Source organism: Zosterops lateralis, assembly GCF_965231275.1.
Source record: "Zosterops lateralis genome assembly, chromosome: 4".
NCBI lineage: Eukaryota > Metazoa > Chordata > Aves > Passeriformes > Zosteropidae > Zosterops > Zosterops lateralis.
The window spans coordinates 17,053,903-17,185,249 of record NC_139765.1 but is presented as its reverse complement, the minus strand read 5'-3'; the positions used below and the strand labels follow the sequence as shown (position 1 = coordinate 17,185,249).

Genomic DNA, 131,347 nt, shown 5'->3' with positions numbered 1-131,347 from the left:
AACAAATATGCCACCCACACAGCTTATTCTTTTTTTGTCTGAGGAGTTTTGGGCTAACACGTTGAAACGTAAAACAACCTAAGCACATTTTAGATAGGATTTATGGCATTCCCAGACTGACATTTAAATCATGGCTTGCAGTTGAGCATACTATTCAACAAGCCTCCTACCTCTATAAATGGCAGTATTTGGGCTCAAACTCAGTTTTATATATAACTGAAAGCAACTCCAGTTCTTTCAGCTCCTGCCTCTTTATAGGGATGTTTCATGGCACACAGCACTGAAAACAACACTTTGTAGAAAGTAAAGGTTAAAGTCTTGTGTAATTTATCTTTTTTGAAAGCAGTGAAAAGGGGCATGCAAAACCTGCATCCCAGTAAAGATGCAGGACTGACCCTCAATTGGTGCTGGCTTGTGCAACCAGCAAACCTGTGAGGAACCCAGGATAAAACACAGTCATAGTGAAGAGCAATGCAACACTAGGTGGGTTGACAGGTGGCATTAGCTTTTCATACCTGGAGATTTCTCAGCCTTTCACAAAACACTAGTGGTCTCCAATGGGGTTGGTTTGGCTGCATGGATTCTCCTTCAGAGTAGGTCCTGCAGAAAAGCAGCCATCCTGCCAGATCCCTGGGAGCAAGCAGTGCATGGGATGCAGGGAGACAGAGGCATGTCAGGACTGCAGTGTGCTGGAGTGTTCAGACTGCGCAGTCCCTGCACACTACACCAGAGTCCCCAAAATCTGTCTCTCTTGAGTGCCTCCATGCGCCTTAGAAGAAATGAAGTCAGACAAACTTCTGCCCAAGGGCAGCTGCAGCAGCAGTGGCTCCAGCACTGCTTGTACAAAGCACCTTTGATTCTGACTACATGCCCAGGCAGATTTATTGGAATAATGGAATAATTTAAGACTGAAAGGGAGGTGTCTTGGGTTGCAATATGTAACCAAAAATGTGTGTTTTATTTTCCATCTGTTGAAATCAGCTGGGGAGGTGTTTTTTCTTCATCTCTTGTATAACCCATTTCTCATAACTCTGAGGTGGAGAGGGCAGGTGTTTTCTGTTAATGGGGCATCTGTTAAAACCAGGTAGGGTAGTATTCTTATCTCTTCCATGACCCATCCTCCCTCCAGAGGAATATCTGCTGTTAATGGGCTCACCATATGACTGATAAAATTACATCATCCCATTGGGAGATGCGCCACCCAGTGGGAGGAGACAACCATTCCTACCTAGATAAAAACTGAGAGTCAGAAACATCAGGACAGCCTGTTTTTCCACTGGATTTCCCAGAGGAAGACTAGACCTGTCTCACCACCAGTGGACCCTTCTACAGGACCATCTCTACTCCAACAGAACCACATCTGTTAGTCTAGGAGGATTTATTTGGACTGCATCCAACACCCTGACTGACAGAATGTCAGGTCGTATTCTGACTCTGTCAGGGTTTCTAGGATTTTTTGTTTGTTTGTCTGCTTGTTTGGTTTTTTCTTTTTCTACTACATTTGTATTTTTAATATTCCTAGTAAAGAACCATTATTCCTATTCCCATATCTTTGCCTGAAAGCCCCTAATTGCAAAACTATAACAATTTGGAGGGAGGAGGTTTACATTCTCCATTCCAAGGGAAGCTCCAGCTTTCCCTGGCAGATACCTGTCTTTCCAAACCTAGACAGGAGGTCTGCAGGTCATCTAGGCCAATGTCCTGATCCAAGCAGGGCCAATTACATTAGGTAGGTCTTGCCTTTGTGCATTAGGATGAGCACACTGCCACAGCTAATAGTTGCTTCTGAAGATCATAGAGACATTACCTAGACATGTTCTCTAAAAACAGAACATTTGGTACATAGCTTTAGGGCATGGATTCTGATGGGGCAGCAGAAGCCATTGGCAAATTTACTGCATAGCTGTATCACAGTGAAGCACAGAGAGAGCTCTCCATCAAGCTCTCATTCCTTTGATAATGCACAATTGGCAATTTGCTGCTTTGCAGGGAAGGAAAAGCACTTAAGATGTTTCCCTGCAGTCTAGGCACACCAGAGACCAGTGAAATTAGGTGGTGAATAGCTCTGGAAAAGGAGTGACATGTTGAGACCATTGTCCCTCTCTAAAATCTCCATGTGAATAATCAGATCAGAAAACTACTATTTCATAACAGAGACATAACAGATATTGCTCTGCTCTAACAAAACTCTCTTCCACTTGACAGAATATTCTTGCCAGACAATCATATCTTACTTCATTTAAACATTATGGTGTCTGAAGGTATGAGGTCCTGCAACCACCATCAACAAGGCTTTGAATACTGCAGAAAAGAGGGAAAATAAACCTGTGCCTATTACCTCCTGCAATCAAACCTAATAAAAATTTGAGCCTTTTGGGACTGAAAATTTGACAAATTGGTGACATACAGAATGAAAATCATCTTGATAACTAGCTGAGATCTGCCTGACCCGGTCTTCCTAACATGATCACAATTAAAAAACCAAAAAAATCATGTGTACATCATTCTTGAAGATCACAGGGTGAAAAATTATATATTAGGCATCCTCAGGCACAACTCCTAATGGGAAACGTGTTTTGTATTTTGTTACAGGATTATAAATGGTTGTACTCCACTCTGGGAGCTTTTCTTCTACGGTTGACTCTCTCTATGCAGAACAGAGTCCTGCAGGCAAACTGGATGATGGCACATCAATTGCTGAAATGAGTTCTTGCTTGATGCTGGCAAGATGAGTAGCCACCTTTGTACAGCCATTACTTGAACATGTGGGAAAAATGAAGCAGAGATTTCTAGAATCACATGAAATCTAATATATAACAAAAAATAGGCCCATGCTAACAATATTCCTGAGGACAAGCCCTTATGTTGAAAGTAAGATTGTTGTAGATGAAACATCACCTCCATCCTCCAAGTGCAAGGAACAACACATACAGAAATAAAGCTATTATACATCAAAGGCTGCAAATCAACATTGTGACTTTTACAGCCAAGACTTTGCCATTCTGAATAAAGGCATTCTGTCATTCCCTAAATTGAATTGAAACAGGACCCAAGGCAAGATAAACATAGGAATGTAAGAGAAAACTGTCCTAGACTACTAACAATGACTTTTCAGAAAGGTGCCAGAAGGGATGACTGACAGAAGTTACAGCACCAGAAAGCATGTGTTTAGAAATCTAGGATCTTCTCCTTTCACACTCCTTCCTTGGATGATCAGTTGGCCTAGGAAATCAAGGTGGTGCTGGGTGTTGAGATTGTGAGCTTGACTGCCATACATACTCTGTCAGAAGAAATCTAAGAACACATTCAAGTGAAAAAAAAAAACAACCTATCTTATTGTTAAAAGGTTAAACCTCTAAATGGTACTCACCTATAGAACGGTACAACTGAGCCCAACATAGAGCACCATGACAGAAGTATGTAATAAAACCTATAGAACTGTCTTTTGGTATCAGCTTTCCTAGGAACTGCTGATTCAAAGTAGCACATCAACACCATCAGAGACATTGCACCCATTTAAACAATCACACCTCACGAAGAGCTTTTAGTACGACAAAACTTTAAACAAATTCAACATATTAGTGAAGTAATGAGGGACAATTTTCCTTTCAGTGTCACTCCTGACTGTCTCTCTCCTGCTTTCTGGCTCCTGTAGCAAGTCAGGCACATGGTGAAAAAAAATATTTCAAGCCAGTGGGTGGCACTCAGTACTATATGCTAGATGTGTTGCCGATAGTTGGAATATATCAGATATTTTTAGATACTGTGAGCAGTTCTAGGCAATCAAGTATTGTAATCAAGAGCATACAGAAGCTCAGCTAACATCAGTTCAGTCATGATTTTAAGGATTCAGGTTTTTCAACACTGCCAGTTGATGTACTGGGATGGTATGAGAGGTGTTGCTCCTTGGTTTGGTGTAGCCATTTTCAGCAAAATTTCACAGAGATTTTCAGAAGAATAATCTTCCTGAGAACTCTCCACTGTGCTCAGCTTAGCAGGCAGTTATTTCTGTAATAGCAGCTTTCTGCAAGAAAATAGGAAATGTGGAGATATTCAGTTACCTGCCACAGTGAAAATCCCTGGGTTCCAGCTGGCCACATCATTTGTGAAATAACACAGAGATGTCATAGGCGAAAGATTATAGAGCAGCCCATCTTTTTAAGACAAGGTAAGAAGACAACAGGGCCGCTCAGCACCGCAGACAGCAGCGCGGCCGCTCCTGCGCTGCCCACGCGTGTCTGGCACTCACCTTCCCTCTCCCTCCCTCCCTCCCTCCCTCCCTCCCTCCCACACAGCTGGCATGATGGTTGACACTCCACCACACGCCAGGACAGGCTTTTCACACTGCCCCCCACACATGTCTCTTAGCTGGACCTGAATGAGGCAGACTTCGGCTTTGTAGTGGAGATCTCAGTTTGGTACCAGAGGGAAAGCATTTCCCCTGCTGGATTTAGGAGTTACAGATGTGTTCTCAACTGGAGAAAGAACAGGCTCTGTAGTTGTATTAATAGCTTTCCAATAAACTTCTCCCTAAACTTGCCTATTCCTGTGTATTCCCCCTTCCCCAATAGACACATTGTTATCTAGACTCTCCCACAGCCCAGTCTCTTCTGTCTGGTTTTTCAGCCCATCCATAAAGAGGCAATACATTATGCAAATAAACATTATTCCAATTATAATGTTTAATTGTATAAGTATATTGTATATTAATTGTTTAATTGTATAAGTATATTCAGTATGTGTCTGCACCTCTCACTGAGAGATCGTTGCAGAGAAGTGAAATCTGATAGCAAAACCAGAGACTGGGAAGACACAGTTGGTCTGCCTGTGCATCTCTATGCTATGTTTTGAGCAGTTTCAGGGTCAGGAATGTGCCTATGCTTTCTCTGACAGTATCACAAAGTAAATGCCTGCAGGTGCCTTTCACAACCCTCAAAAGCCAGTACTTCCCTGTCTAACTTTTTTCTTTCACCAATATGCTCTGTCTTCTTGGAAAAGAACATGGGGGTCACAACCCATCTCCTTGAAACCTCTGGAGGTCCCACCATTCACCTGGTTCTCTCATGATTAGATCTTCTGTCAGAGAGATACTTCTTTTCTAATAAGTAATAAGCCACCTGCTTCCCTCAGCAAGCAGAATGTACCAGACTCCTGCTGACACTTTGCAGCCAAAAAAGCCACTGGTTTCTCATGTGGGTTCTCCCTTTACATCTTCCCTTCACCCACAGCTCTATAGTTTGTGAACACAGAACTCTACAGTTCATGCTTCAGCTCTTGGCCTGTTCTGAGCAAGTGACATACCCTACATACCCTTGTGATTGAAGCCAACACTCCTTGAAGCAAGCTGTGGTTTCCAGAATTAGAAACTGCATGGTAGTGGGACTCATGCTTAATGCTTATTGGTTTTCCTGCTCATTTTCTTTCAAATGCAAAGGCTAATTATCCTCTGCTGGAAGCAGAGACACTTCATTCCAGATTATTGCCATTATTACATTTTGAACAAGTCAAGCACCTGCCCTCCTAATGATCTCTGCCCACACAGGCCAACCAAGCTATTCTGATACCCTTGAAATTCCCCCTGCCCATCCTACAGAAAGAGCAGAAAGACTAGTTGGATAGAATTCTGAGCCATCTTCTCTCATCTCCAAGCTGGCTGTGCTTTGGGCAGCAGGTTGACTAGGAACCTCCTAAGCTCCCTTCTAACCTGAACTCTAAGTTCTGGTTCTAAGTCTTCAAGGAAAGATAGTTACAGAAATTGATAAAAATTTCAGTTCTGTAACATACTCTTTCAAGGGCTCTGTTTCCTTTCGTTAGGGCTTTCCCCCAATCCTAAAAGACAGATATGGGCACCATCTGTCCAGGGGCTCAACACCTTCAGTACCTCAGAATCTTACATACCTTTAGGTGCTTCTGTCCCACAGAGTTCCAAGCTCTTCATGCCAATGGCCTTTTTTCAGTGTCCTACAACTTTGGTATTCATAGTTGGTATTCATAGATTATCTTTCAGAGAGCTGAGGAATTGCTGATTTGAATACCCCTCAGTTTCCTGAATGCTGTAGTATCATTTACTTCGATTAGAGGTGCACAGTAAAAAAAAAAATTAAAAATCACCAAAAAGACATGATAAATTGTGCAATTAAGGCAACATAACATACTTTAAATCAAGAAGGGCTACAGCTCAGCTCTTGGGCAAGGAAAGATTCTAATTTACCATGCAAGACAAAGCACGTGCATCAAATAAGAATCTCTCTTATGCACAAACATCAGCAAAACTGACTCTCCACGTGCACACAATCAGCCAACAAGATGTGGATACTTTTCTTCCCTAACTAATGTAGCTTATAATCCTTCTGAGTGTTTCTCTTTCCCCTCAAAATAAACCCATTGGGGGTGCACTCACATTAGCAGAATGCCCTCTTGCCAGGGAAACCAAGATAAAAAATGGGAGGACTGGACAGAGAAAATGCAGATCCAATCAGTGTGATTAAAACTGTGCAACTCCTTTATTTCAACTGAAATGGCATCTTTTATACATTTCTATATAGTTTACACTTTGGATAGCTCAGTCATTGGCACACAGCAAGGGAAAGAATGCAAACATACATTATTTAACTTACAGTTAAGGTGGCTTAACACGTACTTATTAACTACTTCACTCAGTGACCTTCAAACCCCAATACTTTCCCCAAACACCTTAATAGCTATTTCTAACTGTGCCACAAACCTAAAGGAATTTTAACTGCGTCATGGCTTCAAGGCCCTAACAAGGTATCCTGGGTTGCAGTGTAGGATGTACACAAAGTATTTATTCTATCACCAACTTCATGAAACTCCTGAAATCAGGTGGGCTAGTGTTTTCCCAAGCCCCTGCCTTTGGGGTGTCTTCTGCTAATGGCTCATTAACGCCCTGCCCATGACTCACAGGTAACTCCCTCCAGGAGTTATCTCTGTTTAATGGGCCATCAAGGACCCACTTCACACTCATCAACCAATTGTGAGATGCTCTGCCCAGGGGGAGGAGCCAAGCATTCTCACCTGGATATAAGCTGGTATGTGGGACAGTGCAAGCAGCACTTACCTACTGGATTCCCAGAGGACCAGGGCTACCAGACCTTTCTACAGGATCACTGCTTCAGGAAGACCACCTCACCTGGACTGCTTCCACCATCCTGCTCAGGTTGTATTCTGACTCTGTCAGTGATCCTTTGTGTTATTGCATTTATTTTATTTTATTTTTACCTTTTTTACCTTTCTTCTTATTAAATTATATCTCTGACTTGGAGCCTCTCATTCGTTTTGCTTTCAAATCACAACACAAGGTCTCATGTCAGGCCTCAGCCAGGCCTCAGGTCAAGGTAGTTCAAAGTTCTGATATAAATCATGACCTCCTGACCTGAGGAGATTAGTAGCATATCCCCCTTTTTCTTTTTGAACTACCCAGACCGAGTCAAAGGCGCGACTAATTGCATTTCGCATACACTTCAACACACAAGGCACTACTATTAATACAACTATGATATTCATAAACAAAATGGTCCCCTTTTCCAGTTTTTTCCTAAAAATTCTTAAATTAAAATAGGTTAAAATACCTTAAAATAACTTCTGTCAAATAATTATACAAACTACTAAATTCACACACTCTAAAACTAATTTTGATCAGGTTCAGAAGGTTCAGGATTGTCTGATGGTGTTCCAGGTAGATCATTGTCCTCTTGATTGTCCTCTTGATTGTTTTCATTGTCTGATGGTATTCTTCTGGTGGATACGCACGGGTAAATCGACTCAGCACCCAAACAGGACCAGCTTTTGTGGATACACACATATATCCACGACCATTAAACAACACTTGACTTGGTCCTTGCCATTCACCCATCCGCATATCTTTATAGTAAACATAAAGTCCTGGAATTGCCTGCAGCCTTCCCTCTTTCGCTACGTGATGGTGTATCATGACCGCAGGTTCCTCCCAACCTTCTGCTAAACATAAATAATTTAAAGTAAACAATACCTTCAACAATCTACTAACTACGTCAGTGTCATCGGTCTGCTTTTGTTTTGCGAGATATTCTTTCAGGGTGCAATTTGCTCTTTCAACAATAGCTTGACCTGTGGGAGAATGAGGGATCTCTGTGGTAAGTTTCACCCCTCATTTCTGCATGAACTTAGCAATTCGTTGTCCAACATAGGCCGGACCATTGTCGGTCTTGATTTCCACAGGCACACCCATGACTGCAAAACAAGCAGACAGATGCCTCTCTACATGCAAACTTTTTTCCCCTGGCTGTGCTGTCACCCAAATAAATTTTGAATACGTATCAACAGTGACGTGAACGTATTTCAATCTCCCAAACTCTGGGACATGAGTTACGTCCATTTGCCACAACTCTAAAGCTTTCAGTCCCTTTGGGTTTGTGCCCAGCCCCAGTCCGGGCCCGTGATGACTACATTGAGGGCAGGCACGCACAATTCCTTGTGCATCACTCAAAGGAATCTGAAATTGTCAGTGCAAGGCTCGTGCGTTTTGATGAAATGTTTCATGACTGTTGCGAGCCTTTTCAAACTTGTTCTTGGGAGGAGCATGGACAACACCGCTGACTGCAGCATCAGCTCGTGCGCTGCCTTCTCCCAAGCCTCTGTTGCACTGATGACTCTGAATGTGCATCACACAGAAGACATGATGACGTTGCCTCAGCACATTTCTCAGTCGCAGGAACAGTTCTCCAAGATGTTGATTCTGGGTTTGCCTGAGGAGTGCATCCTCGATTCTCTGCACAACTCTAACCACGTACAAAGAATCGGACACAATGTTGAGTGGTTCCTTTTCCAGGTCTGCAAAGCTCAACAGACAGCTTTCAATTCAAGGGTTTGCAGCGTATTGCCTGCTTCACCCTTAATCACATGTTGCAGCCATTCTCCTTTTTGCTGCCAGACACACGCGGCCTTTTTCATTTTTTGGCCAGCATCTGTGAACACTGTCCTGCCTTTCACTTGTTTCAGTGAACACAAAGGTCTCTCCAACCAACGGTGTCGTGTGATCAGATGCCATGTTGGTCCCTTTGGCTGTCTGTTGTGAACCACACCTGCAAATCCCAACAGTGCTTCCTGCAATGCAACTGAGTGTCTCAACAACCATTCCAAGTCTTCATCTCTTGCAGGAATGCTGATGTCTGCTGGTTCTTTCCCGTCTATTTCAACGATTCTGTCTCTGCCTTTCTTTATCAAGGCAGCAAAAGCGTCTGTCCTGCTCATGACACGACACTTTGGCTGCACAGGCAGAAACACCCACTCAATGACAATTGCTGTGGAATCAGAGACTATTTTTTGCTCAGAGTCAAGTTTTTGTTCAGAATGGTTCTCCCCCTTTTTCTTTTGCCATTGAAAGACAATGGCAAGTGGACAAGCTTCAGCGTTGGACAGAAAAACCGACAATGGAAGAAGTTCCACACGACATGCCCTCCAACCACGTTGAAGCTTTTCTGACACTGTCAGCAAAGCTTTCTGTTGCTCAGGGGTACAAACTCGCAAACTGTCAGCATCACTGCCACGAAGCCATGGCAGAAATGGTTGCAAGTCATCATTGGTGATGCCAACAATGATTCTAACCCATTGTAGGTCACCAAAAAGCTTCTGAACATCATGCAAGGTGGAAATGTTGTCATGTAAAGCAATCTTCTAGGGACGAATTTGCGCATCTGTGATCAGCCATCCTAGATATTTCCAAGGAGCTGATCGCTGTATCTTTTCAGGTGCAACTTTCAGTCCCTGATGCTCTAATTGTGAAATCAACTAGTCAATTTTTGTCCTCGGCAATGGGCACTTTGACACAATCAAGATGTCATCCATGTAATGGTAGATCAACGTGTTAGTGAGTTGCTGACAAATTGGTCACAAAGCCCAGTCAACAAACAACTGACACATGCATGGAGAATTTCGCATTCCTTGCGGCAAAACGACCCAGTCATATCTTTTTGTTGGAGCCATTCAATTCATGGACGGAACCGTGAAGGCAAAACGTTGAGTGTCCTGTGGGTGGAGCGGAATGGTAAAGAAACAGTCTTTTAAATCGATGACAACAATGCTCCATCCCTGTGGAATCATGGTTGGGGCTGGCAGGCCTGGTTGCAAAGCACCCATAGCCTGCATCTGCGCATTCACTTTCCGCAAGTCATGCAGCAGTCTCCACTTGCCTGACTTTTTTGGGATAACGAAAATCAGGGTCTTCCATGGACTAACTGATTGTCGAATGTGTCCTGCATCAAGTTGTTCCTGGATCAGCTGTTCTGCAATTTGCAGCCTTGTGTCAGTCATGGGCCACTGCTCGACCCATACAGGGTTGTCAGTCAACCAGGTGATCTTCAGGATGGGTGGCTGCTCTGCAGTGGCCACTAAGAAAAATGCAGATCTGTGGTCAACACCAAGCCAAGCTGGGACAGTATGTCTCTGCCCAACAGTCCTCGATTCTTGGCATGCAAGGGCATGACGTATAGTTGTGCTACAATGACTTGACCTTCTTCGAAAGTGATGTGAATAGGATCCGTACTGATTGAAGGAATCCTCATTCCACCTGCTCCAATGATGTGGTTGGTCGGAGCTTGCAAAGGACAGTCAGAAGGCCAATAGAATTGGTTCAGAATTGAAATGTCCAATCCCGTGTCAAGATGAAGCTGTCGCTGAAGTTGTTCAGCACCACGCTGTAAAATCACAGTTCTGATTGGACGATCATTCAAATCCACAGTAAAGAAGACTTCATGGCCAGTGGAGCCAAAACTTCCATCCAGTCTCTCTTTTTGGTGTGGCTCCCTTGGTTGTCGGCGATGTGGCAAAAAGCTTTCAAGAGCCACAATCTGAGCGATTCTGCTGTCGTTTGGAATGGTCACAGGTGGTTGCAGGGCATAAGCTAGAATCTGAACCTGACCAGTAAAGTCCGCATCAATGAGTCCTGGAATGACAATCACTCCTTGTTTGCTCGTGGAGGATCTGCCAAGAAGCAAACCTCCCATTAGAGACTTGACACTATACAATGGGCCACAAACATTGGTGGGAATCAGGGTAACTTCTTTGTCTTTTAGAGTAACTTCTTTAGCTGTTTCCACATCCACACTGAGAATCCTCCAAGTGGCAGGTTTGTTTTTAACTAAAAATCTATCACTGGTGTCTTTTGGGACAAGGCGTCGACTTGTGTCTTCGTGCGGTGCTGTGACATGCTGTTCATGGAGTTTCCCGACTTTTTGCAAGCTTTGGTAGCATGACTGTCAGTGTTGCACCTTTGGCACCACACAGACTTTTGGCATGACTGCTTGACATGACCTGACTCACCACACCGGAAGCAAGTCACATTGTGTGGCTTGTTGCAGCATGAAGACTTGTCCTTTGATTTACCTTTTGTCAAAGCAGCAGCAAGGATATGCCCTTGCTCTTTGAATCATGCATGGTCACCATGAAAGCTGCATTCTGGCTATTTTGTTCTGCCCGAGTTGCTCTCACAAGCATTTCATCAACAGGACTTCCCTGGGGGAGTGTGGCTAGAATGGTTCTGGTGCGTGAATTGGCATTGTCAAAAGCCAAGGTACGAAACAGTTTATCTTGCACCTCTTCTGTCAAATCTGGAGCATCTTTCAAAGCTGCTGCCAACCTATCAATAAATTGAGAGTATGATTCACTTGGGCCTTGTTTGATGGAGACATAAGGTAATGCCTTTTTCTTGTCTGGAACCAGCAGTATAGCTTTGAGTGCCAGTGATTGCGATAGTTGATGCATCTTGACAGGATAGGTGAGCTGAACAGCAGATGATGCATACGTGCCATGCCCAGTTAACATGTCAGGCTGAATGGCATACAATGGATCTCCCACTGTTTGATGTTTGCTGGCTTCTTCTGAAGCCAGACGCTTCCATTCTCGCTCAAAGATGAGAAGCTGTGATGGTGTGAGAAGCAACGTAGCAATGTTCAAACAGTCAGATGGACAAAACAGATCAGCAGTGTATATGTACCGTAAAATGTTTCTTGCTGCCTCTGATCTGAGTCCATAATTTGTTTTAGCGTCTTTTGCTTTTGTAATATTTTCCAATCGTAAGGCTGCCATCGTGCAGTGTTATTCTCAATTATAACAGGGCAGGAAAGGGCACTGGCTGCATCCTAGTTCCCATCCATGACTGCCGCTCTCGCTGCTGCAGCCTTATGGTCCACAATTGGGTTACTTGAAAACGCTGGCACTGGAACATCAGAAACTGGTGGCATTCCTGCTGAAGGAATGGATTGAGGACTTGTAAATTTTTGTTGTTCTTGTCTGTTGGGCATCTGAATAAGTTTGGAAATTATTTGCTGCAATTCTGATGAATGTTGTTTGTTTTGCGAGGCAGACAGACACATTGTGGCTGTTCTTGTGATTGTCGTCTGTCATGGGCTGCAAAAGTCGATACTTGATTGTTGTCCACGGCTTCTGAGTCTGAATCAGAATCAGGAGGCAGTGGGCGCCGAGCTGGTTCAAAGCTGCATGGCTGTGCTGGTATTTCATTCATCTCAGCCGCTCCTGCCACCGTTGCCATGTAAGCTGTGGTTGCCAGGTGACGCGACGCTGGCTCTCCCCCTGTGAGGGACAGGAACTGTGCCGTATCACCAGGCACCGCCACATGCCGAGGAATGACGTTGATTTCTGGGTCGCTATGCGCCCACGCGCGCTGACAGTAAATGGGCTCCGCCTGCACTGCCATGTCATTTCGGTCTCCACCTCTCATTCCGCCCTGAGCTTCGCCTCAGCTGTCACTTGGCTCTGCCCATCCCCGCCCTCAGCTCTGCCTGAGTCTCCGCCTGTTTCCACATCTACTGAGCGAAGCGACTGCAATACTTCTGGCTTACTCTCAGTCTGTGTTGGAGGCAGAGGAGACAAGTCCTCTGCCTGGGTCATCTGATCAAGGATGTCCTGGGGGGTAGGGCTGACGGACGCGCTCAAAACACGAATCGGCCAATTACACAGACCAAGAATTTTTGCGGTTTTGGGCTTTTGCAGCTTTTGCGGTTGGGGGGGGCTCTGGTTTTCCCTGCGCTGCCCCCTCAAAAGCCTCAATTGCTGCTGTGGCCGCTTTTTTCTCTGCTGAGACAATTTGCAAGGTACAGAACACCTTTTCCCACATTGCACCAAGCTCCTGCGCAATCTTCCCTTCTTTCCCTCCAGATATTATTGTGCTCCAGAGTAAATCACCGATCTCTCTCCATTCGGTAGTACTAAACATCAGGGAAGGTTTTTGCAACTGTCCTTTCTTTCTCGCCCATAGGGCAAACTGTTCTAGTTTGCATTCTTTAAATTTTTCACCTCTCTTTGAGAGAATATTGTAAAGCAGCTGCACCACAACGCCCAAATCAATATCCATATTTCTTAGTCTTTCTTTCTTTCCTCGACGCGGCTTACCTTTGTCCACGGGGTGGCGCTGATGCGACAACCACCGCGGCTCCAGTCCCCAGCTCCACACTGCTCAGCCTGTCCCAGCTCAGTCTCGTCCCGGTCCGCACTGACCACACTGCTTTCACGTTGATTCCAAGACAGATCCAAGCACGGAGTCTTCAAGGGAGTCCACACACGTTCAGGCTAGGACTCCTGAGTCCACACACGTTCAGGCTAGGACTCTGGACGATTCAGATGCGTTTAGGCTAGAATCCTCCGGGAACCCTTTATGTATTTAAACCGGGGTTCCTGCTGCACATCTAGACATTTTCAAAAAGCAGCAAAATTTTGTCATAACAAAAAAAAATCCATCTAAGGAAAGGTTGTCCCTGTGATCCAGGCACCAGATCCAGCCAGGGAAACCAAGATAAAAAATGGGAGGACTGGACAGAGAAAATGCAGATCCAATCAGTGTGATTAAAACTGTGCAACTCCTTTATTTCAACTGAAATGGCATCTTTTATACATTTCTATAGAGTTTACACTTTGGATAGCTCAGTCATTGACACACAGCGAGGGAAAGAATGCAAACATACATTATTTAACTTACAGTTAAGGTGGCTTAACACGTGCTTATTAACTATTTCACTCAGTGACCTTCAAACCCCAATACTTTCCCCAAACACCTTAATAGCTATTTCTAACTGCGCCACAAACCTAAAGGAATTTTAACTGCGTCATGGCTTCAAGGCCCTAACAAGGCCTCAGGTCAGGCCTCAGCGAGGCCTCAGGTCAGGGTAGTTCAAAGTTCTGATATAAATCATGACCTCCTGCCCTGAGGAGATTAGTAACGATGCCCCACCCAACATGGATAAGTTTGTTTTATGATAAGGAAACAGGATTTGCCAGAGGATGACTTCAAACATCTGATGCCTTAGGAGCACAACTCAGGCTCTCCCTCACTCTCCTACAAAAACCTAACAAGATAAGCCTCCTAATCTAAATTAGGTAGTGTGCTTATTTTTTATTCCTTATCTACCTATTAGCATTCCATATCTTAGTGCTCATCTGTATATCTTCAAAGGTCCACAGTTGATTTTTGCCCTCTATTTTTTCCTCAACCAAAAGGGAAAGATTTTTTAAAAAGTAAGAAAATGTTATTGTACAAAGTTATGTTGTGAAACAGAAACCATTCAGAGAAGGATGAAATGCATCCCTGTGCTTTAATATAGCCTCAAAAATTCTTTAGATTATGAACTGCTAGTGTACCATTAGGCAATCTCCTGCAGCAGAACAGATCTTGGACTCAAGTGTCCCATGACACAAGCGACCTTGGATAAAAGCCACAAAAATGGCAACAAAATAAACCAGCACACATCCTTTGACATTAAGTAGCTGGTGCTATATTCTCCTGCAGCAATACTGTCATGAAGTAAAATCTAGAGTTAAAAGTCAACTACAGCTCCATACCTCCAAAAAAGCAGAAGCAAATTAAATCTTTCCCTGCCCCAAACTGTAACACAGCAAAAATGTGGAGATATTTTAAATATAAATACTAAGTATTTAGAGTGTATAAGGAAAGCAATACTCTCTTTTTCTTGTCGTAGTTAATCTTGGATGTGTTTACCTCATGTTTTCTGTATCTTCCCCAACCTGTAGTACAGTTACAGGATTTGGGCCTAGATTCAGTAATTTGGTCCTGAAACACTGAAAAAAATTTTGCACAAAATATATTTGAAAACATTTTACATGAAACTGTATCTAAAGAAAGAACAGTAAGAGAATCTTATGATATATGCTTTATGGCAGTATCTATTGACAGAAAAATCTAGCACCACTCCACAATTCTTCCTAATTCAGCAGATCAGAGTAACAAACCCCCAGGAGGTGCATGCATGAGGACGGAGGAATCCAGAATTACAATTAAGTGAGGAGATTTTTGTGTTTCCAAAAAGCAGAAACTGAACTTCTAAGACAACATCCTGATGCCCTGGAAGATTACTGTATTGAGAAGCTACAGAACAGACAGCAAACTGAGAGGGTAACAAAACCTAATGAGAGCAGAGATGAACACATGTACTCCTTTATTGTGAAGAAGGAGTCCGAGTACCAAATGACACCAATATGATTAGGTTTGATCTCGCTATTTATTCTTTATTCCCTATATTTATGTGGTTACAAGGTAGAAGCAGGCACAGCTAAACAACTTGTGATTGGTTAAAATCTTACATTCAAGCTCTCTGAGTAATTGTTCATTGGTTCTTGTCTTCTGGCAGCAAATTCTCCTTTATTCTGTCTTATGAATAGCATTTCTGTCTTTAAGCATCCAAGAGAAGGTACAGCAACTTGCTACTGTGAGGAGGCATCTGTGAGAGGGACCAACTAGCTATCACATTTGCTACTTTTTTGCTAATTAAAGGCAAAGTATGAACAGCACGGCACAGCACATAGGCACAGTACAAAACCTCATACTGTTCCCTAAAAGCAGGGATTGTTCAAACCTTCAATCAATAAATTGTGGCCTCTCTCTTCTAAATATTCTTCAACACTCCTTCTGCAACAGGCAGCCGGGCATGATTTGTGACCAAAACCAGCTGCTACTTCAGCCACACAATGGCAGTGGTGTGTGTATTTTATTAGAATAATATCAATCACCAATAGAAAATCCCATTAAACAAAAAATCAAATGAGCCTTCACCAGACTTAGAAAGAAGCAACCACAATAACTGAGGCAGCTTGAGATGACAGAATTCTCTCTTATTGACAGAGCAGCCAGGAAAGTTCCTTTAGATCCTCCAGCCTGGCTTTAAAGGCTCCAGTGGCTCAGACAGCCCAGGGTTCCAAAGTATTTACAGATCAGAGGAACACAATAGAAAAGTATCTGCAACCTCTTTACCTTAGTCCTACCTTCATGTAACCAATAAACCTTTTGATTAACAATGCATTGGGATATATATCCTGTAACTGAACATCTGGAGTGGTCACTCTTCCTTACAGTGATTTCCATGCTTGCTGTTCCAGTGAAATCAATGTTTAGGGTATTTCTTGTGGATGGATTCTCCCTTGGCCAGGCTGGCTTTTTGTTTTCCTTCCATCACAATGGTGCAGACAGATCTTTGTCAGTTTTTCTTCAAAACAGTAATAGAAACTGAGGCAATCACGCTGTTCACCCTAACTGAGTTGACACTTGTTTGGCAGAATTATGATCCTTATCACACTGAGGAACAGGCTCCATGTCTCTGTTTAATCTCACCTCATGCTGACACATTTCTGAGTGGTCTATACATAGCAAAGTAGGGTGATAAGCAGTTCAGTTCAGTGCACAGTCAGATGCACTGTGGTGTTCTCTGATTACTCTCCTTGCAGTTTTGTTTAACCCACTGCATCCTCCAGGAAGATCTTTATAGCAGGAGAGACACAGGGTGTGCTCTCCCTGTGATGACACAGCTCTTGCAGAGCAGAGCCCCAGCTGCTGCTGAGAGCCCAGTGCCAGTCCCATGGCTGTGTTTAAATCCCTACACAAAGGGATGCAGACATTTGGCCCCATTACCACGGTATGCACAACAACCTCTCAGGGCAGGCAGGTGCAAGACAAGGTATGTTGTGTACAAAGGATGGTATGAAGTATTTCTAGTTAACAGAAACTGCTTAAGTCCCCCCTAGTTGTTGTAGTTGCACATTCTGCTCCACAAGGTGCTGAGAGATAGAAGGCCAATGTATTTTAAAAAAAAGGAAAAAATCCATTATTCATATACTGATATGACCTTTCCATACCCTGTATTTTGCTTGGAATCTCATTTATGTGACTGTGGAGAGTTTTTCTTATGTGCACACAATACCATGTAAGCTAGAGCTCTGCCAGAAGAAAAAAATCAGCAGGAAACTGCATGTCATTGGGTAAAGTCCCAGTAATTTAATCAAACAGGTAATTAAATTATTTAAATTGTTCATTTAACATACCTGGCAACAAGAGAAAGCAAACACTGATCCTATTTCACCCTTGCTGGGTACCAAAAGTTACCATTTTAAGAGACTGGGAGTTAGAATTCAGGTTAAGAATGTGATTCTAGTCTAAAAAAGATCAACACTGTCAGAGGGCATGAGGTAGCATAGGAGCCAAATATTTACTTTGGTAACAAATACACTCTTTAGAGCCTATTAGAAGTGGTAATCACAACCTACAACCTCAGAACCAGAAACCTGTGAAAGAAATGAAGTTTAAAGATTCCTGGTTATATATGTTGAAAGTTTTAAAGTGTTAAAATCCTCTTAACTGTTGTATAATAAGTGTATTAATGTTCTAAATAATTTGTAATTGTAAGTCCCTGTGGTGTGGCAGTGGCGGCCACCTCCGTAGTCCCCCTGCAGAGGTGGGGAGCAATTTGCTCTTTGAGAACTGATGCCCACTCTCCCCAGGGAAAGCCAGGACCTCTGCCACCGCCTCGGAGAGGGCCAGGGCACAGCCGCTTCGCTCTTTGCCATACAACAAACCAGCGTTCTCAGCGGCGCCGTGGGACCCCTGGGCCACCCGCCACCGCTGCCGGCCCGCTCCCGCCGTCAGGGCCGCCGCCATCGGGGCCATGCACCCCCGCAGCTGCTGTTGCCGCAGCCACCGAAGCCCTTGCTGGCGGCCCCACACCGCCTCCCCAGAGCCACCACCGCCTCTGCCGGTGGCCCTGCGCCCCCACTGCCATGGGGTCAGCCCTGGGCCGCTGCCACCTGGCCTGGCCCCGCGCCCCCTCCACTGCCAATACCACCGTCACTGAGGTCGTGTGCCCCCTCCCGCAGCTGCCACCACCGATATCACCCCTGCCGCCACTGCCGGGGCCACGCGGCCCCACCCAGAACCGCTGCTGCCGTTACCGGCAACCCCGCGTCCCTGACAGTGGGGGTCTGCCCCAGCAGCAGCCGCCACACGCCCTGCTGCTGCACCAGTTCTCAAGCACTGCCAGCCACCACGTGCGTCCCATCGGCATTTTCAGCTGGCATGGAAATTAGTAGAACACCCATGAAACCCCGCTGTAAACCAGAACATAATCGGCACCAAAAATCCCCAGCCGAAACAAACCGATGCAAAATCCAGACCCACAAAAGACATTACTGAATTGGCTATACCTTAAAGTGTTGGTAAACAGTTTTTTGTATTTCGCTGTAAATTAAGAGTGCCCGAGAAGGGGAAGATACCCCCAGAGCGGGCTGGCCTGTGTGAGCTCTAGGAACATCTGTGAGGGCAGGCTCCCAGCTTTGTGGTGACCAAAGCTGCAAAGCTGAATGGTACCTCCTCCTCAAAGGTGAACCAGGAAGAGCAGTGAAGGGTCAAACCATTCCTCGAACTACCCCTTTGAGAGCTGATCAATAAAGGCATTTTAAGGAGAAAACATTGTCTCTTGCCCATTTTTAACACCTGGATGTTTGTTAATACCTGCAGAGGAGCTTCCCAACCTGTACCCCCCCACATGACACTGATGATACTGTTAAAAATGGGCGGAGATAATATTTTTCTCCTTAAAATGCCTTTATTAATCAGCTCTTACAAGGGTGTCTCGAGGGACTGGCAGCCGGGTTTGCCCTTGAGGAGGAGGGTCTTGGTCAGCTTGGCAGCCGGAAGTTCCTACAAAGCTGGAGAACTCTTTCCTTGCTGGGGGTCTCCAAGGAGGTCTGATTTCCATTGGGTTGGCTTGGGGTCTTGCCTTTTCTTGGGTATCTTTAGGTTACAACGAGTTACAAAAAATTGTCCATTAATATTCTAGGGTATACACGGTTTAGTACTGTCTGTTGTGGGTCTAAATCTTACATTGATTTATTTTTATAGGGGTTTTTTGGTGTTAGAGTCCCAGAGTGCACTGGGATTCTTAATTTACATGTACTACGGGGTTGCCCTGGGGGGGGGGTGTGTATTTAGCAATCGGCGCTGCAGCTCATGGCGGGAGCGGGCCAGGGTTATTTCACAATCAGCGCTGCAGCTCATGGCAGGAGTGGGCCGGGGTCCGGCAGCAGCGAGATGGCCGCGCGGCGGGAGAGTGGGCACGGCACATTCCGGCCACGCCGCACGGGGAGTGGGTGCCTCGGGGGTCTCGCGGTTTCGATGGGGGGGTGTGTGTATGCTTCTGGCCGCTCTGCACTGAGAGCGGTGTGGGAGCGGGCCAGGCCGGGAGTCGGGGCGGCTGCGGGGGCATGCCGCATGGCTCCAGCGGCAGCGGCGGGGGTCTGGGACGGCCATGTGGGTTGGGCTGGCTCAGCAGTTCGGGGGTTTTGCGGGAGAGCGGGGCAGATTCATGCTGGCTCTGGTGGGGGAGGGCTCGCCGGCACCGGTGCCTCGGCGGCGATTTGCTGCGGCTTTCGGAGCGGGTTTTTGGAGCAGGCCGGGCCGGGAGTTGGGGTGGCTGCGGGGGCACACAGCATGACTTTAGCGGCAGCGGGGGTCCAGGATGGATGCATGGGGCGGGAGCAGCGGGCTGCCCTGTCGGCAGAGCCACGCCAGGGCGGTGGCAGCAGCGGGAAGGCACGAGCAGCTGGCATCTCACGGGGGTCGGGGCCAGGGCAGCCTGCTCCGGTGTCTGTGGGGGGTGCAGGCTCTCCCGACGGCGTGCGAGCCCACTACGGCGTCAGGGTGGGCTGCGGGCGGCTTCCAGCGACCAAGCAGCCCCCGCCCCCCCAGGGGGACCACGGAGGTGGCTCCTTACTGTTACATTACAATTTAAAATTATTAACATTTAAAATATTAATACACTCATAACAATCAAGGGTTTCAACTCTTCAAATCTCTAACATATATTTAGGAGCTTTCCAATTTTCACTCCTTTTAATACCATCAGTCATCTGGAGTTCTGCTTCCAATCCATCAAGTTTACTTCAAAGCCTCAAGGGGAATTAGTAATTGGGATGTCATTCATCACCTTGCTGAGAAGAATTTCTTCTCCAGAAGAGCCTGTCCACAAGCAATACACACAAAATACAATTAAACAGTGTCACTGCTAGACAGATTAAAATTGCAATTCAATAGTGGAACTCGCTGTTGCTGAGTAATTTAATAATTTAAATATGTTCTGGCACAGCTTCTGTGGAAGGTATTAGCAGTGATCCAAACACCAGGACCTAGCAAACTGTATGGGTAAAGTTGTAGCTCCACTAGAGCCAACAGCAAAACTCCCAGGCACTTATACAGAACCAGAATTTTGATTTCTCATGCCAGCTGCAATATGTTGCTATGGCGTTGGGCAAATTACACTAATTCAGCCTCCCTAGTTAAAAAATGTGGACCACTAAGCACTGTTTTTAGAGAGACAGATGGTGGAGGATACACAGAAGTGGCACATAGTGGCCCAAAGGGCAAGCATTATCAATCAATGTAATTTAGCGAATGGGCTACTTCAGTAACTCACCACCAGAAAAATACTCCCCTGATACAAATACCGGGCTTGCAGTTTCAGCCTGGAAAATTTACTTCTTGTCCTGTGGAAGCCTGGTGAAAGTGTCTTCTTTATGAATTCCATGTACAGAAGACTGGCCAAAACTCTGATGCAGGTTACTATCTTCACTAGTGTGATATTTGGAGAATTGTGTTTGGGTGTTCTGTGTCAAACACCAGTTATGTTCTTTCACAGCCAATGTGTGTGTAAATGAACAGTTGCCTTCACGAGTCAGAGATTAATAAACACACCGCTACACAAATGCACATATTAATTCTGGATAACACACATTTGTTTAAAATTAATTTTCAGGTGTTATTGCAAAGAAGTTTTATGTATGAAAAGCAGCTATAAAACGAGATTTGGCTCCTTGGTATGTGGCATGTTACATTTTTTTAAGAAATAGTATTCTTCCCATATAAATGCACAACAGACGTAACATTTGACCTAAGCAATGAGATTTATTACTGTTTTTAAAGCAAATTCAGCACAGCTTAAGAGAACACTGTACAGAATTCTTCAAGCTAGGAAGAGGTTCTTCTTGTCACCGATGCATGCTTTGCATTTGTCAATTCTTGCCCTCAAAGCCAACCCACAGTTTAGTATTATTTCAGGCTTTCTACAAAGGTGATGATCCTGCAATTCAATCCGCTAATGTAGCACATAGCAGGCTCTCTCCAGTCACAGCAGTCCTGGGCTCATCTCTTTGCTTTAGTATCAAAAGATATGTGCATGGCCTCTTTGGTCTCTTTTGGAGCCCCCAAAACATTTCATGTAATTTATGTCAGGCATTATTCAAACAGCACATGCAATCAAAAGCAAGTGTCACACATTGTGTGGCCATGAAAAATAAACATTACAGCTGTGATCAAGGAAGGTGTCTTGCTTATATTGTCTTACATTAATTTCTTTACCTCATGCACTTTTGTATAATATTTACGGTTTCATATTTCCTTCAGAAGCCATAGTTCTTCTGTTTTCTAAAAATAACCTGCTTATGCACATCTTCTCTTTTCAAAGCACTGTTCTTCCTTTTGTTAAGTTTGTTTCCAAGATCTCTGTACATGAAAAGTGATGAAATATGGATATGTGCGACTTCACTAACAAACATGTTGAAAATACCAAAAAATGAGGAACAGTTCTTGGATAAACACCTTCAATGGCAATGAGTTCTGTGAGAAATGAATAACCTCTATGTTATGCAGAAATTCTGCATTTTGTATAAGGGCGTGAAACATGACAATAAAAACATACCTGAGAATAATATTAAAATCTCATTTCAAGAAAATTTTTGTTGCTCAACAGCTTTAACTATCAAGTAATTTTACAGGTTTTGAATTTCATTTCACGTAACATAATCCGGATGATCCAGCAGCAGCCCCTGACTGATGCTCTCTCAGGTGAATCCTGCGGCTGACACAGTTGCATTCATGTTGGAGAAATCCATGTATCTGGAAATTCAACTCCTACCCCACCATGAGCAGAGTGAAACACTCATACAGTCTACAAAGAGAATTCTAGCATTAATATACCACTTCCACCTCATTTTTCTGTTATGAACAACTTGTAATCAAAATCCTTTTCTGATATTAAGTTCAAGGCACCGCACCAAATTTGGAGCTGCCCAAGCACATTCTCTTCCCAAAGGCAGGCAGAGGACAAAGTTTATGGACGCTTCTCTAGAAGATGTAGGCAATATTGGGAATGCTGCAGATCTCAGATCATGTCAAAAACATCCCCTCTATTCAGTTGGATCCTTTCCCAATTCATCACAACCACATATGCCTGCAGATTCTCTCTGAATTGGTGCTCCCCAAAACTCTTCTAGTCCAAGAGTAGTTCATCTGCCAGCTCCCTAGACAAAGACCACTTTCAGTAGCCCTCTAGGAGGTATGCTGATAATCTTTAAGAAAGATTGTAATCCCACTGATGGTCTCCTATTGGTGATTGCATATCACTCAGGACAAGCAGTTTCCAAGACTTTTTAAAGGGACGCATCTGATTTCTGGCAGAGAAAAACCACATTAGTCTTCACCTTTCATTAATGGCTGTCAGTCAGGGTTCTGACATGCATACGGACAATGCATATTGTATTTGAAGAGTATCTGCGTGTATTCGCAGTGAGTATTGGAAATAGATCCACAGGCCAGGAAAGTTTCTGCCTGTCTATAGTGCCCAAGCGCTGCTTTAATTTTCTTTCATTTTACACTGGTTTTCTCTGATTGGTTTTACAGAAGTAGTAGCAGTGGAAGAGGTGTCTAAAGCAAGCAGCTTGGCCTGTTAAAACATCCTTTTTATGATACGGTTTTATGCTGAGATTTTCTGGTATCTGGAATAGTGTCTGGCTTCCTTAAACACAATGGGAATGTGCATCTCTACTGTATCCCACCCAAAGGAATGGGTTAAAACCTGATACCATAGAGAAAAGAAAGCTATTTTCACTCCTAAGATCAAGAAGTTCATAGCCATGCCTGTTGTATGCTTTTCTGCAGTAAGGGAAAATCAATTCTCTGGCAACCTGCAGAGACAGCCTCTTGGACTTGAAGAATATGCTCAATCAGGGACAGAGATTCTTGAGGAACTGCCCACCAGACTGCCAAATATTAACCAAAGATTGACTAGGGCATATCTCAGAATGAGGACTGGGTACTCCATTACACAATGCATTTTTGCCTATCCCTTGAACAAATTTCAGTACAAGGTGTGAGGATTTCAAAGTGCCCATATTAAGGAGTAAATCACAGAGAGGCTCATCAAACCACATGAGGGGCTTTTGAAATTCTGTTATCATCTGTGTATGTCAAAGGAGAGACTGTTCTACAGAGAGAAACACAACTGATAAATTGCATTGTGTCAAGAAAAAGATTTTATAAAAATTGTTGAAGGTTCACCTTTTCAGGTATTTTGAAAACTCCCTGAAATATCCAATAATATTGTGGCTGACAAAAGAAAAGAAGAAAAAGACAGAAAAGTATTCTGGAAACAGGACAGTTAATCATTCATGTTGTCTACAATTCCTTTGGCTCAAGATAATCTCAAGACAGACTCTAGCTTTGTAGTAGGAAAAAAAAAAAAAATCTACTGTCCTACCATCTCTCCTCTACAATGTATGATGGAATCCAGAGTCAGAAACAGCCAGGAATTCACAGGCAAAGGGCATGTCCTAAAGTAGAGCATTATATGGCTCCCTGTCACCTCACAGGCAGCCTTTTTCCCTAAAGCAAAGAATCTCACAATACTATTTGTGTGACATTCTTTAAATATTTTGACTCAACACTCCCAAAGCACATGTGGGTTTTGGGGGATTGTTGAGGATTGGGGTTTTTTAACCTTTTTCTCAGCTTGACATTCTGCACTCTTCCTGGAAGTGGCTATTGTGATTAAATATTCTGCTTTGTAATGAAAGCAAGCAATGTACTTCAATAACAGCAAAAAGAGGCAGTTAAAACATGTGGTGATTCTTATTTTCCTTTCACAAGTGACAAAACAGCATATGCAATTCAACACCCATGATCAGTTAATTTTAGCTGGAAAAGCAGCTTATGTAAGTTACCATTTGCTACAATTATAACCCCCGTAACACTAATTTCCTACGTAAAGCCACTGTAGTGTCCATATGGATCATCTTTACATTTTGGGAATATGGGCATGGGGCAACATAACTCACCAGTTATCATCAGCCTTGGTTTTATTTTGCAATACGTTCAGGATTCTCTGTCCTTGCAATGCCAAATACACCATGCTTGGTTGGCAGTGCTGGTATCTTATATTCTGCAATTACCTCGGCTTCAAAGTGAGACAGTAGATGCACATTTGTGTTACTCTCCCTTTAATGTAGTACAAAGTTGGACACAGCTCAGAAAGAAACACCTAAAATCTATTACCTATTTATGTTCATGTACAAATGAGTATTTATCATGTTAAAAGAGAACCATATGTTAAAGTGGAGGCCAGAGCCCAAGAAATCTTTCTGGATGAAAAACCTTTTCAAAAAAAAGGAATAAAATAATTAACATTTGCTTTTGCCAGTAGAAACATTTGCTCATGAATCTTCTGGGAAGGAAAAGGCATTTAACCTTTTTACATGCCATTCTCTCAGTCATCTCTGACCCCACTGCAAAATAGACAACAAAGATTCCCAACTCCACACTGCTGATTAAACTCTTGTATGAAACATCTGGATGAAATTTTCTTGGCAGTTGATTTGAAAAGTGTACAAGAAGCAGAACTGGGGAGCAGCCATAGTTCAGCTGAGTGACACCAAGATGATGTTATACAAAAGCAGATTTTACCTTGAACACATCATCTCCTAAATATTAGCCTGTGACTATGCAAGCAACCTCATTAGCAGAACAAAAATAAATCTATCTTCTACTCTGCATGCCAGTATAGAGAAGGTAAATAGGCTTTGAAAGAAACCCAACTTGACAATCTTGCTTCTTTTAATAAAATAATAAAGGACTTAAACAGAGTTTACCTGCCTAATACCGAACTTCAACTGACAGGTAAGAGAGAAGTCATCAGTGCCCTTAACATCCAAATACAATTTCTTAAATTTGTGAACGATTTCAAAACTTCTGTGGTTTGTGATAAACTCCCCAACAAACTGGATGTATTGCTTTCCTACTTACTGTCTCAGTCAATAAACCCTGAGGCCTAAATTAGCAAGTGACCTGTAATTTTCATAACCTGACATTCAAAATAAAGGATATTTTTTGCCCTCTGCTGCTTGAACTTAAAGAGCCTGTCCAATGCAGCTCAACAGACTGTTCTGTTTTGGAAATACGGACCCTGGAATTCTCACGATTTTCCGCATGTACAACAGGCCTAAAAATGAGACATTTTCACTGCTGCTATTAACTGAACAGCATTAGTTAAAAACCTACATGAACCAGGCCAACTTTACTCTGTAGCTGCTGAGGAGAGAAGGCAAATAAAAGAAAGAGGAAGTAGCAGCACAGAAACAGCCCTAGAACCTGACACAAAGGTGCAGGAAATAGGAAAGCGTAGGGAATGTTCTGCCCCACAGCTGGCAAGCTAAGAAAATTCCAGAAGGAACAGGCAGAGATCCTCTGGCCTTTTCCAGAAGCCAAGGCACAGAGTGCTTCTGATTTATCAGACTCAACCAGAATGACAAAAATGAAAGCTTCAGCACTGCACAGGACCAGCAGTCTGTAATTTACTGTAACTGTGAAAAATTTGATAGGGTATGGGAAAGGCTTTGACTTTTTATTTGGGCCACTGCTGTAAAGAAATCAATTATTAGCATGTGTTTAAAATTGACTGGTGAATATTTTTAAATCATAAAGAAATTAACACACAGAGACAAAATCTGGTCTAAACATTTTATCTCCAATCCAAAGTTCACATTCTAAAGCACCCCTACGGCTTTTTGCTACACCACTGCGATCCCAGCAGACCTGAAGGAGGGGCACCTATTGAAATTAGTACTGCTATCACTTCCTCTCTAAATCAACTTTTCCACAAACACCTTGTTCTATAGAACCCTTTGGGTTGGAAAAGACCTCTAAGATTATCAAGTACAACTTTTAACGCTGTGTTCACTGCTAAACCCTAAGTGCCCTAAGTCTGTGTGTTGTTTAAACACTTCCAGGGATGTTGATTCCTCCCACTTCCCTGGGCAACCTGTCCCATGGGAGGAGGTTGTGACCACCCTCTTCCCATGAGGAAATATTTCCTAATATCTAGTCTAAACCTCCCCTGGTGAAAGCAGTCTTCAGAATGTAGGAAAAAAAAATATGTCAGATAAAGAAATTTCAGCATGGAACAAGAATAATCAACTGCAATGCAGACCAGAAATACAATCACAGAGTGTAACAGTAAGAAGCAAGTTTAAAGCTGTTCTTTTTCTATCAAAATAAATAAAATATTGCAAATATTTTGTACCACAATATTCAGTACTACCACTGGAATGGCAATGAATGAATAGAACTGGAAGAGATTATCTCATGTGTAATCCAATATTCATCAATAATAGCAGAAATAAGTTGTTATGTAGAACATCTGCATCAGAGGGCCACACCACTTGTCCAGGCAGGAGCTAATATTGATGGAGATTTAGGGTAGCCACCTGCCAGGCAAGCCATTGTAACTCAAGTGAGTTGAATTCATAGCTAAGAGAAGTAATTTAAGACTACTCCATCAAGAGAAAACTTGCCATTTTGTTAAGACCCTTTGACATAACCAGTGTATGCTTTGCAACTCCAACAAACACCTCGCTCTACACATTTGGTCTGCACCAAATAGGGAAGGTGTGCTAATATTCTGAATGCAGCAATTTTTATGCAGCCAACAAACAATTAAACAGAGCACTAAAAAGCAGGTGATTGGAAAACATGGAATCAAGGCTTACAGTGTATCGAGAAATGTCTTTACACTTAAAAAATTATAATGCACTCAAAAATCCATTTGTTCAAGCAACCCATGTACAACAGAAGGCACTGTTATCCATATAAATCTATCAATTCTGCACAGCAAAAACCTGAGAAGTGCAACTCAATTAGATGCAGCCTGGCCCCTCCCGGTCATCCAGGTTCCTTGAGGATGAATGTTTCCTTTCAGTCCATCAACTTATAAAAACACCACAAGAATTTGTACATTACTGTAGCTGGTTAGAAAGAGCATTCTGGTGGAGGAAGCACACTGCTATTTTCCAGAAAACATTCAGCAGCATTAAATTATCCTCCCCTATCACTCAGAAGTCACGATGATTTCAAGAAAATGTAATGATGAGACCCTTCCCATTGACCTTTGGAGCCAATCCTTCAGTTGCCACCGGGAGTATTTCCAGCAAAATTAAATGCTGTGATCAGTCCTTTGTTGTCAAATGTGTAGCCACTTTGTTGTTCTATTGTCTTAGTCTCTAGAATTCAAAGAAAAAGGATATGAAAAATAAACTATAGAGAACAACTTTGTCTGAGACAATACAGCTCAGCTAAGAATGCAAAGTTACGGAAAAAACTCTCAGCTGAGTCAAAATTCCATTCCCTAAATGCAATGACAGGAATAAATTACACTCAGGTTTTCTCTAAAGGCATAAATGTGTAAACCTCTACAACAGAGTTGAGAGATTAATCCTCTACTGAATCAGTTTATGCTACACTATTCTGGATTCTTTTTGATTAAATCTGAATTTATTTTCCATGATACAAGCTTTCTACACATCTAAAACCTCACACTAACTGCAAAGGCAATATTAGTAGTTAAAAAGTTAGAAAACTGTTTAACACATAATAATTTATAGTAATCTTCATCAAATACCTAGCTGCAGATAGATATTGCCTTAAGATGATCTTAATTTCAAATGTCAGATTGTGTAAAACTAGTTCATACCTTGTTCAAACAGCAGCACAAGTCAATGAGAAGGCAATTAATTAGAAACAACAGTAAACTTACTCTGAATAGCACACTTCCAGGCAAGGAATAATGTAATCATGATATCCTGCTCACACTTCCTAGAAAACGTTAATTAGCACAGAGGTTGCTGTTACAGATTAGAAGCATCTCCAACATCTATTCAGCAGCTGAAAGGGGGGCCCAGGGAAGTGACTCACCTGCAGCAGTTCTCCGATGCTCTGCTAATGTGTAAATCTCCTGCAGCTGTTTCTTCTGATCCTCACTCAAGGGTGCAGTCAGGGAATGGTACCAGGCTGCATCCCGGCTCTGCACCGCTGTCAGGGCAGCAATGGAGGAAAAATCATTTTTAGCTTATATACAAGCTCATTTCAGAATAACAAAATGAAACACATGGAAATTCTGGTTGGTTTTAAAACAGAACCTGCACTGCAAAACAAGGTCAGTATTCCTGTTGGTTTTCCTTGCACAGAATTCCCACTCTAACAGAGGCAATCCATTCTGGGGAACTTAATTTACATCCTCTGCTTTCTGAAACAGGAAGTTAACCATGTGGCCATTATTCATGGACAATATGAACTGAATCTTCTCATTAAAAACTCATGAAAACTAAAAGCAACAGGATCAGTGAAACAGGAAAGGGAGAAAATAATTTCTCCATTAACATCTAGAAGGTGACAAATATTTCTCTACATAGGAGTCCCTCTAGTGAACAAGCCCCACTTATTTAGGCTAGGATTGAAAAATTCTGAGGGAGAATGTGAAAAGAATTAATCTCTGGCTGTAATTGCTACCATTTGTTTTTTGCAGCACTAATAAGCCAAAGAATTGTAAGACTAACATTAGAAAGTGAGATCACATTCTACAGTTTTGGTAATCTAAGCTATTACTCGTAAAAAAGAAAAGGGATTTCCCCAGTAATGACCATAAACATCTCCAAATGATTTCATCATGTTGTATCATTCTGCCAATCAGCAAACACATACTTAGAAGTGCTTGTGTAAAAAACTGGTATTCATCAACACCATTTTCAAGGTCAAGAGGTGTGCTGAACCCTTCAAGAGCAGTCTCTTCCAACGCATCTTCATCCCAGTCATCATCATCATCATCATTCTCTTCCTCTCCACCTCCAGCACTACCACCCCCTCCTCCACCATGGTTCTTTTGCACTGCCTGGCTCACTTCATTTGTCTCATCCTCATCGCTCGGTATCTCTTCTGCAAAAGCATTGATACGTTTTGTAAAACAAAGTTTAAAACTATAAGGAAACAATGACACATGAATTAAAAAACATTAGTAAACTGAGGTTTTGGCCAGAAAGGGGACTATCTCCGGACACCCCTTCCCCAAAATCTTCAAAGTTTTAGAAAAATGAAACTGTTAAAAGATTTCCTATGTTCAAAATCAGTTAAACCTTTGTTTCTATGCAGACCTGAGGAATGTGAAACTGCCATCTTTTTCTAGTTTCATTTATGCGGTCACTGTGCAATTATAGGGTCCAGAACTTTTGAGGAAATGTCTTCTATGAAATGGTCCATTACTCTGCTTTTTAAATTACAGAGACTTGCACAGAAACCACAAATGTACGTAAAACCATAAGAAATCCATCTGTAGACTGTCTGCTTCTTTTCTTGAGTGTTGCCTTATTTGAATAACTTAAGTTGGTGTTACCGTCCATTCTGCTTATGAAACTATGAACCCCAGAATTAAATCCAACAACCTGCAATTCTAAATATTACTCTTTCTTACTTAAGGAAAAGTATTTCTGACTTATAATCAAGATTTTAAAAAACCAAAACCTTAATTTCTAAACCTGCAGCTCTTCCTATGTTAACAGTATAGAAAGAATAAAGATGACTAGAGATGCAGCAAGCAGGACTGAATCACAGGACAGAGATTTGAACATTCCTGTGCTGTTTCCATACTGTATTCCTATGTATTGAGAAGAATTCTGTGATTCCATAATAGAACAATCATGGGTGAAATGTGAGTTGGTTACATAATCTACTTACATCTAATCTAATTTTCAGACCTCAAAACATCTACTCCTTGTCAAACACATTTGCCTGCAATGCTGTGCATATTTCCCTCCCCACAATTCCCTCTGTAAGGCATTCTTTGATGTTTTTTCTCTTCTGGCAGACACAGAGGTTAGAGGCTGATGTGCTCCAGGAACCTTAGCTGTCTTAAACTCCACTCTGCAAACAACTTCCATTTGGATAAAGATGACCTGCCAGGATCTCCTTCAAAATTCAATCAAAAAGGTCTTTCAAAGAGTTGGGTAGTGGAACAGCCTCTTTCCAGAAATTAAGAATATTGGTACTAGTAGAGTCCTGGCAAACTCCTGCTGCCTATGTGAGAAGACAGGGCATATTCACAAATCCAGAAGAGTAGACTTGCAAGTTACTCTTAAACCAGTACTACCCTTGCACAAAATGTTAGCTATTACACATTCAAACATTTTAATTATACTTTGGGGGGAAAAATCAACTCCTAAGATTGTATTTCAAGTATCCAGTAAGCCAAGCTATTTTCAGCAGACTAATGAGTCTTAAAAACAAACTGCAACTTCTTACCCCCTTTAAATTAAATCCAGACAAAATCCACAATGTGAAAAGGGGAGATTTTACCATTATCTTCTGCAAAGCGTTTTTCATCTTTAGCATGATCCTCATGTTCTGTGAGCTCTCGTGAGGCGCAAACTTGTTTTAAGCCCAAGAAGAGGAGGAGGATTGAAGGAACAATCTGGGCAGCCACAGCATCCACTGCAGGTGGTCGGTTCTGCAATTCCATTAGGATGCTCAGTCCTATTATACACATCTTCCTGTCATGGAGCCTGACACAAGATGCAATTGTTAGAAAAGAATAGATTTTCACTGCATATTTAAAGAACATTAAAATCCTGGTGTTTGACATGGCAGAAGACAATGTCTCAGAGGCTGTATTCAAAGTCTATGTTCAAAGATCCGACACAAACTATCTTCTTTGTTCTGAATGCAAGTTTCCCACTGGAAAGTACCGGTCCAATAACAACTAAACATCTTTCAAGCACTGAAATTCCTAGAGCAACTTTTTCTGATTACTAATGCAAAATTTGTAAGGCAAAATAAATACTGTTTAATAATTATGTAGACTATCTTGTCTTTAATAAAGCATTTTATACAGATTATCATTATTAAATAGGATGGAAAATTAATTTGCCTTGGCTTTGATAGCAGTCCTGTTTCCAGGACGGAAATTGGAGAAAACTATTAGTGAAGAGCAATGATAAGCAGAAATGCATTGAATTGCAGGGTGCATTTATGGAATGCCCCAGGGATAGCTGAAGTTAAATTGTGAGAAGTCCATCAGAATGGCTGTCTTATACATATTTCAGTTTACAATTTCTAATGCTAACTTGAGACACATTGCTAATTCTGGTGAAAGCAGGGAAATAATTCCATCTTATCAAGGATAACTGGCAGTATACTCACACTGGGAACTTGCAAATGACTAGACTGCCAGTAAAACAAACTGCAGACAACTGAAGGGAAAGAAATTCATTGAATTAGCAGCAGAAAGAATTTTATGTGACCATAAAATAGTCAGGAAACTAGGTAAGAACCTATGCTCTTAAACATAATAATTGATTTTCACTTCCAGAAAGAGAAGTTTCTGCAAACAAGTTGAAAAAAAAAAAAAATAAAATCTCTGAATGCCTCTGCAGACACTCTGGTTCTCCTTTACTAAAAATATCGGAAGTATTCAACTTGGAACTAACATTACAGTATTCTGTTATTATGGGCTTGAGAGGAGCTTTTTTTGCTCAAACTATTCAAATTGATGCTGACAGCTTCTGTGAAAGGCTTCTGCAGGACAAGTAGTGCCAGCAAAATGAAGAGAAACCAAGCAAACCTCCAGAGCTGGCAGAAAATGGCCATCCTCTAAACTCTTGGGATACTTCCATTACTAACCAGTTTAACTTTGGAATGAAGAGAAATTGAGAGAGAAGTAAGATGGGCACCACAAGCTGCAACAAATCTAACAGGGGGACAACCAGCTTAATTCACCACTTCAAAAATCACTACAGAAATATAACTTTTAAGTGCTTAGCATTTCAGTACCAAAGTTCCTATATGACACGGTACTGAACTATCCTATCCTTTAAGTAACACAAGTAATCCTGTATTGCAGCTTTCTAAACTTTACTTGAGCTTAAACAAGGTTAGAGATCTGGAGGTATTTCATGACACCTTCCACGTTGTCAGTCCTATTAGGATTTACTGAAGTGATTCATTGCCAAGACTAGCTGACAACAAAAATAAATTATATATGACCATGCCGAATATTATGATCCCAGCAGACCTCTGAAGAACAATAAAGTCAACCAGCACATCAAATAACACACTGTGTCACACTGGGTTTGGCTGCTCGGTTACACGTGTTGAAAAATGCACCAAAGTGCAAGCAGGAAGAGAGCATTCCTGTAACCATAATCCTTTGTTTTCAGATGGAATGGGACACAAAAGAGGGCACACAAACCAGCCAGGGAGACTGAGACAGAGGAACAGGGTCTGTTTGCATGATAAAAACCCCATAAATCCCTTACTCCTCTCAGCTGAAATGACTTACTCCTGCATATTGAAAACAAGCTGTTTGCTCTCATGCTGACACTTTGCAAACCAAAAGCCAAGCTAAAGTTAATGCTACCAATAAATGAGGGATAGCTTAGTGCAAGTAGAAATGGAAAAAATCTCTCTACCTCCTCTTTGTGTCAGCACTGTGATCCAAGTGTGACCAAAGCTCTGTAATCTATGCATAAGATTTCTATCCTGCATCTTGACACTGGGAAGCCATGAAATTTCTTCAGGACCCAAATGTACAAAGAAGCAATTTCAGCTACATGCACCAGAGTAAATTAACAACTTTTAGCGTATGTATGATATTTTTTATCATACATTTGAAAAAGCTACCATTGCACAATGCCAACTGCAAAATGCAACAATAAAATGTAAAAAAAATTAAATCCTAGTAATTAATGGCTTAGCTTCATATTAAATTATCATTTTGGGACAGTGAATCAAAGTACAAGAATGAAGCCTTGCTGTTTGAAAAGGAGTCATAATTGGGAAGTGGCCCAAACGACCAAAACCCACAGCATATTGGTCATGTTCCACTTTAAAGCTGCTAAACAGAGAAGTTGCAAAAATGAACACATCTTCAGAATATGCAGAACAGCAGAAATTCAGGCATCGAGCCATCTTTAGTGAACCTGAGCCAGAAGGAGACTTTACTTTCACCTGCCAGCAGAGACAAACAGCATCTGCCTTGCCTGAAGTTCAGTGTTGTACTATGCCCCAGCTGTATTAAGGACCCATAGGACTCAACAAGAAGAATAGAGTTTTATAATTTTTTATAATAGCAAAGAATGGCTTCAGGACCATTCTGTTGCTATCAAAAGGCCCATTATTTCAGCACCCTTCCATCTGCTCAAGGGAGCCTGGATATGATTTTCCTTAGTAATTTGTGCTTTGAGATCTGTACTTATTTGCTCAGAAGCACATAATAGCCCTCCCTAACAATCAGGGGCCCTGCTCATTCCTCAGTGGTTTATCAAGCCTGGAGTGCTAAACACTCAACACACAGCACTGCAATGCACAACTCCAAGCTAAGTCTATTTTTAACAAGCTGTGTGTGGTCCTCATAATCTGCAGGACCTCTTCTTGCTAACATACTTTCTTCTAATACAGCACAAAGGATTTTAAAATCTTTTGTATTTTAAACCAAGCCGAAAGTATTTCAGAGAAAAATTGCTAAGCCTTTCCTTTTACTGGTTTGCTGTGCTCCTTTATGTGAGAATCAAGTTTCTTTCTATTACATCAATCCAGTTCCTGGACAAACTGCAAATAATTAGCCATTTCCTTCTAGATGCAGAATTGGAACCAACATGAGACTGGGATTTTTATTTACAACTCTAAGAAACCTAGGATTTTTAACTATTCAAACTCCTATCAAATATATAACCCTATTCAGCTTCAAAAAACCCAAAATCACTTACTGAGGGGTTTTTTGAAGCAAGTGAGATTTTTCTTTCATCCTAGTTACCACAGAAGAATTTTTAGTATAAGAATAAGCACAAGTCATGCAGAAGTTTCACCCAAACCTCAGCTGTCAGGAAAAAGGTAGAAAGTGGTAAGGAGTAAATGTTTCTGCAAAAGGCTTTCCAGTGTGAAGTTACTGTAGAAAACATTTAGAAATAAATACAATATCCTGTGGCATATAGGCACTATCAGCACACAACCACAGATATGTGATATCCACTATGACATACTGAATTTATGCACAGTCTTACCCTTGTAAGTTCTGAGTTCTCCTTGCCTGGCTAATTTTTAATATGCTAACTTTGTAACACTTTTTCAATAGTTTCCATGGTTTTAATAACATGGAAGAACAGCTACTTATCTTACCATAACTGCTTTTCCCCTCAATTTTTCCAATGGATTCCATCACATGTGTTTACACATGCTGCTCCAGAAATACTGCATTCTTTTGGCAAACACCATTGGCTCCAGCCTGAGCATGTGCAGCCATGCACAACCCTACAGCTGGCAGAGCAGGATCTATGGGAACAAAGACTTCACAGGAACAGAAGAAAGACATAGAATCATAGAATGGTTTGGGTTGGAATCCAATAGGATGATGTTTAGTAAGTCCAAGTGCGAAGTCCGGCATTTTGGCCACAATAACTCCCTGCAACATTACACGCTGGGGATGGTGTCACTGGACAGTGCCCAGGCAGAAAGGGACCTTGGGGCACTGATGACAACAGCTGAACATGAACCAGCAGTGCTCCCTGGTGGCCAAGAGGGCCAATGGCTCCTGGCCTGGATCAGGAATAGTGTGGCCAGCAGGAGCAGGGAGGTCATTCTTCCCCCGTACTTGGCACTAGTGGGGCCGCACCTTGAGTGCTGTGTCCAGGCCTGGGCCCCTCAGTTTAGGAAGGACGTTGAGATGCTTGAGCATGTCCAGAGGAGGCAACGAGGCTGGTGAGAGGCTTGGAACACAAGCCCTGTGAGGAATGACTGAGGGAGCTGGGGTTGTTTATCCTTGAGAAAAGGAGACTCAGAGGTGACCTTATCCCTCTCTCTAACTCCCTGAAAGGTGGCTGTAGTCAGGTCTCTTTCTCCAGGCAGCAACTTACAGAATGAGAGGACACAGTCTCAAGCTGTGTTAAGGGAAACATAGGTTGGATATTAGGAAAAAAGTTTTTTACAGAAAGGGTGATAAAGTACTGGAATGGTCTGCCCAGGGAGGTGGTGAGTCATCATCCCTGGATGTGTTTAAAGAAAGACTGGATGTGGCACTAGGTGCTACCTTTTAGTTGAGCTGCTAGGGCTGGGTTGTACTCAATGATCTTTGAAGGTCTCTTCCAACCTAATAATTGTGTGTGTGATTCTGTGTGTGTTGAAGGGACCCTAAAGGTCATTTAGTTCCAACCCCTCTGCCATAGGAAGGGACACCTTCCACTAGACCACATTGCTCAAAACTCTATCCAGCATGACCTTCAACACTTCCAGGGATGGAGTGTCCACACAGGAGTGCGGGATTTATGTGGACAAAGCATCTTGAACAGGCACTGTCACCACCACGTTCCAAATTTCCTGCATGGTTGATAAAGAAATGACAGCAAGATTCACCTGGTCCTTCATATCTGGAGGTAGATCTACTTTGATCTTGTCCAGTTTCTCTAGGATCTGTGAGTTTACCAAATTATTTGAATCTGGGCCTAAAACTGCCTCTTAATGGAAAGTAAGTTAAGTGTAAACCCAAGCAGCAAATGGCAGCTGATGACAAAAAGGACTGTGCAAATAAGGGTTCCCACTGCTCACTCATGAAGACATGAACTTGTTAGGAGGGGACCCAAGAAAAGGCTTTAAGAACGTGAAACTTTTTTTTGCATTGCTGTCTTTTCCTGTTCAGTTAGGCCTCTGAATCTGGGGCTCCTTTAATACTCCTAAGAAAACAAATGGTCTGCCTAGAAGCAGTGCTCTCCTGAGGGAAAGCAAGTCCCTTACAGCACATCAGTGTTTCACCAGCAGAACTACAGCAAAAACCCTACCCTACACTTGGAAGCCACAAAGTGAGGAGAAAGCACAGAAGGAGGAATGACTTTTAGATTTATGCAATATTACAGATAATTATTTCTCTGGTAACAGCAGATCAAACAGACTTTTAATCTTCGGCTGCCATTCAGGTGCAGTCTGGGCAGAATGACGGGCATGAGAAACTCATGTTTAACTTTTCATTTTCACAGGCTTTGTTAACCTTTGTCTCAGCTCCAAATACGAGTTTATTTGAACAGCAGTTTCAGTAACTGATGTTTTTTGAAGAGCAACACAGAAGAACTGAAAATGAAGCTGTAGCCCACCATACTATTTGAGACTGGAGCCTAGTCAGACCCTCAACATTTTTCCTCTCTGAATCTGACTAGTTTCTCACTGAATGCTCCAGGATGAACGGTTTCAGGCTATAAATCTCTTTCAGTTTACCATCTGTAGGGAATATCTTCTTTCCTACATCTATATGCACTCAGCATGTGATATCTAGCAGAAAAAAAAGAAAGCACAAAGAGATGAAGCTCAGGAACTTCAGCCATAAAAGAAAATCAGCACACAGAAATCCTAAATGTCTTGTCCTTTTGTAAAGTTGGTAAATATAAAAATAATTTAGTAATTAACAATAATATTACCAAAAGATGTGGAAGAAGCAACTTAAGGAAGACATGGCCTAATAAGCCTACCCATACACCTGTAGGCAGATGTCAGCCTCCAGTAACAAGAGCAGGAAGGTGAGAGGTAGCTGTTAACTACATCTGTCTGCTTAACCCATAAGTGGATTTGAATCTCACAGTTAAGACACCACATCTCAGCTGAGAGGCAAGCACTGGCCTTCACCTCTGCTCAGCATCAAGTGCATGCTTTGCTAGGTGATGACAGGCTTTGTTCCCCCTCATTAACTTTACAAATGCTCAGCTCCTGCCTGAGTGCACACCAGTGCAGCACACACACATTCAAGGGAGCTCACAGTGATGTTTAAGTTCAGCAGTATGCTAAGCAGTCAATAACACAATGATAAATATGCAAGTTGATTGTGAAAATTAATTTAAAATCAGAGGTGGGGTTCACTGGAAAGCATTTTTTTTTAATTAAATGGACCAGCTAAAAATAACTTATAAAACACAGAACAGAAAGTACACAGTATTTCAGATAAAAAGTTACCATGTTGAAAACCAGCTAGTCAACTCCAAATATTGTAAAAAAACCCAAAAACCCTCAATACTTGCCCAAAAAAACAGTCTGTGTCATTCATCCATTGGTTTATGAACTGTGCAGTGATGGGCTCAGGATTGTGTGGAAATCTGATGTTCTCCAAGGTGTGCAAAAGTAGGTCAGGATTGTAGTACAGTGCAGCTATGGCAACTTGAAGACACATGGTACGAAGTTCACTTGTTTTAACTCCTCGAGTCAAGCGCTCCAGAACAGCCTCCACAAAGAGGGGAATACACTGGACATATAATGAGAAAAAAAGAAAAGGAAAGGGAAAAAAAAAAAAAAAAAAAAAAAAAAAAAAAAAAAAAAAAAAAAAAGAAAGAAAACAGTCATTAGATATGTTGCTTGATTATACGAAATTTTATAGTTCTTTTACCAGAATTATGTCCTGAGTTATCTGAAGTTCAGATATAGAAGCAAGGAACACATTCTATTCACTTTCTAGCCTCCAATCACACGCTTATAAATCTTCCCCAAAACAGCTCTTCTCTGAGCTAAAAATTGCAATGTTATTCTGAGCACAGGGGAGAATATTTGGGGCCATTTGGTGAAGTTTGTTCTAGCATGTAGAAAAGCTTTAGAAAAAAGCTCAAGACATTCTCATCTTTAAAGAAATACACCAAACAATTTCAAAACTAACAGGCATTAGAAATTAAACTACCTAAATCCATAAGAAGTTTTTCCTAATAAATCTAAAGTGATGTTAATTTTTTTATAAAAGTTTAAAATTAGTATATTCAGATAAAAGCAGACATGCACATATTTCTTAACAATGAAATAGGTATCTTCTAAACACATTTATATTTCAATGGGCAAATTTATACTTTACAAAAATTTGGGAAGCATTACAAAAGTTTTAGTTTATGAGTTTCAGTTTAGTGTGCAATCACTTTAATTCACAGAGTTGTAAAGCTCAAGTAAGCCTTTCACCACATACGTATTTCAATGCAAATGCAATGAATTCACTTTAAACTCTTCCAGATTTCTTTTAAAAATAGGATCTTTTAGAGAACAGTTCTATCTTCAATTACTTCAGACTTACACTAGTAAAATTATACATATATAAAGCTGTATACATAGTTTCAGTGAAATTAACTGAAAATTTATCCCTGATAAATTATCCATGGATTGCACCGTGGCAACATCAAACATGATACGTCAAGGTAATTTAGTCTCATTATATGAGTCCAGAATTTGGACGTTAATAGGAAAAAGATTACTTTCTAAAAAGGTTTTGTAAGAAACTCTGGACAATTGTGATTGTTTCTCCCTGCAATCACAATCCAGCCATGTTAAAAAATCTGCACTTCCAAATGCACCAAGTAATTTAAAACATTAAAAAGTTCCTACAGCTTGGAGAAACAATAGCAGTTGGATATATATACAGTTAACCTCTCAGTCACAGTAGTTTTAACTATGCGTTTTGCATCAAAAGGGAAATTCTATTGAGAGAAAGCAAAAAAGGACAATCTTACACAACATACTATATCCTTATAATTCAGTCCATATACATTTTGTGGTCATGCCAATTAATATCTCGTCTCAAAACCAAAAAACCCCAACCTTAAAAACTTTCCTGAGTTCATTTACTTGTTTCTGTCTTTCTCCCTACCTTACATTTCCCTCAAATTCTCTAATTCCAGCTGTTGCTCTCAGGAGTCATGGATCATTAGAAAGCAATAAAAGTGAAAACCCGTTCAATATGTATCACCTGGTCAATGCCCCGTCCTTTGCACTGAAGGACAATCACTTCTAGGAGTTTGGCTGCATGGCACTCTGCATCTTCTCCTGCATCTCCTGTCAGTACCTAACAAATAGAGTAACAGTTTTATTTATCAGTAGTCACTGACAACACTGAAAGCAAGTGCTCCTGTACCTGCATACATCCGAAACTCTCTTCACAGCATATACACATGTATTCATGCTAAATTTTGTGAGGAATTAAGACACATAATTCACCTCTACAGGACATAAACAAGAATAAGTGGCTAAGGGTGAATTTTAAAAACCAGAAGAAATTGCTGTAGTTCTTACAGAATGTTATATTCTTTATATTTCTCCACTTTCCCTTTTTGAGAAAGAAACGTCACTTAGAAGAATCACTGATGTTTTCCACATTGTGCTTCCATATTTTCACTTCAATTATAATAGTCACTGGCAGATTAACAGCCTGGCAAAGTGAAGTGCTATGTCTAGGCTAGTTTCTGATTAAGAACAAGATATATCAATCATTCTGTGTGTAGGCACATGCATACGAAACTGAGTGCTTCATCTCAGTACATTTCAACCCCATGGTCACTGTCAATCAAACCTGACAGAACAAGCAAAATTTTCACATTTAAATACACTAAGTTTCTTAAAAATAAGCAGGTAGCTAGATGGCTAACACTCTCTAATGCCTCAAATCAGAGGAAGACTGCAGCATGATCTCATACTTTATTATACATGAGAGACTCAACATAGAAGAGAAACAAGATAAATGTAGGAAGAACTTCAAATGAGTTCACACCTTAGCTGACAACCACAGAGTTCAAGTGCAAAATACACAACCCAAGGAAATCAGGCTTCATTATTCCCTACCTACCAAAATAGCTCTCCATAGAAGAGACTCAAGATATGCAGCAACTTTCTAGCACACAGGATTTTTGCAAGTAATTTTTTTAAAGCATGTCACTTAAAAAGTGTGAAGGTGCTGTGTGTGCTCAGAACTGAGTCAATACCAAAAATCACTCAGTTCTGAACTGCTTGGCCACTATGTGGCATGTTTAGGTCACTCAGCTCCTCTAAGTGTTATGTACCAGTGATAAGCACAACAGCAAGAATCAGAAGCCTTACCTTTTTACACATAGAGTAAATGATTTCTAAATGCTTTGGGTTAGATAGTAAAGTATCAGTGTCAATGGTCACATAATTATGCAAGAGAGGCATCATATCTGCAGAACAGGGAAAAGAGAAAAATTTACAGAAAATGCTAACCAGAGAGGTAGTCCTAAAGGGGAATTCATTAGCTTAAGCTTCTTGAATATGGTTGGAAATGCAAACTCTGTGAAAGTCTTTTCTGAAAGAATTCTACATAAAATGCACTATGTAGGGTGAATTCTTGGAACTAGAATAGGACTACATTTTAATTAATCGATTTGCAGTTTCACATTAACTTTGAATATTCAACTTTCTTTGAGTTCAGGACCCCTACAACTGATCACATTGACAGATTTGAACATGCTTCTCCTACTTAAATATCTCCTATTACACTCCCACACTAAACAGACGGTCAGGGCATGACTCAAATACATGATCATTTTAAACCAAGACACGAAATGGAAGCAACCTTTTATCAGGGTGGGTTTTAGAGGTGAATTCTCAAATAGTAAAAACACCATTAGAATAGAAGTGAGTTTACCTGCAAAGTATTCAAAGCAATCCTGCTGGAAAACCTCATACAGAACACCTAAAAGCTGCCACATCTGAGGTGAAATAATTTGGCATGTTAAGCTGAAGGCCAAGGACAGAATTTCTTCATAAAACTCTGCAAAAAGTAAACAATTTGAAGCAGGGTGCTTTACAAAATAAATTTAACTTGCAAATACCTTGAAATCTGAAACCGAGTCCTGAGTCATGAACAACTAGAAGACAGCAATCAGAAACTAAACCATACATAGAAAAATAAAGCAAATTGTAAAAGACTCTTTCAGACAGGCCTTATATTGGCTATAGTTACAATGATATGCATAGTTTTCCACTATAAATATACACTAAAAAATACATCAGCAGCACATTAAAGACAATGCTTCTAATTGATTTACTGAAAAATATTTTTTTCTCAGCCTCTGTTTTTTCTGCAAGGCCTTATCACAAAACTGTAATTTTTAGTGCAGCATACTGATAAAGCAGTAATTTAATTTCAGACTATGTCCATAAGAGATTAATGTAATTGTAGACATTGTCCTCTAACACAATTAGCCAGAATTATAATCAGAACAGCATCTTCAGCTTTTGACCTCCAAAACACAATAGCCAATCTGAATAATGTACAAGAGTAGATCAGGAGAAACAAATTACAGTGGTAAAGTAATGATTTTTTTCTTTAAAGAAACACACACAAAAAGACGAAATTCTGTTCTGGAAGATAGTAATTAATTTACATGTTTTTACATGTCTCTAAACATACCTATAACATGTTTCTGCAAAACAAGGCCAATGATCTGTAAACAAATGCTCTCCAGCTGTTGAGTGATCTGAAATAAAAACACAAAGCAGTTTATTAAAAAAATTAGAAATACAGCAATCAAATAAATGTATTTGACTCATTCAGTTTGAGAAGTTCTTCAAATCAAAAAGGCTTTTACCATTTTTTAAATGCTGAATAAACAATCACAATATTATGAAATAAGGTCTCCCCAATGCAGAAAGAACCTCTTTACCCTGAACATGTGATATTAGGACATACATTGCAACCACAACTGGAAGACCTATTCCTAGGAATTCCATTCAAGAAATTGCTGGGTAAACTAGAGATATGGGTCATCACTGCAAAAAACTAGCCTTATGCAAAATATTCCTCCTTAAATTCTACTTTAAAACTCTATAATACAACTAGTTATTGTGAAGAAAATTAACTCTACCCAACCAAAACCAGCACATTCCAATAGTGTTTACCAAGTAAGGGCTAATGATTTTACCCTTTGGGACATAAATTCCCTTGAAGTTGAAAGCTAAACAATTAATAAATCACAAAAGTAAACTGGCCTTTAAATTCATCAGAGATGGCTTGGTACCATCATGTTGTAGTAAATACAAGTTTATGGCAAATGATGCAACATACACAGAAGTACTTGTTGTCATGAATGAAAGGAGGCAAGTACAAAGGAAAATCTCACCTCCTTGTGATCTTCCACAACTGTCAGGATTGTGTCAATTGTGTGCAAGATGCCCATAGCCATAACTGTTTTGTCCTCTACTTCCTCATATTCCTCACTCTGAAGTACTTTACCAAATATTTCAGCCTGTGAACAAAACCAACCGACTTGACATTCTAGAGCAAACCCGTGTTTCTAATTTGTCATTCAACACCAAGGCAGTTAATGCAGCAGCAGCAATGCCTTATCTGTAAGAGCTGTCAGCACTGAAAAATATGCTTGCTACTTTTGAAAGGGGAACATAGCAAATTAAAATCTCCTCTTTTTTTAGAGGTCTACGTTAAGTCATTTGAAATGCTAAATAGTTAGAGCTTGGCTCCTTAAAACCCGTGACACAAATCAGTATCCTTGAAACACCTATAGGTTGTAAAGATGCTTTATACAGAAAAAACCCCATAAATATTGCAAATACTACTTTAAACGGTGTGCACTTCAAGCGGAGTTCATTAAATGTTTACCAAACTAGGCATTTGCTTCTGACTGGACTGGAGTTTTACTATTCCTCTTACCAGATGTTGAGTCATGTCCACAGCAATAGTAGCAACTTCCTGGCTGTACTCATAGATCATCTTCTGGATTATATTCGTGAGATCATCATTTTCTGTCTCTCTGACAATATGCAGGAGCTCCTGCATCACTGGCCTCACATAAGGCTTCACGTATTCCTTGGCTAAAAGATCAATAGAAACTAGGTGAAATCAACTATCGATAAACACAAATATACAGCATCTCCAAACTGCAAGGTAGCTGACTACTCATGAACAAAGTAAGATTTTTAATTTGAATTCACTACAGAAATAAAGAAGACAAAAAACACACCCAAGGCAATTTTATAGTTCATAACTTGTAGACAGAGTAAATAAATTGTGTAATATTGAAATGCCACCTACAGCAAAAATCCAGTTTTGAAGGAACACTTTCTCTCATATATAAATTCTGGGATGTAATGAGCAAGTGAATCTGTCTAAACATGATAAAATATTCTGAAATCTGTGTCCTTAAATGACAGAAATGTTTAGATAAATCTGCACCAACCTCCTCATCTTGACAAAAAAATCAATAGACCAGTATATACAGATGATGAATCACTGTCATATACCTTGCTCTTGGTTGCTTATTAAGGTCTGAAGGGCTATGGCTGCTTCTACTTTGACAGGCATCTCCTTATCATCAATCAGGCTCTTCTTTGCCAGCTCTACTGCATTCCTCAGGTTTAGCTCATTGTGAAATTTCAAAGCACTGAATGAATGAAGTACCCAACAGGACTGCAAGGCAAAAAGAGAAACAAGTTAGGGACTATGGCAATTATAAGTATTTCTAACTGAGCCAAAACTAATGCTATCTCTGTTTGCATGCATTGCTTCCCCTCCCCTCCCCCCACTTAATTAGGGTGTATTCCTTCATTATATGTAACGCAGGTATTGCACTCAAGCAGTTCTGTATTATACTTTCCCAAATTTCAATAAATTCAGTGTGCCCATAATTTGGTCCTTTTGAGGGAAATAAAATCAGAAAAAACCAATGAAAACTGTTTGTCCATGACTGATATTGGCACCTGAGGATTTTCTTTAAAGCAACACTCAAATTGACATTACCTACCTGTGGAAATCCTGCCTACTCTTCACAGCCATCTCTGCTAATGAAAAATGGCCACAATTGCTGCTCAAATTCTCAAGTTTGATTGAACATTAATACAACACAGACCCTCCATCAATACCTTTACTGGAAAAATCATTTTTAAAATCAAAACTAGAAAAAATACTGCACAAGAATGTAATTTTAAATTTTACTATGCATGTACCTAATTTCTTTCAGTAACATTCATAATGAAATCAAACTGCCAAGGAAGGAACTCTGGCAAATACTGGAATTGATGTAACAGGTGAACTTACTCGAGCTCTGAGGTATCCCAGGTTAGACATGAACAAGGGAAACACATGATTCTGTAACATCAGCTCCATTTGATCCTTGAAGACACTTTTCTGTTGGAGTAAGGGAAAATTAATTTTGGAGACCATTAATTTTACATATTTCTTTCTAGCCCATGATGCATTTCAAATATCAACCATGGGAAATACAATTCTTTGTCTATATAATAAAGGTATCCTCCAACAAAGAGAACTGGATCCCTTACCTTGAACAGAACCAACCCAAAAGCACAGCAAGTTCAAAACCAGGTAAGTGAAAGAACTGTACATATAATATTCAACTTGGCATTGTTCATTACAACATGTAAACTGGAATTTTCATGTTATTTAAGGCAATTAATTCCAGCTGATTTTTCTTAAAAACTAACAAGGATCAATAACCTAGTAATTCCATTCTTCCTAAAAGAAGTACATATATACCTGAAGATAAATATGGACTTAGTATGGAACAGATCTGAGTTTCAAATGACCTACTGTTACTCTAAGTATCAAAACTTACTATTTTGGGCACTACATCAACAAATCCCATCTTTTTTCATGTTTATTAATGGATGAAGGTAATTCCCTTCTGACAGAAATTTCCTTAGCTGAAGAAGGATACTGGAGTTATTCTTCATCATCCCAACCTTACCAAATCCCAAAATACTCACAGGAAGCTAGAACCCACATGAAGATTTGAGACTTCCCTTATAGTCCCAGAATAATAGAAAAGATACATGCTAGGGATGCTGTTACCATCCAAAGGAATGATTCAGTGGCTAAGACAGAAGAGCCTGAAATGGGACACTCAATACAATGTGTATCTTACGTGATCATACTTTATTTCACCAATGCATAAAGCATTTTTTCCACACTTATCCCCTCGCCTTCACAGAGCTGGATGAAGGACTGGGCAGAGAAAAAACAGAGAGAAAGGAAAATACTGTTCCTTTGCGCACACTAGCCAGAAGTTTGTAGGCATTGAAATGGAGCTGCTGTGGGGAGCCAGGCGGCTCAGGCAGGACCATTGTGTCTATGAGCTCCTTAGACTCTGTATCTCAGCCAGCTCAAGGAAAGCCAGAAAGCACTTACAAATCCAGAACTTTATATGGAAACAGTTTTGATGGAGTGTTTCAATGTGGCAAATTCCAAATGCAAGAAATTCAGATTTTAAAGGGGTCTGTAGTGTTTGGGGTTATTACTCTTTGATAAGGTACAATATAACCTCACGTTTCAGGACTGAAAATTTCAAACAGGAGCAGAATACTGGAATAAATCCCATTTTTTCCCCTCAGGACAGAGATAAATATGTTAATATGTTGTGTCTCCTCACAACACACACAGTGTCATCCTCTTTCACTGTTGTACTCCAGCATGAGGAAGGGCAATTACAATCCAAAATAATCTACAAAAATTCTGCAAAAGCTACTGATGTTTCAGGATTAAAGATCAGAAAATGGACTGGTAAAAAACCAGATGGTAAATGTTGGTAAGATGTTGATTGCAATATGAAGACACATCCTGCACAGTGAGACAATTCAGATAAAATATAATAAATTACTTTTTAAAAGAAGCCTCCAGCACAAGATCACCATTCTCATACTAAAAGTGACAATGTTTTGGCAATTACTTGTCACATGAACCAAAGGCATATTTTGGATGCCACCATCTAAAAAAAGCACCAGGAAAACTGTAATCAATACCAATTAGAGAGCAACAGTGTGCATTAAATTTGGATTCAGATTCCAGAAAAATACCCAAAATTCTGAAGGTACTGTCTATTAAAAAATGGAGGAAGGCTCTTTGTTCTCTCCAGCTTGTTTTTCAAAACTCCCAACTGGGAGATGAAATAGGATTTAAAGCCACATATTAAAAAGTGAAAAAGTTGGAAAGCTAGACAGAACATTCCTGTAACATGTTAAGTAAACCTTTTCCTGGAACCAGAAGAAGCTCGTAACAGTGCAGGCTGTTGGGGAATTTCATAAAGAATCATAAGCAATGTTGCTGATGGAATGCATGTTTGCTTTCTTAACACTTCCGTTTTACTAGTAAAGCAGGAGGAGACCAAGGGACTGGAGTGTAACAAACAAACAGAGCTTTGTAAAAACATGAGAAGGAAAATCTGTGTAAAAAACTGTGATATAAAAATCAGGAAAGAATGTTAATATTTTTGAATAAACAGACTCTCATATTCTGATTGCAATCAGAGTGCAATTTCTCTACAGATTTTGTAAATCTGGCTAAGGGCTAGTCATAATTCATAAAGTAAGACTATTTTATTTTAAATTACAGTTGATAGCAAAAATTGCAAACTTCCTTCATTTCTTTACCCACTTACCTTCAGTAAAATATCTGCTAGGGATCCTATAACATGCAAAGCTCCATCTTTTTTCCTTGGATCAATGTTCGGCTCCGTCAGAATCTGGTAGCAATATGCCATCATTTTTGGTAAGACCTACGCAAGACAGAATACACACAATCCCCTTTAGTCAAGTTATTTTAATACATTGTTTAAAAAATTCATGACATTTTCAAGAAGAAATGTTGTCTTGGCCAAAGCAATGTGAGGTATTAAATGTAGCATCTTTCAATAATTAAAGTGTAAAACTTTGGAATTTTCAACTTTTCAGCCTAACTGGTCAAAATTAGATTATTCTCCTTGAAATTTCACATTACTAATAGCAAGTAAGGTACTTTTGTTACTGTCTTGAGGCAAATCAAAAAAGGCAACAAAAAGGCAAGAGACTCGAACAGCAGCTCATCCACTTTTCCCTTTAAGTTCTTTTCTGGCTTGTCTCACACATAAATATAAATACGTATGTGTATGTACATATATATGAATATATATTTTTTTCAAGGAGAGCTTGGACTAAAACATCATAAACTTAATCTGATCTATTGATTTTGGCAGTAGTTTCTAAAGCTGTCTAGACTTAGAAAAGTTTCTTGGCAAAACTAATGGCTGAATGTGATTTCCACACCCATTATGTCCTTTTCAAGCATGCACTTTGATGGTCTAAATACAAATTATGAAAATTAGAAGGCAGATCAGTAAACAAGCACTGTTTTGACAATAAAAAAGTAAAAAGGTCATATTCCACCTATTCCACCTAACGCAAAGACTGTGCTCCCCTCTGAAAATCCACCTGGAAATGGAGCTCCATGATTACTGGACGTTAAAATGGAACCTAGGAAAACATTCGCCATTTTAGCCAACTGTGCTTTCCAGGGCTTGCCTGGGTATTTTTGTACAGGTCACTGTAAATACAGAAAGATTTACAGAAAAGTTAAATTCTCATTTAAAGAGCAGCAGCATGAAATGGGTTTTGTCCTTGCTAATTTCATTGCTATTAAGGAGGATTTTCAATAGCATTAGTGAAAATTAATAATGATCAGGTCCACTTCCCTCCTGCTACAGTTTGTGATGCTGAGAACAGCTGTGACGGAGGCTGTTTGTAAAACTGGGAAAATCTATTCCAATATATCTACTCCAACCCATTCTGTATCTGGCAGATGCATTTTAAATCTGCAAGAAGAATCCACTTAGTATTTATACACACCACATTTTAACTCTCCCCAAACTGATAGCATTCAGCCAGGAAGCATTTGACTACGTAGCAGTAAGTATATTTTTCAAGACTAGCTTCCTGTAGCATCTTCAAATATAAGAGGAAAATAATATTATTAAGGAAAATTCAAATAATTAAAACCCACTAGTTTCATACCTCTTTTCTCTTCTTTGCAGCAGTGTAAAGGAGATTCTGCGCTGCTGTTGTTGTGGATGCATAGTCCTCAAATACATCTAAACAAAATGGGGAGAAAAACCCATACAAAATTCTTTTCTGAATAATAAATTTTTTATAAACCATCTTGGTTTTGGGATATCACAAAATCTGGATGAATACAAAACCTCAAAATTATTGACATGATTGTCTTCACTTTGTGGTTAAAGAGTCAGACCCAAGCCTATGTCACACACTTAACTTCTTTTGCTTTCCAAATCCACTGCCATTCTCCATTCCCTTAATTAAGAATATGCTATTTATTCATTAGGTCTTTTGAGACCATATACAAGGGATAAAAAATCCTGTCTCTTTTTTTTAAATTAAAACCCCTATAGGAAGAACAACAATACACTCCAATAACATCTGTGTACCATGTGTACACATTTTTACTTGATTTTTTGAAAACCTCATGGGAAACTTTTTGTACATAAAATCTACTTAGATCTGGAGTAGTTTTTTATCTGCTGAAAGATCAAGTTTTTTCGTTTCATTCATTGCAACTAAACCTCCTCTGTCGATATTGAAAGTATAATTTATATCTTGAAAAAAAAATCTGTTCTGCAAATACATTCTAATCCAAACATCCCCACACAAACTGAATTAAACTAAAAGATCTTAAAACACTATCTTAAAATGTGATTTAAATTACACACCAACTTTTCCTGAAAACTTTAAGATCTTAAACATCATTAGGAAATACTACCAGATCACTGGAATTTTTGTTTCAAACAAAGAAGTGCCTCACTGAACTTCCATTTAATGTGCTTTGACACTTGAGGGTAATGTACTTCGAGTGGTTTTTTACCTTCCATGATACAATCGGAATCTGTACTTAACTGCCTCAGTTACACATAAAAGTAAGATTCACTACCTACACAGAAAGAACAGAATTCACACACCAAAAATCAAGGATGTATTTATACCCTAGGGATCAACACCATATTGTAATTAATTATTTTTTATTTTTAATTATTCTATGAATATTTAAATTCCAGTTTCATGCACACTAATCCCAAATCAACTAATTAAAGTTTCCCAAATGCTGCATATATATATCTCTGTGGTGCCTGGCTCGCATGAGTTTTCCAGCTAAAATTGCTATATTTTTAAAGTACACTTCCTTTTTTCAATGACATGACTCTTTCAATAAATGTAATTATTCAAAATATGGCTCAGTGTGTTATTCTCAAGATTTTGCACTGTGTCTTTTGAAAGACTATATATATCTAATTGTCTTACAATTGAGCAGTAATAAGTAGCAGAAAAATGCTGAAGGCACTGACATTTTTCAACAGGGAAAGAATAAGTCAGGCCTCTTCTCGTCAAAATAAGAGCTGCAGGAACCTGCAGATGGCTGGCACACTTGCAAGGCAGGATTCTGAAACGGGCATTAACAAGGGAGCACACCAGTCTAATTGGGCTGCTATGAGCACAGGTGAAGTAGGAAAAAAAAAAACTCTGATAGAAATCATTTAGTTCACAGCTGCCAGCCAAACAGCCCAAACTCACTTGATCCACCACCTGCTTTTAACTACAGATGGGTGAGATTTAAGAAAAAAGTTTTCTTGTTCCTATTGTTCAGGTGAAGAGAGACATTACAGTGGCCATGCTGATCACTGGAACTACAGGGTACAGTTATGACGCAAGCGAAAAAATGAAGCCAAATTACCAAATTTCATGCGGATATATTCATATGGATCCTCTTGCCAGAGCTCCTCATCCTCATCTTTGTAGCACATCAGAGAGAATATCACCTCTTCTGTTATAGTCTAATTTTAGAAAAACCAAATATATATAAGTACACATAAAATCAAATTCCAGTACAGTTGCCCTCCACCATGCGCTAATTTATTAGACCAATTTTTCAAGAGAGTTACATTCCTTTAAGCAGCACTCTTTTAGTTTGTCTACCAGAAACAAAACCACAGTATTAAAGGTACTTTCCCTTTGAAACAGTTCCAGATAGCAGCAGTAATTATACAATATATCTTTATAGTATTACATTACCATGCACAAAATACACTTCAGGACATAAGTCTGTACACAGCAGAATATTACATTCTGCAAAAGGAAATCACCAATGCAATACTTAACATGAGAATGTATTTCAGAGTTCCTCCCCTTAAAAGTCATGGAATTAACTAACTACAAAAGGGATCTTGTAATATGAAAAAATATAACAGCAGGAAAATCACTTTTCATTTGTTCTTTAGTTCACTTATAAAACATGTCCTTAAAAGAGCATTTAGTTCCTCTTAGATGAATGTTCTCTTTATGCACTCTCTTTGCACTACAATCAAAAATCTAAGACAATTCTGAACACTAGGAACTAATAAAAGCCAGAACACTATGACTTTCTAGCAGACTGTAAAAATTAAAACAAATAACTTACGGAACAGAATCTTTGATTAAGTTAACATTATCTGCAATAAAAGGTAGTCACATATTGCAAAACACAACCAATGTGTGTAGAAATGCTATTTTATTTTCCAGATCAATTGCTGAATGATTCATGAGACCTCTAAAAACACAAAACTTGGGGGGCTGGGGGTTGTTTTTTAATCCCTCTGATGACACGCATTGACTGGGTTTTAAGCACTGACCTGTATGTGTGGCTTCATTTGCTTCCAGGTTATAGAGTGAATCACCCCTTGGTTCAGATAATTCAATGTTTGCTGAAGAACACGTGGTGCAACATAGTCCTTTTGCCTGTACTGGTCTAAAATTCTTAAGAGAACCTAAAGAAATGACAAATTGGTATTTTTAAATGAAGATGGATAGAATTTTCCATCTTTCCATCTTTTTCCACAAACATGCATAAATGTTCACTTCCTTAGTGAATATACATGAACAGATAAAGCAGTTTTACAGCAGATGTTCTAGCATTAGAAATCATTATAATGCCTTTGATCCAAAAATCATAAAGAATTTAAATATCAAGGTTCTAATCCTGCAAACATTTATGCAGATGTCCACCTTTACAACTAGCCCTACCATGTGATCACTTGTGATTATAAACAAGAGATCTACTTCAATAGTGAGAGCCTCACAGTTTACAGAGGCCTCAGCAAAATCTGGAATAGGTAAGGAAAAGGCACAGTGAGACTTTCAAACTGGTGGCTTCTATACGTGCTAAGTGGTGTCTGCATTCGTATTTAATGACAGGTCCCTAAAGAAGACAAATTGCTTTGGAAGAACAGTGATGAGAACAGAAATACTAAACCAGGAAAGAAAAAAAGGTTCACCTAAGCTCTGAATTAGAAGAGCTGCAAACCCCTTAACTTCAATTACCTATTGTAGCCATCAGATATTATCACCTGGCATGCTATTACAAACTATCACACGAAGTTTCCTTGGTATAAAAGTTTCCTCTACCAAGAAAAAAACACAGTACAAAGCTACTAATCTGCACTAATGGCAGGGGAATTATTAGTAAGTGTAAAGAAGTGGCATATATATGAATAAAAATCAAGGGCAATGCTTAACAAATTCTGCTTCAGAACATAATAATAAATTTCATTTTGAATATCGCTCCTCCATTAGGGATACTAAGTTTGATGTTAAGTCCTTTATATTTGTTGTGGTTTGAAAGCAAAACGAGTGAGAGGCTCCAAGTCAGAGATATAATTTAATAAGAAGAAAGGTAAAAAGGTAAAAACAAAATAAAATAAATGCAATAACACAAAGGATCACTGACAAGGTCAGAATACAACCTGAGCAGGATGGTGGAAGCAGTCCAGGTGAAGTGCTCTTCCTGAAGCAGTGATCCTGTAGAAAGGTCTGGGAGCTCTGGTCCTCTGGGAATCCAGTGGGTAAATGCTACCTGCACTGTCCCACATACCAGCTTATATCCAGGTGAGAATGCTTGGCTCCTCCCCCTGAGCAGAGCATCTCACAATAGCATGAGAAGTGTGAAATGGGTCCTTGATGGCCCATTAACAGAGATAACCCCTGGAGGGAGTTACCCGTGACTCATGGGCCATTAGCAGAAGACACCCCCAAAGGCGTTAATGGGCCATTAGCAGAAGACACTCCAAAGGCCATTAGCAGCAAAGGCAGGGGGCTTGGGAAAATACTAGCCCACCTGGTTTCAACAGTTCAGGAAGATGGTGATAGAATAAATACTTTGTGTACATCCTACACTGCAACCCAGGACATAATCCACCCCTTATTCTATTACCATCTACATAATATCCAAATCAGTACATTCTTACAAAGATATGCATACACATAGAGAATTAAATGTTACACACTGTTCTCACTTAAAATTAAGTCTCCCTGTGGTACACAATGGGTTTCCCCATCTTTCTGCATTACCCACCAGGTGTGACCAGGTCCTTGAGCAAAAACAATCCCACGGATGGGTTTGCCTTTTCCTGAGGCAGGATTAATCCAAACAGTCTTCTCTAAAATGCCTTTCATATGCACTGCAGGGACTTTATCTCCATCCACTGTGTGCAAGGGTTCAGACTGGGCAGGACCACTTTGACTAATAGACCTTCGGGTGTTGACTATCCAGGTAGCTTTGGCTAAGTTCATTTCCCAATTCTTGAAGGTCCCTCCGCCAAGTGCCTTCAGGGCAGTCTTTAGTAGTCCATTGCACTGTTCAACTTTTCCGGCAGCTGGTGCGTGATAAGGAATGTGATATATCCATTCAATACCGTGTTCTCTGGCCCAGGTGTTTATAAGGCTGTTTTTGAAATGGGTCCCATTGTCCGACTCAATTCTCTCGGGGGTGCCGTGTCTCCACAGGACTTGTTTTTCCAGGCCCAGGATGGTGTTCCGGGCAGTGGCATGAGGCACAGGGTAGGTTTCCAGCCATCCAGTGGTGGCTTCCACCATGGTCAGCACGTAGCGCTTTCCTTGGCGGGTTTGGGGAAGGGTGATGTAGTCAATTTGCCAGGCTTCCCCATACGATGATGTTGTCGATGTACTGCAGATGTTCCGGAGCCTCACCTTTCTCCAGTGCAGCCTGGATCAGCCCATGGCAGATGGTGGGGCTGTGTTTCCACCCCTGGGGCAGTCGGTTACAGGTGTACTGCACGCCTCTCCAGGTGAAAGCAAACTGGGGCCTGCACTGTGCTGCCAAAGGAATGGAGAAGAAGGCATTGGCAATGTCAATGGTCGCATACCACTTTGCTGCCTTGGACTCCAGCTCATATTGAAGCTCTAACATGTCTGGTACAGCAGCACTCAGTGGTGGCGTGACTTCATTCAGAGCACGGTAATCCACCGTCAGTCTCCATTCTCCACCGGACTTACGCACAGGCCATATTGGGCTGTTGAAAGGTGAATGAGTCTTACTGACCACCCCTTGGCTCTCCAGTTTACGGATCATTTCATGTATGGGAATCACAGAGTCTCTGTCAGTGCAGTATTGGCGGCGGTGTACTGTTGTTGTGGCAGTTGGTACCTGTTGTTCTTCGACTCTCAGCAGTCCCACAGCAGAGGGGTCATCTGAGAGACCAGGCAAAGTATTCAACTGTCTGATGTTTTCTTTCTCAACTGCCGCTATTCCAAATGCCCAGTGATATCCCTTCGGGTCTTTGAAATATCTATTCCTGAGATAGTCTATGCCGAGAATGCATGGCGCCTCTGGACCAGTTGCAATGGGGTGTTTTTGCCACTCGTTCCCAGTTAAACTCACTTTAGCCTCTAATACAGTCAGTTCCTGGGACCCTCCTGTCACCTCAGAAATAGAGATGGATTCTGTTCCTACATACATTGATGGCATCATGGTACATTGGGCCCCAGTGTCAATCAATGCCGTATATTCTTGTGGGTCAGATGTGCCAGGCCATCAGATCCACACAGACCAGTAGATCCGATTGTCCCTTTCCTCTTCCTGGCAAGAGGCAGGGCACCCCTATTCCTGGTCATGGCATACATTGTTCTCCTCCTGTACGTATGTTTCTGAGGTCCCTTCCAGAGGATCAGTCATATCATCATTCCTGTACTGTCTGGAGTTCTGAGAGACTGGGGCAACCTTGATTCTAGATGGGCTTCTTGTGGTAGGTGTTCCTCTTTTCAGTTCACGTACCCAGGCTGCTAAGGCGGAAGTGGGTTTTCCATCCCACTTCTTCATATCTTCTCCATGCTCTTGAAGAAAAGACCAGAGGTTACCCTGTGGTGTGTATCCTCTCTCCCTGGCTGGGGGACGCCTGCTCCTAATGGCAGAGACTCTCGTCAGCTCTGGTGAGATATGGTAAATTTCTTCCTTAAGTTCTTTTAATTTCTGATGGCCTTCTTCAATCAAGCTCTGGACTTGCTCAGCCAGTCGCGTTTCCACAGATGAGACATGGGTGCGAACTGGGGCGATGACAGTGTCCTCATAAATTCTTAATTTATTAGCCAAGACACCCACCTTGTCCTCACCTTCCCTCCATTGCAGTGTTGCCAGGTAACGTGAGTGCATCTCTGGTCCAAGTCGTGCAAGTTTCAGCCACATTCGTGATGTGCACTGGACATCATCTGGGTTTTTAGGAAATCTCTCGTTTTCTGAAAAAATGATCTCCAGCACAGCCAATTCCCTCAGACATTGGATACCTTATTCTATTGTGCTCCATTTGCCTTGGTGCACTTGGAGGTCTTCTTTACAAAGGTATCTGTCTTTCACACTTGTTAGCAGTCGCTGCCAGAGGCTGAGAGGTTCTTGGGTTTTCCCAATCCCCTGGTCAATGACCACATCCCGGGACAGTGATCCCAGTTGCCTGGCCTCAATTCCATCCAGAATGGTGTCATTGGCTGCAGCGTCCCAGATGCAGAGCAGCCAGATCAGGATGGACTCGTTGGTCTGGCGGGTGAATTCCCTTCGTAGGTCACGCAACTCACCCAGGGATAGAGAGCGAGTAATAATCTCTATCTCTGTCTCCTCTGCTGGCTGCAAAGGTCCTGCTGCATCCTCGTCAGTCACTACATAGACTGATTTGCTCATTGACTTCTTTTTCTGAGTGGTGGCAACTGCTACTGGTTTAGGTGGTTCCAGTTCAGTGACGGTTTGTGTGGAGATGCTGGCAGCACCTTTGGTTCCTTTCTCCTCTGTGACAGTCTGTGTAGACACGGACACTGTTGATTCATTTTTGGCTTCTTTCTCCTCTCCAGTGGTCTGTGTAGATGAGGACACTGTTGTCTTGCCTTGGTTCCCTTCTCCTCTGTATTGGTCTGTAGACGTGGACACTGTTGATTCACTTTTGGCTTCTTTCTCCTCTGCAATGGTCTGTGTAGATGATGATGCTGTTGTTTTGCTTCTCTTTCCCTCTTCCTTAAGAACACACTGTATCACACCATGTAGTGTTTTAATCCTAAGCATGGTGCAGAAAAAACAAAGGGCTGTGCAGAGAAGAGAAAGCAGGACTAACAATAACATAATACTGTCCTTGGCCTCCAGAGGGTACTCAATATTTTCAAAAACTGCTGTGTGGTGCCTAAAAAGCTGGAAAAAAATCATTCTTTACTCCTCCCCACAGGGGCTGAGTGAGATTGTTGAAGCCCTAGATGTAGCATCCTAGACCAGGACACGAATCCAAAACTGGGTATATATTTTGAATGCTGTTCATTGCCTCGGAGTTTATCAAGCAATGGACATAGTAGACCAATAAGGCAATTTTAGTACCATACCCTGGTCTACACAGGAGCATTAAGGCCGGCAGATAGTACCTCATGTGCGGAAAAATATAGAGAGATAGGTATAAGACACATGTAAGCATGTTGAGCATCATAGCAAACAGGTGTCTTCTCAAATACAAAACTGTAGTTCTGACTTTTCTCAGAGCCTCGTGCCCCACGTTGGGCACCAAAAAATGTTGGGGTTTGAAAGCAAAATGAATGAGAGGCTCCAAGTCAGAGATATAATTTAATAAGAAGAAAGGTAAAAAGGTAAAAACAAAATAAAATAAATACAATAACACAAAGGATCACTGACAGAGTCAGAATACAACCTGAGCAGGACGGTGGTAGCAGTCCAGGTGAGGTGCTCTTCCTGAAGTAGTGATCTTGTAGAAAGGTCTGGTAGCTCTGCTCTTCTGGGAATCCAGTATAAGTGCCCTTGCACTGTCCCACATACCAGCTTATATCTAGGTGAGAATGCTTGGCTCCTCCCCCTGGGCAGAGCATCTCACAATAGCATGAGAAGTGTGAAATGGGTCCTTGATGGCCCATTAACAGAGATAACCCCTGGAGGGAGTTACCTGTGACTCATGGGCCATTAGCAGAAGACACCCCCAAAGTCATTAGCAGAAGACACCCCAAAGGCGTTAATGTGCCATTAGCAGGAAACACTCCAAAGGCCATTAGCAGAAGAGGCAGGGGGCTTGGGAAAACACTAGCCCACCTGGTTTCAACAGTTCATGAAGATGGTGATAGAATAAATACTTGGTGTACATCCTACACTGCAACCCAGGAAAGTTTGGCAGCAACAAGGGGAATGGCTGCAACATGTAATTAAGGGTGAAGCAGAAGATACACTTCAAACCCTTGAGTTGAAAGCAGTGTGTTGGGCTTTGCAGACTTAGAACAAAGAACCACTATATGTTGTGTCAGATTCTTTGTATGTAGTTGGAGTTGTGCAGAGAATTGAAGATGGACTCCTCAGGCAACCCCAAAATCAGCGTCTTGGAGAACTGTTTTTACAGCTGAGAAGTGTGTTGAACCAACGCCATCATGGTCTTCTGTGTTATGCACATCCGAAGCCATCAGTGCAACAGAGGTTTGGGAGAAGGCAACGCATGATGCTGCAGTCAGCTGTGTTGTCCATGCTCCTCCCGAGAACAAGTTTGAAAAGGCTCGCAACAGTCATGAAACATTTCATCAAAATGCACGAGCCTTGCACAGACAATTTCAGATTCCTTTAAGTGATGCACAAGGAATTGTGTGTGCCTGCCCTCAATGCAGTCATCACGGGCCCGGACTGGGGCTAGGTACAAACCCAAAGGGACTGAAAGCTTTAGAACTGTGGCAAATGGATGTGACTCATTTTCCAGAGTTTGGCAAATTAAAATATGTTCATGTCACAATTAATACTTATTCTAAATTCATTTGGGCAACAGCACAGCCAGAAGAAAAAGCTTTGCATGTAGAAAGACATCTGTCTGTTTGTTTTGCAATCATGGGTGTGCCTGTGGAAATCAAAACCGACAATGGTCCAGCCTATGTCGGTCAGCGAGTCGCAAAATTTATGCAAAAATGGGGAGTGAAACATACCACAGAGATTCCTCACTCTCCCACAGGTCAAGCTATTGTAGAAAAGGCAAACCGCACCCTGAAAGACTATTTTGCAAAACAAAAACAGACTGATAACACTGATGTAGTTAGTAGACTATTAAAAGTATTGCTCACTTTAAATTACTTATGTTTGGCAGAAGGTCGCGAAGAACCTGCGGTTGTGATACATCATCACGCAGTAAAAGAGGAAAGGCCGCAGGCAATTCCAGGACTTTATGTTTATCATAAAAACATGCGTACGGGTAAGTGGCAAAGACCGAGTCAAGTGTTGTTTAATGGTCGAAGATACATGTGTGTGTCCACAGACGCTGGTCCTGTCTGGGTGCCGAGTCAATTTACCCGTGTGTGTCCTCCGGAAAAAATACCATCAGACAGCAAAGACAACCCGGACGACAACAATCTGCCTGGAACACCTTCTGACGATCCTGAACTTAACTGAAATTAATTTTAAGTGTGTGAAATTAGCAGTTTGTATAGTTATAGTTACAGAAGTTAGAAATTATAAGTGTTTGTAATAAAATATTGAAGGTAAGGACCAAAAGTACCAGCAAAATAATGTGGATTGAACTGTTTGCTTTTCAAATTGTTTTAACAGGAAGTGTGGTTGGAGTGCTTGACGTTGACAAACGAGAAAACATGTGGGTCACATGGGCCAATCGAACTGGACAAGATTCATTTTGTTTGTCTTTAGCAACACCGTCCAGCCCTTTTCGCACCTGTTTAATTGGAGTTCCACTGCTTTCGCATGACAGAGTTCAAAAGCTGGACTCAAGCTAAAATATATCCTAATTTAACGGAAGCTTGAAACGCATGGTGCCACCAACCTGTTAAGTCCACTCACACACAGTCTGAAACTTGGTGTGAAATCCATGAAATCCCAAAAAATGATTTAGGAACACAAGCTGTTGCAATTGTGCAAAATCTCAAAGTAGTAAGTACTGAGCCACAAAAATTTTATCTCCTTGGTTCTGTACCAAGCAATTATTGCTTGACATTTGGTCATGTACAACAATCCAAAGTTGGCAACACTTAGTTGTTTCCTAAATCCTCATTGTATTATAACAATACAGAGTACTGCAACAATTGGACACAACTTGTAATGCCATCACACAATGTTGCAAGAAAATTGCCACCTGGAGTTTTTCTCATTTGTGGAGATGGAGCGTGGTCTGCAGTACCCCAAGGAGCTGCAGGAGGTCCATGCTATTTTGGAAAATTAACCCTGTTTGCTCCTTCCATTCATCAAATTACAAAATTTTCACAAACACCACGACAATCAAAATGCAATGCCCTCAGATTGGATCCCAATTGTAAATCATCAGTATCGTTGTTGGGACCCCAACTGTAATAGTAGCATCAATTTTTGTCCCAGGTGTTGGAACATCGCAAGCTCTCACCCAGTTACGAACCCTACCTTGTTGGACATCAAAACAAATTAACATAACATCTGACGTGTTGAGTGAACTTGCTGCAGATGTTGCGGCTACCCGCCAGGCAGTGCTTCAGAACAGAGCTGCCATCAACTTCCTGCTCCTTGCTCAAGGACATGGGTGCAAGGAATTTGAAGGCATGTGCTGCATGAATTTGTCAGATCACTCTCATTCAATTTATGGATAGCTTAAACAGCTGAGAAATAACATGGGAGAAATTGTTGTTACTAATACTCCGTTTGACAACTGGATCAGTTCACTTGGATTTGCTGGTTGGATCAAAGATTTGATCCGTTTTGGAATTCTTGTTTTTATTGTCATTTTAATCATACTAGTTGTTGTACCTTGTGTGTTAAAGTGTGTGCAAAAAGCAATTAGTTGTGCCATTGACTCAGTTTGGGTACTTCAAAAAGAAAAAGGGGGATTTATTACGGATTTCCTCAGGAAAGGAGGGCACGATGTGTATTTAGACCTTCTTGTACTACCCTAACTGAGGCCTAGCTGAGGCCTAGCTGAGGCCTGGTTGAGGACTAGCTGGGGCCTAGTTGGGGCCCAAGGCCTATGACACAGCAAAAATTTTTGAGCTAGTTGTGGCGCAGTTAGAATTAGGTATTAAGTTGTTTGGGAAAGATAATAGGGTGTTGAAGGTCACTGAATAGAATTGTTAGCATGCAGGTGTAAGCCACCTTAAGGATGAACTAAACAATGTATGTTTACATTTTTTCTTCTTTTGTGTGCCAATGAAAAAGTTGTTACATGTATAAACAATGTAGAATAGTATAAAACGGACTTTGTAGAATTAACCATACTGGTCGTATCTGCGTCTAGTCTAACCCTCTCTTATCAGGATCCTGTCTTCAATCAGAACTGAACTGTCTCCACACACCATGTTAAATACAAATAATTAGCATTCCCTAACAAAAGTAATTTCCTTGCAAATGGTGAATTTAGGCTATATTTTCATATAATATGCTTTCCAGATATAAAATAACACTCATTGCTGTTCTCCAGACATCTTCTAATCTGCTTGTATATTGAAATAAAACAGTATCACTGGATTAGTGTGCCTAAGTTGTTTGCAGACAAAGCACTTGGGAAAGGCACGCCTGGAAATATACCCTTCTATGAAATGAGGCTTCTGCACCAAAAGTGTTCCTCTGAGTTGTATCTAGAGTATGTTTACACAAAGATAACACCATTTTATCAGCACTCACCTTTTCTGAGAGTTTTCCTCCAAGGCTTTTGAGTTGCTGAAAATTTGTATTATTATACCTCAGCTGCATGGCACTGAGCTGTAAAGAACTTCTTAGTCGCTACAAGGAAAACCTGCCAGACTCTTAATTTTTGTTTAATAAATGAATGTCCATACAACCACACTGGTAAAAAGTAATACATTTCTTCGGTCAAAATAATGCAATTCATAAAATATTAATTGTGCTTACCTGTTGTATGCCCACAGCATAGGTTTTTAAAAAGAAGTCTGAGAATTCAAAGTATTCTTTAGTTACATTTCCAGGACTTCCATATCTTTAAAAGGAAAAGGACACATATTTACACTGAGAAGTCTGCGGTGTCAGGAAAATACAGTACTTCCTAAACCATAAAGGACTCTGAGTGGTCTTGCATCAGTGAAGGAAAATTTTATCACAGGCTCCTTCTAAGCCATCCTTTCCCCTATAACACCTCAGTCTCCTTTTCTTTTCTTAAATTAGCCTACGGTAAGATACTATACTCAAGTATACTATACTAAACATGCCTGACATTTTATCATAAGCTCTGTAACTTCCATGTTTCTGGATTTCTTTTCAAATCTTCCCCTGCCTTTATGTTTGAGAATATAAACACTTGTAGCTGGGTGTAGTAAAATAAATATGTAGTTAGATAGATTTACTTTTCCTGTGGGGCAAGTTTCTTGCCATCTTAAGGGAATCAAATCATTCCACTAAAAGCTGAGACCAGTGGTTGTGCCAGTACAAGGCAGAGGACAGCAGCAGGAAAACCTCTTCAGTAACCACAAGCTGTTTAATTGATCAAACTGTCTTCTCTACTTGCATGTCAAATAATGGTACAGGACTTGTAACCCAAATTTAGGTTTTAATCAGTTTGTTACCGTTCAAAGAGACGAGCTACAATATGCAATGCCCACTTCTTGCATTTCCACCACACCAGCTCCGGTCTATCATCTTCATCAATTTGCAAAGTCTCCTACAAACAAACACATTTGTTTTAAATTAGTTACGTCATTTGTTGAGAGCAATTATGCTTTAAACATTCCTTGCTGAATAAACTAATACAAAACACACAGCATGGACTAAAGCTTTGATTCTGGTAACAGTTATATGACACTCAGGAACTTTCAATTATCTTAATTAACCAGTATAATGTGTATGTACAATACCTGCACAATGCCTGTACTTTAATTTCAAAATTATGCATATTTAAAAAATTGAAATTCTCAGATACACTTGAATACTACACCAATCTGGCTCAAAAATCCAAGGATAAGAATCTTAAGTTGAACACTTAGAAAATCTTTACACTGACTGTTCTTCAAATGCCAACATATAAGTATCAGAGGCCTTTATAATGCTAAAACTCACCAGTGGTACATTTCTGTCAATGATGGTCCGGAAGATCTCCATCCACTGAGTCATAGTCTGGTTATTCACCAACTGGAGGGGCAATGCATACTGTAGTAAGGGAAAAAACACAGGTATGTAATACTATTTTTCTCTGTAAAAGGCAGCTCTTTCTGCAGGAGTTACATTCTAAGAAAGATGAGGTTTTAAGTAAAATTGTAACAAATTATGTTAGATATCAACATTTGTCTAACTGCATCTCTCTTGGTACAATTTGAAGAGGAATTTCTGACCAGACATAATTTGAGGAAAGTTCCTTGGTCTACTCTTTTTGTTTTTCTTCTTCACAACAGCCCGGGTACTTTTTAGAACCACAGCAGTATCAGTATTACAGGGTTTGAGCAAACCAATAGCATTTAACAAGCAAAATGCCACTAACTACTGGCAGAGCCAGAGGACACAGTCTCAAGCTGTGCCAAGGGAGTATAGGTTGGACATTAGAAAAAAGTTTTTTATGGAAAGAATGATCAAGTGCTGGAATGGTCTGCCCGGGGAGGTAGTGGAGTCACCATCCCTGGACATGTCTAAAAGATGACGGGATGTGGCACTTGGTCCTATGGTTTAGTTGACCTGTTAGGGCTGGGTTGGACTCAATGACCTTGAAGGTCTCTTCCAACCCAGTGACTCACTGCTACCTAGCTACTATCAAGTAAACTTCACATCTCTACAAAATCCAAAGAAAAGTGACAATATTCAGGCAAGTTATTAAAAAGAAAAATAGGATTTTGGTATTTTTTAAATTCTCCATCCATTTAGTAACAAACTATTTTAGCTTTTTAACACACAGTAAGAATTCACAGGCTGTTCCTTATGAAGGATCTGGTTTGGTTTCTGATCCTCTGTAAGTACTCCTTCACCAAACTCTTCTCAGTAAAAGCCAAACTCATCTCTCTAAAGTGCATGTGCCTCAATACATAGTATCTGCCAGATTTTCAGCAGATAATGAGAAATGCCTCCTAGTGAAGTGCAGCATTTGACAATCACACTACAATATTCATTACTGACACTTTCAAAGGCCAACCACACAGTCTAGATACCCATGCAGTTCATATCAGGCTATGTGCAACTTTATAAAAATAGGAACGCTTCTCTAGTGAGCTTACAGATACAACGTGCAGAAGCACCCTACATTCATTAAAAATTTAATCTGGGCGATCATGTGACCAGCTTCAAAATAGAAAAATCTATAAATATCCTATTTCTATAACAGTTGTTTATTGTACATGACTTTTCCCATCCTCTGAATGTACTGAAAGGGGTTATTGTGCCCAACAAAGTAAAAGTTTGGTTTTCCTCTACACAGATGCCAACCTGAACAAGAGCATAGAAGATTTTTAAGATTTGTTTCTGAAGCAGTACAGAGTGATGGGAGTTATCAGGCAGAAGCTGGATCATCTGCTGCTGAATCCGAGGCAAAAATATTTGCATGGCTGCTATGAGAGGATCTCGCTCCTCTGCCTTTTTGTACCTGCAAAGGAAACAAAAATGTTGGTCCAGGATCTACACACTGGAGATTGTAATGCCTATTCCCCACCAACAATTTAATTCCTGTGCCCTAAAAAAACCCAAAGAATATACAGCACTCACTCAATCACTCTCTCCTCATCTAATCCCCATCTGAACCCTTTGTGCAAATTTGCTGAAAATACCTATAAATAAAAAAATGGAAAACAATAAACGCTGCCTTACACAAAGGCAGTTACTGAGAAGAACTACTGTTATTTACTACTGAATTGTCACCTCACAGGAGCAGGGACTTGAACTTCCCTGCTGCTCATACCAATGCCAAACCCAAGTTGGGTGCTGAACAAATGGGAGTGAACAGCCATTGAAAGGGAAAGACAACTCCTCATTTTGGAAAAGATTCTCTTTCTCCATTTACATTCCTTTTGTGTGGTGTGTACATACGTTTCTAAAAATAGGCAATTAAAAAACCCAAAAAAACATGAGTGATAAGCCCCACTACACTGCTCCTAATTTATGCTTTGTAGATTTAGACTATCAGGAAGATGCTACAGGTAACAATATGCAATAGCAGTATATGACAATGACAGCACTGTATTCATGACATACAAGCAAAAAATAATCTGCATTCATACATCTAGAATTTGGGGTATCTTCAAACAAAGGAATTTATAAACCTAAGGATTTTTTTTGCAGCTAGATCAAAAGTACAAAGCCTCAAGAAAAAAGTCTCTCAGTAAATTCATGCAGATTATTGCTGGCAGCTCTGCTTTCAATTCACTAATGATACAAAGACAGTGAATATTTTTCATTTATTTGCAGGAAAGGAAGTATATGACAATTATTAATTCCCATTTTCTATCTGAATTCCCTTGTAGAACTGCCAGTGCTCATGAGAATGTCAATTTCAGTAATGAATTCAGACCGAAAGTACCAATTCCTCATCTACAGATGAATATCAACTTACTCGTAAGTCTTCACCAGCTGATAGAGGCACAGGAGGCTCCCAAGCCAGCTCCCACTGTTTGGAGACTCCAGGTAGTATCCTATCTTGTCTACCACAGCTGTCCAGTGGCCAGGGAAGTCATGTTTAATGATAGCACGGAGGCACATGGTCAGCTGGGCTCTAGTGCAGGGTGGAAAAAAAATATAAGTGAATAAGGTTGTGGCATAGTGTTTAAATTAAAGGATAAATCCCAAATCTTGGTTTATTGGCTACAGTATCTATATTTTATCATAATTTTTCAACATTTTTCAACATTTTTCAATAGCACTGAAAGAGTTCTGGAAAGTAGCAAAGGAAAAGCAGGAAAAAGATATGACAGGATTTAACTTTAAGGAATAAAGTAATTTCAGAACATTTTAGCTACTTTTCTCTCTCCCTCTTCCCTCTTCATATGTATCAAGCAGTATTTTAAAATAATTAATTGCTCATGAAACCAGCTAGCTTTAAGCTTTGAAAATGAATCTATACTTGCTTATCAAACTGAAAGCAACCGCAAAACCACAAATGTCTATGTTTTAATCGAAGAAGAATAATCGCCTGTGTTATGATCCAAGCCACAGATTCCTCAAGAAATTACAACTTTCCTGGGATCCTCTAGAACAACACTTGCTCAACCTCCAAAGCATATGGCAGAGCCTATTAGTTAAAAATCATCTTACTGTTTCTCTCCTGCCACACACTTTTAGATGCCACTCACAATGGTGAGGCAAGGCAGAATTGTTGATTGACTAAACTGAGGTGTGACTAAAAAAGCTGAGCAGCGCTGAAATAGAAAACCTGTGGAGGAATACTTTTAGCTCTGCTAAGCAACGAAAAAACAAAGCCTGCAGAAAATATCAGTTCCCATCCTATCAGTCTCACTTTAATTAAAGGGGTGAATAATCACAGACTGTAGTATGCCTTTATTCTTAACTATTCTTCTAGCAAAAGCAGAACTGCAATTCTTCATTCTTTTAATACCTTAAAATCAAGAACCCAATACATAGTTAAATACTGGGGTTACATATAAAAATGGATAAAGTAATTAAGAAAAGGGCTACTAGAAAGAAGGAATCTTCTACAGCATTTCCCTGAATGGTTACTTCCATATTGCAGACAGCCCTGTATATACTACCTGCCTTGAATTAGCCAAACAGACAGGCTGTCACTACAGCAAGTGTTACAAAACACTTTGAACAGCACCCTTAGAGGATAAACCACATCACGGGGCTTGCTGCCAGGTTACTACTTTTCTGAAAAACAAGCACACATTAAAAAGCATAAACAGATTATTATTACTTTTGCAAAAAAAGTATTTCTCTTGTCCCCCAAAATGCCAAGATTCTCACGTTAACAACACCCAGACCAGCAGGTCTGAAAACCTGAGCAACAGAAACATCTCTGTGCAATGTGAGGTACCTCACTAAGTCAGGAGAACGAATTATTCCTTCTACAATGTTATCCCGAATCTGCTGACGATCATTTTCATGAATATTAAACGGAAAAACCGCTTCTCCAGGAGGCGGCTCACGGTCTGGCCAGTACTGTGTCACCATGTTCTTCAGGTAAATGGCAGCTAGGGGGAAAGTGGGAAAAGAATAGTTTAATTCTACGTGTTGCCCAGTGCTCAACATGTAGAACAGCTAAAAGCAGAACAAAGAGTTAAAAGGCAATGGAAAATCACAACCTGAATTCTTAACAATTATGGGCACTGAGCACAACTGAGTCAGAAGAACATTCTTCTTATGATTTTACACAAGATCAGGCTCAAGCACCTGATCAGAACAGAACGGGATAATATTTCCATCAGCATCTATCAAGGTACTTTCTTTACTACAGCTGTCTTCCCTATGAACATAATATCCCATCATTCTAAACAAGCCAACAAAAATTTACTTATCTGTGTTTTCGCTCATCTCTAAAATAACGACTCAAGCTCAGTGAAGTTTTGGAAGGCTCGTGTAAGCAAATCACTGCACACACAGATGGGACGCTCTGCTTGGGGAAATGCCCAGTATGAAACTGGTACATGGCCTACCTTCTATTCAGACAGAGATGTTTGTTGTGAGTTCCCTAAGCTTTATTTCACTATTAGGATTTCCTATAATCCCTTCAAATTGTTCCCTTCCGTCTCACATGAAAAAAAAGAAGAAAAATAAAGTTAATCTTCAACAGAAAATAAAGCAGTATTTATGCATCAGTACTAAAATGCCTGAAGGCCTTCTTCAGGAAACACAGGAATTATGGTATGAGGCATTAAAGGAATGTTCTTAATAAACTCTTATGCCTGAACACTATTTTGGTTGATTACTAGTTAGAGTTTTAAAGTATAAATAAGATATCCTCAGGTACAGTAATTTCTTTTGGTGATAACAAATTGCAAAGTATGAAAACGTGTGTAAAATATTTTATAGGAGCAAGAGGAAAAACAACTCTTTGTCTAAGACATGCCAGACTAGTTAAACAAGAAACAGGTCCTGAAAGACCAGCCCAAGACTTTAATCTATTTTGTCCATAGATCTTGTTGTTATACAAATTCTTGGATTTAAAAAATTCCAGGGAAATGTGTTGGCTTGCAAATATGATTTAAATGTGCTTTTCCATTTTACACCCCTATTCTGTAAAAAAAATAAAATTACATTCTACATAGCTGGTTTTTTTCCCTGAATGATACTGAAATGACAGATTAATTTATAAAAATGGCCTTATGGAATTTAGATTAAGCCTCAAACTTTACTAGAGAATGGCCTAACAACACCATTCAAAGTTGGATTATCTTTGAAAAAATAAAGGCCAGCATGACAAACAGAATATGTCAGCACACCTCAAAGCACTCAGGGGATTAATGGAATCTGTATGAAAAAAACCCCAACAGTGCTTCTATGGGAAATGCTGTTCCACAGGATAAAAACAAAGCTGTGAATTAAACAGTATTAATTAATTTAGTGAAAGACCTGAACAGTTTCTGTATGTGATAATAATATTACACAGAAGTAGTTAAAATGGATTATGAGAATTTAGAATCTGATCTTCCACAAATGCATACCCTAAAGTTAACTGTACCACTTTACCTGAACTCACACACACAGCTGAGCAATCCTTCCAGACATGCTGACACTGTAACTGTGCAACTTACCAGTGATGTGACCTTCATTCATATCTACTTATTTAAGTCACCAAGATACTGACTAAATGTATGTGGCTACCCTTGATCTATGAATTAAGGAGTTATTTCCACTTTTCAGAAATTTTCACTTTTCCAGGGTAAAGAGATTTAAACAGAGAAACATGTACTCAAATGTGATACCCTTTTATATTTTTAAATTCACACTTGTCTTGGCATCATTATTTCTGCACTACAGGAGAAATAATACTCAAGGGTTCTCAGTTTTGAGCAGAAATCATGCTTTTTTCATATCAGTATCACAGCAATCCAGTAGGGATCACTATACACCCAGGAAAAGCCAAGTAAAACTCTATCCTATACCCATGGTTTTATCTGACCCTCATGATGGAAAGAAACAGCAAAGATAGATCCTTTTCATTTCCTCCTTCAAGAACAAACCTGAACTGACTTACATTGCAACAGTTCAAGAGTCTGTTCAAGTAACAGACTGACTGAAAGAAAACAGAACAAGGGATTTTATCTCACCTGCTTGACGCACTGGAAATTCAACTTGATCGGATACTATGATTTGCAGCAGACTTGGAGCAAAGTTGATGATCTTATAGGACTGAAATACATAGACAACACAGTTACTAAGTCACTATGTTTAAAGGAGACTGTATTAGCAAATGCTGAATGAAAAATACAAACTAAGGATTTAGCATTGCTTTTGCATCCTCCTCATGATGCATGAAAGGTTTTAGGACTTGAATTTACCTGGATCTGCAGAAATTCATATAATTACCTGTAAAAGCAAAGCATGTAACAGTACGTGGGTGGAATAAGTAATGTGAAAAAGTTCTCAATTAGAGTTTAGTGATAATGAATATCTAAATAATTCTAAGAATACACAGTGAAAAGCACTAGATATCTGTCTTTGAATTATTCAGGTTAGCCCCATAAGTCAAACAGACATTGACAAGCTTCATTAATATGTGCCATTTATTTGCAAAACAGTTTGTGGTAGAACAGCAATAGTGAAGAGATTTTAAAAAATCATTTAGAATTGTTTTCAAGTGTAAACATCACCTGCATCAGCCATATACAACTATCTTTTAGCAAACTGTGTGTATAGTGCATTTCAATAAAAAATTGGGAAACAGTAGGACAAACATTTTCAATTAAAATCAAAGGCAGGCAGATAACACTTCAAAACCCACAGCCTTCATGGAAACTTTTCAAACACTACATCAGCCATGCAGCTGAAGAAGTTCAAAGAGAAAGCAATGCTCAGTGAACTTCTGAGCAAAGCACACCAGATTTGAAAGATGTGACAATCTGATAGCATTATCCTGCTGCCATCCACCAGGGCTCCTCCAGAGATCAATCACTGACTCAGCGTGGTGCAGTTACTACTAAGCCTTGGCAGATCAGTACTGGTAGGTCAGATCTTTTATCCCTTGGATCCATGTGTTTTATGTTCAGAGGCTGTTTCTTGGGGCTAGATGGCAGCAGCTTTCTGTATTTCACTTTTTATACTATTTCCTCCCACTAGATTATGCCTGGCAGTTCTGTGGTTGCTCCCAGAGTTGGGCTTTAAGCACAAGTATAGAACATCCTCCCACAAACCCTGCCTCATTTGAAAGCTGTGAAATAAAAGATACTTTCTGTCCTTCATGTCCTCAGTTCTTTGATCTACCGTATCCACACCAAGGTAAAATTACACTGCTTTCATGACGTCGAAGTGCCCCAGCTGCATCATGATACTATCATTAGATAATTTTACCAAATCACTTAACTTTCTGGCCTTCATTTTACTCACTGTGATAAATTTGGTGTAAAAATTCGTGTATAAAATAATAATCCAATGTATAATAAGAATGATGTTAATAAAATGTAAAGTCTAGTAGGTAGCAATCTGCATCCCCAGCCTGCACGGCTTCAGTTGCAAAACAGGAGAAGGACCATCAGACTGAACAAAGACGCTAGCCAGCCTCGATAAGAATCGCACCCTTTCCAATGCAAGGAGAATTCCTTCTTGACGACAATGCAGATTTCATCAACGCCCTGGCACGATATGCACACTGAAATCAACATAAGACTGACTGGTACAATTGGCATAAGAAAAGACCTTCCCGGAATGGATCAACGGGACTTGACAAGATCCGGGAAGGCCATCGAAAACAAATTTGGACTATTTGGCCCACCCTGGACACCTGGACTGCCTCAGGGCAGAAAAATCCTATAAAGCGGTGGACTGAGGACCGTTCGGTGTGGATTTGGGCGTCCTGTACCCTGGCGTGCAGACCCCTATCCACCCGGCGCGGCGCTGCTAATTTCCTATTTTGTGGTTTTCTCTTTTATTGGTGATAGATATCGTGTTATTAATAAATTGTTTCTTTGTTAATCCGATATTTGCCATTGCATTTATAACACTCACTATAACGATAGTGTAATTCTGACTCAGAGACCCATTTGATGCTTATAGAGTAATCTGAGATAAAAGCAGTAGTGGCAAATCAAAGCATACTCTCCTGCAATTTCCTTCTCTATAAACTTTAATTATCCCTAAGAAATGCTCCAAATAAAGTAAAAGCTGAAATATCCAGCACAGGAACTGCATTTATCTACAGACATGCTGAACTGGTTGAAGCATACTGGATTACAAAGATCACCTTTTAATCCAGTATCCTGGAGAACAAAGCTTGGCCTTCAGTCATTACTGGACATCATTGGTGGGCTCTGATGGGGCCAGAGTCGACTGCAGCATCCTCCAGCACTCAACATCCAAGTTGCACGAAGGTAAGGAAAGCGTGAGAAATCTCAGCAGCACAGAAAACCAAAACCATGCAAGAACTCTAACTGTCCTTTTTGTTCTCAACAGTGCCTGTGTACTGTTCTCAGACCCAATCTACAAAGCTTTTACTACTATAAACACACCGATTAAAAACACAGCTTTGGAGTGTTGTTTTGTTGGTGGTGGTTTCCTGCTGCCATCCTACCAGTACCGCATTTAAGCTGGACACAGTGCTAACAATATTATTTCCCCTTCCCAGCCCAAACAGTTTTTACTGAATCTACATTTAAATCACTACTTCAGGAAGCTTTATGGGTACCACTAGTGCTGGTGCACAACTGCTCTCCCTGAAGTTTTGTCAGGATCTACACAAAAATGGTTATTTGCCTCTGTGCCAGATCCGCTCAGCGTGCACCCAGAGTGACAAAAGCCCTGTTACGCAGACGAAAGGCATAGTGTCCCCGAGGGGGGTTCCCGTCCCCACCAGCACAGCGCCGTTTGCATGTCTTTACACTTCACACACCACCACCCCTACAGAGATCACCAGCCCCATTAAATCCTTCTGTTCCTTATTATTGTCATGCCCGTAATTTACATTTTTACATAGCTCTTTTTACTATTCATTACCAGAAACAAGGAAACTGTAGAGATCAACAGAGACTGTGAGCCCACATCAGAAACAAGACACGCGATTCTGTTGTATTTGTGAAGCTCAAATTACATCCTGCTCATTTGTGCAGCAACAAACCGGGGTCAGAAAAACTACATGCTGTTTGCAGTTTTTAGAACAGATGACTTTTTAAAAAGCTGCATGCAGCAACATTTTTCCTATACCAGCACATTCTCATTTGTTAAGTTGTCATGTTAATTGTGATCTTGGGATGTGGCCCTTCCCTGCGTTGCTCTGGACATCAGCAAACAAAGCTGAACCTATCACAGGAGCAGGTGCAGAGCAATTGCCAGGTGTATACCGCGACATGGAAATGGACATAGAAGAGAACGTGGAGCTGGATGAGTTCAAAAGATACTTCTTTATTCTATATAAGATGCAGCTGCATCTTAACAAAAGGAGAGCAGGAATATTGTCAGTGCCACAGAAGGAACACAAAACTATCTGCTGATTTTGAAGAGCCATGCCCAGGAGCCACAGGGAGACGCCAAATGGCTGAAATAGACCTTCAGCACAACTCCCACAACACAGCACGGTGCTTTATGCACTTGATGAAAAATTACACTGCCTTGAACTCACATTGTTGAGATCTGGTAAAACTCTTTGTGAAAGTGCTGGTCCTTTGGGGCATATGTTTATTTTGAAAGAGAAAGTTTTTGAAAACCAAACTTTCACCGAGTACTTAGAAAGAGCAATTCTTTTAAAGCTGTGTAAAACACAGGCTGTTCTTGTATGAATCCCAGATCAGAGCATTTATCAGAGTTAAAAGAGAATCTCATTTAATTTCCACTGGGATTAAGAGGATGGGATACAGCAGTGTGCAAGGCTAGCAGCTATACTGGGAGAGGCCCACAGCATTGGGAAGGCATAATTGGGTAAATTTACATCAATGGAGAAGAGATGCATATGACCCATGCATGTTGTTCCAGCTGTGTCCACTGTCTCAGGATCTGTGCACTGCAGCTGCACATCTTTTTGCGCTCTGTTCCTTCACCTTTGGCCTAATGTATCCTTCTCTGTGTCACCATCACAGCGCCAGGCTTCAAAAGATCAGAGAATACATCTTTTTCTGCCTATCTCCTCTTCCATTTGATTAGGTACAGAAGACATGACACCCAAGTGAGCGTCAGATGGGTCACTGAAAATATCAAGATGAAGACAATCACTTGTAAAGGACTAGAATACAAGGAGAGATAAGTAGCAAAACACATACGAAAATCTCCCCAAATGAATCCTACTGAAGCAAATACTTCTCATATCTGAAGTTCAGATTTGGCTCCCAGGTTCTCACAAATCATATACTACTAAACTCATCTCATGAAGCATTATTCTTGTACCTTCCTTGCTGTCACTTGGAAGACCACGAGTGCTCCAAAACCACAAGCAATTAGTAACCTTCTCACTGTACTGATGGCAACCACAGTGCCCAAGTGCAGAATGGCACTGAAAGGCGCTTCTTCCCCTGCAAAACATCAGGACAATGGATACGGGAAATCTGGAAGCTTTCCTTCAGGTTCTGCAAGTCCAGATCATCCTTCTCCACCAGTAGTAAACATCATTTTTTACCTCTGAATACAAGTATATCCATAAAAATCACCGAAAAAACAAGGCACTGCACCTTTGTTTGCAAAAACAAACTCACAGGAGAAATTTGTGCCTTGAATTCATGAGAATTATGAATATCACAATGATATTTCAAGGCTTAAATACATCTGATCCAAATGCTCAGCTACCTGGTTTACCAAGTCTTATTTTCTGTTCCTATGTACTGAAAATGTATACTTAGAAATTCCATCAGCAAACTTAGCAGTATTTCTGCAGCTGCTAATAACATTTTCACTCTTGTTCTTTTACACTGTCAGTCAGAGACAGTTGTTCAAACAAACCAGAACTTCAAAAGACACTTCTTTCATTCCCTGCCTACATGCATGTGGGAAGGGGAAAACACATAGTGTTTTCACACAGAGTGAAAATAAGCTTGTGTAAGAACCCACCTGAATTTCTTCCCTGTATGGGTTCTGCTGCCATATTCATCCAGTATCAAAGAAACCTCACTTTCCACCTAACTTTTAATTATCCAAGTCAACTTCCTCATCAAATTGGTCTCAGATTTCTCTCTCTAGGTATCACGAGGTGCTTACTGGCACTTTCAGAGTGGCCTTAAGATCCCTGCCTAATATGGCAGCCAGCTCAACAAAGACGTGGAAAGATATGGAAGGAAGCCAAAATTTATTCTGGACTCTTCTGCTTTTGAGTAATCTTTTCACACTTCTTCCAGCACTGCTACTCAGTTGCTGTCTAAGCCAAATTATGTAACACCTATTCAACATTTAAAAAGCCCAACTGTATTTCTGCAATTGAGCTCTTGTTTTCTCCTTTGCTACAGGCCAAAGGAATGTGTTACAGCATGTTGAGCCACTGAAGATTAATGCATAAAACCTGTATGGAAATCCTATCTGAACTGGAATTAGAATGACTCTGTATGTTTAGTAATCAGACAGTGTATTTCATAGCACTCCAAGAACTGGCACATGAAAGCAGTATATAACCATAATATAAATAAATTAATGAACCCAGCAAAAGTCCTTGAAATCCAGAAGACAGATGTAACAGGAGTAATAGCCTGGAACAGATACTGACAAACGATGCACAGAAACTGAGTATATTTCTTGGTTTGATAACTAACTGTTCTACTATGTACAGTGTGAGTGATAAATATCATCATCAAGTGCACACTAATTACATTACAGAGCTGAACTAAAAAAAGGCAGGAGGAAGGTAAAAGAAAAAGAGAGGGATGGAAAGATGTGTAGACTTAGAAACTCAAGAGGCTAAAAGGGAAATGACAGCAGTTACATGACATAGACACTGACCTGGCAGGAAATTATTGCTCCAGTTCAGCAAGAATCAGATCTCAAATAAATCCCATACGTACAGTTGTGTTCAGATCACAGAGAGAAGTGAAGTTTGTTGATGAATTGGAAGTAGCATCAATCAAGGAGAAAGATCAGAAAAATCCTGCTAAGAACTGAATGATCTATAGAACTGCACCAAAAAAATTGGAATGGAGTAAGAGGCCAAAGTACACAGTCAGGTACTCAAGGACAACAAAATTTCTCCTAAAAACTTGAGGTTTCTGAGTGAAGAACAACAACAGAATAAAAAGATCAAGGGACTTTGGTATACTGAGTGATAAGAAACACGTAGATATTGGACACAAAGAAGGTAATCGTAGATTTAGTATTTAATGAGGTATTGCAGCATTGAGCACAAGACGTTCTGAAATACTGCAGAGATAAATGACCAGACTCCACAAGAAAGATTATTTCAAAGGGAAAGAAGTGCAGAGAAGAGCTGTGCTCCTATTACTAGATTTCATAAATTCAGTTTTATGATATGGCAAAGGAAACACAGCCTGCTGAGGCTAGAAAAACAGGCCTCTAGGGGATCCAGCCTTTGACAAATCTGTCAGAGAGGGTACCAAGAAACATGTTCTAGTTAAGAAATAAGATGGGCACTAATGGATAGAAACAAACCATAAACTAATTTTGTCTGAAAACCAATACTTGCTTCCAGCTGCAAGAGTAAGAAAATTCACAAGCAGCCTCCTAATAGATATAGAAAGAGAAAAAATAAGTAATCATCATTCCATTTCTGAATGCAATTAGATGATAATCCAGAAGGCAGTTTGACAGCAAACTCATTGATTTGGGTGTATCTTTAGGCAGGTGCAGGAACATACAGAGGAGAAAGAAGCATTTTCAAACATGTTGAGTCTTCTTACAAGTATAAAAGCTTTCATTCATGTAAACTCTATTCCCCATGCTCTACACTGTAAGCAAACTATGGAATCAGGACTATCAGGATATTGTTCTAAAAGACACTGTACTGGTACAGCATCGAGGTGCCTACAGCCAGACACTGTCTTGGTGTGCTAGCAGGACTTACAGTGTCTGGGAAGCTCATGGCACTACCTGGATTCAAAGCTAAATGCCAATGTACACTGCGGATGAGCTAACACAGCCAAGTTTTACCTCAACAGTCCCGAACCTGTCTCAAGAGCAGCATCCCTGTAACTACGACACAGAAGACAGGTGACTCCTGTTCTGTTTGGTCAGGGGCCCCATCATCACTTTGGGTACTTAATGCTGAGAGTTTTCTGTTTGGTTGGTGGATTGGTCCCTTTGTTAGAACAAGATATATGCCAGAACAGCACCTGGATTCTAGCACTTGCAGGAACACAGGGACATGTCAACACTACCATCAGATACAAGGGAGGAGAGTCTGACACATCGCTTTGAAGCCTTGCTTCAAAAGCACTAAAAAGCTTCAAGATGTCAAAGTACCACATTAAGCAACATTGCTCAGGAGCACTTTTGTTCCTCTCATACAAAGAGCCATGTCAAACCCAGCACAGCATCAGCACATTATGTCAGATACATCATGCTTCACCTAGTAACAAGAAGCTTACAGAAAAATAAGTTATGCCTCAATTCCAGGATTCATTCTTCATAAATTAGAAAAAAGAAAATGCATCAAATATTTTAAAAGAAAAATTGGCATCTCAACCTGTTCTCAATAAGTCTGCTTGCACACTTGAATCTAAACCCTGTGTATTTCATTGCACTATCCATCATTAAACTTAGAACATTAAACTTACAGCTCTCAATCTTAAAATGCTTTCAAGACTGTTCCTGAGCTTCACAGTACTTACTGGTGATGACAGTGTTAGGAGCAGGAACCAGGAACCTAGAAGCTGTCTCTTTGTTCTGAACAGAACAATGTAGTAGAAGTAGTTTGTATTGTTGTTTTGACTGCAACAGGCTGCTGACAAATACTTGTCATTTCCCTCTCAGCTCTTACATGTAGGGATAAAAAGATACTGAAGGATTTTCAAAGTAACTATGCCAAAAAGAGAAAAGAAGCCTTGCATCCTTATCTAAATATTCACAAGAGCATTCTCAATGTCCAGGACCTAATCCACCAATTTACTAAAGGAATTTACCAACTGCTAAAGCAAGGATTAGCTATATCTAATTCAGAAGGAGTTTTAAGTTGCCTAAATATAAAACTAAGCTGGAGGAGCAATCCTGAATAGCAGAATTCCTGACAGCCAATTCTCACTGACTGTTTTGTTAACACACCAATACAACCAAAAAATCCCGAGTCCTCAAAGAGAATTGATCAAATATTCCATCAAAGCGTAGAAATTAAAGCTTTATTAATGCTGTGCAAGGGAACTTTCTCTTTTCTCGAACGTTCAAAGGTTGGGGTCACAGTTTTATTCAGTGCATACTGCCGTTACTCTAGGAAAAGGTTTTTCTCCCAGAGGGTGATTGGGCACTGAAACAGGTTCCCTGGGGAAGTGGTCAACAGCACCAAGCGTGACCGCGTTCAAGAAGTGTTTGGACAACGCTCCCAGGCACATGCTGGGATTCTTGGGGATGGCGCTGGGCAGGGCCAGGAGTTCGACTCGATAGTCCTGACTCGTCTCTTCCAACTCTGCATATTGTGTAATTCCAAGATTAACTGTAGGATGCCACGAGATACGCTGTCCAGGAAACCAAACGCGCCCTCCTCCAACTTTCACTTGCCGTGCTGCTGGACGGGACAGAACGCCCACCCGAGCGTCACTGCCGCCTGTCCCCTGCAAGCGCCAGTGCATGACCCGCGCAGGGCCACATCAATGTCATCTCTTCCAACACCGAGCAGCAGCGCCCCGGCCACGCCGAGCGCCGGGCTGCCGCACTCGGGAGCGCCTGCCCCGGAGTCACAGCACCGCGGTCACCGCCGAGCGAGGGCAGCGACCCGTCGGGCCCCGGCCCCCGCTGCGGGCGGGCGATCCCGGCGCAGAGTAAGGGTCGCCCCCGGCCCCTGCCGGTGGGACCGGACGCCCCCGTGCCGCGCGTGGGGCGGGCCACCCGCGGGTCCCCCCCTCACCTGGTTGAGCTCGTTCTCGGCGGCGACGCGCAGCTTGGGGTCTATGGTGCCCTTTAGCGCCTGGATGATCCTGTTGGGATCCATCTTGGCCTTCGCCTGCCAGCAGGCAGCGCTTTCCCGGGACAGCAGGACGCGGAGGAGCCGCCGCTAGTGCCGCCGCCCCCCCGTGCCACCAGCGCGGGCCCAAGTCCCCCAGCCCCCCCCCCGGCCCCTCTCCACAGCCATTCACCGGTTTGCGACAGCTGGATATCGGGAAACGGGAGCTGCTTTACGGCCGCGGCGCCGCCTTCTGGCTCCGGGAAGGGGTCGGCGATAGGTGGCCGCCATCTTGTTGTACGGATAAGAGGCAGTCGGGAGGGCTCGCACGGGATGGGGCTAGCCGGCCGTGACTCCGTGGGGGCGACCATGTCGTTGTACGGAACGCCGGGGGTGTCTCCCGCTGCACCCTGCGCGGATTATTTTTAAATTACTACTTTAAAGTCCCAGTTTGCTTTCTTAATAGTTTTTCTAAGTAGCTTTTCAACTTTTTTTTCCAGGCTTGAGTGTTCTGTATTTGTTACCCCACGAGTCGTTCGCACTAGAATTAAGAGTGAGAACACGGGGACTGAACGACGTGGTGAAGCCAGGTCCATGGAGGAGATCTGACATTGGTCACACTTATCCGGGTGCCTCAGGGATCTGCCCTGCACAAGAACGACTGAAAACATACAGGAAGACAGAAATTTTCTGCAAGGAGCTTACTTAAATGCACAGTTGGATCTCACGTCGCAATTCCGACGTGTTCGGAATTCTGAGCAGGTTTCTGTGTGATAGTTGTCCTCATCATTATGTAGGTTAGTAGAATCTGAAAAGGGTTTGCTTAATGCTGTTTGTGTGTGAGAGGAGGTGGGAGATGTTTACCCCTCAGGTGGCCAGGCATATACAAACACTACCTCTAACATTTCAAAACTCGAAACATTGCCCCGCCCTGATTCTCCACCTCTTGTATGCTATTTCGCCCCTTAAATCCTGGAACATGCAAGTGAACTAAGTAAGATTCAAGCATCCATGCACGTGTAATTCTCAGGTAAACAGACCAGAAAAACCTCTGACTAATCTAGTTTTGGTGAGCGAAATCCTTTGGTTACTTCTGCAGGTGATGTTTTACATAACGTTTACAAGCCAGAGACGTGATTAACTGGTAGGAAGAACAGAAAGACTATTTGCTGTGCTTAGGAGGAGTCAAACACAACAGCAAGTACAAGATCATTCCATTATATAAATGCCTTAATAATATAGTTAGACAATATGTCATTTGTTCATTGTAATTACAGTGTAAACCAAAACGTTTAAGCAGCTGGCACTATAGTGATTTAATAATATTTTTTAAAATGTCCCTTAGTAACTTGGCCTGTAACTAAAAAGGAATCTAGCTGTCACATTAAATTGCACCTATCTGGCATGTGGAGATCCTGCACTCCCTTGTGGTTTTCATGACCTTTTAAAGTGTTGCAGAACACCTGATCATTATCTTTCCTTTCTCCTGTGATGCGGCTCTACAGCACCTAGCAAGAAATCGTGGGCACCTTCATTGACCTTTCCATTTCTTCTTAAAAGCAGATGAGACTATGCTCAGTAATCATAAAATTCAAACAAAAATAATGTTAGTGTAAAAAGTATATATTATTAACTATGGTAATTCTTTGTTGCTGTCCCATTTTGATTAAGGTAATAAATTATCCAGGGAAAACTGCCCATCTAAAAAATCTTGGGATTCCATATCAAAGCAAATCCAAACTGCTTTAAAGGATGTGTAGTAGTGTATTATTCTATTCTATTCTATTCTATTCTATTCTATTCTATTCTATTCTATTCTATTCTATTCCCTTTTCCCAAATGAGCATGTTATGGACAGTTTAAGAGCAGTTCTGTTTCATTCTATTTCTGTGTATTCATCCTTGGTAGGTGAACTAAAGTTATTAAATTTATTTATTGAAGGAGATCCGTAGAGGTAGTGATATAAAACATATCAATAAAGAATATAATATACTTGAAGGGTATTATAACACTTTCCTAAAATGTTTTCCAGAATTTTATTGCACTTAGCACTTCCATTTAAAATGGTTCTTTTAATGTTGCAAGCATTGTAGTCTGCCTGTTTGCTGGATGCCCAATACTTCTTTCTGTAGAACATGAACCTTCATAGATACCAGTGACTATGTCAGTCTAAAAATAAGCTTAGTTGTTAATTGAAATATTTTTATGTGACTTCAAAAACTTCAGGATTAAAGTAACTACTTGTAAGCAAGAACTCATATGCCTTTTTGTTAGAGCAAAGTTTCTGTTAATATTTGGTGTTTCATCTACTTACAATGAATGGTTGGGTTTGGTTTTTTAAATCTGTTCTGCTACTCTGCAAATAAAGAGTCTGGAGTAAAATTCAGAAATTTTTTCTTGTCAGCTCTCTAACTGCTGGTGACAGAAGATCCAATGTGAAAGGACAAGTGAGATATTAAAAAACTACAACAAATTAAATCAAAGTTGCACCAGTATGCAATTTAAAGAAAAAAAAAGAATGATAGTACCAGGGAGATAGGGAGATAATGCAAAGCAAAGATATGGGTTTTTTAAAGCTCAAAATTTTCCAAGGGGTGCTGTAACAACAGTTTTGTAAAGTATTTAGAATAAACTATCTTATTTTAAAACTCTGTTGTGAAACCAAGGATTTTCAAAGTAACCAGTTTGACCTGAACAAAAATCAGACCTGGTTCTTTACAGGGTTGCCATCAAGGTAACTGTTAAATTCAAGAACTTTGGGGAAAACTTGAAAATCCTTACATCTTGCAGGTTACTTGCAATTAGTCCTTTGACTTTTGGTGGCTTTGAAGCGCACTCTAATGAGGTCTCAGCTGCAAGTAACACACTTGCTGCTGGTATAGAATAACCCCTCTCTTTTCATGCCAACCAAGTCCCTTTAGGACAGCACCTGGTTGTAAGTTGTAGTTAATAACAGACACTCCTGAAAAAGCATAAGGAAGAAAACAGCACTGCTCTGTGTGATGTGCTACAGACTAAAAGCAAACCACTGTTTCCAATGCAGGGTTTATTTCACTGTAGTAAACTAATGACTAAATAATAACTAATGATCACTGAAGTGATTGGATTAGTATTTAGCATATAGCCTTCATTCCATACCAACCGCATCTCAAACCTCACTCTAGGGCCCAAAAGCTGTATGAACTAATACTTTCCAGCCAGATTAGTACTTCACAATATTCTTTTTGAAGTATAACACTGCCAGGAAACATTCCATCCACAAATACAAATACATTAGGGCTTTTTATTCCTAATAGAATTATTTATAGTTGGGAGAAAATTAAGTTGATCAGAGACTTGTGAACAAGTGTGAATTAACTAGGATTAATTAATTTTTACCAGGTAATGGTACTGTATCTCTCCAATTATAATTCACAACAGACTTTTCATATCCTTCACAAGACCTGTATAGGTTTAATAAAGAGCTAGCAAGGATGATCTGCAGCAGATAAATGTATTCCAATTCTTCAGACACGTGCCCTTGATCAGAGTTAAAATTCCAAAGCCATCTCGCTGTTTTGTTGGAGTAGCTGTAGATAAAGCAGTCAGGAAGGAAAAGGCACCTAAACTTAACCCGCAGGATAGAGCAGTGACATTCTCTGCACCACCACTGTAGCAATGCAGGAAGGAGGTTTCCTTAGCTGCAGGAAGTCAGCCATGGCAGTGGTGAGAGATTATTCATTGTCTTCCCTCACTTCCATAACCTGGAAAAAACCCCACAAAAGTCACAAGTCCATTAGAATTTTGAAAACTTTAAGGAAGCCTTTCCCACAGTTGAACCCACTTGAGCTGGCAGCTCAGCCTCACACAGCCAACTCCCCTCCAGTGGGACAGGGAAAAGAACTGGAAAGGCAAAAGTGAGAAAGCCTGTGGGTATAGATAAAGACAATTTAACAGGTAAAGCAGAAGTTCAAGCAAAGCCAAGCAAGGAAATCATTCACCACTTCCTATGGGCAGGCAGGTTTTCAGCCATTTCCAGGCTCCATCACATGTAATGGTGACTTCAGATGTCAGACACCATAACTCAAATGGACCCCTCTCTTCCTTCTTCCCCTAGCTTGTATTGCTAAGCACATCATCATCTGGTCTGGTGTATCCCTTGGGTCAGTTGGGATCAGCTGTCCTGATCTTCCCAAATCCTTGTGCTCCCTCAGCCCACTGCCTGGTGGGGCAGTGTGAGAGGCAGAAAGGGCCTTTGTATGCAAGGCCCGCTTGGTAATAACCAAAACATCCCTGAGTTATAGACACTCTTTTGGTCACAAATCCAAAATACAGCCCTATACCAGTTACTCTGATTAAAATTAACTCTCTCCCAGCCAAACCATTACACTCATTTCAGGGTAGTTCCAATAGTTCACTGATGACAAGAGAAGGAAAACCAGAAATTTACTCACTATGAAAATATATTATTTCTTACTTTTAAAGTTTATCTTCAGCAGGCTGCACAAGAGAAGTAAATCAGAGAGAATTTAGGTGGTATCCAATTTGCACAGCAGACAGCAATAGGAAATTTAGCAGAATGATGATGCCCTTTTGTATGTTCTATTTAGACCCAATTATAATCCTTACATAGTTAAGGCATTTTGCCTAATGCAATCATCCAATCAACTTCATTTAACAATTACTGAGGAAAAAGGAGTGTAAATACAAGGTACACTGTCAGACAGTATTTACATGAAAACTACACAGTGAAGTATTTCCAGGCTGTGAAACTCACCTGTTAAAGGCTTTGCCCAGAAGCAGAATAAAGAACTAAGTCATTGATCTGGACATATGACTAGACTAAAACTGTGTCAGTAGAAAATGCACAGAAATATTCTGAAGTAATTTGAGAAGCTTTCAAAAACATTAATTAGTGTAGAAGCATAATGAGATATCCCTACCCTAGAGCTTAGCATCATGGAAAAATCACATGACATAACATTTTTAGGTATTTTGGAGATCAGAATAGCAATTTTCTACCAGTGGATTTTGGCCAGCTATGAGTATGGAAAAAAGGTACTTGGCTTGGTCTTCTGCAGTGTTTTTTTAAAACACAGTCTTTGCATTTAAGGTTCAGTTACAGTCTCTTGAGTTGCTTCTAGTCTGAAACCTTCTTTAAGACAGTATCTATCCAGTTGTATTTACCCTCCTTTTTGTAACAGAGGTTAATAAAACCTGTGTTCACAGCTGGCTAAAAATACAGTGAAAACCAATAGTTCTAGCTAAAAAGGTACTATGTGAAAAACTCACAGGATTAAATCAATAATTTTTTAGTTATTCTAAGGGATGAAACTTCTCCAAGTTGCGTATTTTTTTCAATAAAAAATAGCAGGACAAAACCAGACATTTTATTTTAAAGTAGCTACTATTGTAGAGATTATTGTAATTCATACTGATAAAGGCTAAAATCCATTACATGACCTATGGTCAAGGAATTATATTAGATTTTTGTATTTGATCTTACCTGCACAATTATAATTATTAGCTGTAACTGTGTACTCTTTTAAGCAAGGAATGTAAAAATCCATCTTATGCAAGATACAGCTCTGAAATTGAAGTGCTTACCCCACATCTAGTTAAACTGTGACTTGCTCTGCAAATAAACCTCTTTGTTGGCTAAGGTCAGAACTAGCATGTCTAAAAATACAGGTTTAGTGTACAATAGTTAAGGCTTGACATTTTTGTAGTGGTAAAAGCTAGGTTTCCCAAAACTTGTCCTACCTCAACTTCTCTCAAAATTTGCTAATGGAATTAAATCCAGACTCAAAATACAATCACCCTCAATCTGTACAAGAAAGCTGAGTTTGGAACAAAATCAAGATCTTTATGCCAGTAACTGTATGAAGTAATGCCAGACCTATTTTGGCATCTGCATGATAGCAAGGGCTAACTGAAGGTGGAAGCTGTGAAACCACTTAGCTAGAAACAGCAGCTTTATTACCGAGTGTGAAGTTTAATCAGGTTAGGTTCTTACTTCTGTTTAAGTAAGCAGATAGCTCAGCTGCTTTCACTTTGCTTCAGCCTTAGATCTAACAGTGAGACTTGTGCACTGGCTAGTTTAGTACACTCAGATCAAGTGCTTTCTACTGTTAAAACAATTTACTTAAGCTTTTGAAAGGAGAGCAAGCCAATTACCTACCTTCTTTCTAGTATATATTACCATTTTAAACATTGAAACTATTTATAGTATTTGACACTGCAGCTTAGACAAGAACACACATCATGGCTGTTCAGTTCTCAGGCCACGAGACTACTAAAGGCTGGTCAAATAGCCCAAGACCTTTAAGAAAGGAACTTCAGAAATGCTTCCCAGCATTTGTGTTCAGATTTGATGAACAATGCAAGTACCAGGCTTCAACTACAGATACCAAGTTCCTCAGCAGTTCTCTGAAATGAGGAAATAACCTGTATTAAAATCTGACTCAAGTCTCATGCAGGGGGGGAAGCCATACACATTTATGCTTCATATAGTTGAATTTTAACTTTAAAATATATTGCAGATGAATAACAGTGTAAGCCAGCCCCTTCAGTGACTGTTTGCAGGTTTAAGAATTTCAACTACTTCACTATTGAAGCACTGATGCTATGACCATGCTAGATTTTGACAGGTTATGTGTTTAAAAGTAGTTCTAATGAAGCATGTAGCACTGCACTTGTAATTTCCTGTCCTTTTAGGTAGTCTCTTGACCTTTAGAAAGAAAAAAAGGTAGCTAAATCTTGAATTCATTTTTATCAAGGTAACATTCTTGAGAATGGCATTAAGCACAAACTAAAACAATCCCAGTTAAATACAAGTTACCCTAAGTTATTGAAACTTGGAGACCAGTTCTGTGTAATATTTATGTACACCCCACATCAGGAAAAAGGTCAGTGATAGGTCTTAACATCAAAACCACGAGCAAGAGTAATACTAAAATGCATATTAACTTGTTTTATTGAGGCACAACAAGGCATTGTGAATAGCCCATACTGAGGCAATCAATAGTGTAGTAAGCTGGACATTAATACAGTTTAGGGTAAGTGCAAACAATATACATTCACAGCTTTATTAGCAAGGCTACATCAAAACTGATAAAGTGCCAAATTAGTGCTGATTCAGTACCCCAACTCCATGATTTCACCTTGCAAAACAGGACCACCAATTCCCCCCAATAATGGAACCACATATCCTCTATAAAGTCAGTAGTAAGTGCAAAGCTAGTCCCACCCCCCTCACCAAGGTGTTTGGAGCAGCTCTTTTGTAAACATTGCACTGGATTTTAGTCCTGATAAAGGAGGTATCCCGAAAAGGTGGAGTATTTCCAGCTACTTCCATAGATGGCTCCCCGATGCAGCCGTAGCCAGATCTGATCTCCCTGGAACAGCTGCAGGACTGCATGATTACTGGCTGTTTCATGGTCAGGAGCCCCATCATTTGCATATGCTGACACAAGGACCTCTTCATTCTTCATGAGATTCACATACAGAGGGACATTTACAGCCAATTTCAGCATGTGGAAGATGAAGACATAGGTACCATTCACCGGACAGTTGAACCTACCAAACTGGATATCAAAAGTTTCTCCAAGGTTGTTCAGCAACAGGTCAAACACAATGGGCTGGTCCAGAGTTCCAGGGGCCAGGTTGGATGTTCGAGCAGCAGAGAAAGCGACCCTCATCTGCTGCGGGAGTGGGTAGACATGCACTGGGAGTATGGTGGCAGCCTGGCTCGTCACCGGCATATCCACAGGAGTGATGCTGCGAGAGTCTCCCTGCCCAGAGTCCCCACTGTTAAAGGTCTCATTGTCTCGTTCTGGGCTGCTCACCTGAGAGGAGTCACTCCACCCTGCTGTTAAGAACCATTAGCAGTGGTAAGTACTACAACAGAAGGATACCCTTAAGCCTGTGGGCATCATCTTAAGCAGCAAGTATACAGGCTTTGCAGCAGATTGTTCTTTGAGCCACAGCAAGCTGTCAAAGCAATCCAGTGAAAACAGAACTTTGAAGCTCACTTACATTCATCACACTTGCATTGAGCAAGATGGGACATAACTGGGCTATGAACAATTACTTCTTATACTTCCAAGTAGGAGAGGGCAGTAGGTTGTAATAGGTTTAAATTTAATGTGTTATGTCAACTTAAAAAGCATATGCTAACTTCTGAGAGGAAATAAAATGTAATTGCTGAAAACACTGACAAAGTTAGAGCCAAGTCATCTTTGAGATCTCAATTTTCACTTCATGTTACTCACTGTTCTTCTGTAGTTGCATTTGGAGTAGACCTTGTCAACTTACAAGGCTAGAATATTTTAAGTCTGACAAGTTAGAGTTGGTTTTAAGTTTTGTGCACCTCACTCTACAAAATAAAGCTGTTAATCTTTTCAAATATCCAAGTTAAAAGGATCTAGAATGAAAACAATAAATCCAAAAAATTTAGAGCAGCCACACTTAAGTTACAAACCATTGTTATTTCCACTGGAAAACAACATGTTAAGACAGACAAAATAAGAGCTTAATGCTAATGAGTATTTCCATCAGCTGTTAATTCACCATGATCTCATATTTGGTTCCCTTCTGAAATATATTCTATGAATCATCCCTCAAGCTAGGATATGACCTCCTTTATCCTAAAACAGCTTCCACAATATATCCTTTAGTTCTTAAAATAGTGATCTACAGCTACTCTTCATCTCACTTCTGACCTGTAGCTCTGGAAGTCCATCTTTTTCCAGCACATACAGTGAGAACAACTCTTCTTGTTTCCAACTCTTCAAAACACATGCTATTCATGATTGGACTCAACTAGCCTTATTTCTTTTGGTTTTATACTCCACTATGGAAATACAGAGTAAACCTGTATTATCAAATACATTTTCATAGAAAAAAAATATTTTACAGAGTCTCAGTGATCTGATAGCCTATCCAGAATACGGGGAGGCTACACAATTAAAGGAAGAAACCCAGTGTTTCTTCCCTGAACGCAGAGAACTGCCCTATGTGTGTTTTCCTAGTCAGGCTATTTGTGAAGCTCAGTAAGTGAACTTCATAAACACAAGCACCATTGTGCAAAAAATTTGACATGAAGACTCCAGACTGAGAATAGTGAAATTAAATATTCTGCTGTGCAATGCTGTGGAAAAACAGCACTCAAGCCTCCAGCTAAGCTTGGTTAACTTACACCAAGGTCGATCTGTTAGGTGAGTGATGGTATTCTGCTTTTCACACTGTTCCCAGTAACACCCCAGCTGCAATGCTCAAGCATGTACCGGACTATTGGGGGCCTGATATTGGCCTTACCTCTGGAATTTGCTCGAGGACCACTACTTATCCCACCTCGTTTATAGCACTGCTGGTAATTAACATCCTAAAAAAAGAAGTGTTAGGAAGATGGCTATAAGCAAATCTGAAGTCATGTGAGGCAAACACTTTTTTGCACAATTAATTCAATCTCTAGAACACAGTGACAAAGTTCAGAAATAAGGTGTAGATAAACAGCTTTACTTATGGAAAATTTACTTCTATAATAGCTTGTATGAAATTAAAGATCTACTTTGATGCCTGTTGTAGCAAGTTGCTTTCTGAACTGTGGACTCAGTTGAGGTTACTGAGCACTACCTTAAAGTCTCAAGTCTCTTCAAAGTCCATGAGCCTGCACAGAAGACATTGACCAACCCTTCTCACACGAGGAACCTTTGCCTTCTTTCTTACGGTTGGGTTTTTTTTTGGCCTAGCCATTGTCAGCCAGTTCATTTAGGAGCTCATTATTTTACATTGAAGCATTTTAATGAACCAACTTTAAACTAATAGACCAGACTCATACAATGTTATTTACCATCTGTTTACATTCCAAAGACTCCTTTCAGATGAAAATCAACCTGTCATACAGAGACGTTACCTGTCTGAACCGACTTATTTCAGCTGCTGTCTATCATTCCACAAAAGGGTTTGTCTGTGAAACAAAACTAACCTCTAGCTTCTAAGTAATAGTTCACCTGCTAAGATAATGAAAAAACTACCATGTTAGAAGATTTGGCTCCTGTACAGTGGAAGGCTACTGGAAATAAAGTCAATACTTACCCTCTGAGAATATGGCATTCCAGCATAATCTCTACCAGGAAACTGTAGCTGGCCATAGTTGCCGTTAGTTAATGAAGGTGAACCTCTGTAAGCATCAAAACCTGTTCAAATAAAGTTGATTATTCAGTATCATTCATTGTTTGATTTACAGTAAAAGTCCAGGTACAGTACAAGAATATAACTACAGCCCTTTTTTTGGCAATTATGTACATTAAGTTATGCAGTAACAGAGCTATTCTAAAATTTGGAATTGAATAGGAAAAAGCTGAAAAGCTTGCTAAATCCAGAAACAGGATTAAGATACACTTTCTTTTCTGTTACACACTCTGAGCTATTACTGGTACACATTTAGGGGCTACTATAATATTTTGCATCTTTAGCTATTAACTTCAGTGATTATTTAACTACCAAAGCAGAGCTGCAAGTAATTTCATACCAGACACCACTGAACCCCAGACTGCTGTTAAGTCAGAACTATAAAACTCATCATCTGGTACATGTTCCTACAAGGTACTGAGCAGGCTCAGTCTGTGATAGGTACTTCAGCTGTTGGACTAAGTGCCCTTCCACTCCAAAGGGGAATCAGCCAGAATCTTCAGCTGGTAGCTAGGAACAACTTTAATTTAGTAACTTCTTAAAAGTCTGCTGAAACTCTCTATAGTACTTCATCTAGCAGCAAAAGAATAACTGGTCTGCAGAGACCAAATAAGCCTCCTCTTAAAACTCTTCACTTTATAATTCATCTAGAAGGGCACTTCACTTCTGGGAGCCTCTCCCCTATCCTGGTTTCTGCTGGTAATATTAAAGTGAGCAGTGCTAAGCAAAAAGTGCCTTATTTTGGGCAAACACAGCAAATGATTCCTGAAGAGAAAGATGCCTACCCAGTTTGTCAGCAAGATGCCAAGAGAAAGAATTAAGTGGGTAAAAAGTTCAGAACAGAAAAAAGACTGCCAACAGGAAACTCCATATGAGTAATCTAATAACTTATTAATGAAAGTTTCTATTTTCATATTTAGGCAAGCTATGAAATTGCTCTGGCATTTGGCCTGACATCTCAAGTACAGGGACCACAAATAGAAGTCAGAATGAACTTCCTTAAATTCTGCAACAGAGGGCCCCATTCTCTGCACATTGCCCTTAAAGTCTTGAGATATTTCACACATTGAACATGAATTTAATACTGTGTTGTGTTAAATCACCTTCTACTGGCAGTACATTAGATCCTTAGGATGATAGTAAATACAGACATACCTTTGTACCCACCAGGGGAGCGATAGGAATTCGCCAGCGACCTTCCACCTCTAGCAGACCCTCTGACAGACCCACGACTGTTGAGGTAAGGCTGAGGAGGTCTGGGAATAACATTAGCCTGTGCTGGATAAAAGGCAAGGCTACCATTGCTAACAGGAACAGCTCCATCAGGTTGATAGTTCACTGCTTAAAACAGAAGGCACAGATAAATCAAAGCTTTTTATAACCACAGTAAGTTACCACACACAGAAGCAAGGGCAGTATTAGGACATTCAGAGACCAATTAAGCTGCTCTGAATATTCTGTTCTTCTATCCCTTCATTACTTCATTTAAGTGATTGGATCCCTTTGTTTCCTAAAGTGTAGTGCTTGTTAAAATTTACTATAGACAGCACAGGCTCTCAGTGTAAGCATTCAGCAAGAGTCAGTTGCACAGGTGAGAACAAGTTTCATGCCAGCAGCATGAAAATACCCAATCTAGGTTAAAAATCAAGTAAAATTGATTAAGAATTTTCACTGATAAACTAGGTCACCTCAGTATTGACATCCCTCAAAGCAGCGAGACAAACTCCATCATGCTTGGATAGCAGTAAGATAACTAGGGAAAGTAGATATTTGGGTTCAGTCTCTTCAATAGACATTCCTACCATGTACCAGGCAGTTCAATTCCAAGCAAAATGTATTCAAGAATACTTTTCGCTCACAAGGGTGAGTGAGTAGTTTGCTTAAAGTACAAACCTTGCAACCATGAATGTACTTCCACAAGGCCATGCTTTATTTCAATCCAAAAAGCTTAAAATTGATCCAGAACAATAGCATAAACCCCTGTGTGAAGTCTGCAGGGCCATTGCACAAAGCCAATAAAAAAATTATAATTTCCACCAAAACATCCAAGGCTTATCACCAGTAGTCTCAGTGATGAGGAGCATTGAAGCTAAACATGTTTTCCTTACTGCTACACTTTTCTTTTGAGTTCTTAATGTCTCATTGGGTTAAAGTTTCCTAATGCCTCATTAACTTCACACACTATCAGTCTGTTTCTAGTCTAAGACCTGTGAAAATCACTCTGGCACAAAAACAGCCATTGTAAATGACACTGCACTATTTAATTAGATGGATTTATGAATACAGGTCCCCAGCTGTCCCTTTCTTTCACCCTAAAACCTCAAGACATTTAGGGGCCAGTTTCATGTCAAATTAGTGTGTGCTATACAAACCCACCTCTTGCACCATCTGAACATCAAGTAAGTTTGTGTTGAATGCAACAGCTCAAGATCATTTACTAGCTCAGTATTTCTCAGGTCAGATTGAAAACTTATCCCAGATTTCCTACTTAGTATTCAGCAACTCCCAGGACTGACAGCACTATTACCAGAAACCAAATAGATGATCCCAAATAAGAGTATTTCATCACGCTACTATTCCAAGGAAATGATTGTTTGACTGGAAAGTATCACTGCATACTTGAATTTCTCACCCACTGGGAAATTCAGGCATGTAAGTGACAGTCTGTTCATCTAATACAGAAACAAGTTTGAACCAGTCTTTCAACCTGCTAGCAGTTTTGAAATAGTTTACATACCATCAATTACATTAGAGTTGATGTATGCCTAATATCAGACATTTATGTTGCACCTGTCAAGAATTTCCCTGGGTTAGAAGTACTCGCAGCACATGATAATGAATTTAAATGCTACTATAAACTAACATATTTAAAGACTGAAATATAGATGCAAGTGCAGTTCTTACCTGAAGACAGAGATTCTTGTGAAAGAGAAGTTTGTTCTGCAACATGAGAAGATTGCAACTGGCATTGAGGAGGAGTCTGTGTACTTGCTGTGGAGAAACTCTGGTTATATCCTGCTGAATATGAAGAATCCTCTTTAATTTCCTGGTCTTTACGTGGAGGCAGTGGTGCATTCACTTTAAATACCTACATCATATTTGAAAAAAAGTGCTTTACACTACCAGCTAAAGTCTCTGCCTAATGCCACCACCCTACTATGCTGTGATTTGAATCCATGTGCTTTTTTAGTGTATTTCTAGAATACCAGCTGTTTCTTAATAACCAAAAGCATCATACATCAACCTGTCCTTTCCCTCTTAGTAAACTTACAGAACACACTCCTGTTTGGGTAGCTACTACCCAAGGAACAGCTTGATTGACCATAGCTACTGTACTCTGTCAGCAGAACAATTACCATACAACAAGCTGTTTTCCTTCTATGGGAAATCCACTGACTAGCTGTCCTGCAGCTCAAGCTGAATCTGGGACAGTCTATCCTGAGATGAGATATTCACATTTGGGAAGAATCTGGGTTTTTCTGCATGTCTTGGAACCTGATGTAACACTATCCACTCAAACACTGTAATAGACATCATTTACTCCTTCAGTAAATGGAGCTTCGTATTTCCTACTCCTTTAAAGTTCCTCAAGAGTAAACACTTAAACTAAGTCAGTCTTGTCATTCGAATGTTATAGTCTGGGCAGTACAACAACGAGCAGATATTACTGTTAGTTAAATCTAATAACCCAGACTTCAGTCACTCCAGTGACTGTATTACTTTATAGCCAATAACACAATTACCAGAAATAATGCTGTCAAAAGTGATAACTACTATCGACATCAAATAGGTAAAGTCTGTTTTGATTAAAAGGATCTAAATTTCACATGAAGAGATGTCAGCAGTACTGGTACTGAGTCTACAAGCGTATCCAACATTTTCAAAGTCTATAAACTCTCTGAAGACAGACTTGGGCAAAAGCCACAGCTAGATGATGCAAGAAACAGTTTCACAGTTTAACAATTCTTGCCATTTACAGATGCCCTATTAATTAAAAACCAAGAAATGAATACTTTTTCCAGGGTCAAAAAAAACCCAGTATTACCTCTAAGGCAGCATGGAAACAACTCATGATACATTTTGAACCATTGTGAAATAAAACAATCTTTGTTGATTTTGGCTTTTTGGTTGGGTTTTTTCTAATTTTTGATCACTTCATCAAGTGATCCAAAGCTATCCTTTTTCTAAGAGAAATTTGAGAATGCAGGGCAGTCAGGTTGTAAGCACCCAAGCACCCACATCCTGAGGCATTTGCAGCAAGTGGTCTACAGTGAGGATTACAGGTGGAATTCAAATCAAGGACTTGAGCTACAGGTCCAATCTGCCTTTAAGCTTCCATAAGCACAATAGCAGCAGCAATAGGATGTTTGAAGACCTGTAATCAGATACTTCCATTACTGTCACTGTGATGCCATTATTTGGCAGGGAATCATCATGGCTATCTACTCAAGTCTAATGGCTATGCTTTCCTGGCAGCAATGGGACTCTTAAGCAGTGTAGAGAAGCAGAAAACACTGCACTGCAAAGTTCAAGATTTCTACCATTACAAGAGGAAAACATCCTCATGACCTCTTCTGCAAATAGAGAAAACCAAGCAGAAAGTCAATGCAGTGATTTTACTACAGACCATACCAAGACGTCATGGAAGCTTTAGTTGTTAACTCCTCTGGTTTGAAAGGCTATTAGATACCTTCTTCCACCAGTTCCCACCACATATGTCTCAATACTGCAAGATAGATTGTCCAGCAAATTGTGAATTGCACTGGTACTTCTGTTAAAATGGAGAATGCCTTCAGAGAATCTAAAGCTTGTTTTTGAGAAGAACATTAAATCAATGTTTCTACCATCTTCTGAAGAATGTAGCAGAGTAAAGAATGTAGCCTTCCCTTCCCTGTACTTGAACTTAAGGAAATGGAGACTCTTCCTCTGAACTGCTCTAAGCCTGCACTGCAGATAACCAGGAAGTAGCTATGTTTGATACTATATTTTCAGGCCATACACAACTACTGATGTTCTACATTTGCAGTGAACATCTCAGACTGTGTGGTATATTTCCTAGATGTGTACAGTGACTACTTGTTAACAACATGGGATAATGAGCAACACCAGGCTTCCAAAAACATTTTCCTTTATTCTAGTGGATTGAATTTTACCCCACTGAAGCAAGCAGTATTAACAAGACAAACTCAGGCTTCTGAAAGCACTTTGTCCTAATATCTATATACTTCAGGATTCCCTTTCTCCAATGAAGTCTGTTTTATTTGAAATCTTTTCCCAAGAACAGTGTAAGTACAGTCCACCTTACTCTAGGGCACAGCTATCAGGCTCTTGATTTCAGGCCTGACTTCTCCCTCTTAGTTCCTTGAGGCTACTAAGATATCCTAGTATTAGTTTTTTGGCCCTATACAGAACAAAACCAGGATCTTTGTTCTTAGATGATCTGTTTTAAGTTCTGAAGGAATCAGAGAACCAGAGGAGTAATCTAGGTTTTATTGTTAAAACAATTTATCAAGTTCTGTACTATTCCAAGAGTAGTCAGGTCCTCAGTGTTAGTCCCACGTTACTCACATCATTGTCAATTCTGTGTGTTGCATACTTACAGTCTGCATAGCCTGAAAGGGAGCTGCTATTATTGTGACAGAGCTGCTGCTTGCTGGAGGAGACTGAAAGCTTTTCACTGGTGGCACTGATGGCATGGCAGTGCTTGAAGTAGGCAATGGTGACTGTGGCTCACTTGGGAGGGGAATAGTTGCCTGGGGGAAGAACACATGTAGTGAAAGGTCACTTGATAATTATCAGGCAGTAACAGAAGCAGTTAATTTGTTCTAAAGCCTAGACTGACAAGTCAGCAGTTTCTACAGGGTGACATTTGGACATAGTAGAGCTCCAAAATAGCTTTTGCTTACAATTTCAAATCTTGCTGTGCATCCTCAGCAAACAGTACTTCTATTGCAGTCTCTGCTGATTAAGTGACATGTGCCTATGAGCTACTATACATATCATTCTTTGGAATAATATCACAATAAAGAGACATTAGGTGCTTTTTCCCTACCGCTAAGAACACAGAATGCTTTCTGTTCCATTTAGTAACAGAAGATTGTTAGCCTGATATTAAAGATGACTTCTCTTTTCTGGAGGAACCTAGGAAATTTAGGGCATCTGATTTTTTTTCTTTCCCAACTTAATTACATTTCAGATTAAAAATAATGCTGAGTTGTCCAGACAAAGTATTAACTAGCATTAAGCCTCAGCTGTGCAAATGGCAAAATGAAGACTTAGGTATTTATAGGAATCAGGAATCAAAAAACCCCATGTCTAGAGCCTTACCATTTCAGCAACTTAAATATTTACCTTGCTTGTGATAGCTCACCTGGGAAATTTCAATCTTTTTAGGTATCAGTGGCTCAGAAATACATGAACTTGTCTGATACAGGGGCTGGGAAGTAAATTTCCCATTCTCTTGAGAAAGTGGTGTTGACGCCTAGAAGAAGCCATAATACACCTGCTATTACAAGTAGTACTACAGAGTTCTGGTAAAGCTACAGAACACCAGTGCAAAAGTTGAAACAAATGGATTTTGAAAGACCAGGACAAGCATTAACTCCAAAGCCAAAGTATTAAATAGTCATCTTAACCAAAGCTTCAAGTAATTAGCTTTAGAGATTCAGATTTAGATTACTCTTCTTCCACAACTGGTGGCACAACTAGCCCTACAAAGTCAGATCATTTTAAGGACCGTAGATTGCTTCAAGCACTTACAGTGAAGTTTGCAACACACCCGTCTCACTGAATTACATGGAAAGATACGTTGCGCCTCTGGTAAGCTCTGTTGAACAAGGCTTTGCAGGGGCTGTGTCCTCTATAGTTAGCTCACACTTGTAATGCTAAGTTTAGGAGTTGCTTAATACTTAAATACAGAGCCTAGGACTAAAGACTACCAGTCCTGTGCTCACCAAGTACATATCACAGTGCCTCAGACAGCACTGGGCTGTACTTGCACACCAGGAGGAGCACTGTCACCATGGAGTGTATTCCCTGGTTGTGTTGGGACAAAAACTTAACTACTGCTTCCCCTGGAAAAGAAAAACAGGCACTAGACTTCAATGCTGAAGGGACTAGAAATAGGCTGGGCACAAGTAACCCTAATTCCAAACAATAAGTTTGCATTCTGCTAAATCAGATGTTCTACTTTATAGCACAGCACAAGCCTTCTGGATGCATACTGAACAGCAAAATTATTGAATCGTCAACACAAAGGAGTCTCATGGCACTGTAGAACTAATAGAAGGCGTCAAGAATTGGGACAAAACTGCTGATTCAAGAGGTTGTAAGACTAATAGCCCTATCAGTATGTACTATATTAAGAAATAAAGTACTACATACACAGTATGCTGATAACATGTACATCAGCAAAACAAATGTAAAAGGCAAGAACATATTCCATTATAATCTACATACTCTGAATTATAGAGTCCAACAGGAAAGAGCCAGCTGTGTCCTTGAGCACAGCAACACAATTCACAAGAGATCTTTAAGACAGTGATCTGCATAAATTGAAACTTTTCAGCTCTAAACACTATTTGAATATTTAACTGCACATAAATACAATTAAGCAAGCAAAGTTTTAGGTCTTAGCTGAACATCATTAAGTCAGACTCCCAGTATTTCTTCAGTTAGTATTTTAGAGAATATCTCAGTCTTCAGGTTACACACAGGTTCTGCTATTGCATGACAATACCCATCCCAATTTATGCAACCTCTTTGTCATCATTAGAGGGAATATTCTACACTATAACCAAAGCAAGTATTTATGCTGCTCCCATGTTCCCACAAGAATGCGCACCACACTTTTTAGTGAGCATTTTTCATCCCACACTCTTCCCGCATCAAGAAGTGGACTGCTCACTTTGCATTCATGCAGTATTAGTAAGACTTTTCTACACATCTATAAGTATTCCAGACTGTAGGCTATACTACTGCTGTTACTTGTTTGTTGTTCAAGTACAGTTATTCAGGAGGGCCCCAGGTCAGCTTTCTGTGACGGCTGGCTGTCACACAGATCTGAATGCCCAAGTGTGAACCCCAGGGTATGGTACCTGTGGTGTCACCAAGTCTTCAGTTTCAGAGGCAGAACAAGCATGATCAGCAGATGCCAGAGAAGTGTTTGAACCATGCAGCACCACAGATGAAGTAGTAGCCTTGCAAGGAGAGAAAACAGATAAGGTTTCAAAAATAAAGTGTAAATGTTTGGTTTCACTAAAACTCACACCCTCAGCATGTCCAATTAAACCTCAATAATGCAGGGACTGAAGTGTTTTGACCAGTCAGTCAGTCTCTCAGGAATTCTTGTTTGTGGCAAGGAAAAACATGTAAAAGTAAAAGACAAGACACGCAAGCACAGTGACCAAATTTAAGGTTCATTTAACCACAACTACCAAAGCTTAAGGTACAATCTTTGGTGTAAGGATCCTGAAGACGAAAACACTATCTAGGAAAGAAACTAGCTGTTCTGCACAAGACTACGGGCTATGACCTGAATCTATAGGTAAAATATGTGAACTATTTCAGCATATCTTCAAGAAACTTCAAGCATTTTTTTCCCCTTTTCAACCAGAAGAGCAGCCAGCTTTTTCAGCATTTGAGTGATCTTAGACTTGTAAGCTACTACATTGTATGAAATACAAAACTACTGTCATGAAAAACAACTCAATTATAAGCCCATGCTGGTAAACAACCTCTATCTGCCTCTTCAGGGCAGTCCTAACTCGAACTTACCTGAAGGGACTGTCGAAGAAAATCACTCTGACTTGGCAGTTTCTGCTCTTTTGAAGCTATAAAAATAGAATGCATTAAGCAACATTTACTTTTAATTTCAAACAACATTTTTTGGTGTGCAATCCTATTTTTTTAAATATTTGGTATGTGAAAATGCAAACTATTTTTACCATGTGGACTGCAAATATTTAAACCTATCATCAGCAAACCACACCAAACTGAAAACTCTTTTGGTAAAAGAGGACAGGTATTCTAATGACAAAAATACTTTTACCACAGAAAAGATGCCCACTTACCAGATTAAGAAAAAAAAATAAACTGGGCAATTGAGTTCTACAGCCCAAGATCCACCCAGTCTTTAAGCATGGTCTGTTCTTTATACTTTAAGAAGTTGTCTTCACCAGGCCTACTGATCTACAGCCCAAGCAAACCCTGTTAGTGCTTGCAAAATTTTACATACCATTTCCACTTACAGTATCACCTACCTACAGGACTACTTGCTGAAGTAACTGAAGGAGGTTGGGATGAACCAATGGCACTTGGTGAAGCTTTATCAAAATCCAGAATGGACTCCTTTCAAAAAAAGATCACCATTGGGTAGAAAAAAAATTAAACTCTAGATACAAATGAAACATTCTCACTTGACAAGCTGCTTTTAGCTAGTTAGGGCTACATTCACTCATTCAGTGCCAACACACATTGCCAACACTGTTTTTCTTAACCCAGTAGGAACCGGAGTTTTGTGCTACAACAGCAGAGAAAAACATACTTGCATGAAGTTGTAAGTCCCTTGTATCTGAGTCATCAGATCCTGAAGCTTTTCCCTTCTCAACACTGGATCTTTTGGAAGAGTTGAAGTAGAGCAAAATTCTGCAGCTGGCTGATGTAGAGGTTTAGGCACCTAAAAAAGAGAAATTCTATTAAATCTAATATTGGAAGCAAGACAAGCTGCCTTACCCAATATATGTCCACAGTGACCTAAAGGTGTCAGACACTGTGGGCCAAGGAATTCTGTGCTTTTATTGATATTTCCTGAATCAGGTTTTCACTTTATTAGAAAATAATCAGCTTCCTGTTGCTACAAATAGTTAAGCCACAGATTTCATAGAACAGTTTGGGTTGGAAGATAGCTTGAAGATTATCTAGTTCCAATCCCCCTGTCATGGGCAGGAACACCTTTCACTTGATTAATTCACTTCAGTTTCTTATAGTCAAATGTAAATAAGTGATCTGCCTGCATCAAGTGCAAAATTAGGCATTTCCATCTAAGGAAACTCATATTTCAGTTGAAGGCCAGAACAAACTTAAAAATCAAAGCTACGTCATTCAAGGTTTACTTCCTCCCAATATACCCTACACCAGTAGGGTACAGATCCTTTATTAGGAGGGCATTGCCAGATATTCTGAAAAAAAATTGCATCTAAGATATATATAGCAAGCAAGTAACTCAGGATGAGAGTAACTCAAAATGTTTCTAACTAAAAAGCTAGAATCTCAATACACCACCTCCTACAGAAAGTATTACATCTGAGTTCAGCACAAATACACCTGTGCTCCCACACAAGAGCCTAACATAGACTTTTGCAGGGCTTTATTACTCCTTGATTATTTCAGCTGGCTCCTTAAGATATCATTCCAACTGGTTCTCTCCATTTTAAAAGCAGGAAATGTATTGTCAGAGAATGAGTCAGTCTGAGGTAACAGAAGAATCATAATAGTAAGCTCCTTAAGCAGCAAAAGCCCTGTTATTCATATTAGACTGTCTAGATAGTCTAACATGTCTTTTGAAAGCAGCATGGAGAAGAGGTAGGCTCATTAGAAGTATTTTAAACCAATAAATTTTTGTGGTTCTCTAAAGTTTTACTGTTATGTTTGTCAGTTTGTCTGTACAGCTAGAGGGAGGCAAATCTGAAGACATTTAGTTGCGTTATTTCAACGGGCCCAGATGTTGAGACATGCAAGAACACATGAAAACCTTTATTTTCCTACAGGACAAACAGCTACATTTCTAACAGGAGGTTACAACTTCAATATATTGTACAGCAGTGCTATTGAGTATTTATATGAAGTCATTGGAAAATAATATGGCAGAAGGGTATTTGTGTTATGATGACAATTGCCACACTAAATCCACCACAAACTGATCAAGCGCTCTTTGTCCACTTTTAGGACAAGCCAAAACACTCTTGCATTTCCTTTTCAACAGTTTTCTGAACCTAATCTCTGGCCTTTGCAGAAATTCCAATACCATGCACAGGCAAGAAACTTATAGCACATGATTACCTCTGGAGGACTCTGTTTCTAGTATCTGTGTGGCCCACATGATAGCTGCTTAATGAGCTGTGAGGACTTTTACTTTATTCTGTAGTTAAAAGAGTGCATCGTTGTACAGCTCTATCTTAATTAGAAATTCTGCTGCATAAGCACTACCTTTAGCTACCAGTTAATTATACGTTTATATTGCTATAGTGTCCAATAATGAACAGTAACTACAGCTTTTAAGGATATAACTGTAGAACAAGAGATACAGTTGAATTAATTTAATCTCAGCAAGTTATAGACTAAGTTACGGTAACCTAGATCTTCCTGTCCATTTTTAGTCTTCACAAAGTCTTAATTTTACAGCATTCACTGTCATACTAAATCCATTATGAGTTAAACTGATCCATGCTTTTTTTACCCTCTTCCTCCTCACTGCCATTTCTACTAAGACAAAGACACTACCAAACTGGTTGTGTGTTTGAAAACAGGTAGCAGAAGCTTTTCATCTTTAGGTGACCTAACTAATCTGGCAGGGTCTAAAGCTCTTAAGACAGTCCACTAGCTATGTAAGTGAAACTTCTACATTAAACAAAAAAAAAGTTGAAAAAGCCCCAAGAGCATGAAAGCAGAAAAGACTTGTCACTTTTACTTTCAAATACGATAAAATTCCTGTATGCTTTTACAATTTACCAGTTTTTATCTCCTTCCTCAGCTCATAGTCTATGCATTCTGTTGGTAGCATTCTTTACTTCAAGAATGCAGGATTACATATATGTTATCAGGGCTTTAAGCTGGGACTGAAACACTGATACTTTCCTTTCCATGGAAGTCATTTTCTAGTTCATATAGACATTAAAATACACCAGGCCAGAAGAAGCTGCAGTGAAGTTACCTCATAATGATTTGCTACTTTGCTAGTACCTAGGGATTGAAAACCACAATATTTTAGTGCAATACAGGATCATATACAGAAAGATATCAGGAAATTAAATTTTCATGTTTTATGCTTTTTTATAAAAAGAGATGCTTTGAAGAAGAGCAGGTACTTGACATTCTTAAGATGCTTTCTTTCTAGCCTACAACTAGATGGTGTTTCTGGTAGTCATTAAAAACTAGCAGCAGACTCTGACCTATTAGTCTGGCTCAGATCAGACCTGTACATGCTAAGATCACTTAACATTAATCTGAATGTTGCTTGAACCACTAGAGTTGAACAGCACTAGTAAATTCAGAGTCTAATTTGTCATAAGAAATGTTTCTGAAATCTAACTTCAACACTACTTACATATTCAGCAAAATGTATCTTGATTTACATTTAGAGAATTGACTGAAAGTAGAGGTGAAACATCTAGAACCTGTTCTAGGACCTGTTAAACCATTGCAAATACACCAATGACCACTTCAGAATTTGGCTAGTCAGAATGCCAATATACCAGGGACTGTTAGAGTTGGATGTTTTTAGAGACTGCAAGTCTACTTACATGCAACACTAAACACCCACTTCAAGCATCTCATTTACTATTGAATCTTCATTCTATGAGACAGGACTTCAATTCCTCTTTAAGTTTGTTAGTTACGGAGTACCAAATAAGGTGGAATGGCGATACCTAAGCTGTAAGCAGCAATTGTTATGTAGATACACAATTAAAATCCACTTTCTACTTCGAGCAGTATTCACAGCAGGTATGAATTAAAATGACACACTGGATGACAGAACAAGCCAAACTGTTTTGCTTTCCCATACCAGGCCACAAATTCAGCTCTAACCAACTTTGCTGGTCCAGAGGTGGCACAAATATTTAAAAAGAACAACAGTAAACAAGTCTGCATATTTGCTCACCTTGCTGTTTTAGGCTCAGCTTCTTCAGTATTACACCTTAAAGTACGTTAAGTTAAACAAGCATATTTTAATATCTCAGAACAGTTTTTTTAAAAGACTTCAGAGCTCTAACAGTTAAGTTTCAGCTCAGAGGGCAGCAGCAGTGGCACAGGTCTTGTATCTGCCATGCCTACATCCCTACACAAGAGCATTTATAGATTCTCTCAGAGTCAAACAGATCTAGCTACAGCAATGCATTGCCTCTTTTTTACCTAAGCAAGGGCAAGAGAAATTGTTATCTGAAAAGCTTAACATGATTTTAACTGTTCTTTTTATGCACCTCAAGTCAAAGATGTCTTTTTTTAAAAATTGGTTATGAAAACTAGTTATGTTGACAGTACACTGTTTTCTACTCACTCAATATACTTCTGGTATTAGTATTTCTCAATAGCTACTAGACAAAAATAAAGGTAGCTGATGCTTTTATATGGTCTATGTAAATCCAAGTTTGAATACTTTAAAATATGCTTTGTTTAATCAATTCAGAGATTCTCCTTCAGTGACCCCACATTCCAGGATTTAGTTTAATTTTGCAATTAAAATTTAGTTTATTTCTGCAATTTTGCACACCCGCACACTACTAGGGAGATTCTGAAGAGTTTGCAAGTTTCTCCAGGTGACTGGAGACCCTCCTCTTTTCTCACTGCAGCCGTTCCCTCAACCACTTAAGCCATCCATCTATCCATCCCATATAAAAAGAGGAAGCATCTTCTCATTAGGAAGCATCTTGCATTTAAGGTAATGTGACACCAGAAATTCCAAGGCACCTTATAAGTGCTTGAGACTATCCCAGTACTTAATTTCAGTTACTGGAAATAGATGGGTGTACAACACCTATTTGTGCTCAGAGTTACTTAGTGAGGCAACCAGGTTTTCCACCTGCACCACCACCACCAGTGGACACAAGACTCTACTCAGTTTGAGAGATGGACCAAGCTGAAACACCTTAACCCCTGTTGTTACCCAGTGCTGCATGGTTACGTACTTTTTTAATCTCGTATTTAACCTTCCGTTTGCGGTCCCACCTCTAGGCACAAGAACACCCATTTTTCATTTATGCCAAGTTTACTGACAAGATACAAGCTTAATCATTTTCCCTGAGTAACATGGGATGCACTATTTCCTGCCTTCTTGCAGGAAGACAGTAGTGGTGAGAACACTGTGTATAGAGAACTGCTCAATTTCCCATATCTTCCTGAAGTCTACCTTTAGATTAACATTTCTCTTAGTGATCCAAGGCAGACAGCTCAGTTATGTGTTTTGGTAGTGATCAGCCTTGTTGCTACTCAAGCACAGGTGAGAAAGAAGGTAATGTGACCAAAGTTTAACAGCCTGTTCAGTTGTAAGCCATGCAATGGCTTTCATTTTACATTTCAAACACTATGCTATTGTTAGACTCCCAGGACAGCAATATGGTTTATGCATTCATCTGGAAATGCATACTTAAGCCCCTGTACAGTTGGTGTTGCTTGATCTAGACACTGGATCTCTCTTGAATCAACAGCTATTTTAACCAAAAGCCTAAAAATTACTGAAGTGTTATTTGCATGCAGCCACAAAGTATTTGATCCCTGGATGAGTCATACCTGCTTTGTACAGCTAACAGTGGCCAGAGCCAACAGCTACAGATGAACCAAGTTAATTCTTCTATCTTACACTTAAAGCAGTTATTCAAGGTTTAAACACCAATATTGTGACAATGCAAAAAGTAGAACAGATCTTGCTATTCAAATATAAACTTCAGCTGCCAGAATTATCTCCCCAAAGAAAGAATGAAATAGGAGTCTAAATATTTGCCTACAAAATACACCTTACATGTTCTACTAACAGGTGGCTTTATTCCAGTACACTAATATCAAAAGCTTATGACATAATACTACATATGCCAACTCACTTCTTTGGGTTCCATATCAAACTTCTTTGGCCCCATACTGGCAGCTGCCCAGGACTTTGGAGGGTTCTGTAACTGCAGTGATGACGCTTGCTGCCTGTCAGCTTTTTCCCAAGCCTCTTGAGTCTCCTGCTTCTTTTGTTCTGGCTCCTCCCTAACATGTGCAGCCCAAGCCTTCACAGGCTCCTGCTTCTTTTGCTCTGGCTCTTTCCTAACAGGCACTTCCCATGTTTTCATAGGGTCTGGCTTCTTTTGTTCTGGTTGCTCCCTAGTTTGGGTTACCCAAGGTTTTGGAAATTCCTGCTTTTCTTCTGGTTCTTCCTTAACTTTGGTTACCCAAGGTTTTGAGGACTCCTGCCTTTTCTGTTCCTGCTCTTCCCTAACTTTTGTTACCCATGGCTTAGGTGATTCCTGTTTCTTCTGGTCCTGTTCTTCCCTAACGTTTGCTACCCAGGGTTTGGGAGACTCCTGCTCTTCTCGGACATGTGCTACCCATGCCTTTGGCGCTTCCAGCTTCTTCTGTTGTTCCTCCTCCACACAGGTCTCCCAGGGCTTTGCAGACTCACACTTCTGCTCCTCCTCTTCAACACGAGCTTCCCAAGGCTTTGGAGAGTCTAGTCTTTTTTGTTCTTGCTGTCTAACACGAGCTTCACAAGGCCTTAAGGTTTCTTGTTTCTGCTTCTGTTCCTGCTCTTTAATATCAACAAGCATCTCCCAGGACTTTGGAGGTTCTTGTTTTCTAGCACACTCGGCTTCCCAAGATCTGGGCTCTTCTGGCTTCTTCTTGACAGAGTATTCTGCTTCAGGCAAATAACGCCTGTTGAAAAACTATATAGACCAAAGAAACTTAATGGCTCCCAAGAACATATTTTGCTACTGCAGTTCAGGTCAGTTAAATTAGGTCACCCAGCTACTGAAAACTGCTGACTAAAAGCAGAGCCTAGACAGTCTGAGCACTACTCATAGAAACTATGTGGCCATGGCTTTATCCTACAACACTGCAGACTAGTTTTGCTTGGCATGCCACAGAGAAATAGGGAACAGTGCTGAACAGCACAAGTAAAACTCATCTGAGTGAATCTACTGCCCTTATCCTTGATGCTACATGGCGTTCCTAGGCAGTGACAATATCAAGTTCAATCGTGATTTTTATAAAGTTAGTTCTCCTTTGAAGTCCCTAAAAAGCTTTGGTACTATATTAGCAGACATTCTGCAAAGCAGCCCAAAACATTAGACTCAGTGACCAAGTATAACCCTCATTCTTAGTGGATTTTTAATACTAAAATATCACCAGATTCTTGTGTAGTACCACTGGACTTCAACTGCAGGCTGTGTTTAGTGTCAATAAGTCAGCCAAGTGATGATGTCCTAAGTTTTTCTAAGTTACCACTTTGTCATGAACAGGAAGTAAATACATGAATAACATACAAGGCTGGCTGGCTGAGATCCTTTTACTGGCTAGACAGCAGATGAGAGTTAGGTAACCAGTAAGTTACAAAAACTTGTTCTAGAGTACATCCTCTAGTGGTATAGCTGGGAAACAGGGATTCAGCATTTTAAGAAACAGTATTTCCACTTGGAAAAAGACACCCTTTCCCACGTTTTGAACTAGATTTAATGATTTCTATGCTACTGACAGTCACTGCTTGAGTTCAGGAGTCTGAAGAGCTGCTGAAACAGGTCTATACACCTCTGTACAGACTTGTGTACAGACTTGGGTTTCCTACTTTCTTGACAAATCAGAGTAAGACCAACATCATTTTGAACCCCACCAATATCAAGTCTACTGCAACAAGCTTAGCTTTTACAGAAAGCTATAGTAGATGTGTATTTTCTGTATTCCACAGCACACAAAAGATCAGTGTTTCCACTCTAAAGACTGATGCTTTGTTTTATTCAGGAAAGGACTAGAGCATTAAAGTACTATACTGCGCTCAATTTGTCCCAAAATAAAACCCGAGATGCCATAACTTTGGGGTTAAAAATAGAAATGCAACCAAGTCTTTAATGCTTCCTACATCAAGCAACGCCTAGATCGCTGTTCAGACTCCCTTTTTAAGTTTGAAAAAGGGCTGCAGAAGAGCATTTATGTATCTAATAATTCACAATTCTAAAGGCAAGCAATTAACAGTAGAGTATCTTACCTCCTGTGGCTGTATTTCAGATTTCATAAGCTCCATAATGGATTCTAGACAAAAAATGTTAATTGTTTTCAACTGACCAAATGCATAAAGGCTGATCAAACAGTAGCAACTCTTTAAATCTATTTAAATGGTAGTACCAAATTGCTAAACCAGATATTCTGAATATATAGCTTGCCATTCAACATGCTATTTGTAGGCAAACTTTTATTTTCTAAGTTTTACAGCTCCAGAAGTTTAGAGTTAAACAAGAAACATTTTATAGTATTCATAATTTTGTTATTCTAATATGCAACATTCCCTACACACCAGACAGTTCCCACATCTTCAACTTGCTCAGAGGGCAAAATCATTCTATTACTATGATTTAATGTTTTTTCTACTTTATAAGCTGAAATAAGGCTGCAAGCCCTGCAGGTTCCTTTTCAGTTTCTACACTGCAAGTAAGCTACAGCAAAGCATTAGATTTAGAACCAAGCTATGGAAAGTCAGTGCTCAGTTCAAGACTTTCCCAACACTAATATAAAAATTGAACCTTGTAATATTCCACCTGGTTCTTTGGCAGACTCTCCTTTTGATAAATGTCTTGCTTTCTCAGGTTTTCTATTTACTTCTTCCAATTCTTTTACTGGCACAGTGGTACGAGGAGTCGGAATACTTTCAAAGTAGCCAGAGTCTAGAAGTTTGGATAACAGGTCCTTCATGTGCTTATCTAAAGAAGTAAAAGTCCATAAAGTTAAAATAGCAAAATCTGAAATTAAGGAGTATTCAGATTACAGATTAAGACTTACTTCCTCCCTTTATATGAACTGCAGTTTCTCCAAGATCACACATCTTACCAACCTATAGCAATGAAATGTTTTAGCAAAGGAAATTATTAAACTGTTTAATTTAATGCAGTTGAAAACATCTTTGCAATCCCAGGGCAAGACTACAGCTTGTGTTTAAATGCCCACAAGATAAACACAGAGCCACCTAATCTCCCACATGCTTAGGAAGGGTTTTGTTTACCATGTATAAGCTAGCCAGCATTGATAGTAAAATCATGTGAGACTGCAACAGAGGTAAAGTTAAACAGTCACATGGAACTATACAAGACGCTCTTGCTGGTAACAAGATGGTGTCTCAGAAAGGAAAGTTAAGAACTGTAGAAACAAGGAAGGGAAATGCAAAGGACTCTTCCCATCTGAACTTACTCCTCTGATAGCTGGAAAAGATTCAGAGCTGACATGGTTGAACAAAAGCTTAACTGTGGACTCTGAGAAGCACTGTCCAGTTTGCTCCTCTGTGCAAACAAGAGACAGCAGCTTAGAGAGTAAGACCTCAGAAGTAACAGTGATTGTAGAAATTGTTTCAGAGCAGCTGGAAACAGCAGCCTTGAGAACAGGAAGAGCATTCAGTGAAAGATCACTCCTACCAGTGATAACCACACAAACAAGAACTGTAGTTAGGATTTAACATGGCTATAAAAAAACCTGTCTTCCAAGGCAATGAATGCTAATAAAACAACCCAACAGCTTTATCTGAAGTCTAGCTTGCACATAAAGGGATACAAGACTGACGTTAAAGGGATAGAGATACTAATAAACAATCTATTCATGTCAACAGATACAAGGCTGAGGTTACCAGCCTGTAGCAATCCAAGCTTGCAGTTTGTCCAGAACTACATGGAAAGATTGAACACCTAGTTGTCAGTTCAGCTACCTGTATGTGGACGTTAAACAGGGCACACTAATGCTCTGTTCTAACAGAGTAACATGTCAGTAACATATGAAAGGTTCCTGTCACACAGCTGCTGCAAGGTTGGCATAAACACAACAAGCAAGGGTTGTTTGCAATGAGAAAAACTGCAACTCAATTAAGGGCCATTTCCTCACAAGGAAGTTGTATATAGGAGCAAATGTATATGTTGGCTTACAACCAGGGATTTTGGGACTATGCCACAAGTGGAAGATGATCTGTAGAGTACCACAGATTTTGGTATGCTTGAGAAGTAAGGACATTTGCATTACATCAAAGAAAGACTGCACTGTACATGATGAGAGAGCCCAGCAAATTCCATTAATGACTACCTTTTCCCCCTAGTGTGGTGTCCTGCACTGTAGGGAGACAACAGCTATGAGTCTAGAATTCCTATAAAGAAAGGAGACTCTCCAATGTTGTGGAACCTTCAGTCCAGGGCCAGAGAAGCTTTCTAATACATCAGTGTACTCAACTAAGCATTTCATGGCTGGGAACTATTCCAAGCTTAACCCATTTGCACATAACTATACAAAAAGCTTCCCAGTGTTCTGTAAGGTACTCATGCATCAGGTTTTGAATTGCTACCATCATTTTCCCTCAAAAATATGCTAATACACTGAAATCCTGACTGGAGAATGAAAGCATATGGCGTTGTGATTGACCTGTACTTAATTGAACTAGGAACAGCCATTCATCCTTGGAAAATCGAGATACACAAATCACTTGCAAATGTGGAATTTGGTAGCCTTCCATGTGTTATTCACTGGGTTTAAGACACTTAACAAGCACACAAATTTTAGATCTTTAAGGTATTTCTCTAGGTGAGACACTCACAGGTTGTTCCAGCCACAGGTTTCTCACTTCCTTCTAGAAGGTCCCAGAAGTAGAGAGATGATTGTTCCATCTGGTCTTCAACACTAAAACAAATGACAGTTTTACCAGGTAGAATCATAGCCAAGATCAAGTGCTGCACTATCCCAATACCCTTCATTTTATGACATTCACTAATGTCCAGCCTTCCAAACCAAGGCTGCATATACAAAGTGAAAACAGTAAGCCCTGAAATCACTGGAAGCAATTCATCTGTCTCTGTCTGCACAGGATTTAACCTAGCAAACCTAACTTCTTTTGTTGGTCAATGTAGAGATCCTAAGCACTGTCCCACAAGACCACATGGCTCAATTTCATTCAAAGCCAGGATTCCTAAACAGGGCAACAATTGCTGTTTAATGAGCTGGTCACATTTACTGAATGAACTTGTACAGGTACAACCAACAATAGCTGCCATTCTCACTAAGTAGAAGCTCCTAGGAAACTTTGCTATAGGCCCAAGATCCACCTCCTCCAGAAGATGGAATTTGCAGTCCACTTCAATGAAACAGTATCCCAAAGGAAAGGATTATGCTTCTTGAAGTAATACAATCAGAGTAAAGTAAAAACAAAGTTACTTCATTGGGAAGAGACACTTCTATAGTGTAGCTTTTTATAAGCAGCTATTCTTTGGAAGTAGTTAACTGAAGAGCAAAGATTAGGCAAGCCTAGTGTGTGACCAGTAACTAGAATTTTGAGGCACTTAAAGAATCAGTCCCTATTTGAACATGACTTATCCATAAAGTGTATCAACTTATCACCTACTTTTAATAAGTACTTATTCCATATTCAAATACAATTCTTGCTGCACTACCTTACCAGACAGGCTGTCACACTAAGCATGAACCATCACAGCAGCAGAGCAGTGCCACATGAGCACTGATACTAATATTACTTCTATTGACAACCGAGTAACATGCATGACATTTAGTGCAGAAGTATCAAAAACTTCAGGCAATTTTTTAATACTACTTTAAAGGTAACAGCAAGAGCACCTCAGTCCCACTGGAAGACATAAAATGGCAAAGTCTGTCTGTAACCTGCACCTGAGGCTGTAATTACTGCAGTTTCCCTCTAAAGTGCTCCGAGTGAGGTAAATCTGTTACATTTCTAATCTCAGACTAAAGCAAGTGTATTGAAGAGAATTTTGATTAATGTTCTAAAACACAGTATTTAAAGACATGGCAGGGTCAAACAGAGGACATTTACCAGAACAAATGAAACATACTAATTAGACAAAACCCCCTGAACTTACCTCAAGTTCTCATTTCTTTCTGGACATGTCAGTTTTGCAAATCTTATGAGGTAGTCTAGTTCTTTAGAAGGCAAGTACATTGCACCATTCACACCACTTTTGAAATCTTTCTGAACATGCTCTTGAGTGAAGTTCTGCAGCACATACTGGACTTGAAGTATTGTACGCAGCTTTTTCTTCTCTGCTTCAAGCTTCAATAGACTCTCTCTCCGCTGAGCCTTCTTCTGTGCTTTCAGCAGCTATTTTAAGGCAAAGTTCAACAATTAAACACAATTTAGTGTTTAATCCTGTATAGTAACAAGATTCCAGGATGAAACAATGAGGTGTATTGATTATCCTACAATGAGGAAACCAACTATTAATTTTGTTTAGATAACAGAAGTTCCTAACTCTTCAGATATCCAAAATCTCTTAAGCTCCTCCTTTGGAAGACCTCCCCATTTATCTACTAATTGTCTACACATCTAACTTTCAGTCAAACTGGATACTGGTAGCTTCACTTGTGATAAGCCTCTGATTTCTAGACTTGATTATGCCTGCTAGTTGTTTTATTGTAGTAGCTTTTAAAGAAATTGAAACCAATGCAGCAATCCAGGCCTAGCTGACCTTTAGCATTTACCAGAGTTAGAGAGGCAGAAGTTGTCTCAAGCTTCTCCTAGTAAGACAACTGCTCTTCAATTCTGAATACTCCAGCTTAAAGGATACAGCAGAATCCTATAATTATTTCTGTTGGCAGAAAACTGAAACACGCATTAAGTAAGCAACAACATGAGCTACTGAGCACATACAGAATATGCATTCAAGTTTCTCATCATGCACTAAATGGAACTCCCCAGCAGAAGCTATCCAAGTAACTGTAGAATTTAAAATACCTCAATATCTGTCAAGACCTACAAAAACTTTGTTCCCTACAACACACTGCAAAAGATGCAAGGATGCTGTTGCCAGAATGGCCCCTAGTGTTCCAGTAATGGCTATTGGCCATAGAATCTATACCAGCAGATGCAGAGCCAAATTAAAAACAAGGTGAGTTAACCTTTAAATACAGCATAAGTTAAAGAACAAGCATGAAGTGGTAGAAGCTAATGCTGGATTACTAAAAACACTTGCATTGGGTCACTGGGTACCAGTCATTCAACATTCTGTAGGAGGCAGAAAATAATGCCACAGCAGTGACTAATCATGTTTAGCTTCCCTGCCACTACCTTGGATCAAATCTTCCATGAGTGTAGAATTTGCTCGAGCCAGGAAACCAGTTTCTCCAAAGACAAAATACTTGCTTGCATAAAAATGATGTATGTAGTGCTTTAAATCCTGAACAAAGACCTAAATAAAGTACTAAATCTGTGACTTGCCACAATTAGAGATATCCATGGCAGATTAAGTAGCAAACTCCACTAGCTTCAGTTAAATTTTACCGAGGGATGTACTTCTCATTGAAGTCAAAGTGATTTAACACCAGCACTTTCCTTCACCAGAAGCATTAAGATTCAGTTTGGAAGGGATATTGGGACATCATCTACCCCAGCCTCCAGAAAGGCTACAGTAAATCAAGACCAGGTTGCTTGGTGCTTTGTGCAGTCAGGTGCTGAAGAAATCCAAAGACAGATTTTACCACTTCCCTAGGCAGCCTCCTTCTAATGTTTAATCATTCACTGAGTGACCATTTCCTCCTACCTGGTTTGAGTCTGTTTCAGATAATGATCATTGCTTCTCCTACCACATTTGTCATCAAAAATTCCAGCTCCATCCTTTCAGTATCTGCTGTCAGAAGGATAACAGTGCATCTCCTGGCAACCCTTCACTTTACCAGGCCCAGCAAGCCCAGTTGTTCCAGGCTCTCCTCACAGGTCTCATTTTCCAGGCCCCAGCCATTCAGGGACCCACCACTGGACTCACTGAATCTCCTCTAGTCTTTGGCTACCAAGTGATCAGAAAAGGACAACTAGTTAACAAGTACCAATCAGTCCTCCTTAATCTACTGCTCCTCAGTCTCTGCCTAGGCTTCACTGCTACAGAGATACAAGACAGGAACTTCCTAGTATGGGGTGTACTAGAATAGAAGTGTAGCCATAAAAGAAGCAGCACAAATTTTGCAGCTATCTCCTGTCAATATAGAGAAGAACAGTTATACTTACATCTTGGCTAAGTCCTGAAAAAGTCTTCTGAAGCTCCTTGGCAAATTCCAGGTTGTGCACTACTTCATCATATTTCTCTACTGCCTCCTACAAAGGAATAGATAAACATATATTTTTCATGCTTAAGGCTACTGATTGCAACTCAATTGACTTAAGTTTTCATTGTGAAATAGTCATTTAGTGTGTACTTTTCTGAAATTGTAGCTTTTTTAAGATACTGCGTCTGTAGCTGGTACTTTAACTTTAGTTGCTAATATCATTCACTCATAACTGTCTGAGACACAGTGCAAAGCCAGCTCACACCACCAAACAGATATCCTAAAAGTTTGCCTATAAAGGTCTTGGCAATCAGAGGTAAACAGCTGTTTAAACTCAGACTGATCTGAAAGCCTGAAAGGAAAACAGGAGAAGTTCAGCATAGATCTTCTACGCCCCATGCTTAACCAAATACCTTTACAGAAAATTGTACTGGCTTTAGAAATATTTTTAAAGCAAGGCAAGTCATACTTCCAGAAAAAACTCTTTCCAATTTAGTTTCCACAAAAGAAGCCATGTTCCTGTCTTCACTAATGGCTTTACCAGTATTTTACTGGCTAGTCTTCAAAAATACTAACTGCAGTAGATTTTTAATTGCATTTTGATATACCTGATTTTAATGAGTCAGTTAATTTCTCTAAGTTCTCTTGACAGCCCTGAAGACAGCAAAATGCTGTAGTTCAGACATGCTGCCCATATCTTCACACCACAAGGAGTGAAATAGCAAGTTTAATTCCAGTTGTTCACATGTGCTTCACAATCAGTTTAGTTTATACTCCTGACATGATATCACAGGCTTTTCTAGAACGGGCCTACCGCTCTTATAAACCTCTTTCACAGCAGTGTTAGCATTTTATCAGTGCAGTGACAAAAGCTTCATCTACTGTCTCAATAAGATTTGGTACATCTGCAAATTCCATATGTGCTCCTAAGCCACTGGAAAACAAGTTACATGTTCATTGGTTCAGTTTGATTGTTCAGTGACTTTTTTCCCTTGTTTGTGGTATATGAGCCACTACCAGGACTAAATGCTACTCAACATGAAATGCAAGCTCTCACCTGGTAGTCTAGGTTGTCTTCACACAATTTACCAATCAGCTTTGAAGTACTATTTAGCAATTCACTTAGCACTGAGAGAATGACTTCTAAGAATCCAATGCCCACACATTTGAGGAAGACTCACAATTAACACCAACAATTTACTAGTCAGGTTACAGTAATTGTGCTTTTAACTACACGAATTGCAGAGTAAAACTCCCCACCTGAAAGCATCAAGAACAGCTACCATGGCTCTCATGACAAGCTGTACCTCAGCCCACAGGAAAGCAACAGCCTTCTTCTGTCACACCTGTTATTAGCATTCATTAATAGCATGTTGAAAGAACAGCACCGAGGAAAATCTGCTCAGCTTGCAAAACAGCACAATAAGAGCATACAACTTGCTGGAAGCGCCTCATTTTTGAAAAAAATGTTTCCTAATGTAAGGCTAGCACACACATTAGGTCTGGCAAGCATGCACTATTAAGTAATTACAGCTTAATCCAAATCATTTGCAAAATAAGTTCATCACCAGACATGCACTTCTTCCTCCGTGTAAGAAAATTAAAACTATAGATGACATCATTCATCATTAGAGCACCACTGTATTATAGGCAAGTGGTTTCTTTGGGTGTTAAGACCTATTAAGCTCTACTCCAGCTTCTATTTCTATATACACCACAAATTTGCATCTGAAAGTTACAAATGCAGTATTTCTGTATCTTAGCCACTGAAGGTGGGGACTTCATCAAGACTATTAATTAAATATTGAGTGTACATGTGCTTTCACAGTCACCTGAACAATCTGACTACCACTTGTCAGTTCACTATGAAGACTGAATCTAAATCTTTATTTTACTAGTCTAAGAAACTCCAGAAACTAGGATGAAGGTACTAAAATTTAAAAAGTGAAGGCAGCTAGGAATACCAAAATCCAGTAACCAAGTTAATGTCATTTTCCAAACACTGTCATCTAACAGGTTTTTGCAGTTCAGGGCATATAACAAAGTAGTCAATATATTCAACACTATTCCAATTTACAGAACATTGTTCAATAATCTCACTGTTCATGGCAGCAAACAGAAGAACACTTATGATCTAAAGATAAAAGCTTCTTGCCCACCTGATTAAAGATTGAGTTGAGAGAAATTGAATGGTCATCAATCTACTCCAAACCATCGGATTTAATTACTTTACCTTTGCACTTGAAATGGCAAGAAACCACATCAGATTTTGGAGTTAAGTACTAAATAACAATTAAATCCAACAGGTTTACTCTACTTCTAAGAAGTTATCATTTCCTTTTACTATCCCATTTATGTCTAACCTTTTACAAATGATTCACCATAAGAAAGTAAATTTTGTGTTCTCAGACTGCTGCGCTGTGATAAAGTTAGCAATTAATGATATTTTTCCAGCTGGTTCATTAGGAGAATCACCACTATCACTGAAGTATCAGCACTTCTCATCAGACAATTACTCTTTAGCATGTGTCCACTACATTTTAAGAATGTGACTCCTAGATTTCTAGAGCAATAGACACTTTGGATTATGTGACTGCTACTCAGCACGGTTAAAGCTTTCAGGCTTCAGAATCCATTCCAGACCAAGACAAAAAAAAGCCAGCACTGTCAGTTGTGCTGGCTACTTTATAACCAACAGCACTGTGTATACAGCAGGCAATTTCAAGTAATAGCTGCTAATGAAGAAATCATGAGGATTAACTAGCCACCTCAGAATTGTTGAGGCTTGGGTTCTAAAACTGCACTGCCATATAGATCAGCTGCACACAGATACCTCATTAAGAAACAGATGTGCAGGAGCACTGAAGCTGAAAGTCTACAGAGCAAAGATAAACAGATCTTCTATTACTTCATGGAACACTGTGAAGGTTAAAACAGGAGAGTGAGCTTGTGGGCTCAGCATTCAGCCTGATTACCAGTAATCTGTTAATTTGGTTTTGTGAAAAATACCTACAAGCCTGTAGGCACTGCTTCTGTGAAAACACCCTCAGCTCCTTCAGTAACCCAGCCTTACTGCCACATCCGAAGGTTTTGAGGCCTTCCAATCCTGCACAAAGCAAGCTTACCAACTGGTCTTGATTGAGGGCTTCTCCCTTCTTCAGACGATCTTTGTAGTCTTCTAGTTTTAGCTGTAGAAAATTCAAAGTAAACATTATATAGAAATCAATATGAAAATTAAGTAAGGGATATGAGTGAAATACTGTGACATAGAATAGAAAACTTTCTACTTCTTGTTCCTGGAGAAAGGAACACAGTTTTGCCATACCTTTGATTTGGCAATTTCAGTCTGCAGGACTGTTTACTTCCTTTCCCTACCACTGATCTTTCAGTTCTTACTTGATGCTTTTGTTTCATTTAAGAACCATTAATGCAATGATCTATAAGTGGCTTCAAAAACATCTAGTGTCCTTGTTTAAGTTAAGCTTATTTAGCTTCCCCAAGTCAAGGCTGGAATTTAATTCTATTATCCTTGAACAATCCTTGTTATGTCTTTCAAAAGTTTGGCTTTAGTTACATCAAAAATTTATAGCCATGCTCCCTAAGAAAGCGGACAAGTGTATTCAGGGAAGAAATAATATTTCCAATATACCAAAGAAGTCTTTAAATGCTGATGTAAACAATACAAAAGTAAACTATTTGGTATTGCAAACTTCTTTCGGGAAAGGTGACTTCACTGCCACCAAGTCAAATACTGTTCCATTTGTGTTTCTAGAGCTCCACTGACACAGTACCGATAGGAGCATAAGAGTAGGAATACTTCCTACTCATTTTAGTAACTTACATTTCTATTTGCTGATGAGGCCATATTGTCATTATTAAAATCAAAGGTACCATTGAAATTCACAACAAGAAGCTTCCTTGAACAGAATTAGAACATAACACAAAATTGTTTAATCATACAAAGGAAATATGCCTGTCCGATGTTATTCAAAATTACAGGATGATGCATGACATGAGACAGCAGTAATACTGCATCTCCTGCAGGAGGGTCAAGTCCCCTAAGCACATGGCCTAATCTACTCTCTCTCCTTGCCATAAGACATAACTAAAAGCTTTTCAGACATTTAGAGTAGCACAACATATTCACACAGTTGCTTTACTTGTAGTCCAATCCAGCACTGAAAGCAACAGCATCATTATTTCTTTTATCCTACAGAAAATAACATTCTCTCAATTAAAAACCAAACACACAGCCTTCAGTCACCTGCCACTCAAATGAAAAGCCTTAGACTGCAGAAGTCTGACTAGCCACAGCCACAACGTTTTAGGTGTATAATTATCTCAGTTGTTATTCTTACTAACACTGCTCTGTGCCCCCAGCCTCAGAAAAGCAGAGTTCGAAACAGGAGATCATATTTTGGAGGATAATAAACATTTGCCTGTATTTAAAATACATAAGTCAAATATTTATGCACAGGAAAGGGCAACACATATTTAATATAATCTGACATTTCCATTGTCAGAGGAAACACTTGTTCTAACTTCCAATTTTACAAACAATTGACATCTAAATTAATATCAGATGCATGTAATTGGTGAAAGATTTCTGCAAGACCGTAAACCATATTTAAATTAGATCCAAATTTGTTCTGAACTGATTTGTTCTAGAGAAGCATCTTCAGTTCTAATCAACATATATTTGCTCTCTATAGATACACATAACCATACTCCAGCTATTAAAAATCACTTAAATAACATGAAATATTATTTCAAAGGCAAAGAGCTTCACTATCGGCAGCTTAAATAGGTGCCATGGACAAGAAAGTCAAGTTACCTTCTTTTTCTCGATGTTCCTGATCTTGTGTTTCAGGCAGATGAGCCCATTGTCGATGTAGGTCTCGTACGCCTGGGAAGGAGAGGCCGCCGTGTTCAGCGAGGACTGCAGGGGGCTGGCGGGAGCCGGGCTTTCCCCAGCCGGGGTCACCTGCTGCTTGGCCGCCTTCATCCTCTTCTCTTCCCCTTCCTCCGACCCGCCTGAAGGTGATGATGGACGATGGAAAGGGGCTTGGGAAAGCTGCACCATTGAAATGGATGGAGCTGCAAAGAAATTCTTTTATTTAGCTCTCTCACATCCTGCTCCCCTCTTCAAGTTACAGCTTTTCTTGTCACATCATATACTCAGAACATGTAGCCAGAAAACTAAGCCTCGGGAAGGACCGAACACGAATTTTCCATGCTTCTCCCTCCCTTTCAAAATATCTGTAGCAAGAATTTCAAAGCAAGGCAAACTTCATATTGTTTGAAGCCTCCTCACCCATCCAGGCACCAAAAATCCTTTACATAAGCAGAATTAGACAGCACAGGGGATGATTCCAGAAACCAAATATAGTGACCATATAAAACTAGACAGGTTTTCTGCACACATCACCCACGGGGAAAAAACTGCAAGCAAGCAATTGCAAATCACGCCACCAGCCTGGCATCTGGGCTGCAGCCTGAATGAAAATTTAAAAGTGGCATGCCTGAAGGTATAGTCCCTCTTCTTCTCAACCCCGTTAAATCACTTTACCCTTTCATGACCTAAGCAGCGATCCAACCGAGAACTTAAAAACAACTCAATTCAAAAAAAAAAAAAAAAAAAAAAAAAAAAAAAAAAAAAAAAAAAAAACCACCAACCATACACACAAAAACACCCCCCAAAAAACAAACAAACCAACTCCAAAAAACCAAAACCAACCAAACAAAAAAACCCCATCACACCAGCAAAACACGTTTGATAAAGCAAACAGCTAGCTTAGTTACAACAGCATCTTTGTAAGGAACTGGCCCCCGCCTATACCCATCCAAAAGATGCGCCTGTGCCACGGCAAAACACCGGCCTCCATGGGAGGGGCTGTAACCTTGAGCAGAGTTTCTGCAAGAGATGCTCGGCCACCTTCATCTTCAACTACTTACGGACACCTGCTCCTGGCAAGCAATGACACCACAACTACGCCTGCCCACTGCCAAGGAGCCCGCACCACACCACCCCAGCGGGCAACCGGGGCACAACCTGCCTTTCCCTCGGACAGCCCCCGCCGCCAGGGTAGCCGGGGCGAGCCCTCCACCGCGTCCCTGCCAGGGATGGGCAGGGAGCTCCTCCCGGGGGGAGGAGAGCACGGCCGCCACAGCTCCCCGAGCGGGGCAGTGGCGGAGGAGTGGGGAAGAGAGGAGCAGCGGCTCCTTCCTGCCAGGGGATTCACCTCCGCCTCCTCCTCTCGCGCCTGCGGCAGCAGCAGCCACCGCGCTGCGAGGGCCGGCCCGGCCCGGCCCGGCCCGGCCCGGCCTGGCCTGGCCGGCTCCCCACTCACCTCGGCACCCGCACACGCTCAGGCCCACCTTGCCGCCCGCCCCCCGCCTCATATAGCGGTGGGGCGGGGCGGCTCCGCGCCGGTCACTGCCCGCCTCCCAATGGCCGGCGCCGCCTCACCTGACCGCCCTGCGCCGGGCCTGCAGGGCGGGGCCGCGGGGTGGCTCCGTGAAGGTCGGGGCGGCTCCGTGAAGGTCGGGCCGTCTCGTCCCGACCGGCCACCACCCGGCAGCTGTGTGGGATGCCCTGGGTTCCCCAGGGAGTGAGACGGCAATCTCTCGATGGGATCTGGTTCTCTTGCAGGCACCTGAGCGACGCTCCTGGCGAGAAAGAGGGCACCCGGGGACAATGGCCCTGCCACCCCCTTCGTGAGGAAGGGGCGTGAGGTGTGACATTCGGCCATGTGCCCTCCGCGAAGGTGAGGTTTGGCACAGGGCCCTGGCAAAGCCACGATGCCTTGTCGCAGCGTGTATATTGCAGCAGCCTCTCACGACAGTCAGCCCGGGGCAGGTGGGCAGTGCTCCCCAGACAGCCCCACGACAAGAGCTCCGTCCTTCCAGTGCAAGGGAATCCCCGGGGCCTCCACCCCTTCACAGCCCACTGTTCAGTCACACCCTTTGGCTGGTGCAGCCATGAGGCAGGAAAAGTGTTGGTCTGTGCCTGTAAACCAGCTGAAGGGTTACTCAGCCTGTAAAAAGGTCCTGGAGGAGACTTGCAGGACTGTGGGTCATCTTAAAAACCAAAAAAATCTGAATGTCCTCTAATAATCGCAGAATCAATTTGATTGGAGTCCAGCCTATGGCTGAACTGTACACTAGACTAAGGCACTGAGTGCCCCGTCCACTCCTTCCTTAAACACTTCAGGGGCATTGACTCCACCGCCTCCCTGGGCAGCCCATTCCAGTGTCTAATCACCCCTTCTGTGAAGAAGTTCTTCCTAATGTCCAACCTAAACCTCCCCTGGTGCAGTTTAGGACTATCGTCTCATCCCTTGTTACCGGGGAGAAGAACCCAACTCCCCATCTGGCTACAGCCTCCTTTCAGGTGATTGTAGAGAGTGACAAGGTCCCCCTGAGCCTCCTTTTCTCCAGGATGAGCACCCCCAGCTCCCTCAGCTACTCTTCATGGGACAATGCAATGCCACCCAACCATGTAAACTCTTGATAAGTAGTAAAAGCACTTGAAGTGAATTGAATACACATGATGAAGAAATCACAAACAAACTTCTGTTAACCCCTAGAAATTAATGCCATGGAAGGTATTGAAGGTCAGAAGACTAGGGAAAACAGACCTTCCAAAGATCAGAGGGCTAAGCTGGAAATCTGTTTTCTGTTTCTCTTTTTGTGGCACTTACCACAGAGAATAAATAAACTATATGGCAAGTTCATAGCAATCCTGAAAGTTGTGAAAGTAATGAAAATAGAGACATTTTGAAAGAGAGAAAAGTGAGTCTATGAGGAAGGATTGGAAAGACAGGTCTTACAGAGAACAAGAAGTATTTATGTAGTACGTGAGATGGATGAGAGAACTGAGGAGGAAAGGTTATATATAAAAAAGATTGCTTTTAAAATTAAAACAAATGATTCTCCTTATTCAAACAATAAGGTGAATTAAGAGTATCACAGAATCAGATTCAGTTGTATGCAACCACATATAGCATCCATAATCCTGCCACTTCTCAATGTGTCAAATTCATTAATCACATGTATCAAAAGTCTTCATTTTTTAAAGCCCTCCTCCTAGAATGAGGTCACTTTGTGAGGCAGTTTTCATGATTGAAAAGAAGGACACAGCTTGTGTCTAGGACCAGCAGTGTGCTCTGAGAGTCCTTCTAGTCGATTTCTGTGAGTTTTTTCAAAGCTAACACAGATGGGCTAGGTCCTTGAAAACTAATTATATAATGAATGATCAGTTAATGTATTTATTAATAAGTCATAATTAATGTTCATACACCTGGGACTATTCGGTAAGTCATAATTAATGCTGACAAACTGCTTTATAGTGGACTTTTACAATTATTTGTATAAAAGAGGAAAAAGCAAAAGGAAAATTCATACAAGCCAAATCAATATTTAAATTCAAAGAATAATTTAATTTCACTTTCAAAAAATAGAAAGTAGCTAATTGAGACTAATGCTATATACATTTATAGTACATCTGTAGTCTCTAGAGCACTCTAGAGTGTATTAGTGTGGTGAGGTCAAGCCCAGGGAAGTTAGGAAATGCCAGGATTAAGCACAGCCTAAATTAATTCGTTTCATGCCATTTTACAGATCCATTGTGAGATCATCTCCAAGTAGATGATCATAGATTATGATAGTCTAGCCTTGCATCAATCATATCCGTGGGGATCTGTGCTTTTTACTCCAGGATTAGAAGGGCAATACACTCTAATGGCTGAAGAAAAGTGCTCTGTTCTTTTTGTCATGCTTGACTGATTCTGCTTATCCCATTCCACTGGGACTGCCCTAATTTTACCCAGTCCCAGAATTTTATCTCACTCTTAGTTTTCTCAGATTCTGATTTCCACTCCTGAACCCCAGGCTTGGTCTTTCTCCCCAGGTCTGCATGTTGTCCAAGTCACAGACTCCTTTGAGAAGCAGGATCTCCTCTTCACACAATTCCAGCTCTTTGTCCAGCCACTTCCAGTTTTCCAAACCTGACTCTATCCAGCCCACTAAACCCCTTCCTAATTCCAGTGGCATTCAATGTCAGCTGTGTCCCTCTAGCTGCAGTGGGTCAGCCCACAGACAGCTATGGTGAACACTGAGACGAAGTTCCCATTTTCATTCCCTTCCATCCATTCTAGTACTGCATTGTGAAACTCCAGGAAGTCAGTGTGTAGAATAAGATCAGCTGCTTGTTAACTTTAGGAGAGAAAGACAGACAGTGAATGTGTTGCAAAGATTATCCACCAATGGACTAGAGAAACCTGCTTCAGTCATGAAACATATTTCAGACAGAAAGACTGAGGAATTCTGGATCCAATATGACTTGAATACATTAGGTCTCACAAAGAGGACTGTTAATCAGAATTATACCCAATTTATTGGGAGAACCTGGCGGAAATATATTGCTACAAGGCTGTTTTATGCTGCAAGGAGTTTTTTTTTTCCACATATAAACCCTGTGGCTGCCTGTCTACTGTTCAGAACTCAGAGCCAAGAGGTCTGGAGAAAGATTGCTCCATTCAGTGTCCCCCACTGCCTTACACAGCCTGCTGCACCTCATAGTGATTCTAACTTTGGAAATGGTTCTTAAATGCACACTTCTCCCTTTTTACTCCAGTTCCTTGTCTTCTGTGTTTTCATCACAGAATCCTGATTTCAGTTTCCTTGTATAGAAAATTTTCCTCCTTTTTTCCTCTGTGTTCAATCCTGCCCAGCAAACTGGTTCATGTTCCTGCTCTTTGCAGGCATCCAGTGCCAGGCACCCTTTCCAATTCCCAGCCAGTTTCAGTTGCCTGGCTCACTTCTAACCTCACCAGAATTCTAGATTCTGTTGATTCCTTTTCATTCCTTTCATTTTGCTTTTCTTTTTTCACCCACTTTCTGTGTTTTCATCAGAAAAAAATTCCCAAAATTTTCACGGGAAAGAAGAAAGGGAGCAGCAACATTAAACAGAAATAGTTACTGTGCCTGGGAGCAGCCATTACAAGCTTGGCCAAATTTCACCTATGTAGCTCCAGGCCAAACAGCATGTGTTTAATTAAAGTCCATGTTAACACCTATAAGATCTGCAAGGGAATGGGGTTATGCTTCCTGGCAGAAGCAGAAATTCCTGTTTCTAGGCTGTGGGTTTCTGGAATTTCAGTGAAAATGCAGAAAGGATCCTGTAAACTGCTTGTTTTTTCAGTCCCACCTGGAACCACTGAACGATTTGGGTTGGATGGGACATCTGATGATTACTTAATTCAAACCCTAGTGTGTCTCAACTCTATTTGAAGCACTCACCCAGAATGGAAAAGTTCATTTGGAACTGGAAAAGTCTTAAAGCAAAAGCAAATTTCAAAAGTGCTGGGCAAGCTTAGTAAAAAGAGGGCCCAGCTAAGCAGAAAGATGATGTGATCTGAGCAGTGGAAGGAGCAGCATCTGGTCTGTTAATGTCTCTGTCCTTGCTTAGGAGTTAATCAAACCTCAGTTACAAAAGGGGAAATGTTGCAGTGCAGGCATTCATGTGGGATTTCTTTATTGTGTGTGTATGAGGAAAAAGTTTTTTTAAAAAATCACTAATTTGCAGCTGTGAGATTAAAGTCATATGCGTGTAAATGCTTTGAAATAGGGACCAGTCCATGAAAGTAGATTTGCTATTTGTGTCAGAAACATTTCTTTTTGATACATTGATAATATGAACACATCTAGACTGTTACTTTCTCCACAACATCTCTCCTATCTCCATTTTCTGTGCCTGGCATGGATGTTGCCTTAGGACAAAGCTGGTGGACCGTACATGAAAACAGTTGAGTTCAGGATACATTCTTAGGTTTTGCAGGATTTAGACGATTTACAATGAAACATTGACCTTTGAACATTAACCTTTCAGCTAAATTAGGCTATCTCTGCTACAAACTTCTCAAGAATTTTACATGGATGTGTTCTTCATTTTCTAGATGAATTAGGATCAGGTTGTAGGTTCAGAGCATTCACATCTGCAACTTGCATAAACAAGAGGGATGCTTTGAGCATAATATAGTCCTTTGAACACAAATATCTTGGAGATTGAGGAATTATGTTTTGAATTATTTGCTCAAAGTTAATAGCATCTGTGACTTTTGCCTGTAGAAAAGGGGTATAATCCCACCTCCACCATTCACATGAATCCTGATAAAAACCTGCCCATGGTATTTGTCCATTTGAAACCAACAATGTCTCCAAAACAGATCTTTATTATTTGGTTTTGTTAGTGTGTGGAAAAATCTTTTCTTTTTCCTAAAAGGAAAGGAGAGCTCTGTGGTGGAAAGAGTTTATTGAAAAGAGGAACTGCACATCCTCACAGTTCTGCACAGGGTTTAACCACATGATACTGAGATACTGGGTGTGCTACCTTCCTCTGCTCCTCTGGCAGAACCCAGATAGTCCAGGGATTCTTTGCTTCCCAAGAAGTGCCTATGAATTGCTTGGTGTCCTTGTCTTTCCATCACAGCCCTGAAGAGCCCCTGGATGCTGCAGGTCTCCATTAAAATATTACTCTGTTATGTTGTATTTTCCTGCTGCGGCACTATATTTTTTTTGCTATGGTTTTCACTTCCAGTAAATTAGCTTCCCAACTGTTTTTAAAAACACTTCTCAGGTCCTTCTTTTTCAGATTTCTGAGTTCTTGTGTGATCAGATTTTCTTCTCCCAGAATTTGCTTTGCTTGTCCACTGGCTCAGCTGCAGGATCCTAATGGCTCACGGCTCTGATCTCCGTGTTACAGAGGATCTCCTGGTACCTCACAAACATGAATCTCAGACTCACTGTACCCTTACAACCACAGTGCATGGATCAGAAATATTTAAGTTAAATAGGTTTTAAAAAATATAGCAGCCTGACTTGCTTGGGCTTTTGATCCAGTTAATCATCTGGTTTAGATAGTAATGAGCTGGACAGCTTTTATGTCTTTTACTCCACAACCAATAATCTGACTCCTCTGGAGAAGCTAATGGAGTTTTATTATTCCCAGGGAAATGCTAATCACAGATTTATTTCCTTCTTATTGCCACCTAAACACCTTTGATCTCAGGCTTTTCAGGTGGACCTGTAAAAATGTTTTCACTTGTGTTTCCCTTTGAATCCTACTGTGTCACTGATGCATTTTGGGACTCAATTAAACTTAATTTAAAAGTCTGATTTCAGAACATTGCAAATTATCTCTGCAGTTTGGTAGCTTCCTCTGCATCATTACCCAATAAGTTGAGAGGAAAGGAAAAAAATAGGCCCCACATTCTGATTTTTTTCCCATTAGGAAGAAAAGATGAGTGGTAGACAACTGACATTCCTGAAATCTCTCTGTGACCTGAATTCAGGACTCAGTTTCTGTGGCTTCATTTCTTTCCTTCTTCAAGTTCTGAACAATTTGGTATGCAAAATGTTGTGCATCTGTATGTAATTGAATAAAAAGAGGGGCAAAATTTGGCAACTTCACGAAGTGCTATTGTGTGATTCAGTCAGGAGGAAAAAAAAATCCAAAATTATTAGTGAACAAAGATTGAAGACTGTAGAGATTTTTATTTTCAGTTAACTTATTTCATTCATCTGTGTTCCTGTAAATACTTAAATTTTACATGAAATAACATGGTGTTTTTATGGGGGAAATGTTGACAAAAGTTTAACATGCATAGTAAATTATAGGGAAAAATCATAAAGCAGAGACCCAAAACATCTCTCTGGTTCTTTTATAAAGCAGAGAAGTGTGTTCTAAATATGTGCATGCATACGAGTGATTTTATTTTGGCCATTTTGTCACAATATAAAACAATACTAAACATATGAACACAAATAAACACATGCAAGATTTATAGAATAGGCCCTGTCTTTCTTGAAGACTTCCAATGATCCCTTGCAGAATTCAAAGTATGAAAACCAATTTTGATAATAGTCCTTCATTTTTCTATTTAATATAATCTAGGCTCTTCATTAATTTATATTCTGAAATGATCTTATCCTGCAGCCATTGTTTTCTTAGACTCACCAGCAAACAAATTGCTCCTTGATCTATGAGTATGTTTATTAAAAAATAGCCATCGATTTTTATGAGAATTAAGAATATTGTTAACAATTTTTAATATGGCTGAAACCATCCCAACAATTTCATAAAGCTGTCAGAGAGCAGCATGAATTTGTCCAGGGATTCTGACAAGCTGAGTCTTAATATTTCTTATACTGTTAAAATTAATTCAGTATTGGCCATTGATTTAAACCGCTGCCTCATCTAACTCCCATTTTCATTTACTCTCAATACCTGTTACAAAGAAAGCTCCCTCTTAAAATGTCTGCATAGAAACTAATCTGGTTTTTCTCTTATTTATTAAGTTTTGCTACAAGAAGGAAGTTTTCACTTAAAATAACTTGATTAAGTAAAGTCTAAGTATGCTTCATACTTTTTGATTAAGTTCTTGGCATTTTTTATGTTTGCCATGTTGATGTAAGTGCAGTCATTCACACGAATGTCATGACATGGAACCATAGGGAGTATAAACTGCAGCTGAACCTGCAATTTATTTTTTTATTCAGGACCCTTATTAGCCATCTGCATAAGCCCATGTTTATCTCTGAGCAATTGACTAATCCCACTGACTTCATTAAGACCATATGCAAGTTTAATTTTTATTAAAAATTCATACTGAAAATCATGAGGATTTTACCTTTGCTCTTTTCCTACTCACAAGAGTTGTGATACTAATGGGATGGTTCATCTTCTTAAAAAGAAGTAGCAAGTGCTTCCTTGAGATAAAAATCTAGACAGCTTTCCAGGACAGTATTAGGATGTTAATGAAAAGGTTATATGAAAGAACTTTACTTAGAGTGTTTATGAATAATTATTTATTCTTGGTATTATTCCTTCATCTAATTCAGATACATATGTATTATTATGTTTTAAAGGTTATGAATACCGGTCAATTCAGACATCCTGTTAAAAAAGAAGAAGAGGAAATAAAACAAAGCCTTAGTGCTTCTGCAGCACTTTGAGCATGCAGACATGTATTTATAAAAAAAGCAATGAATACTGTTGTCAGAAGACTACTGCTTTTATACCTCCTAGAGATGATGGAATACCAGGAACATTTTCTGGTTAAAAAATTACCAGAACTATCTCTGAATCTTGACAGAATATAGGAGAATAATTAAATTTTCCTGGGTTTCAATGGGCTGCATACTGATAAAAAAACTTGTGTAATAATGAGAGCCTGCAGCCTCCAGACAAGGTAACAGCAGCAGAGATCCTCAGAAGAGCAGTCTTATGCCATCACTGCTGATAACATAACAGAGCCAGGAGTGAGCTTGGGAGGGAGACAGAGATTTAGTGACTATCCTACAGCTTTAGCAGGAAAACTATAAAACCACAACAAGGCACAAATCTTCTCTTACAGTAAGGCTGAAAGGCAGCATGAACAGATCTTCATGTTTCAATGATAAATAAATATGTATTCATTTCACAGAATAAAACACCCTGGATTGACTCAAGAGTCAACAGCATGATGATACACAGAATTGTTAGCATAAACTGAAAAAAAATTCCCATGTGACTGGTGAGTAGATCAGAGTTTGGGTGCAGAACCAGGAGCCATTCCATCTTAACATCCTCCAAGACCCCTGGGACAGGTAGGACCCCAGGTAGACCCAGCTGATAACTCTGTAGCTAAAAGTCTCCACTTCCAGAAATGCTGAACCACCTATAGCTCCCTCTGACATCAGAAGTAACCAGAAAGGTCCAGCCACTCTGAAAACCAAACCAAAAGCCTCATGGTCTGTTAGCATTTGTTCACAGGTTTGTGTTGAAGTATACAAGTAATCCTGGAAAACATCACCCAGTTTTCATTGAAGGCATTGGGTATTTTGCTCTGGGCTTCTCACCAGTCAGTATTCTGCCCCTCGCTCCTTCTGTACTTATGTATTCAGTGGAGACCTAAATTTGACTTCTGCACTCACAAAAAAGCCCCAAACAAAAGCAAACAAAAAACCAAACCGAAACAAAAACCCAACAAACGAAAAAAAAACCCAAAAAAACCCACCTCCTCACCCTGAATATTTGGACATATTTTATGAGAAAGATTTTAAATTAAAAACATCCACATTCCTCCTTACCTTGCCATTATGCCTACACATGATGCTGCTGTTAGTTTCACATTTCCAAAGGTTTACCAGTTGCAGGTTTGCATTTTAGTTTGCTCCTGTTGAAAGTTTCTTTTGCTGTGTGGTTCAAGTTTCTTGTACCCTTACAAAAAAGTCCCTCAAGCAGTGCCTGACAGTGCCGCCAAAGCAGTTAGGTGGATGTTTCTGCTCTCTGCAGGGAAATATACAGTAAAAACTCAGAGGATCTTGAAAATTCACTAGAAACTGCATTACTCATCCTGATTTCATAAAGATACTTAGGTGTGGTCACCATATGAAATGCCAATAAAATGTATAATTCTTTTGGTGGTTATAATTTTTCTTCCTTCAGTGGATCACGGGCTGAGTCTCAGACTCTCTTACTTAATAGCTATGGTGGGTTTTTTTTTCAAATGACACAGGATCCACAGACCTGGAACATCCACAGGAATAAAATGGCTCTACACAGGACACTACAATCCTGCTCAGCTCCTTTTCTGCTCTTTGCTTTAGAGCTTTACATCCCATCTGTGGTGGGATGTAGCAGAGAAAACCGAATATACCAAACCCCAACAATTATGAATGAACTTAGGGTGGAACCTAAATTAATTGCCTAGATTTCCAATGCAACTTAAAGAAAATATTTTAATGAAACTTGCACCCCTCCAGCCTCCCAGAAAAATGACCCCTCTCACAGCCAACCAATTATGTGATTATTTACACTGAAATTATATATACCGACTTCAAGTAGAAAAATTATAGCAATTTAATGGGCTACAAAACATTTCTAAACTTTTCTTTCATGTTTATCTGGTGTTACTCTTGCTATTAGGAACTCATTCAAGACAGCACATGCAGTTGAATAGAATTTTACATGGGGGCTTCCCTTGAAAACCAGCATCAAGGATAAAAAAATGTGTCAAGTAGCAGATTGAATTTCAGCAATTTGACCAGATGCTTTCTCTGCCATCCAAACAGCCCCCTTCAAATATACAGAGGAAGAATTAGTTGCTGTACTTTTACATTGCAGTCATCAGAAGAGGAACATGTGCTTTACTCTGTATGTGTATGTAGGAACAGGGGGTGTTTATGCTTTGTAGATTGAGAAGAAATGGGACTATTTCTAAGTAGATGCATTTTATGTGATTTCTATGCTGCCAGTCCAGCAAGGCACAGGCTTAAGTGCGCAAGAAATTAATTTACTCCAATTTAATTTAGCACCATTATGTGATTTTTTTAGTTTCTTTAGGCATTTTAGAATATACTGATTAGATAATAAATGGTTTGCTAGACTCATGTTAATTGTTCCAGCAAGTACTGTAAGTGCAGCATTCAGACAGAGCTCAGTTAATTTTATCCAGCACCTTTTATGGGAATCTCATGGTTGTCTGGAAGTTTCCCATCCTAGGAGAGAACATCTGTGATGATGGATAGCATTCTTATGAGGGAGGGAAGTGAAACTATGTTTTTTAATCATCTGTTGATTAGTTTCATCCTGTTTCCTTTCTTTATGCATCCTCCAAATATTCCATGGTCCTTAGGGGGTATAAAACCTGTGTCCAACACTTCTTCATTGATGTTGCTCCTTTCTCATAGCCCCAGCCTACCTGCTTCCCTTCTCCATGAGACAATTACACAGAAAATGTGCAGTGATGGAAATGTGAAGTGGTGGGAAGGAGAGGATGTCTTGAACTCATTATTTGGAGAGATGCGTAACACTGAACTATTTGTGATGCTGTCGGAATAACATATGAAATAAATTAAGTGGAATTGACTTTGCTGTTTTGCATATGATAATGGAGAGTTTTAAAGCAATCCTTAAAAAAATTATGAAGGCAATTGAAATTATTATACATTTGGGTTCTACCTCATACATCAATAAGAGAGTTGTGGCAGTGATTTCTAAATAGATTATAGAGAACAGTGAACTCATATACATGCTTTAAAATTGTGATTTGAAAATTTCCCACTTTGTTATATAGTCATGAGGTTTGTTACTTGCACATTTAATTTTGTTTATATCCCTTCAGCTGAGTGAATGATCATAATTATTAGATGAATGCACTGAAGGCCAAATAATTTGTTATTCTTATTGCTATCTAGACACTAAGGTAGGTAGAACTAATAATGAATGTGTGGGATTTTTTAAAGCCAAATGTACTTATTCTGTTGGGCATAAGTTTTCAACTAACTAGAAAATTTAAATGAGTTTTCAGTTTACAAGAGATGTCAGAAAGACAGTGCTAAAAACAGAAATCTCATTTTCCCTTGTTTGCTCAGTGGTTGGTCAGAACAACTACCCTACTTATAAGGGCTATGGCAGAAAACAAGTAGTGGTCAGTTGATATCCACAATTACTTTGTATGTTGTTTTTGTTGTCTGGCTTTGGTGAGGATTTATTGGTTTGGTTTGGTTTGGTTTTTTGTTTGTGGTTTTTATTTAAGAAAAAAAAAAAAAAAGCTTTTAGAAAACCTGATGTTAAAAAAAATATATATTAGGTGGAAATTCCAAGGGGAAGGGACAGTTTTATAAAGTTAGAAAGGAACCTGGGTAAACCCCCTTCTCATGCACATACATGTATGACTTACACCATTGCTACACTATAAATGAGAGAAAAGACTGAAACAAAAAGATGCCTTTTTTTGTTGTTATTGAGACAAAGCAGACCTGACAGCATAATTTTTGTACTATATTCTCACTAGGTTTAGCCAATAACTTGGCCATAACTGGCCAAACTCATCTAAGCAAGGAGACAGGCAATAATTTACACAGTTTAAGATACCATTTCCATACTCATTATAGAACACAGATCAGTGAGGGTACCCATCGTGGGTAATGGAGTGAGTTCCCTTCCAGCCACAGGCAGGCAGCATAATCCCTTATACAAATACAGCCCCTTTACTTTGGCCAGCTCATAGGTATATAATGTCCACGTTAGAAAATTAAGAGAAACCTACCTCATGGTTCAGAGCTCAAGACATTGCTGCTTTTAACCCAATTCAAAAAATGTAGGAAATAGTAAAGCAGTAATGTGAAAGGGGGAGGCATGGCTCTCAGGAAGGGTTTCCTCACCCGAGATTTAAGTTGTTTAAAGTCCTTGGCCCTCTAAAAGCCCGAAGTCACGTTGGTACAAAAAAGCGGAGTCTTCAAGGTTCTGTTTTTTTCTCGTGTTGTTTATTATTTGATATCTCAGAATTTTCTCCACACCCAGCCAAGGTCTGGACAGCAGCTGAGACATGAGACGACTGCCCACCGATGGGACGTCACCTTATATTTATACATTTATATATGTATACATTTATACATTTATACATTTATATGTGTTGATTATTTACTATTTTGCACCAATGCCTAGTGCTCACACTAAAAGGGTAATTTCTACTTTGATCCAATCCACTCTAAGTACCTTGTGTCATCACCACCCCAGAAGATAAAGGACGAGGAAGAAAGAGAAGGAAAGGAGGTACCACCCAAATTCCACCATTTTGTCCCCCATTTATCTGTATTCTATGAACCCTAAAACTACTGAATTTTGCATCTTCTACGGTGCTAACCTACTGTTTTCACTTCCTGGTGGTTTGCAATTCCTCTCTCTGTGTTGGAAGCCTCTCCTATGGACTAAAATCAAACCTGGTGTTTTCCTGGGCTCTGTGCCAAGGTCTCTGAGCCCCCTGGACCAGCTCCACACCCCCCTGTCCAGGGCTAAAATTCCCTTCCTCGGGTCCCAGGTCATCCAAGGGGATGTCCTGGACTCCAACACATGACTTGCCTTAAATTTCTGTGTTAGAAAATCAAAATCAAATCTCACTCTGTACGGTAGCCAGAATCACCTTACAAACCACATGGCAAAAAAATTCACCTCTATAATTTCTCTAGCCCCTCAAAGCCTGCAAAGTTCTGCCTTACACTTTCCTGCATGGATATTAAATCAGTCTTATTTAGTTTTAGATTCCTTTCCGTTTAGCCTGCAGATAAGACTGGGTGAGAAGAATGTCAGCAGGACCCCCATGGTTGGGGATTTCTATCGGGGAGGATGCGAGGGAAGCCAGCTGTCCCCGGCTGCTCCTGCGCCAGATCCACACCATGCCAGGAGCCCCTGGCTCTACCCAGGCGGATATCTGCAGCTCACAGTGGCAGCTTGGGCGCTGGGCCTCGCCACACAGAATGCTACTCACTGCAGGCAGACAATAGCTGGGGGTTAGCTTGTGGAAACCACACGAGGTGCTGAAGGGAGACTGGGTGCGGTGCTCACTTGCACAGCACGGACAGTGCCTGCTCAGCAAAAAGCATTTCTCCCATGGAAGGCAATGAGCGCTAAAGACGGCAAGGTCCTACTTGAAGATGCTGACAGGGGCAGTCAAGAAAAATGAGACACATAAGATGATTAATGTGCGTGAAAACTACAAAAAAGCTCCTCAGGTACTGCACCAAAGTGCTGCTGCAAACAAAGCTACAGAACCCTCCATCAGACGCCACAGGCTCTGTGTCCAGAGCTGCTTTTCTCAGCAAAAGAGAGCTTGCAACTACTGACAGGTCTGCCATGGAAAAGAAGCAGGGAGGCAGCAGAAACTGGCTTCTGGCTGCTACAGACATGGGAAAACAGCAAATGTGGCAGAATTTGTTCGAAAGAAACTTGAGATACCACGGGCTCCTGAGAGGCATATTTTCACTTGGAAAACACAGAAAACACACCAAGGTGCTGCTGCAAGCAAAGCTAAAGAACCCCCCCGGAGAGGCCCCAAGCTCTGTGGGCAGAGTTGCTTTTCTTGGCAAAAGAGAGCTTGCAGCTGCTGTTATGCCTACCATGGAAAAGAAGCAGAGAGGCAGCAGAAACTGGTTTCTGGCTGCTAGAGACATGGAGAAAGAGCAAGTGTGGCAGAATGTGTTCCAAAGCAGCTGGAGCTACCACGGGCTCCTGACAGGCTTATTTTCACTTGGAGAACACAAAAAACACACCAAGGTGCTGCTGCAAGCAAAGCTAGAGAACCCCCCTGAGAGGCCCCAAGCGCTGTGTGCAGAGTTGCTTTTCTCGGCAAAAGAGAGCTTCAAGTGCTTTCTGGCTGCTAGAGACATGCAGAAAGAGCAAGTGTGGCAGAATGTGTTCCAAAGCAGCTGGAGCTACCACGGGCTCCTGACAGGCTTATTTTCACTTGGAGAACACAAAAAACACACCAAGGTGCTGCTGCAAGCAAAGCTAGAGAACCCCCCTGAGAGGCCCCAAGCGCTGTGTGCAGAGTTGCTTTTCTCGGCAAAAGAGAGCTTCAAGTGCTTTCTGGCTGCTAGAGACATGGAGAAAGAGCAAGTGTGGCAGAATGTGTTCCAAAGCAGCTGGAGCTACCACGGGCTCCTGACAGGCTTATTTTCACTTGGAGAACACAGAAAACACACTAAGGTGCTGCTGCAAGCAAAGTTACAGAACCCCCCCTGAGAGGCCCCAAGCTCTGTGGGCAGAGTTGCTTTTCTTGGCAAAAGAGAGCTTAAAGCGCTTTCTGGCTGCTAGAGACATGCAGAAAGAGCAAGTGTGGCAGAATGTGTTCCAAAGCAGCTGGAGCTACCACGGGCTCCTGACAGGCTTATTTTCACTTGGAGAACACAGAAAACACACCAAGGTGCTGCTGCAAGCAAAGCTAGAGAACCCCCCCAGAGAGGCCCCAAGCGCTGTGTGCAGAGTTGATTTTCTCGGACAAAAGAGCGCTTTACAGCGCTTTCTGGCTGCTAGAGACATGGAGAAAGAGCAAGTGTGGCAGAATGTGTTCCAAAGCAGCAGGAGCTACCACGGGCTCCGGACAGGCTTCTTTTCACTTGGAGAACACAGAAAACACACCAAGGTGCTGCTGCAAGCAAAGTTACAGAAGTCCCCCTGAGAGTTGCTTTTCTCGGGCAAAAGAGAGCTTCAAGTGCTTTCTGGCTGCTAGAGACATGGAGAAAGAGCAAGTGTGGCAGAATGTGTTCCAAAGCAGCTGGAGCTACCACGGGCTCCGGACAGGCTTCTTTTCACTTGGAGAACACAGAAAACACACCAAGGTGCTGCTGCAAGCAAAGTTACAGAACGCCCCCTGAGAGGCCCCAAGCTCTGTGTGCAGAGTTGCTTTTCTAGGCAAAAGAGAGCTTCAAGTGCTTTCTGGCTGCTAGAGACATGGAGAAAGAGCAAGTGTGGCAGAATGTGTTCCAAAGCAGCTGGAGCTACCACGGGCTCCTGACAGGCTTCTCTTCACTTGGAGAACACAGAAAACACACCAAGGTGCTGCTGCAAGCAAAGTTACAGAACCCCCCCTGAGTGTTGCTTTTCTCGAGCAAAAGAGCGCTTTACAGCGCTTTCTGGCTGCTAGAGACATGCAGAAAGAGCAAGTGTGGCAGAATGTGTTCCAAAGCAGCTGGAGCTACCACGGGCTCCTGACAGGCTTATTTTCACTAGGAGAAGACAGAAAACACACCGTGGTGCTGCTGCAAGCAAAGTTACAGAACCCACCCTAAGAGGCCCCAAGCTCTGTGGGCAGAGTTGCTTTTCTCGGCAAAAGAGAGCTTCAAGTGCTTTCTGGCTGCTAGAGACATGGAGAAACAGCAAGTGTGGCAGAATGTGTTCCAAGGCAGCTGGAGCTACCACGGGCTCCTGACAGGCTTCTTTTCACTTGGAGAACACAGAAAACACACCAAGGTGCTGCTGCAAGCAAAGTTATAGAAG

The 131,347-nt window shown here is 40.5% G+C and overlaps 2 protein-coding genes and 1 long non-coding RNA gene across 9 annotated transcripts; 1 reads left to right on the top strand and 2 right to left on the bottom strand.

Annotated features, from left to right (window-relative positions):
• Nucleotides 1–24,076: 24,076 nt before the first annotated feature.
• IPO8 (importin 8) lies at nucleotides 24,077–76,489 on the bottom strand. 3 transcript variants are annotated; one of them, XM_083859490.1, is made up of 25 exons: nucleotides 76,327–76,489; nucleotides 67,466–67,547; nucleotides 65,233–65,389; nucleotides 63,796–63,954; nucleotides 62,676–62,832; nucleotides 61,326–61,415; nucleotides 60,836–60,930; nucleotides 60,168–60,252; nucleotides 50,680–50,814; nucleotides 49,746–49,845; nucleotides 48,017–48,093; nucleotides 46,630–46,746; nucleotides 44,277–44,366; nucleotides 43,484–43,649; nucleotides 42,894–43,054; nucleotides 42,346–42,471; nucleotides 41,637–41,703; nucleotides 40,869–40,994; nucleotides 40,304–40,401; nucleotides 39,180–39,275; nucleotides 37,483–37,703; nucleotides 30,791–30,996; nucleotides 29,147–29,377; nucleotides 28,361–28,477; nucleotides 24,077–27,669 (listed from the first exon to the last, which is right to left on the bottom strand). In XM_083859490.1, exons 1-25 carry the CDS (start codon nucleotides 76,408–76,410, stop codon nucleotides 27,572–27,574), a joined length of 3,141 nt encoding a protein of 1,046 aa, XP_083715616.1. In that variant the 5' UTR covers nucleotides 76,411–76,489; the 3' UTR covers nucleotides 24,077–27,571. The 3 variants fall into 3 exon arrangements, with proteins under 3 accessions (XP_083715616.1, XP_083715617.1, XP_083715618.1); XM_083859491.1 differs by having other exon boundaries at nucleotides 61,326–61,397; XM_083859492.1 differs by lacking the exons at nucleotides 24,077–27,669; nucleotides 28,361–28,477 and having other exon boundaries at nucleotides 29,271–29,377; nucleotides 30,737–30,996.
• Nucleotides 76,490–76,597: 108 nt separating this feature from the next.
• On the top strand, nucleotides 76,598–78,752 carry LOC310908444. Its single transcript, XR_014589852.1, has 2 exons — nucleotides 76,598–76,739; nucleotides 76,863–78,752. It is a non-coding gene; the product is annotated as an uncharacterized lncRNA (long non-coding RNA).
• Nucleotides 78,753–83,310: 4,558 nt separating this feature from the next.
• CAPRIN2 (caprin family member 2) lies at nucleotides 83,311–115,932 on the bottom strand. 5 transcript variants are annotated; one of them, XM_083860194.1, is made up of 20 exons: nucleotides 115,878–115,932; nucleotides 114,362–114,624; nucleotides 112,653–112,715; nucleotides 109,490–109,576; nucleotides 107,352–107,590; nucleotides 106,061–106,143; nucleotides 104,034–104,195; nucleotides 103,487–103,530; nucleotides 101,346–102,170; nucleotides 96,080–96,211; nucleotides 95,796–95,883; nucleotides 95,311–95,366; nucleotides 94,632–94,733; nucleotides 92,906–93,016; nucleotides 92,136–92,288; nucleotides 89,440–89,623; nucleotides 87,691–87,876; nucleotides 86,440–86,540; nucleotides 85,660–85,726; nucleotides 83,311–84,211 (listed from the first exon to the last, which is right to left on the bottom strand). In XM_083860194.1, exons 1-20 carry the CDS (start codon nucleotides 115,927–115,929, stop codon nucleotides 83,643–83,645), a joined length of 3,567 nt encoding a protein of 1,188 aa, XP_083716320.1. In that variant the 5' UTR covers nucleotides 115,930–115,932; the 3' UTR covers nucleotides 83,311–83,642. The 5 variants fall into 5 exon arrangements, with proteins under 5 accessions (XP_083716320.1, XP_083716322.1, XP_083716321.1 ...); XM_083860196.1 differs by having other exon boundaries at nucleotides 83,311–84,208; XM_083860195.1 differs by having other exon boundaries at nucleotides 87,691–87,873.
• Between the last annotated feature and the right edge of the window lie 15,415 nt (nucleotides 115,933–131,347).

Excerpts from the sequence above, each read along its gene's own strand:
- CAPRIN2 (XM_083860194.1), bottom strand. The coding sequence starts at position 115,929 with ATGAGGCGGGGGGCGGGCGGCAAGGTGGGCCTGAGCGTGTGCGGGTGC. Across the intron at positions 114,625-115,877 it reads GAGCGTGTGCGGGTGCCGAG|CTCCATCCATTTCAATGGTG; the intron begins GTGAGTGGGGAG and ends ATTTCTTTGCAG. Across the intron at positions 86,541-87,690 it reads CTCCCCTGGTGGGTACAAAG|GTTTTGATGCTTACAGAGGT; the intron begins GTATGTCTGTAT and ends TTATTTGAACAG.
- IPO8 (XM_083859490.1), bottom strand. The coding sequence starts at position 76,410 with ATGGATCCCAACAGGATCATCCAGGCGCTAAAGGGCACCATAGACCCC. Across the intron at positions 65,390-67,465 it reads ATTTCCAGTGCGTCAAGCAG|CTGCCATTTACCTGAAGAAC; the intron begins GTGAGATAAAAT and ends CTTTCCCCCTAG. Across the intron at positions 30,997-37,482 it reads GACACAGACTGTTTTTTTGG|GCTCCATGACAGGAAGATGT; the intron begins GCAAGTATTGAG and ends ATCTTGTGTCAG.